Here is a 132442-nt window from a genome sequence, read left to right as displayed (position 1 = left end):
TAGCCGTAAGGGCCACATCTAACTCCCTTTTGAATATATCTAACGAATTGGCCTCAACAACTCTCTGTGGTAGAGAATTCCACAGGTTAACAACTCTCTGAGTGAAGAAGTTTCTCCTCATCTCGGTCCTAAATGGCTTACCCCTTATCCTTAGACTGTGACCCCTGGTTCTGGACTTCCCCAACATCAGGAACATTCTTCCTACATCTAACCTGTCCCCTCTCGCTCTCTCCCCTCTCCCTTCTCCCTCTCTCTCACTCTCTCTATCTCTCCCTCTCGTCTCTCTCTCCCTCGCTCTCTGTCTCTCTCTCTCTCTCACTCTTTCTGTCTCTCTCTGTATCGCGTTCTATTCTTCTATCCCTCCATCTCTCTCGCTCTCTTTCTCTCATTTATCTCCATCTCACCATCAGTTCATCCATCCTTTTTTCCGTCCTTTTTTCTCTCTTTCGCGCTATCACTTTCTCTTCTATATCTCTCTCACTCCATCACACTACGCCCCCTTTTTCTCTCTCTCCATCACCATTTCTTTCTATCTCTCTCAGTCTATCTCTTTCTCTCTCACTCTATCACCCCTTCTCTCTCTCACTCTCTTTCTCTCCTTTAATCTCTCTCCATTAATCACATTTGATTTCCTCTCTCTCACTTTTCTTCTATCACTTTCTCTTTCTCTCGCTCCATCACTCCTTTCCGTTAACTCTTTCTCTCACTTATCGTCATATTTTTTCTCCTTCTATCTCTCCTCACTCCCACTTAACCTGTTTCGGTGATTTTGGTTGAGGGAGAGGGACTAAGGAGAGAGAGGGAGACAGATAGGAGACAGATGGAGGAGAGAGAGGAGGGATGGAGGAGAGAGAGGAGGGATGGAGGAGAGAGAGATAGAGATAGGAACTGGGATGGAGGAGAGCGAGATAGAGATAGGAAGAGCGACGGAGGAGAGAGAGGGGAAGGTAAGGGAGGGACGAGAAGGGAGGAAGAAAAATAGAGTGTAGATAGAGGGAAAGAAACTGTGATAGATAGAGAGATAGTGACAGTGATAGAGAGATAGAGATAGAGAGATAGTGACAGAGATAGAGAGATAGTGACCGAGATAGACAGACAGAGAGTGACATAGATAGATAGATAGAGATAGAGAGATGGTGACAGAGATGGACAGACAGAGAGTGACATAGATAGATAGATAGAGAGTGACATAGATAGATAGATAGAGATAGACAGATGGTGACAGAGATAGAGAGATAGTGACCGAGATAGACAGACAGAGAGTGACATAGATAGATAGATAGAGATAGAGAGATGGTGACAGAGATAGAGAGATAGTGACCGAGATAGACAGAGAGTGACATAGATAGATAGATAGAGATAGAGAGATGGTGACAGAGATGGACAGACAGAGAGTGACATAGATAGATAGATAGAGATAGACAGATGGTGACAGAGATAGAGAGATAGTGACAGAGATAGAGAGATAGTGACCGAGATAGACAGAGAGCAACATAGATAGATAGATAGAGATAGAGAGATGGTGACAGAGATAGACAGATACAAAGATAGATAGATATATAGACAGATAGAAACAGATATAGAGAGACAGATAGAGAGAGGCAGAAAGGGAGAGATAGAGACAGAGAGACAGTGAAAGGAACAGTGAGGAAGGGAGAGAGAGACATAAAGGCAGAGTGACAGACAGATAGAATGATACAGAGATAGACAGAGCGAGAGAGACGGGTCGATGGAGGGATAGACTGAGATAACAGACAGCCTGCAGTACAGTATTGAGTGAAGATCTTCTGCCACCATGTGGCTATGCAGAGTAACTACAGCAGACTGTGCTGAAGGACTGGCCAAGCCATTCATGTCTGTCTGGGATCCAACAGGGAAACCGAGCAATTGGAACAAGGTCTTTATAATGTGCGTCAGATATACACTGCCTGCCCCTTCCCTCGCTCCATCTCCTCGCTCCATCTCCAAGTGGATTATTGGAAAGGACAGTGGTGTACAGATCTCCCTCGCTCTGTCTTTCTCTCTGTCTCTCTCTGTGTCACACTCTCTCTCTCTGTGTCTCTCTCCCTCTATCTGTCCCTCCCTCTCTCTGTCTCTGTCTCTATCTCTCTCACTGTCACAGTCTCTCTCTCTCTCTCTGTCTCTCTCCCTATCTCTGTCTCTCTGTCTCTCCCCCTCTCTCTCTCCCTCTCACTGTCTCTCCCTCTCTCTGTTTCTCTCTCCCTATCTCTGTCTCTGTCTCTATCTCTCTCACTGTCACAGTCTCTCTCTCTCTCTCTGTCTCTCTCCCTATCTCTGTCTCTCTGTCTCTCCCCCTCTCTCTCTCCCTCTCACTGTCTCTCCCTCTCTCTGTTTCTCTCTCCCTATCTCTGTCTCTGTCTCTATCTCTCTCACTGTCACAGTCTCTCTCCCTCTCTCTGTCTCTCTCCCTATCTCTGTCTCTGTCTCTATCTCTCTCACTGTTACAGTCTCTCTCTCTCTCTCCCTAGCTCTGTCTCTCTGTCTCTCCCCCTCTCTCTCTCCCCCTCTCTCTGTCTCTGTATCTCTCTCCCTCTCCCCTTCTCTGCCAATCTGTCTCTCTCTCCCCCTCTTTCTCTCTCTCTGTCTCAGCTCTCTCAGTGCAGTCACTGTTGTGTTGTAGGAAACACAGCAGCCAATTGTCGGAAGGGCAGTACTGAGGGAGCCCCGCACTGTCGGAGGGGCAGTACTGAGGGAGCCCCACACTGTCGGAGGGGCAGTACTGAGGGAGCGCCGCACTGTCGGAGGGGCGGTACTGAGGGAGCCCCGCACTGTCGGAGGGGCAGTACTGAGGGAGTGCCGCACTGTCGGAGGGGCAGTATTGAGGGAGCCCCGCTCTGTCGGAGGGGCAGTACTGAGGGAGCGCTGCACTGTCGGAGGGGCAGTACTGAGGGAGCCCCGCACTGTCGGAGGGGCAGTATTGAGGGAGCCCCGCTCTGTCGGAGGGGCAGTACTGAGGGAGCCCCGCACTGTCGGAGGGGCAGTATTGAGGGAGCCCCACTCTGTCGGAGGAGCGGTACTGAGGGAGCGCCACACTGCAGGACTGAGGGTGTTATGTATCTGGACTTGTATATACTCAGTACAGCCACCAGAGGGCTCATTCCCTGGAGTCCCAAGGGATCCCATAATCCCTTGGGAGCACAGGTATTTAAGGAGGCCTCACAGGTTGGAGAGGCACTCTGGGGACCTGCAATAAAAGACTACGGTCACACTTTACTTTGAGTTCACAGTGTTCAGTCTGACTCTTTCTCAATACGCAACAACTGGCGACAAAATACAGATAGCGAAGCCAAAAATGCAGAGACCAGTGGGCATCCTGGGGAAATTCTTGAAGGGAGATGATTGGGAAACTTTTGTGGAGCGACTCGATCAATACTTCGTGGCCGACGAGCTAGATGGGGGAGAGAGCGCTGCCAAACGTAGAGCGATCCCCCTCACCGTCTGTGGGGCACCAACGTATGGCGTCAAGAAGAATCTGCTCACTCCAGCGAAACCCACGGAGAAAACGTATGATGATTTGTGCACACTGGTCCGAGAGCATTTGAACCTGAAGGAAAGCGTTCTGATGGCGAGGTACCTGTTCTACACCTACAAAAGGTCTGAAGGCCAGGAAGTGGCGAGGTATGTCGCTGAGCTGAGACGCCTTGCAGGACATTGCAAATTTGAAGGACATTTGAAGCACATGCTCAGAGACTTTTTTGTACTTGGCATTGGCCACGAAACCATGCTTCGCAAACTTTTGACTGTGGAGACCCCAACCTTGAGTAAGGCCATAGCGATATCCCAGGCGTTCATTGCCACCAGTGACAATACGAAGCAAATCTCTCAGCACACAAGTGCTGCTACAAGTACTGTGAACAAAGTGATGTTGTTTTCGAATCGTAACGTACAGGGCAGGTCACACGTACCTGCAGCTACACGTCCGCAGATGTCTCAGAGTCCATCATCAAGGGTGATGAATGCAAGGCCATGAACACCTTGTTGGTGCTGCGGGGGTGATCATCGTTTCCATTCATGCCGATTCAAAGAGTACGTTTGCAAGGGCTGTGGAACAATAGGACGCCTCCAACGAGTGTGCAGGCGAGCTGCTAAGCCTGTTAAACCTGCAAACCAACATGTTGCAGAGGAGGACAGATCCGTGGAGGATCACGACGAAACCATGTACCTCTGCCTCCTCTGATAGAGGAGGCAGAGGTACATGGGGTGCACACATTCACCACGAATTGTCTCCCGATAATGCTGAATGTTGAACTAAATGGACTCCCGGTGTCAATGGAGCTGGACACGGATGTGAGCCAGTCCATCATGGGCAAAAAGACTTTCGAAAGGTTGTGGTGCAACAGGGCCTCAAGGCCAGACTTAACTCCAGTTCACATGAAACTAAGAACTTACACAAAAGAACTGATTCCTGTAATCGGCAGTGCTACCGTAAAGGTCTCCTACGACGGAGCGGTGCACAAGCTACCACTCTGGGTGGTACCGGGCGATGGTCCCACGCTGCTCGGCAGGAGCTGGCTGGGAAAGATACGCTGGAACTGGGACGTCCGAGCGCTATCGCCTGCTGACAACACTTCGTGTGCCCAGGTCTTAAACAAATTTCCTTCGTTGTTCGAACCAGGCATCGGGAAATTCCAAGGAGCAAAAGTGCAGATCCACCTAATTCCAGGGGCGCGACCCATCCATCACAAGGCGAGAGCAGTACCGTACATGATGAGAGAAAGGGTAGAGATCGAGCTAGACTGGCTGCAACGAGAGGGCATCATTTCACCGATCGAGTTCAGCGAGTGGGCCAGTCCTATTGTCCCAGTCCTCAAGGGAGACGGCACCGTCAGAATCTGTGGCCATTACATTGAAACATAGAAAAAAGGTGCAGGAGTCGGCCATTCAGCCCTTCGAGCCTGCACCACCATTCAATATGATCATGGCTGATCATTCCCTGAGTACCCCATTCCTGCTTTCTCTCCATACCCCCTGATCCCTTTAGCCGTAAGGGCCACATCTAACTCCCTCTTGAATATATCTAACGAACTGGCCTCAACAACTCTCTGCGGCAGGGAATTCCACAGGTTCACCACTCTCTGGGTGAAGAAGTTTCTCCTCATCTCAGTCCTAAATGGCTTACCCCTTATCCTTAGACTGTGACCCCTGGTTCTGGACTTCCCCAACATCGGGAACATTCTTCCTGCATCTAACCTATCTAAACCCGTCAGAATTTTATATGTTTCTATGAGATCCCCTCTCATCCTTATAAACTCCAGTGTATAAAGGCCCAGTCGATCCAGTCTCTCCTCATATGTCAGTCCCGCCATCCCAGGAATCAGTCTGGTGAACCTTTGCTGCACTCCCTCAATAGCAAGAATGTCCTTCCTCAGATTAGGTGACCAAAACTGTACACAATATTCCAGGTGGGGCCTCACCAAGGCCCTGTACAACTGCAGTAAGACCTCCCTGCTCCTATACTCAAATCCCCTCGCTATGAAGGCCAACATACCATTTGCCTTCTTCACTGCCTGCTGTACCTGTATGCCAACTTTCAATGACTGATGTACCATGACACCCAGGTCTCGTTGCACCTCCCCTTTTCCTAATCTGCCGCCATTCAGTCTCTCTCTCTCTCTCTCTCTGTGTCTCTCTCCCTCTCGCTGTCTCTCTCGCTCTCTCTGTCTCCTGTGTGTTCCGAACACAGATGAGACTGCACACAGGGAGGTTAAAGTAACAGTGACCTCAGTCTTTATTAAGACACTCCAGAGTGAGGAACAGGCCTTAGGGGCCGGCTTATATACAGTGCTCCCAAGGGATGCTGGGATCCCTTGGGACTTCAGGGGATGCGCTCCCTGGTGGTGGAACATGGGAGTGCATGCTTTACAGATACACAACATCACTCCCCCCCCCAAAGTCAAAGTGAAAACTATTTACAAGGTGAGACGGTCGGGAGCCTTTCTTTCCCTGGTGGACCACCTCGGTACAAATGTCTGTTCTGGTGTGTTGGCTGTGCCCTCGCTGGGCTGGCGTGTTGTTGGCTCTGCAGAGCTGCTGGGTGAGCCTGGCCTTGCTGGGCTGTTGGGCGTGATGGGTTCGATTTCCTGGTCCGGGGTGGTGTCGTTGATCCTTTGGGTGTGTGTTGTGGGCTCGAAAAAGGTGGTGTCTGCTGTGGGTTGTTCAGGGCAGTCTGTGAACCGCAGCCTCGTTTGGTCCAGGTGCTTTCTGAAAATTTGTCCATTGTCTAGTTTGACTACAAACACCCTACTCCCTTCTTTAGCTATCACCGTGCCCGCGATCCACTGGGGACCATGTCCATAGTTTAGCACATACACAGGGTCATTCAGATCAATTTCCCGTGACACAGTGGCGTGACCATCGTTTACATTTTGTTGCTGCCGCCTGCTCTCTACCTGATCATGCAGGTTGGGGTGAACCAGCGAGAGTCTGGTTTTAAGTGTCCTTTTCATGAGTAGCTCAGCCGGGGGCACCCCTGTGAGCGAGTGGGGTCTCGTGCGGTAGCTGAGCAGTACTCGGGACAGGCGGGTTTGGAGTGAGCCTTCTGTGGCTCGTTTAAGGCTCTGTTTGATTGTTTGTACTGCCCGCTCTGCCTGCCCATTGGAGGCTGGTTTAAACGGGGCCGAGGTGACATGTTTGATCCCATTGCGGGTCATGAATTCTTTAAATTCGGCACTGGTGAAACAAGGCCCGATGTCACTGACCAGTATGTCAGGCAGGCCGTGGGTGGCAAACATGGCCCACAGGCTTTCAATGGTGGCGGTGCTTCCCGACATTATTTCACATTCAATCCATTTTGAAAAAGCATCCACCACCACCAGGAACATTTTACCGAGAAACGGGCCCACATAGTCGACATGGATCCTCGACCATGGTCTGGAGGGCCAGGACCACAAACTTAGCGGTGCCTCTCTGGGCACGTTGCTCAACTGAGCACACACACTGCATTGCCGTACACAGGACTCGAAGTCAGAGTCGATACCGGGCCACCACACGTGGGATCTGGCTATCGCTTTCATCATTACTATACCCAGGTGTGTGCTGTGGAGATCCGAGATGAACGTCTCCCTGCCCTTTTTGGGTAGCACTACGCGGATACCCCACAACAGGCTGGAAAGGCTTGATTGGCTCTTGCATTTTAACGGGGATGTTGGCCCAGCTCCCATTCAGTACACAGTTTTTTACTTGGGACAACAGAGGATCTTGGCTGGTCCAAGTCCTAATCTGGCGGGCCGTGACAGGTGATTTATCATTTTCAAACGCTTCCATGACCATCAACAAGTTTGCAGGTTGCGCCATTTCCACCCCCGTGGTGGGCAATGGTAGCCGACTGAGAGCATCCGCACAGTTCTCGGTGCCTGGCCTGTGGCGGATGGTATAGTTATACGCTGATAGTGTGAGTGCCCACCTTTGTATGCGGACTGAGGCATTAGTATTTATCCCCTTGTTTTCAGTGAACTGGGATATGAGGGGCTTGTGATTGGTTTCCAGCTCAAATTTGAGGCCAAACAGGTACTGATGCATTTTCTTTACCCCGAACACACACGCTAATGCCTCTTTCTCAATCATGCTGTTGGCCCTCTCGGTCTTAGACAAGCTCCTGGAGGCATAGGCGACAGGTTGCAACTTCCCCGCAACGTTAGCTTGTTGTAATACACACCCGACTCCGTACGACGACGCGTCACATGCTAGCACAAGTCTTTTACACGGGTTATACAATACAAGCAGCTTGTTGGAGCATAAAATGTTTCTGGCTTCTTCAAAATCAATTACTTGTGTTTTTCCCATACCCAGTTCTCACCTTTGCGCAATAACACATGTAGGGGCTCTAACAGGGTGCTTAACCCCGGTAGGAAGTTACCAAAATAGTTGAGGATTCCCAGGAACGACTGCAGCTCCTTGACGTTCTGTGGCCTGGGCGCGTTCCTGATAGCCTCTGTCTTGGCATCTGTGGGCCGAATGCCGTCCGCCGCGATCTTTCTCCCCAAAAACTCCACTTCTGTTGCCATGAAGACGCATTTCGACCTCTTCAGCCGCAGCCCTACGCGATCCAGTCGCTGGAGGACCTCCTCCAGGTTTTGTAGGTACTCGGCGGTGTCCCGACCCGTGACCAATATGTCGTCCTGAAAGACCATCGTGTGTGGTACCGACTTGAGTAGGCTCTCCGTGTTTCTCTGGAAGATCGCTGCAGCCGACCGAATTCCAAACGGGCATCTGTTGTAGATGAACAGTCCCTTGTGCGTGTTGATGCAGGTGAGGCCCTTCGAAGACTCCTCCAGCTCCTGCATCATGTAGGCCGAAGTCAGGTCGAGCTTGGTGAACGTCTTGCCTGCTGCCAGCGTCGCAAATAGGTCGTCTGCCTTAGGTAGCGGGTATTGGTCCTGTAGTGAGAAATGATTAATAGTTACTTTATAATCGCCGCAAATCCTGACCGTGCCATCACTTTTGAGTACTGGAACAATCGGGCTGGCCCACTCGCTGAATTCCACTGGGGAAATGATGCCCTCGTGTTGCAGCCTGTCCAGCTCGATTTCCATTCTCTCTCTCATCATATGAGGTACCGCTCGCGCCTTGTGGTGAATGGGTCGTGCCTCTGGGACCAAGTGGATCCGCACCTTCGCCCCAGAAAAGTTTCCAATGCCTGGCTCAAAAAGGGAAGGAAATTTGTTAAGAATCTGGGTACATGAGGCCTCATCGACATGTGATAGTACTCGGATGTCATCCCAGTTCCAGCGGAATTTGCCCAGCCAGCTCCTTCCAAGCAGTGTGGGGCCATCGCCCGGGACAATCCAGAGTGGCAGTTCGTGCACCGAGCCCTCGTAGGTGACCTTGACCATGGCGCTGCCCAGGACAGTGATAAGCTCTTTGATGTACGTTCTCAGTTTTGTGTGGATGGGGCTCAGGGCTGGTCTGAGTGCCTTGATGCACCACAGTCTCTCAAACATCTTTTTATTCATGATGGATTGACTAGCGCCAGTGTCCAGTTCCATGGGTAAGCCATTCAATTTTACGTTTAGCATTATAGGTGGACATTTCGTCGAAAATGTGTGCACCCCGTGTACTTCAGCATCTGCCTCCTCTCTCTGAGGCTCGAAATTGCTTTGATCCACCATGGACTGATCTTCCTCTGCCACGTGGTGGTTAGCAGGTTTTGCAGAGCTTGTAGCTCGTCTGCAAGCTCGTTGGAGGTGCCCCATTGTTCCACAGCTCTTGCAAACATACCCTTTGAAGCGGCATGAATAGGCTGAATGGAAGCCTCCACAACGCCAACCAGCTGTGAATTGCCTTGCATTCATTCTTTGTTGTGGACTCTGAGTCATCTGGGTCACCTGAGGCCTGCTGGCAGTTGCAGACTCGTGGGTTCTGCCCTGTACATTTCTGCTCGCAAACACAGTTCCAGTTAATTTATGAACGTTTCTAGCACTTGTGTGCTGAGAGATTTGTTTGGTGTTATCACTGGTCGACATAAACGCCTGTGCTATCGCAATGGCCTTACTGAGGGTCGGTGTCTCTACAATCAAAAGTTTTCGTAGGATGGTCTCGTGGCCAATGCCCAGTAAAAAATGTCTCTGAGCATTTGCTCCAAGTAGCCATCAAACTCACATTGTCCTACAAGTCGCCTTAGCTCGGTGACATAGCTCACCACTTCCTGACCTTCAGATCGCTGGCACGTGTAGAACCGATACCTCGCCATCAGCACGCTCTCCCTCGGGTTAAGATGCTCCCGAACCAGTGTACACAGCTCCTCATACGACTTATCTGTGGGTTTCACCGGAGCCAGAAGATTCTTCATGAGGCTGTAGGCCGGTGCCCTGCAGACTGTGAGGAGGACCGCTCTCCTTTTTGCAGCACTTCCTTCTCCGTCCAGCTCGTTGGCTACAAAGTACTGGTCTAGCCGTTCGACATAGGCTTCCCAGTCCTCACCCTCTGAGAACTTCTCCAGGATGCCCACAGTTTGCTGCATCTTTGCGTTGAATTCGTATTCTCGTCGCCAGTTATTTGTGTTCCTAACACAGATGAGACTGAACGCAGGGAGGTTAAAGTAACAGTGACCTCAGTCTTTAATAAGACACTGCAGAGTGAGGAACAGGCTTATATACAGTGCTCGCAAGGGATGCTGGGATCTCTTGGGACATCAGGAGATGCGCTCCCTGATGGCAGAACATGGGAGTGTATGCTTTACAGATACACAACATGTCTCTATTTCTCTCCCCTTCTCTGCCACTCTGTCTCTCTCTGCCCCTCTTTCTCTCTCTCTCTCTGTTCTCTCAGTGTGGTCACTGTTGTGTTGTAGGAAACACAATAGCCAATTGTCGGAGGGGCAGTACTGAGGGAGTGCCGCACTGTCGGAGGGGCGGTACTGAGGGAGCGCCGCACTGTCGGAGGGGCAGTACTGAGGAAGTGCCGCACTGTCGGAGGGGCAGTACTGAGGGAGTGCCGCACTGTCGGAGGGGCGGTACTGAGGGAGCGCCGCACTGTCGGAGGAGCGGTACTGAGGGAGCGCCGCACTATCGGAGGAGCGGTACTGAGGGAGTGCCGCACTGTCGGAGGGGCAGTACTGAGGGAGCGCCACACTGTCGGAGGGGCAGTACTGAGGGAGCGCCGCACTGTCGGAGGGGCAGTACTGAGGGAGCGCCACACTGTTGGAGGGGCAGTACTGAAGGAGTGCCGTACTGTCGGAGGAGCGGTACTGAGGGAGTGCCGCACTGTCAGAAGCGCTGTCTTTCAGGATGAGATATTAAACCCTGAGCCCCAGTCTGCCCTCTCAGTTGGGACATAAAAGATCCCACGTTCCGTGTTGGAAGAAAAGTGCAGGTTGGGTGGGGGGGAAGTCTCCTCGGTGCCCTGGTGCCCATATTTATCCCTCAACCAACATCACACAAAAAATATTACATTGCTGTGTGTGGGAGCTTGCTGTGCACAAATTGACTGCTGCATTACAACATTGAGCGCACTCCGAAAGGATTTCATTGGCTGTAGGGCGCTTTGCGATGTGCCGGGGTGGTGAAAGGCGCTATCTAAGTGCAAGTCCTTGAAAGGGGAAAAGATGAGGTAGGTTGTAGGGAGAGCAGGGGGCAGTGGGACTGATTGGGATCACTCTCTCCCAGTGCCAGCACAGTACTGGTTCGATGGGCTGCATGGACTGGTTTTATGCTGCATCATTGTGTGTAAGCGATTCTACAACACCTCCACAATTTGAGAAGCTGATTCCAGCTCAGGTGACAGGCATCGGGGCGGGGCCGTCACTGGAAGGCAAAAAGCTATTTGCAAAAAAAAAACACTTTTTAATAATTTCCCTGCAGAGGTTCCGGCGGGAGATTTCCAAATCTGCCTTCGGCTGTTCCGATTTTGCAACTTTGCAATTTGCAAAGTGAAATTAGATGGGGAAAGGCGGATTAATGAATTCTTCCTGTTAATTCCAACCAATGGTGTGGGATAGCGTGACCCAGACCAGCCCGCCCACCTGGAGAGCGACATATCCGCTGTAATATCACACAGAGCAAATTCACACAGAGTGAGAGAGAGAGGCAGCAACCGACAGGAGCCAGCCCCACACACTGATCCACACACTACACTGGGTGTGAGTGAGACGCGATGGCGAGCAGTGCTGCCCCAGACGCCAGGATCCTGCAAAGCCTCCGGGACATCGCTAACCGGCTGCGGATCCTCTCCATCAGAGCCACATGTGCCTCCAACTCGGGGTGAGCCTCCCTGCAACCTCCAGCTCTCCCCCCTCCCTCTCACTCACTTCCCGACCCCTCTCTATCTCCCCTTCATTGGCTGCAGAGGGTTTTGAGACGTCTGGTGGTTGTGAAAGGCGCTATATAAATTCAAGTCTGCATTCCGTTTCTCTCAATCCTTTGCGAGCTCTCCCTCACTTCCTCCCCTCGCTCTCGGTCCTGTGTGTGTGTCTCTGTCTCTCTCCCCTTTCATGTATGTCCCTCTATCTCTTCCCCCGCTTCTGTGTGTGTCTCTGTCTCTCCATTTTATCATTGTGTGTGTGTGTCTTTTTGCTTTTGCCAAGATTTTTTCAATCCCAGCTACAATATGTCGCCATCTTTGCATTGTTTAAATGTGTTTGGGCAATAAGAGAATGGGGGAAGGGAAGGAAGACATGTGTGTGGTGTGTTTAAACACCCTCCTTCCCTACCCTACCCGTCTGTTCAATGTGTGCTGGTGTGTCTCCATGGAGGAAATCACCCCCCCCCCCTCCTTTCCCCTGTATTTCCCCCCCCCCCATCTCTCTCTCTCTCTCTCTCTCTCTCTCCTTCCTTCCCCTGTATTCTTCCCCCCCCCCTCCCTCCCTCCCTCCCTCCCTCCCTCCCTCCCTCTCCCCTCCCTCCCTCTCCCCTCCCTCCCTCTCCCCTCCCTCCCTCTCCCTCTCCCTCCCTCCCTCCCTCCCTCCCTCTCCCCCCTCCCTCCCTCCCTCTCCCCCCCTCCCTCTCCCCCCCTCCCTCCCTCTCTCTCTCTCTCTCTCTCTCTCTCCATTCCCCCCCCTCTCTCTCTCTCTCTCTCTCTCCTTCCCCCCCTGTATTCCCCCCCTCTCTCTCTCTCTCTCTCTCCTTCCCCCCCCCCCTGTATTCTCTCTCTCTCTCTCTCTCTCTCTCCTTCACCCCTGTATTCCCCCCCCCTCTCTCTCTCTCTCTCTCTCTCTCCTTCCCCCCCCCTGTATTCTCTCTCTCTCTCTCTCTCTCTCTCTCTCCTTCACCCCTGTATTCCCCCCCTCTCTCTCTCTCTCTCTCTCTCTCCCCTTCCCCCCCCCCCCTGTATTCTCTCTCTCTCTCTCTCTCTCCTTCACCCCTGTATTCCCCCCTCTCTCTCTCTCTCTCCTCCCCCCCCCCCCCTGTATTCCCCCCCCCCTCTCTCTCTCTCTCTCTCTCCCTCCCTTTTCTGTCTGTGTGTGTGTGTGTGTGTGTGTTACCGAGGGGTGTGTGTGGGTACTAAACACTCCTTGATTAAGTTCCTGTTTCTCGTGCACAGGTTTTGCCTGAGTCACGATGATTTGGAAAGCGCTGCCTGAAAGGAGAAACAATAGTCATTTTGAAAAGGGAGTGTGCCGAGGAGGGGGGGGCAGTGTGGGACTGATTGGGTCGCTCGGTCAGAGCCGGTACATCGTGGGCCCAATGGGATCCTCCTGTGCTGAGGTTCTGTGGTGTTTAACTGTAGAATATTTTCCTAGGGAGGAGTGGCAGCGTGCAATTACATCAGGCCATTCGGCCCCTCGAGTCCGCTCCACCATCCAATCAGATCGCGGCTGATCTGATCTTGGGCTCAGCTCCACTTCCCCACCTGCCCTTTCACTCCCTTATCGCTCAAAAATCTGTCTATCTCCACCTTAAATATATTCAATGACCCAGCCCCCACAGCTCTCTGGGGCAGAGAATTCCAGATTCACCAGAAGAAATTCCTCCTCATCTCTGTCCTAAATGGGCGACCCCTTATTCCGAGACTATGCCCCCTTCATTCAAGTATTTTGCTCTCGTCTACGCTTTTTGGAGTGAGTTTCTTTTGTAGGAGTGTCTCTTTCCTCCCCCCCCCCCCCCCAGTCTCTGTGTGTCTCTCTGTCTCCAGCCGATGACTCCCGTGTCTGTGGGTATCTACACCACTCTGAGCAGAATCCCTCCCTTGGATTGACTTACACTGGGGTCAGTGATGAGCCAGTCGGCCCCTCTGCGGTCTAGGTCAGTGTTGCTATGTGGAGGGGGCAGAGGTTGGGTGGCCTGAGGAGAGGAGACAACGTGATTTCTACAGCTTGCACCACCTCTGTACTTTCCAAAAGTACTTCATTGGCTGTGAAGCGCTTTGAGATGCGCCCCCCCCCGGTGGTCATGAAAGGCGCTATATAAATGCAAGTCTGTCTTGTTTTCTTTCAACGTCCTTAACAGTTTTTGAGAGCAGTCACTGTTGTACTGTGCGAAATGCCAATTTGTGCACAGCAAGCTCCCACACACAGCAATGTTATGACCCAGATCATCTGTGGGTCTTTTTAAGTAATGTTTGAGGGATGAATATGGCCCCAGGACAGCGGGGAGAACATTCCTGCCGCAACCCAACAGCAGTATATAGCACCTTATAACGTAGTTAAATGTCCGAAGGGATAAGGGGTAAGCCATTTAGGACCGAGATGAGGAGAAACTTCTTCACCCAGAGAGTGGTGAACCTGTGGAATTCTCTACCACAGAAAGTAGTTGAGGCCAATTCACTAAATATATTCAAAAGGGAGTTAGATGAAGTCCTTACTACTCGGGGGATCAAGGGTTATGGCGAGAAAGCAGGAAGGGGGTACTGAAGTTTCATGTTCAGCCATGAACTCATTGAATGGCGGTGCAGGCTAGAAGGGCTGAATGGCCTGCTCCTGCACCTATTTTCTATGTTTCTATGTTTCTAAGGTGCTTCATATGTGTAAATCCGACCCTGAGCCACAAGGGGTTATGAGGGACAGGTGACCAAAAGCTGGGGGTCACAGGTCGGTTTTAAGGAGCGTCTTAAAGGAGGAGAGAGGCGGAGAGGTTTAGGGAGGGAGTTCCAGAGCTTGGGGCCCAGGCAGCTGAAGGCACGGCCAGCGATGGAAATCGGGGGATGGTCAGGAGGGCAGAAATGGAGGGTGTTACAGAGATAGGGAGGGGTGTAGGGGCTGGAGGTTACAGAGATAGGGAGGGGCGGAGGAGGTTAGAGAGATAGGGAGGGGTGTAGGGGCTGGAGGTTACAGATAGGGAGGGGTGGAGGAGGTTACAGAGATGTGGATGGGGGTTACAGAGACGGGGAGGGATTTGAACAGGAGGATGGGAATGTTACAGTGGGAGATGTTGGGAGGATGGGAAGCCAGTTTCGGTCAGTGAGCACAGTGGGGTGGTGGGTGAATGCGATAAACACAGTCACACCCCAGGTACAGCGCTCCCAATCCTGATCCAACGCGTAGCCTAAAGGTTGTTATTGGAAGTTCAGCTTTGGAGAGGATTTTGGGAGCGGGCACTGGGAGGAATGTCACGGTTCCAGTTCCTGTATCTGCAGTTAATTACGATTGAGCAGAAACAGTAAAAATATTTCCCTTCTCCCATTGTTGCAATCCAGAGGTCCGTTCCCAGTAGGAAGGTCTCTCTCTCGAGTTGCTTTGTAACAGAGCACACAGTGTCAGGGGGTTCAGGGTGCCGTATCTGGCATTTGCGTTCATTTTTAAGCAGTTTATTTGTATCCCAATTGTATCTGTGTGCATCGGGTACAGTCACTGTTCCCGGTTGTCAGTCATGGCTCTCGGTCTCACCACCTGAGGATCGTGGGTTCGAGACCCCACTCCGGAAACTCGATCCCCCATAATCCAGACCCAACACTCCGCCCGGGGCGGTACTGAGGGAGTGCCGCGCTGTCGGAGGGGCAGTACTGAGGGAGCGCCGCGCTGTCGGAGGGGCGGTACTGAGGGAGTGCCGCGCTGTCGGAGGGGCGGTACTGAGGGAGCGCCGCGCTGTCGGAGGGGCGGTACTGAGGGAGCGCCGCGCTGTCGGAGGGGCGGTACTGAGGGAGCGCCGCGCTGTCGGAGGGGCGGTACTGAGGGAGCGCCGCGCTGTCGGAGGGGCCGTCTTTCTGGATGAGATGTTAAGCCCGAGGCCCTGTCTGCCCCCTCAGATGGGACGTAAAAGATCCCACGGCCACTATTGGAAGAGCAGGGGGAAGTTCTCCCCAGTGTCCTCGGGCCCAATATTTATTCCTGAATCATTGAATTGACCAGGTCGTCATTTTTTTTGTTGATCGTATTGCTGTGTGAGGGAGCTTGCTGTGTGCAAATTGTCTGCCACATTTCCTGTATTGTAACAGGGACCACACTGACCGTGAGGAGTTTTGGGACTGCCTCAGGTGGTAAGGTGCTATAAGGACACGAGTCCTTTCAAAGTCCGCTCCGGCTGCATTGGTAACATGGCTTGCCTAATATTTGATGTCTGGCGGAGATACAATAAGCTGACTCTGCACCTTGTTCAGTGTTTACTGGGCATACAGTGGGCTTCACTCGGGACTCCAGTCTCTGTTTTTGGCTGAGATCAGTCAGGCGGGAGCTCATCGTCTTCTTGCTTTCCAGGCACCCCACCTCGTGCTGCAGTGCTGCGGAGATCATGTCCGTGCTCTTCTTCCACGTCATGAAGTATAAAGTGAACGAACCGAGAGATCCCAACAACGATCGCTTCGTGCTGTCCAAGGTGAGGGGGCTTGTTTTTGGTGTCCTGTGCTGTCCAATGGGAGGGGGCCTTTGTTTGGTGTACTGTGCTGTCCAATGGCAGGGTGCCTTATTTGTTTGGTGTACTGTGCTGTCCAATGGCAGGGTGCCTTATTTGTTTGGTGTACTGTGCTGCCCAATGGGAAGGGACTTCTTAAAAGAACACGAAGTAGGAGCAGGAGTCGGCCATTCGGCCCCTCGAGACTGCTCCGCCATTGAATGGCATCATCGACCTCAACTCCACCTTCCTGCCCGATCCCTCGATTTTCCCCTCGAGCCTAAAAATCTATCAATCTCCGACTGAGCCTCCACAGCCCTCTGGTTGAGAATTCCAAAGATTCACCTCCCTCTGAGTGAGTGAAGAAATTCTTCCTCATCTCAGTCCAAAATGGCCGAGCCCTTATCCTGAGACTGTGATCCCTGGTTCTAGACTCCCCAGCCTGGGGGAAACATCTACCCTGTCAAGCCCTGTAAGAATTGTGTCTGTTTCAGTGAGATCACCTCTCATTCTTCTAAACTCTAGGGAATATCGGCCCAGTCTGCTCAATCTCTCCTCCGAGGACAATCCCCCATCCCGGGAATCAGTCTGGTGAACCTTCGTTGCACCCCCACTAGTATATCCTTCCTGTTGATAAGGAGACCAGAACTGTGCACAGTGCTCCAGGCGTGCCTCAGCAAGGCCCTGTACAATTGTGCTGGTACAATTCCAGTGATGTGTTCGTGGAGACAGACCAAGGGGCCTCCTGCTGCACTGCAATTTCTACAAGTCAAAAGGCAGTGACCCCAGCCAGCAGTTCATGTAGACAAGCCTCTGACCTCCTGCTCCCCAAGCATCGAAACTCCTTTGACCCTCAAATACCAACTCGCCGTGTACGCACAGCTGTGTGAAACCCAGCAACACACCTTCCCAAAACGCAGGAGGAGGCCCATTCAGCTCCCTCGAGCCTGCTGCACAAGAACAGGGCATTCAGCTCTCGAGCCTGTTCCGCCACTCAATGAGATCACGAGGCAGAGGAAACGTTACAGGGACCACCCTCAAAGCCTCTCTGATAAAGTGCAACATCCCCACCGACACCTGGGAGTCCCTGGGCCCAAAGATCAGTCCGCCCTAAGTGGAGGAAGTGCATCCAGGAGGGCGCTGAGCACCTAGAGTCTCGTCGCCGAGAGCGTGCAGAAACCAAGCGGAAGGAGCGTGCGACAAACCAGTCCCACCCTCCCCTTCCCTCAACCACTGTCTGTCCCACCTGTGACAGGGACTGTGGTTCCCATATTGGACTATTCAGTCACCTAAGGACTCATTGTTAGTGGAAGCAAGTCTTCCTCGATTCCCAGGGACTGTGGATGATGATGATGGCTGATCTGTATCTTAACTCCATTTTGCTTGCCTTGGTTCCTTAGCCTTCACTACCCTTGCCCAACCAAACAAAAACCTCCACAGACCCCTACGTTTTGAGGGAGTGGGGGAGATGGTTTCTCCCAGCTGTTTATGTAGCTGCCCACAGTTGTGGATTGTTCGATGCCGTGGTGCCCCATAGTAAATTGGGGGCCTTGTGTATCCAGGGTGTGAGGGACGTGTTTGCTGATGGCCTTTGATTGTGAGGTCGCTTTGATCCACAACCTCTCCCCTCTCTCGACACAGGGCCACGCGGCACCCATTCTCTACGCGGCCTGGGTGGAGGCGGGTTACGTGAAGGAGTCCGAACTCATGAAGCTGCGCAAGATGGGCTGCCCTCTGGAAGGACATCCCACTCCTGTAAGTTTGACCCCCGATCGGTTGCGGATCGAAGTCTCTGATTGTATTGGCTGCTCGCGATAGAGGAGACCGAGTGTAGATTGGGTGAGCGCCTCGCGGAACACGTCTGTTCGCTCCGTGAGCGTGACCCCCGAGCTTTCGGTCACTAATTCTCCACGACCTCTCTGACCCCTGCATTGTTCCAATGGCGCTCAATGTAAGCTCGAAGAACAGCACCTCATCTTTCAATTGGGCACTTTACAGTCTTCAACTCAACAAGTTCAATCATTTCAAACCATAACCTCTGCCCCTATTTGTTTTGCTGTTTCTGCCTTTCCCATTCACACCCAATCCAGACCCATCTTTTTGTTTCTTACTTGTTCCATTACCGTCTCCTTTGGCCTCGCCCCATCGTCCCTTTTGTCATTGAATCTCTCCCTAGCCACCCCGTCACAGACCCTTCCCTTCTGTTCCTTGCTCCCTTTCCCTGCCCCCCACACATTTGCCTAAAACCTGTCGCGTCTCTAAACTTTTTTCCAACCCTGACAAAGGGTCACCGACCTGAATCGTTGGCTGTTCCTCCCTCTGCGGATGCTGTCCGACCCGCTGAGTATTTCCAGACTTTCGCTCTGTATTCCCTTTTAATGTTATCCGCCTGTGTGGCCCCTTTAAGGGCTGGGCGAGCTGCCTGTGTGGCCCCTTTAAGGGCCGGGCGCGCCTGTGCAGAGCTGCAGGGCACTATCCGGTTGCCCAGTGTTGACCCCAACAAACCGCCCCATCTACTCCCTTCCTACCTTGGCCATGCCACAATACCTTGCTTTCCCTCTGAATGGATTGGTACAACTTGAGACAGCAATATTTTTGGTCATTTATTACTGACACAACAATAAACTAAATCCAGGATCCCCACCTTTTTTCCTTCTCTGGTCCCCCTCCTGTGTTTTCGCAATTCCGTGGACCCCGGGTAACGCAAGTCTTCATTCTGTGTTTTTAAAAAAAAAAAGTTATACCGAGAAAACATAGAAAATAGGTGCACGAGCAGGCCATTCGGCCCTTCAAGCCTGCACCACCATTCAATAAGATCAGGACTGATCATTCACTCGACCCCATTCCTGCTTTCTTTCCATACCCCTTGATCCCTTTAGCCGTAAGGGCCACATCTTATTCCCTCTTGAATATATCCAAAATAACTGGCATCAACAACTGTCTGCGGCAGGGAATTCCACAGGTTAACAACTCTGAGTGAAGAAGTTTCTCCTCACCTCAAGCCGAAATGGCTTACCCCTTATCCTGAGACTGTGACCCCCTGGTTCTGGACTTCCCGCATCTAACCTGTCCAGTCCCGTCAGAATTTTATGTGTTTCTATGAGATCCCCTCTCATTCTTCTAAACTCCAGAGTATAAAGGCCTAGTCGATCCAGTCTTTCTTCATATGTCAGTCCTACCATCCCGGGAATCAGTCTGGTGAACCTTCGCTGCACTCCCTCAATAGCAAGAACGTCCTTCCTCAGATTAGGAGACCAAAACTGAACACAATATTCCAGGTGAGGCCTCACCAAGGCCCTGTACAACTGCAGTAAGACCTCCCTGCTCCTATACTCAAATCCCCTCGCTATGAAGGCCAACATACCATTTGCTGCCTTCACCGCCTGCTGTACCTGCATGCCAACTTTCAATGACTGATGTACCATGACACCCAGGTCTCATTGCACCTCCCTTTTTCCTAATCCGTCACCATTCAGATAATGGTCTGCCTTCCTGTTTTTGCCCCCAAAATGGATAACCTCACATTTATCCACATTATACTGCATCTGCCATGTATTTGCCCACTCACCTAACCTGTCCACAAGTCGGCCTGCAGCCTCTTGGCGTCCCCCTCACAGCTCACACCGCCACCCAGCTTAGTGTCATCTAAACTTGGAGATATTACACTCAATACACATTTCTACAGCCTCTTTCACGACCACCGGACGTCCCAAAGTGCTTTACATCGCTTCTCCCCAGTGTCCTGGACCCACTTTGTTTAAAACCCAGATGATCTGGACAGCTGTCTCATCGCTGTTTGTGGGATTTTGCACAAATTGGCTGCCGCGTCTCCCCACCTCCCAACACAAGTACTTCGTTGCCTGTGAAGTGCCGTGGGACCTCCCGAGGATGTGCTGGGCGCTGGCGATATGCAGGTTCTTTGTCTTAACCCACGTGCTCTTGTCTCTGCAGAAACTGGCCTTTGTTGACGTGGCCACGGGATCGCTGGGTCAGGGTCTGGGTGCAGCCTGCGGAATGGCCTATACTGGGAAATACTTCGACAAAGCCAGGTAACGGCAGAGGTGGAGGGCTCCGACCATGGCCTTCCCTTCTCTTCCTCCCGCAGAAAATTCTCTGATTTATTCATTCTCACGGGATGTGGGTGTCGCTGGCAAGGCTGGCGTTCATTGCCCATCCCTAATTGCCCCTTGAGAAGGTGGTGGTGAGCTGCCGCCTTGAACCACTGCAGTCCGTGTGGTGAAGGTGCTCCCACAGTCCTGTTGGGGAGGGAGTTCCAGGATTGTGACCCAGCGACGATGAAGGAACGACCGATATATTTCCAAGTCGAGGGATGGTGTGTGACTCGGAGGGGAACGTGGAGGTGGTGGTGTTCCCAGGCGCCTGCTGCTCTTGGCCTTCTAGGCGGTAGAGGTCGAGGGTCTGGGAGGTGCTGCCGAAGAAGCCTTGAAGCGACAGAAATCGGGGCACGCGCAGGAGGCCAGAATTGGAGGGCAGAGATCTCGGAGGGATGAGATTAGAGAGATAGGAAGGGGCGAGGGCCACGGAGGGATTTGGGGAGGTAAAAGGATGAGAATTTTAAAATTGAGGCGTGGCTGGGCCGGACCGGAAGCCAATGTAGATCGTCGAGCACAGCGAGGGTGATGGGTGAATGGGACTTAGTCCTAGAGCGTAGGAACAGCAGCTCTTGAATCGGCTAGTGTCGGGTGGTATAGTTTAAGTTTTAGGTAGCGGTGGAATCTGGAAGGGCTGGATTCCTCCTCACACTGTCTGGCACGAACTTCTGCTGTATAAACAGAGCTCCCTTTCATCAACCCAAACCTACTGCTGTCTATTCTTCCCCTCCCCTTCCCCCACCACAAATCTCCTGCTCCAGTCTTTACCAGTTAACCTCCAGCCCATTTACAGATTGAGGCACTTTCAAAACAGGAATAACTGGAATTCTTCGGTTTAATTTTTAAATCCATTCCTTCCCTGTAGTTGAGTTTGCTGATGTGTCTGAGCGAGAGTTGTGCATTTGGCTCCCTGATCTGCTGGATCACGGATTGGCGCTCCCTTGGTGTCGCCCCCTCCGACGGCACTGAGGGAGCGCCGCGCTGCCATTGGGAGTGTCGGGCCTGGATTACGGGACACGAGGGGAGAGTGAGACCTGCTAAGGAACGGCCAGCCTTCTGCAGTAAGTCCGCGGGGGGGGGTGGTGGGCACTATGAAAAGTTGTGTCGGAACAGTTTTTGCAATGAATTGATTGGTCTCTCTTTTAGTTACCGTGTGTACTGCCTGATTGGAGATGGCGAGTCCTCTGAAGGTTCTATCTGGGAGGCCATGGCCTTTGCCTCCTTCTACAAGCTGGACAACCTGGTGGCCATCTTCGACGTCAACCGCCTGGGCCAGAGCGAGCCAGCGCCCCTCCAACACGACATGGCAACGTACCAGAAGCGATGTGAAGCCTTCGGGTGAGTGGGTGGTGAAATGGTGGCGCCTTTAACCTGATGCGGTTGTGGGCTACGGCCCAGAAACAGGCCACTGGGCCCCAGCGCTCTGTGCCGGGGTTTATGATCCACACCAGCCTCCTCTCACCCCTCCATCTCCTTCCATAACTGTCTCCTTCCATTCCTTTCACCCTCGTGTGTTTATCCAGCTTCCCCTTAAAGGAAGTGGAGCTGAGCCCAAGATCAGATCAGCCATGAACTTATTGAATGGCGGAGCAGGCTCGAGGGGCCGAATGGCTGAATCTCGCTCCTAATTCTTAATGTTCTTGTATTTCTGTGCTATTGACCTGAACCACTCCCTGTGGCAGCGAGTTCCACATTCTCACCGTTGTCTGGGGAAAGTCGTTTCTCCTGAATTCCCTCTTGGATTTATTACTGACTCTCTTTTTATATTGATGGTCTCTGGACTTTGCATTTACTTGTCTATCCATATCTTTAAAAGATGTATGTGCATACACTTCTCGTTTTTCCACCCGGATGTTCGCACTAACCAACATCTTTATGATCTGGTTGTTACCACATTCTTTGGATCTTGCTGTGCGCCCGTTTTCCTACATTACTACCGTGACCACACTTCCCAAGTACTTGGTTGGTTGTGAAAGCCTCAGGTAGTCCTGAGGTGGTGAAATGCAAGGTCTGTCTTCTATGTAAATGTCATGCTGTAATTCCACCATCCCACCAGTGGTGGCTCTGCAGTGCCTTGGTTCTGCTTTTCCCTGACCCACGCTCTTCCCCAAATTTGCTGGCCATTTTGCTATTTTTTTTTTCCCGGTTGAATATCAAAATTCTTGCATCAAAATAAACTGAATGTGTGACTTCAAAAGGGCGGACAGAATCTCTCGTGCACTGGTCCATTCTAACATCATCCTTGCACCTTCTCCAGTGCCTCTTCATTTTATAATATGGAGACCGGAACTGTGTACGGTGCTCCCAGTAACCAAGCTTCTATGGCCCCAAGTTTCCACACGCGGCAAAACAGGCACCCCTCCGAGCTGGGCGCCGGAAACGGCGCCTGAAAAAAAACCACACTATTCTCGAGCGCTTTGCAGCTCGATGTCAGCTTGGCGCGGCGCCCAGGGGGCGGAGCCTACCACTCGCGCCGATTTTGTAAGTAGCAGGGGGCGGGTACCATTTAAATTAGTTTTATTCGTGCCGGCTGGAGCGTTCGCACACGCGCAGTGTGAAGGAAACATTGGCACGCGGCCATTTTTGTAGTTCTTTGAAGCTGTTCAATTTTGAACATTTTTTAATAAAACCACATTGCCATCAGCACTGAGGCTTCTTGCAGCAGTGAGAAGGTGCAGGAAGCCTCAGAAGTTGAGGCAGCCGTTTCCTGACGGGCCCGACCGACGGCAGGGGGGGGTCACCCCCCGCCGTCAGGATCGGCTGCTGCGGGGTCGGGCCCTTACTGCCTCCTCCCCGCCCCCCCCCCCCTGCCGTCGGGAACGGCTGCCTCAACTTGTGAGGCTTCCTGCAGCCTTCTCCCTGCCTGAAGCACTTTCACACAGGTAGGAACATGGTTTATTTAATCTTTTCTTTGCTTATAAATTTTTATTCAGGTTGGAATTATTTGCATCAGTATAACTAAGGATTTATTGTAGAATGTAATGACTTCCCCACCACGTTCCCAATGCCTAATTTGTAACCTGCGCCTGATTTTCTTTTTAAATGTGTAGACGAGGTTTTTTCAGTTGCTCCATTCTAAGTTAGTTTGGAGTACGTTTTCACTGGAAACTTTCAAATCTGGCGTCAGTGGCCGGACTCTCCTCCTTTTTTGAAGAAAAAATTCTGTTCCAAAGTGAAACTGTTCTACCTGACTAGAACTGCAGAAAACTTAAATGTGGAGAATTGCGATTTCTAAGATACTCCATTCTCCACCAGTTGCTCCTAAAAATCAGGAGCAAATCAAGTGGAAACTTGGGGCCTATATGTCTAATTGAACTTCCCTGCTTTTTAATTTTATCCCTCTGGAAATTAACACCAATGCTTTGCTTGCTGTTTTTATATAACCTTGCTAATGTGCTTTTTAAATAATTTGTGACTGTGCTGCAAGAGCCCTTTTTGACACGGTTTCTGTGCTGTCTGACCTTGCTGTGCAGTCAGTGGGTGTAAAGGTGTTGTGTGATGTGTTGGTAGGTGGAACACTCATGTTGTGGATGGGCATGACGTGGAGGCTCTGTGCAAAGCCCTAGGGCAGGATGGCCAAGTCCGCAACCGACCAACGGCAATCGTTGCCAGAACCTTCAAAGGAAGAGGCATCAAAGGTCAGAGCATCGAGTGGCAGGTCATTGGGAGCGGGTCTTCCCCGGAGCTGCTCTCCCCAGCTCATACCCACCCTGCTCGGGGAGGGAGAGGCTCCCTCTCCTCTCTCTGTCCTGTGTGTGTGTCTCTCTGTCCTGTGTGTGTCTCTCTGTCCTGTGTGTGTGTGTGTCTCTGATGAGCAGAAACCATTAATTACTCCCCCTTCCCCCCCCCCCCCCGTTCTGTGTGCAGGGGTGGAGAACGAGGAGAACTGGCATGGCAAGCCAATTCCGAAAGATCGTGTGGAGGGAATTATTAAGGAAATCAACAGCCTGATCCAGAGCAGCGAGACCCTGAAACCAAGCCCTCCCAGCGAGAGTGCGCCGGTGATAGACATCACCGCCATCAGGATGACGTCTCCATCGACTTACAAGCTTGGTGACAAGGTCGGGCCAGTTAGTGCTGCAGATCTTGGTGCTTGATTAACTTTCTAGGTAGTGTCATAATGTACCGTACGAACAGGATTCGGCCCCTCGAGCCTGCTCCGCCATCCAATCAGATAACGGCTGATCATCAACCCTAACTCCATTTCCCCGCCTGATCCCTCGATTTCCCCTCGAGCCTCTTTAAATTATATGGAATCAGAAGGTCGGGGGTTCGAGCTGCCACTCGAGGGTCGAGCCCCATAATCCAGGCCCGACACTCGCCCAGTGCCAGCACTGAGGGGCGGCGCTGTTATGGGAATGCCGTGCTGTCGGAGGGGCGGTGCTGAGGGCATGCCGTGCTGTCGGAGGGGCGGCGCTGAGGGGGTGCTGTTGGAGGGAGTGCCGTGCTGTCGGAGGGGCTATCTTTCTGATGAAACATTAAAGCTGTGTGTACACTGGAATGTGAAAGATCCAATGACCACTATTTGAAAGGGAGCTATCCCCGGGGAGAAAGATGATCTCTGGTTTGGCCTCCGCTGGAGTTTTGTCCATTTCTGGGTACTGTTTCAGAATGTTCAAGCTTTGAATAAAATAAAAAGTTCACAGTGTAGATCTATAAACTTGTAGCGTGTTGAAATGTTGGGGTGTGTGTGTGTGTCTCATTCTATCCCTTCTCTCTCAGATTGCCACCCGCAAGGCCTATGGTCTTGCCCTGGCAAAGCTCGGCCATGCCAATCAGCGGGTGATTGCCCTGGACGGTGACACCAAGAACTCCACCTTTTCTGATCTCTTCCGCAAGGAGCACCCGGAGCGGTTCATTGAGTGTTTCATTGCGGAGCAGAACATGGTGAGTGCGGTGGGAATTGGCTTTGGGTCTGGCTCGGATCCAGCACCGTAACCGGCCAATCAGTCCATGCCGGGTGCTCACGTTCCACACGAGTCCCTTCCCTCCCAACGTGAGGGATTGTCATTATTATTTGGGAGCGCTAAGGCTCCGGGACCTGAAGGTTTCCACTCCCCCCGGGTATTAAATTGCAGCGGTGTCTGTCATGACTTTGAAAGTGGTCCCGTTGGACTAACTGCCAGCGTTGCTCTGTTATTTGAGGGGTGGGGGAGGAGAGGAACTGGGCAGCTACAGGTCTGCCGGTCGTGGGGATTCTACAAGAATTTGTCCATTGGGGACGGAGGAATAATGACCTGAATTTGGGTACACAGGGCATAATTTTAAAGGTTGCCACTGATCCGATACTCTAATGTAGTAAACGGGAGGAACAGACTTCAGGAGGTGGCACACTGTTGCAATGGGCAGACGTGGCAAATGCCGAGAAGTGTGAAGTGATGCGATATAAACTGCCGGGTACTATTGTAAAGTGGTTGCAGGAACTGAGACAGTGGCTGTACCTACACACATAGACTGATCCAGCACTGAAGGAGGCCACTCGGCCTATTGTGTCCATGCCAGCTCTTTGAAAGAGCGTTCCAATTTGTCCCACTCTCCCCAGCGCTTTTCCCCCCTTGAGAGTGGGATTAATTAGATTGCTCATTCAACACCATCCAGGACAAAGCAGCTGCTTGATCAGCACGCTACCCACCACCTTCAACACTCTCTCCCTCCACCACCGGCGCACCGTGGCTGCAGTGTGTACCATCTACAAGATGCACTGCAGCAACTCGCCAAGGCTTCTTCGGCAGCACCTCCCAAACCCGCGACCTCTACCACCTAGCAGTGCAGCAGGCGCATGGGAACACCACCACCTCCAAGTCTCTTACCATCCTGACTTGGAAATATATCGGTCGTTCCTTCATCGTCGCTGGGTCACAATCCTGGAACTCCCTCCCTAACAGCACTGTGGGAGCACCTTCACCACACGGACTGCAGCAGTTCAAGAAGGCGGCTCATCTCCCTCCACCTTCTCAAGGGGCAATTAGGGATGGGCAATAAACACCGGCCTTACCGGAGAGTGAACATTTGAGAGCTGACACTGGCATGATAGAATGGCCTCCTGTGCTATGTCATTCTATTGAAGAAATTGGGTTAGGGGTAAATGGCGTTGCATTGAATGGCAGAGCTAACCTCTTCCTTCCTCTTTCCCTTTGGGGTGTCTAGATCAGTGTTGCCATTGGCTGTGCCACCCGGGACCGCACGGTGGCCTTTGCCAGCACCTTTGCTGCGTTCTTCTCCCGTGGCTACGACCAGATCCGCATGGCTGCCATCTCTGAGAGCAACGCCAACTTCTCTGGGTCCCACTGCGGCATCTCCATCGGTGGGTGTCTGTGTTACCGAGCGCTGGGGCGAATGGGGAGGTGTAGCGGGGGGTGGGATTTCCTCAGTTGCGAAGCCATCAGAATCGTGGCTCCCGAAATTCCTGGGGGTCGGTGCGGAGAGCGAGATTTCTGCAGTGTGGGGGGAAGGAAAAGAGAAATAGTCTTTACTTCTACAGTGCCTGTCGCAACCTTCGGAGGTCCCAAAGTGTCTCAGGAAATGATGTACCTCACAGTTGTAACGCAGGAAAATACAACAGTTAATGTGCACACAGCAAGATCCCACAAACCACAATTTGATAAATGACCCAGACCATCTGGGTTTTTTTTTTAGTGGTGGTGATTGAGTGATAAATATTGTCGCCAGGACACCAGGGAGAACTACCCCCCCCCCGCCCCCCCCGGCTCTTTCAATAGTGGCCACAGGATCTTTATGTCCCACCTTGGAGGGCAGAAAGGAGCTTCGGGTTTAACATCTCTTCTGAAATAGGGCCCCTCCGGCGGTGTGGGGCTCCCTCGGCAGGTTCAGCACTCCCTCCGCGTTCGAACAGCCTCTTCTTTCTGCGTTGTGAAATTCTTGCCCGTCTGAGCAAAGTGTTTGCACCACAGTAAAAGTGTTCCTCCAGCCATTGACCTTCCTGGGACATTCGTGTCTTGCATGTTGGGAAAGGATGTAGTACTTCATTTGGGATGGGGGTGTTGTCCTTGTGTAGCAGGAGATGTTGAGTTTTGTGCTTCCTCTCTCTCTCTCTCTCTCTCTCTCTCCAGGCGAAGACGGGCCTTCTCAGATGGCTCTGGAGGACATTGCCATGTTCCGGGCTATCCCAACGTGCACCGTCTTCTACCCCAGTGATGCCGTTTCCACGGAACGTGCGGTTGAGTTGGCGGCAAATACCAAGGTACCATCCTAGTAAGGGAGGGTCCCAATCATCTTGTAGCATCTCTGCAACTCTCCAAGATCTCTGTTCCTCCAACCCTGGTTTCATGCTCACCATTCCCTTCGCCCCACCATTGACAGCCGTGCTTTCAGTCTTCACTCAAAGGGTGGTGACTTTTAGTATTCTCTATCCCGGAGAGCTGTCGTTGAGTAGATTCAAGGCTGAGTTCGATAAGGTTTTGGACTCTAGGGAACGGGCAGGAAAAATTGAGGTGAAAGATCAGCCGTGATCTTACTGACGGGTGGAGCAGGCCTGCGGGGCTGTGTGGCTAACTCCTGTTTCTATTTCCCATTAGCCCTCTTGTGCGCTCTGACCTACATTGGCTCCCGGTCTGACATCGCCTAAATTTTAAAAATTCTTATCCTCGTATACAAATCCCTCCCTGGCCTCCTCCGCCCCCTCCCTATCTCTAACTTCCTACAACCCTCCGAGATTTCTGCGTTGCTCCAATTTTGGCCTCTTGAGCTACCTCGTATCACAGTATATACACTTTGACCCAGCTTTTGGTTGCCTGCCCCTAATGCCTCGTGGCTCGGTATCAAATGTTGATTTCGCTCCCGTGAAGCGCCACGGGACGTTTGACTACATTTAAGGCGCTGTATAAATAGTTGACAGCTATGGAGACAAATATTCCTATTTTATTTTTACTACTTTCAGGGAATTGGCTTCATTCGAACCAGCCGACCGGAGACTGCTGTTATTTACTCAAACGATGAGAAGTTTGAGATTGGCCAGGCCAAGGTAAGTGATTGCACAGATCTTCCCATTTCCCGATCCACGAGCCACCTCATCTGTCCATTTACCCACGGTACAAGGTGCATTTCTACAGTGTTTTACCCCCTCCGGATGTTCCAAAGTGCTTCACACCAATGAAGTACTTTGATTATTTCTAATGTAGGAAACGCGGCAGCCAATTTGCGCACAGCAAGCTCTCTCAAACCGCAACGTGATAATGATAGGATTGGTTTTTTTATGTTGGTTGTGGGATAAATATTGGTCCCAAGACACCAGGGAGAACTCCCCCTGCTCTTCCAATAGTGGCCGTGGGATCTTTTACATTATCCTGAGGGGGGCAGACGGGGACCTTGGTGCCGTCCCCCCGAGGCGAGTGCTGGGCCTGTGTTCCCTCGAGTGTAGAAGATTAAGGTTTGATCTAATCGAGGTGTTTAAGATAATTAAAGGCTTCGACAGGGTAGATAAACTCTCTCTCTCTCTCTCTCTCTCTCTCTCTCCTGGTGGGGGTGCTGGAGTGACTGTTTTTCACATTATATCTTGTGTTCTCAGGTCGTTCTCCAGAAGGAGACAGACAGCATCTTGGTAATCGGAGCTGGCATCACACTCCACGAGGCCCTGGCAGCAGCCAATCAACTCTCGGGAGAAGGTGAGTATTGACTCCCGCAGGACGGGAGGCCGCTGTTCGGTCCATCCTGCCTCGGCTCCTCGACAGAGCTATCTGATTTAGTCCCACTCCCTGCTGTATTAGTCTAAAACAAATCCAAATGCCCCACTCTCTCCCCTACCCCAGTATAAATCGTAGGCTCTTGTAGCACAGAAGGCCATTCAGCCCATCGTGCCTGTACTCGCTCTCTGACCAAGCAATGCAATAGTCCCACTTTGCCCACAGCCCTGCAGTTACTATTGAATCTTTGAGGCAGCGGGTTCCAGATCACAACTCGCTGCAGAAAAGCACTTCTCCTCCTCTTTGCCGATTTAATTTTCAATCTGTGTCCCTTTGGTCCTGCCAGAGGAAAGTTTTCCCCCAATCTACTGTCTCAGAATGCCGAGAGCAAAGCTGGCACTCTGTCCCCTCTGGGGCTGTGTAAAATCAAAGTCACTTCACCTTACAAACATTGCAAATGTAAGGCCCCTATTTAAAAAAGGAGGCAGACAAAAAGCAGGAAACTATAGAGCAGTTAGCCTGACATCTGTGGTTGAGAAAATGTTGGGAGTCCATTATTAAAGAAGCAGTAGCAGGATATTTAGAAAAGCAAAATTCGGTCAGGCAGAGTCAGCATGGGTTTATGAAGGGGAAGTCATGTTTGACAAATTTGATGAAGTTTTGAGGATGTAACGGATAGGTCGGATAAAGGGGAACCAGTGGATGTGGTGTATTTGGATTTCCAGAAGACATTTGACAAGGTGCCACATAAAAGGTTACTGCACAAAAGTTCACGGGGTTGGGGGTAATATATTAGCATGGACAGAGGATTAGCTAACGAACAGAAAACAGAGAGTCGGGATAAATGGTTCATTCTCTGGTTGGCAACCAGTAACTAGTGGGGTGCTGCAGGGATCAGTGCTGGGACCCCAACTATTTACAATCTATATTAACGACTTGGAAAAAGGGACTGAGTGTAACGTAGCCAAGTTTGTTGACGATACAAAGATGGGAGGAAAGGCAATGTGTGAGGACACAAAATCTGCAAAAGGACATAGACAGGCTCAGTGAGTGGGCAAAAATTTGTCAGATGGAATATAATGTTGGAAAGTGTGAGGTCAGGCACTTTGGCAAAAAAAAGTCCGAGCAAGTTATTATTTAAATGGAGAAAGATTGCAAAGTGCTGCAGTACAGCGGGACCTGGGGGTACTTGTGCATGAAACACAAGGTTAGTATGCAGGTACAGCAAGTGATCAGGAAGGCCAATGGAATCTTGGCCTTTATTGCAAAGGGGATGGAGTATAAAAGCAGGGAAGTCTTGCTCCAGTTATACAGGGTATTGGTGAGGCCACACCTGGAGTACTGCGTGCAGTTTTGGTCTCCGTATTTACGAAAGGATATACTTGCTTTGGAGGCAGTTCAGAGAAGGTTCACTCGGTTGATTCTGGAGATGAGGTTGACTTTTTGAGAAAAGATTGAGTAGGTTGGGCCTCTACTCATTGGCATTCAGAAGAATGAGAGGTGATCTTATTGAAACGTATAAGATTATGAGGGGGCTCGACAAGGTAGATACAGAGAGGATGTTTCCACTGATGGGGGAGACTAGAACTAGGGGGCATGATCTTAGAATAGGGGGCCGCCCATTTAAAACTGAGATGAGGAGAAATTTCTTTTGAGGGTTATAAATCTGTGGAATTCTCTGCCTCAGAGCTGGGACATTGAATATATTTAAGACAGAAATAGACAGTTTCTTAAACGATAAGGGGTTATGGGGAGCGGGCAGGGAAGTGGAGCTGAGTCCATGATTGGATCAGCCATGATCTTATTAAATGGCGGAGCAGGCTCGAGGGGCTGTATGGCTGACTCCTGCTCCTATTTCTGATCTTGAGATGGCAGTCTGTTCCAGCGGGTCACGATTCTCTGAAGAACCACCTCTTGACATCTAGCCTGGAACAACTAAGTTGTTACCCCTGGCTCCCCTGCCCTATCTAATTGGAACAAACAGCGAATCAACGAGTTCCCTTCATCGGCTCTGATTCAACCTTTCTTCTTTCAACAGGGGTCCACATCCGAGTCCTCGACCCGTTCACCATCAAGCCGCTTGATGCTGCCACCATCATCACCAATGCTCGAGCTGTGGGCGGACGCATCATCACAGTCGAGGATCATTATCATGAAGGTAACTGCTTGTGGCTCTTCCAGTGTCTCCGTTCCAACAGCGCGTGTGTGTGTATATTATATGTCCCCACCAGCGGCAGGTCGGGGCCATGGGCAGCGTACCACTTCAAGGTACAGCATGAGCTGGTGCAGGAGGGCGATGGCAGCAAAGAGGGATGTCACCAAGGTCCAGGGCGGTGATTGGAGCATGGGCAAGTACAGCAGGAGTGGCAAGGTCGGGGCGAAGGAGCGGCCAGAGATTGTAGAGGGAAGTGATCAGGGCCCAGGAGAGGCGAGGGCCCAGGGGCAGCACAGGCCCAGCCCACACTGTGATATGTGGGCGCACTAGGTCCGTGCAGCAGAGCTGGTCTCCAGTTGTCCTGGTTAACCCTTGTCCCTGGACCAAGACCTCACTCTATCAAGCCCGTGTGGTGGCTGGTGTACAACAGTCACCCCACGTTTATATAAAAAAAAAATCCATGCACAGGTACCTTCCACCCTTCAGGATGTAGTTTGGGATCTGGAATATTAGGTCCTTCATTGAAACACCTGTGAACTCATCCCTTTTTTGGCCTGGAAGCAAGTCATCCTCGCTTCGAGGGACGGCCGATGATACTAGAGAAGTTTCATTAGGACGTCCCGAAGGGTTTCACAGCCAATGAAGTGTGGTCACAAATGTAAAACGCGGCAACCAATTTGCACACAGCAAGGTCCCACAAATGGCGATCTGATGATTATCGGATCAGGAGGAGCCCATTTAGCCCCACGAGCCTGTTCCACCATTCAGTGAGCAGGGCTGATCTGTATCTTAACTCCATTTATCTGCCTTAGCCCCATATCCCTTTATACCATTGTCCAGCAAAAATCTATTTGGATTTTCAAAGATTAATTGAGTTTGCTTCTACTGCAAGTTCCACACCTGGCCATTCAATTAGTTGTGATCTCATTGAATGGAAACAGGCTCGTGCCCTGTTCTTGTGCAGCAGGCTCGAGGGGGCTGAATGGGCCGCCTCCTGCGTTTTGGGAAGGTGTTGCTGGGTTTTATACAGCTGTGTGTACACGGCGAGTTGGTATTTGAGGGTCAAAGGAGTTTCGACACTTGGGGAGCAGGAGGTCAGAGGCTTGTCTACATGAACTGCTGGCTGGGGTCACTGCCTTTTGACTTGTAGAAATTGCAGTGCAGCAGGAGGCCCCTTGGTCTGTCTCCATGAACACATCACTGGAATTGTACCAGCACAATTGTACAGGGCCTTGCTGAGGCACGCCTGGAGCACTGTGCACAGTTCTGGTCTCCAGAGGGCATATTTGCCTTGGAGTGATCCCTGGGCTGAGGATTGTCCTGAGGAGAGATTGAGTAGAACAGGCCTATATTCTCGTTTAGAAGAATGAAATATATTAAGATTGAGAGGGATTGACCGTGTAGAAGGGTGTTTCCCCCGGGCTGGGGAGTCTAGAACCAGGGGTCTCAGGATAAGGGGTCAGCCATTTAGGACTGAGATGAGGAAGAATTTCTTCTCTCGGGGGTTGTGCGTCCCATAATCTAGGCCCAACACTCTTCCTTCCCTCTCCCCGCCCCGCACCAGAACTGAGGGAGCGCCGCACTGTCGGAGGGGCGGTACTGAGGGAGCGCTGCGCTGTCGGAGGTGTTGACCTTCAGATGACACGTTAAACCCAAGGGTGTGTCTGCCCTCTCGGGTGGTCCATTAAAAATCCAACGGCCACTATTGGTAGAAGAGCAGGGGGAGTTCTCCCTGGGGCTAATATTTATCCCTCAACCAACATCACTAGAAACATAGAAAATAGGTGCAGGAGTAGGCCATTCAGCCCTTCGAGCCTGCACCACCATTCATTACGATCATGGCTGATCATTCCCTCAGTACCCCTTTCCTGCTTTCTCTCCATATGCCTTTAGACGTAAGGGCCATATCTTGATGCCAGTTCATTGGACATATTCAACAACTCTCTGGTAGGGAATTCCACAAGTTAACAACTCTTGAGTGAAGTTTCTCCTCATCTTGGTCGTAAATGGCTTACCCCTTATCCTTAAGACTGTCCCCTGGTTCTGGACTTCCCCAACATCGGGAATGTTCCTGCATGTAACCTGTCCAGTCCTGTCAGAATTTTGTGTTTCTATGAGATTCCCCCCTCATCCTTCTAAACTCCAGTGTATAAAGGCCCAGTCGATCCAGTCTCATTATATGTCAGTCCAGCCATCCCACGAATCAGTTTGGTGAACCTTCGCTGTACTTCCTCAATAGCAAGAACATCCACAGATTAGGAGACCAAAACTGAACACAATATTCCAGGTGAGGCCTCACTTAAGGCCCTATACAACTGTAGTAAGACCTCCCTGCTCCTATACTCAAATCCCCTAGATATGAAGGCCAACATACCATTTGCTGCCTTCACCGCCTGCTGTACCTGTATGCCAACTTTCAATGACTGATGTACCATGACACCCAGGTCTCGTTGCACCTCCCCTTTTCCTAATCTGCCACCATTCAGATAATAATCTGCCTTCGTGTTTTTGCCACCAAAGTGGATAACCTCACATTTATCCACATTATACTGCATCTGCCATGCATTTGCCCACTCACCTAACCTGTCCAAGTCACCCTGCAGCCTCTTAGCGTCCTCACAGCTCACACCGCCACCCAGCTTAGTGTCGTCTGCAAACTTGGAGATATTACACTCAATTACTTCATCTAAATCATTGATGTATATTGTAAATAGCTGGGGTCCCAGCACTGAGCCCTGCAGCACTCCACTAGTCACTGCCTGCCATTCTGAAAAGGACCCGTTTATCCCGACTCTCTGCTTCCTGTCTGCCAACCAGTTCTCTATCCACGTCAGTACATTACCCCCAATACCATGTACTTTAATTTTGCACACCAATCTCTTGTATGGGACCTTGTCAAAAGCCTTTTGAAAGTCCAAATACACCACATCCACTAGTTCTCCCTTGTCCACTCTACCAGTTACATCCTCACAAAATTCTAGAAGATTTGTCGAGCATGATTTCCCTTTCATAAATCCATGCTGACTTGGACCGATCCTGTCCCTGCTTTCCAAATGCGCTGCTATTTCATCTTTAACAATTGATTCCAACATTTTCCCCACTACTGATGTCAGGCTAACCGGTCTATAATTCCCTGTTTTCTCCCTCCTTAAGTGATGTTACATTAGCTACCCTCCAGTCCATAGGAACTGATCCAGAGTCGAATGACTGTTGGAAAATGATCACCAATGCATCCACTATTTCTAGGGCCACTTCCTTAAGTACTCTGGGATGCAGACTATCATGCCCTGGGAATTTATTGGCCTTCAATCCCATCAATTTCCCTAACACAATTTCCTGCCTAATAAGGATTTCCTTCAGTTCCTCCTTCTCACTAGACCCTCGGTCCCCTAGTATTTCCGGAAGGCTATTTGGTTCTGTCTTCACAAAGGAAGACACAGTATTTATTTAACTGTCTGCCATTTCTTTGTTCCCCTTATAAATTCACTTGAATCTGACTGCAAGAGACCTACGTTTATCTTCACTAATCTTTTTCTTTTCACATATCTATCGAAGCTTTTGCAGTCAGTTTTTATGTTCCCTGCAAGCTTCCTCTCATACCCCCTCCTAATGAAACACATTGTCTTCCTCTGCTGAATTCTAAATTTCTCCCAGTCCTCAGGTTTGCTGCTTTTTCTGGCCAATTTATATGCCTTTTCCTTGGATTTAACACTATCCTTAATTTCCCTTGTTGGCCACGGTTGAGTCACCTTTCCCATTTTGTTTTTGTTACTCCAGTCAGGGATGTACAATTGCTGAAGTTCATCCGTGATCTTTAAATGATTGCCATTGCCTATCCACCGTCAACCCTTTATCATTCGCCAGTCTATTCTAGCCAATTCACGTCTCATATCATCGAAGTTACCTTTCCCTAAGTTCAGGACCCTAGTCTCTGAATTAACTGTCACTCTCCATCTTAATAAAGAATTCTACATATTGTCACTCTTCCCCAAGGGGCACCTCTCAACATAACATAAAATAGACAATCTGGGTCATTATCACATTGCTATATGTGGGAGCATGCTGTGCACAAATTGGCTGCCGTGTTTTCTACATTACAAGTGACCGCAATTCAAAAAGTCCTTCGTTGGCTGTGAGGTGCTTTTGTGACGTTCTGAGGTTGTGATGGGTGCTGTAGAAATGCCAGTCTGTCTTTCCCCCCTCCCTGGCCCATTTCACCAACACTCCTCTCTCTCTCTCTCTCTGCAGGTGGTCTGGGGGAAGCAGTGGCGTCTGCGGTGAGCTTGGAGCCGGGGATCCTCGTCCATCGCCTGGCCGTGAGCGGAGTCGCCTGGAGTGCCAAGCCCACCGAGCTCCTGGACGCGTTTGGCATCAGCGCCGGCTCCATCGTGGCCGCTGTGCACTCTGCCTTGGCAAACTGAGGCTGGGGTCAGCCTGCCCGGGTATGTGCAGGTACAGCGGGGGTGGGGGAGAGAGAGAGAAAGAGAAACCACTCTACTGACCAGAGGGCCCAACTGATGCCTTGTCCCCAACAGTCAGGCTGGCTGATGGGCTTGTCAAGGTCAAACATCAGTTTGGGTGCCACCGGTTAATGGACTTTCCTTCTCTGCAAACGCTCGTGACCCTCCAACCCCGCTGCACCAGTACTCTATGGAAGAAGCTTTACTTGAACATTCCTGTTCCTCTGCTAATGGTCCAACTAGAACATGAACCAAACTGGCTCATAGTGCTGCTAGGCTAGGCTGCCCCCTTGCCCATGGCTTGTATGTTGGTAATGGGCTCAAGCGTGGGAGGTGGGGCCGGTGATGATTGGGGACCAACAATGTGAATTCCAGCAATGGCTTGAGAATGGATCACTCGGCATCTTAATAAAGCTTGACCATTCCTTGGCAGTCTCGACTCCTTTTAATATCTTCCCATGGCTCTGTGTGTGTGTGTGTGTGTGTGTTGTTGCTGAGGTGGAGTCAGCGATTAGCCCTCTCTCCCTTCTGTGCAGCAGTCTGTACTGGAGTGTCAGCCTAGCTTTTTGTGCTAGTGTTTCCTGCAGTAGGTCTTGAACCCCTGACCTGAGACGAGGTTGGTTGATAGTCAATTATGGCACAGGAGGAGGCCATTTGGCCCATCAAGTCCATGCCTGGGCAATCCAGTCAGCCCCATGCCCCCACTCTAACCCGGAGCCCTGCAAGTTTATTTCCCCCAAGTCCCGATCCAATTTCCTTTTGAAATCATTGATCGTCTCTGCTTCCCCTATCCTTGTAGGCAGCGAGTTCCAAGTCATTACCACTCGCTGCGTGAAAATATTCTTCCTCACATCCTCCCCGCCCCCCCCCCCCCCATCTCTTGCCCAAAACCTTCAATCTGTGTCCCCTAATCCTGTACCATCAGCTAATGTGAACAGCCTTTCTCTGTCTACATTATCCAAACCCGTCAATCTTGTACACCTCTATCGAATCGCCCCTCGACGACCTCTGCTCCAAGGAGAACAACCCAGCTTCTCCAACCTAACCTTGTAGCTAAAATCCCTCACCCCTGGAACCATTCTGGCAAATCTCCTCTGCATCCTCTCGGGACTTCACATCCTTCCTATGTGTGGTGACCGGAACTGGATGCAACATTCTAACTATGGCCTACCCCGAGCATTATAAAGGTTCAGCATAACTTCCCTGCTTTTGTACTCAATACCTCTATTTATGAAGCGTAGGATCTCATGAGCTTTGTGAACGACTCTCAATGTGTCCTGCCACCTTCAAAGATTGATGCACATGTCCCTCTGTCCCTGCACACACTTTAGAACTGTGCCATTAAGTCTATAATGTCTCTCCCTATCCCTTCGGCCAAAATGTGTCACCTTACTTCTCTCAACTTCCATCTGCCGATCCCTGTCCTGTTGCAGTTAATTGGTATTATCCTACGTTTGCCACACCTGAGTTTGGTATCATTGGCAAAATTTGAAATCTTGCTATAGATAATAGTTCTGCACCAATCCTTGTGTGGGTGGGTACAGGGTTGGGATTTATAGCAATGTCAATGAATACTGGCTGTTTGAGAGCATCGCTGCCCAGCCTGAGCCGATCCTGGCCTAGGTTCACCACAAACCTGGGCTTGCTTTTCTTTAGCTCAGGAAGAGAACCCAATCGACACCTACGAGAAGTTTGTATTTATGCTCAGGACGTGGGCAAGGTCCAGCATTTATTGCCCCTTGAGAAGGTGGTGGTGAGCTGCCGCCTTGAACTGCTGCAGTCCGTGTGGTGAAGGTGCTCCCACAGTGCTGTTAGGGAGGGAGTTCCAGGATTGTGACCCAGCGATGATGAAGGAACGGCCGATATATTTCCAAGTCAGGATGGTGTGTGACTCGGAGGGGAACGTGGAGGTGGTGGTGTTCCCATGGACCTGCTGCCCTTGTCCTTCTAGGCGGTAGAGGTCGTGGGTTTGGGAGGTGCTCCCAAAGAAGCCTTGGCGAGTTGCCGCAGTGCATCTTGTAGATGGTACACACTGCAGCCACAGTCGGAGGGGCGGTGCCGAGGGAGCGCTGCGCTGTCGGAGCTGAGAGACGTGTTGAAGTGGAGAAAGTCAAGTCCTTTTATATAGTGCCGATAGCCGCTTCATCGCTCAACCTCCGACACGCGAAGCTTATGAGGTCACGCATAGGGTCAGCATGATGCAACATTGGGAGAATAATGTCCGACGATTCCGGGCTCCGGCCCTGCCCTGTTGCTAAGGGCATTTTTCAATGTCTTGGCCAGTTTAAAATGCTGATTAAAATTTCCATCTGCACGATTTTCTCGTGCACATTCTGTTGACTTCAGGGCAGGAGCCGTTCCCAGGAACCAACTACTGAAGCTTCTGCAAGGAGACAAGGCTGGTAAGAATTTAAAACAACTCTACGTAGCAGTAAAACATCCTGTGTCGTTTCGCAGGAGCGGGACCAGACCCACAAATTTGACACCGAGCCATAATCAGGAGGTATTAGGGGCAGGTAACCAAAAGCTGAGTCACAGAGGGAGGTTTCAAGGAGAATCTTAGAGACGGTGGGTTAGGGAGGGAATTCCAGAGCTTGGTGCCCAGGCAGCTGAAGGCACAGCCACCTTTGGTGGAGCGATGGGAATTGGGGGATGGGTGAGAGGCCAGAATTGGAGGAGCGCTGAGATCTCGTGGAGTTGTAAGGCTGGAGGAGGTTGCAGAGATAGGGAGGGGTGTAGGGGCTGGAGGAGGTTACAGAGATAGGGAGGGTAGGGGCTGGAGGAGGTTACAGAGATAGGGAGGGGTGTAGGGGCTGGAGGAGGTTGCAGAGATAGGGAGGGGTGTAGGGGCTGGAGGAGGTTAGAGATAGGGAGGTGTGTAGGGGCTGGAGGAGGTTAGAGATAGGGAGGGTGTAGAGGCTGGAGGAGGTTAGAGATAGGGAGGGGTGTAGGAGCTGGAGGAGGTTACAGAGATAGGGAGGGGTGTAGGGGCTGGAGGTTGTTACAGAGATAGGGAGGGGTGTAGGGGCTGGAGGAGGTTAGAGATAGGGAGGGGTGTAGGGGCTGGAGGGGGTTACAGAGATAGGGAGGGGTGTAGGGGCTGGAGGAGGTTAGAGATAGGGAGGGGTGTAGGGGCTGGAGGTTACAGAGATAGGGAGGGGTGTAGGGGCTGGAGGAGGTTAGAGATAGGGAGGGGTGTAGGGGCTGGAGGAGGTTAGAGATAGGGAGGGATGTAGGGGCTGGAGGAGGTTAGAGATAGGGAGGGGTGTAGGGGCTGGAGGAGGTTAGAGATAGGGAGGGGTGTAGGGGCTGGAGGAGGTTAGAGATAGGGAGGGATGAGGCGAAGAAGCCACGGAGGAATTTGGACAAGAGAATGTGGAATTTTCAAATCGAGCCACTGTCGACTAGCGAGCTCAGGCGGGGGCGATGGGTGAATGGGACTCAAAGTTACAGCGGGGAAGGAGGCCATTCGGCCCATCGTGTCCGCGCCGGCCGACCAAGAGCCATCCCGGCCTAATCCCACTTTCCCGCTCCTGGTTCCGTAGCCCTGTGGGTTACGGCATTTCAAGCACACGTCCAAATGTGATGAGGGTGTCTGCCTCTACCACCCTTTAAGGCAGTGAGTTCCGCCCCAGACCCCCACCACACTCTGGGTGAAGACATTTCCCCCCAATTACTTTCAATCTCTGCCCCCTGGTTGTTGACCGCTCTGCCAAGGGAAACAGGTCCGTCCTATCCACTCTATCCAGGCCCCTCATCATTTTATACACCTCAATCAGGTCTCACCTCCGCCTCCTCTGTTCCAAGGAAAACAACCCTTGGCAGGGTTTTTCAGAACGCACAAAAATAGCAACTTAATCTGGCCTAACTTAGTTTGGAGTAAGTTTTAGCTGGCTAAACGTGCTTCATTGGCCAAAACAGGCATAAGTGCTGGTAGCGCCCCCTCTTGGGGGGAAAAAAAACTGAACTAAAAAAAAACCTAACTCACTTTCACTGGAGCAACTTAAATGGGGAGAATTGCAATTTTCCCTCCTCTGTTCCAAGGAAAACAACCCCAGCCTATCCAATCTTTCCTCAGCGCTAAAGTTCTCCAGTCCTGGTAACATCCTGGTAAATCTCCTCTGTACCCTCTCCAGTGCAACATCCTGGTAAATCTCCTCTGTACCCTCTCCAGTGCAACATCCTGGTAAATCTCCTCTGTACCCTCTCCAGTGCAACATCCTGGTAAATCTCCTCTGTACCCTCTCCAGTGCAACATCCTGGTAAATCTCCTCTGTACCCTCTCCAGTGCAACATCCTGGTAAATCTCCTCTGTACCCTCTCCAGTGCAACATCCTGGTAAATCTCCTCTGCACCCTCTCCAGTGCAATATCCTGGTAAATCTCCTCTGTACCCTCTCCAGTGCAATATCCTGGTAAATCTCCTCTGTACCCTCACAGCTCTCTGGTCCTCCAAGGAATGCATTGCTATCCCAGCCTGCACTGGGGCTGAGAAAGCCGCCTATCCAAGTCAGCGAGGGCTTTGCCTAGCAACCAGAGGACGGAGGCGTGGTCTGTGAGACAATTGTGGGATGTGGGGAAGCTGCAATCTGCTGCTCACCGCCCCACTTCCGCATTCCTCCGCTTCCTCCAATCAGGACCCAGCGTCGGTGTGACTGGCGGCGGCCTGGTCCAATCAGGGGCAAGTGGCCCCATTGTGCGCGCGGCTGCCTGAGCAGCCCTCCGGCAGGCAGACAGAGACAGACAGACAGGCAGGCGCGCGTGCGCACTCAAGCCGGCTCCTCCCCCCCGCCCACCACCACCACCGCCGCCGCGGTCCCCGCCCCACCAGCCACTTGATTGACAAGGGGGCCGCGCTCGCTTCGGATTGACCCGCCCCGGCTCCGGCCCCGGCTATCTCCGCCCACCCACTGGTGATCGACAGCAGACGCTCGGGTCCCGATTGGCTCATCCTTAGTTCTCGTGCGATCCGACACGCCCACACGCGCGCGCACGCTCGGAAGGGAGCCACGCCCATCTTTTGCGATTGACAGCCCGAGAGCGCCCGCCCTCCACTCTTCTGTGAGGCGACAAGACCGGACTCGGATCGCGATTGGCCGCCCGCTTTGGCTCCGCCCCCTTTGAGCGACAGGCGCGCGGGGAGGAGGAGGAGGAGGAGGAGAGCCTCCCGATTGGCCGAGCGCGCGCGGCGCGAGCGGCCAGAAAAGGGGGCGGGGCCTGCGCCGGGGGCCGGCGATTTGAATAAAAACCGTCAAGCGGCGTCCGCTGGCCGCCAGCGGCGTCACGTTCCCTTAAAGTCATCACATTTCAAAGAAAAAAAAAGTCGGCCAAAGAAGAAATGTGAGAACCCGTGGGGGGGGGAAGAAAAGTTTACCTCATAAACATTGTCAGGGCGGGAGAGCGAGAGAGACTAACCATGTCGGAGGCGGCGGCCCCGGAGCGGGAGGCCGAGGCAGAGGCGGCGGCGCTGCGGGCCGAGGTGCAGCGCCTGTCGGCCGAGCTGCAGGAGACGAGCGAGCAGAAGGTGCGGGCGGCGCACTACGGCCTGGCGGTGCTGGAGGAGAAGCAGGGCCTGCAGCAGCGGCACTCGGAGCTGGAGCGGGAGCACCGCGCGGCGGCGCACGAGCTCGAGCGGCTCAAGGAGGTGAGCGAGCCGCGAGAGAGAGAGGGAGGGAGGGAGAGAGGGTCCCGCCCATTGGTTACCTCGCGCTGTCAATCAGCTCCGCGCCCGCCCCATTGGTTACCTCGCGCTGTCAACCAGCTCCGCGCCCGCCCCATTGGTTACCTCGCGCTGTCAATCAGCTCCGCGCCCGCCCCATTGGTTACCTCGCGCTGTCAATCACGCCTGGCTCGACGGCCCGCCCCGTCCGCTCCCGCCCATTGGCCGCCCGACGCTGTCAGTCACTCCGCCCGCCCGCCCCGACAATGCCGGCACACGTGGGCAAGTCGGACCCCGCCTCCTCTTCCCCCCCCCCTGATTGGCACCAGGCTGCCGCCCCCCCACACCACCCATTGTGACGCATACCCGAGCCTTCTCGCCCGCCCATTGGTCAGTCCACGCCGAGAGACGGCCCCTCCGACAGTGCGGCACTCCCTCAGTACTGCCCCTCCGACAGTGCGGCACTCCCTCAGTACCGCCCCTCCGACAGTGCGGCGCTCCCTCAGTACCGCCCCTCCGACAGTGCGGCACTCCCTCAGTACCGCCCCTCCGACAGTGCGGCGCTCCCTCAGTACCGCCCCTCCGACAGTGCGGCGCTCCCTCAGTACCGCCCCTCCGACAGTGCGGCACTCCCTCAGTACTGCCCCTCCGACAGTGCGGAGCTCCCTCAGTACCGCCCCTCCGACAGCGCGGCGCTCCCTCAGTACCGCCCCTCCGACAGTGCGCGCTCCCTCAGTACCGCCCCTCCGACAGCGCGGCGCTCCCTCAGTACCGCCCCTCCGACAGTGCGGCACTCCCTCAGTACTGCCCCTCCGACAGCGCGGCGCTCCCTCAGTACTGCCCCTCCGACAGTGCGGCGCTCCCTCAGTACCGCCCCTCCGACAGCGCGGCGCTCCCTCAGTACTGCCCCTCCGACAGTGCGGGGCTCCCTCAGTACTGCCCCTCCGACAGCGCGGCGCTCCCTCGGTATTAGTCCCTGGCGAGTGTCAGGCCTGGGTTCAGGGACAAGTCTCTGGAGTGGGATGTGTAGAACAACATTTCGAATATTTTATTTCCGTCTTGTCTTCAATTCTCTTCCTAACCTCCCCCTTCCTAATTAGGTGTTTGTATTTAAACGGTTCCATACGTCAGCACACACTGGTTGGTGACGGTGGATTCCTGAAGTTCATGATTTGGAAGTTGAGCAACAGACAGTTTATTTGTACTGCTATGCCCCCGGGAATAATCACTTACTCTCAACCATTCTTGTGTGCTGCAGTCATCTGCTTAGTTCTGATTTAGGTTGCTTAAAAAAGATTATGCTTGCGTGTCATGATTTAAAAATTGCTATCCTTGTTTTCAAATGCCCTCCATGGCCTCCTCGCCCCTCCCGATCTCTGTAACCTCATCCAGCCCCTACACCCCTTCCTAGCTCTGTAATCTCCAATTCTGGCCTCTTGTGCATCCCCTGATTTTTCTCGGCCCCAAGCTCTGGAATTCCCTCCTTAAACCTCTCCGCCTCTCTCTCCTCCTCTAAGACGCTCCTTAAAACCACCCTCTGTGACCCAGCTTTTGGTCACCTGTCGCTGATATCTCCTCGTGTGGCTCGGGGTTAAAAGATGTTTGATTTATGCCCCTGAGAAGCGCCTTGGGATGTTTTACTATGTTCAAGGCACAATGTAAATACAAGTTGTGTAGTAATGAAGTTTCTCCCACATTCCCTATTGGATTTGTTCGTGACTATTTGTGATATAGATGGCCCCCTCGTAGAAACTAAATCAATGGCATAGATGTGAATGGGAGAAACTAGGGTCTTGGATGTAACTGTATTTCCTCTCTACATATGTAGCGTGCTCAAATTCCCCATACCCCTCCAGATCTTGTCCCGGGACCAAAATCCCAAATACAACGTAAGCTAACAAATTATTGCAAATGAATAGTGCCCAAACCACACTGGTTACCACCGTGGCTCAGTGGGCAGCACTCTCTCCTCTGAGGCAGAGGGTTGTGGGTTTAAGTCCCACTCCATAGACTTCAGCACATAAATCTCGGCTGATAATTCAGCGCAGTGCTGAAGGAGCGCCGCACTGTCGGAGGGGCGGTACTGAGGGAGCGCTGCACTGTCGGAGGGGCGGTACTGAGGGAGCGCCGCACTGTCGGAGAGGCAGTACTGAGGGAGCCCCGCAGTGTCGGAGGGGCAGTACTGAGGGAGTGCCGCACTGTCGGAGGGGCGGTGCTGAGGGAGCGCTGCACTGTCGGAGGGACAGTACTGAGGGAGCGCCGCACTGTCGGAGGGGCCGCACTGAGGGAGTGCCGCACTGAGGGAGTGTTGCACTGAGGGAGTGCCATACTGAGGGAGCACTGCACTGTCGGAGGGGCGGTACTGAGGGAGCACTGCACTGTCGGAGGGGCGGTACTGAGGGAGCACTGCACTGTCGGAGGGGCAGTGCTGAGGGAGCACTGCACTGTCGGAGGGGCAGTGCTGAGGGAGCACTGCACTGTCGGAGGGGCAGTGCTGAGGGAGCACTGCACTGTCGGAGGGGCAGTGCTGAGGGAGCACTGCACTGTCGGAGGGGCGGTACTGAGGGAGCACCGCACTGTCTGAGGGGCTGTATTTCGGATGAGGCGTTAAACCGAGGCCCAGTCTGCCCTCTCGGGTGGATGTCAAAGATCCCACGGCCACTATTGGAAGAAGAACAGTGGGAGTTCTCCCCAGTGTCCTGGGGCCAATATTTATCGCTCATCCAACATCAGTAAAACATGATCTGGTTATTTATCACATCGCTGTGTGTGGGAGCTTGCTGTGTGTAAATTAGCTGCTGCGTTTCCCACATTACAACAGTGAGCACACTTCAGAAAGTCCTTCATTGGGTGTGGAGTACTTTGGGCCGTCCTGAGGTGGTGAACACCATAAGCAAGCCCTGTGAAAGGAGGGGCATCGTTGAGCGGTGAATTATGACACCAAATCGACGTGCTGCATTGTTTTCCATTTGTTTTCCATTTGCGAGTGCTGATCTTTTCCTGAGATCAGTTGGTCACAGTCGCTGTGAGGAGGTTAACCTCGAGAAGGAAGTCATTTCAAAGCAGGCGCTGTGCCATCCAATGTCTTCCTTGGGATGTTGTTCCCCTCGTGTCCTGAAAGCAGTGACTCATACCTTGGTACGGTTCCATGGTTACCAGTAGGGCCCCCCCCCCCCAACTCCCTCTTCCAACTGGCCATCCTTCACTGGTTTTGCTGGCAGCATTGAGACTGCAGAGGATGTCTCCGTCGGGGCTGATGGTCCTATCTTTCCCTGACACCCTCGCACAAGCTTTGGCCGGGCTCGCCACACCTTGATCGGGAACCTGGGCTGCTTTTACCAGGGGAACTGAGCAGCGAGCAAGCATAGGGCCTTTTCTCACGGATCTGTACCTCGCCTCGGGAAGGATGTGGAGGCTTTGGAGAGGGTGCAGAGGAGGTTTACCAGTATGGTACCCAGGGATGCTGGCCTTCAGTGACGGGGGAGACTGGAGAAGCTGGGGTTGTTCTCCTCGGAGCAGAGAAGGTTGAGGGGAGATTTAATTGAGGTGTTCGAACTGATGAAGGGTTTTGATCGAGTGGATCGGGAGAACCTGTTCCCGGGAGCAGGAGGGTCGGGTAACCAGAGGGACACAGATTGACGATAATCGACGATGGAACCAGAGGGGGAGATGGGGAGAATGTGTTTACGCAGCGAGTTGTTGTGATCGGGAACGCGCTGCCTGAAAGCTCGGTGGGAGCAGATTCAATAGTGACCTTCAAACCGGGAATTGGATAAATACCTGAAGGGGGAAAATGTGCCGGGCTGTGGGGAAAGAGCAGGGGTTGTGGGACTGATTGGGGTCGCTCTGTCACAGAGCCAGCACAGCACGGGCTCCATGGGCCCAATGGGATCCTTCTGTGTGATTCTATGACACCTAACTGTACGCACAGTCACTCATAACTGGGACACTAAAATTGCCTTTTCCGTCATTTTATTGTCGATTCTGAATATCTATTTCCTGGTTCCTATTTTGTTTGTGGGAAGGTCGGTGAGTCATAGGGCTGGGAATGTAATCTCCAAAACAACAGTTGCACTCTGGTATAATTACATTCATGGACCTTACCCTCGTCATTGAACCACCCAAATTATTGAAACCTTTATTTTACATTACAACAGTGAGCACACTTCTAAACAAAAGTCCTTCATTGGCTGTAAAGCGCTTTGGGATGTCCTGAGGTCATAAAAGGCGCTATATAAATGCAAGTCCTTTCGGAATGAAATTTTTACAGAAAATAGGAGCAGTAGTCGGCCATTCGGCCTCTCGAGCCTGCACCATTCAATATGATCATGGCTGATCCTCTATCTGAACATCATATTCCCGCTTTCTCCCCATACCCCTTGATGCCTTTTGTGTCTAGAAATCTATCTATCCCCCTCTTAAATATATTCAGTGACTTGGCCTCCACAGCCTTCTGTGGTAGAGAATTCCACAGGTTCACCTCCCTCGGAGTGAAAACATTTCTCCTCATCTCGCTCCTAAATTTCCTACCCCGTATCCTGAGACTGTGACCCCCTTGTTCTAGACTTCCCAGCCCCGGGGGGAACATCCTCCCCACATCCAGTCTGTCCAACCCCGTCAGAATTTTATACCTTTCAATGAGATCCCCTCTCATTCTTCTAAACTCTAGTGAATACAGGCCCAGTCGACCCAATCTCTCCTCATACGACAATCCTGCCCTCCCAGGAATCAGTCTGGTGAACCTCACTGCACTCCCTCTATGGCAAGTATATCCTTTTTTAGGTAAGGAGACCAAAACTGCTCACAATACTCCAGGTGGCTCACCAAGGCCCTGTATAACTGTAGTAAGACATCCTTGCTCCTGTACTCAAATCCTCTTGCAATGAAGGCCAACATACCATTTGCCTTCCTAACTGCGTGCTGCACCTGCATGACTGGTGTACAAGGACACCCAGATCCCTCTGTACATCGACACTTCCCAAGCCATCACCATTTAAATAATACTTTGCCCTTATGCTTTTCCTACCAAAGTGGATAACTTCACATTTATCCACGTTATACTGTATCTGCCACGTGTTTGCCCACTCACTCAACCTATCTAAATCGCCTTGCAGTGTCTTTGCATCCTCCTCACAACTCACAATCTCACCTAGTGTTGTGTTGTCAGCAAACTTGGAAATATTACATTTGGTTCCCTCATCTAAATCATTTTATTTATATAATTAATATATATATATATATTTATATGTAATATGTATGTGAATAGCTGGGGCCCAAGCACTGATCCCTGTGGTATCCCACTAGTCACTGCCCGCCACCCCAAAAAATACTAATTTATTCCTACTCTGTTTCCTGTCAGTTAACCAATTTTCAATCTATGCCAGTATATTATCCTATGTGCTTTAATTTTGTACACTAACCTCTTATGTGGGACTTTATCAAAGGCCTTCTGAAAATCCAAATACACTACATCCACTGGTTCTCCCTTATCTATTCTATCAGTTACATCCTCAAAAAACTCCAGTAGGTTTGTCAAACATGATTTTCCTTTCATAAATCCATGTTGCCTTTGTTTAATCCCGTTGATATTATCTAAGTGTGCCGTTATCACATCCTTTATAATAGACCCCAGCATTTTCCCTGCTACTGATGTCAGACTAACCGGTCTGTAGTTCCCCGTTTTCTCTCTCCCTCCTTTTTTAAATAGTGAGGTTACATTTGCCACCCTCCAATCTGCAGGAACTGTTCCATAATCTATAGAATTTTGGAAGATGACAACCAATGCATCCACTATTTCCATGGCTACCTCCTTTAGTACGCTGGGATGCAGATCATCAGGTCCTGGGGATTTATCGGCCTTCAGTCCCATTAGTTTCTCCAGCACTATTTTCTTACTAATAATCATTTCCTTTCATTCCTCCTGCTCACGAGACCCTTGGTTCCCTAGCATTTCTGGGACGTTATTTGTGTCCTCTTCCAATTATCTGAGATTACTGAGGGTGTTCCCTGGAATATCGAAGGTTATGAGGCTGATTTGATTGAAGTTTTTTAGGATCTTGATAGGGTAGACAGAAACTTTCGCTGTTGTTGCGGGGGACAAGGGACATAACCTTAAAATCAGAGCCAGGCCATTCAGGGGAGCAGTTCAGAAATACTTGGTTAGCAAAGGGTGCTAGAAGTGTGAAACTCTCTCTCAAACAGCACCAGATGCTCAATTCATCATTTTAAATCTCAGATCGATTGCGAGGCAAGGGTACAAAAGGTTCCGGAGCCAAGACACGTGGATGGGGTTAAAATACAGATCAGCTGCGATCGCATTGAATGGCAGAACAGGCTCGAGGGGCTGAATGGCCTCCTCTTGTTCCTAATGTAACGGGCTCGAGGGGCTGAACGGCCTCTTCCTGTCCCTAATGTAACAGGCTCGAGGGGCTGAACAGCCTCCTCCTGTTCCTAATGTAACAGACTCGAGGGGCTGAACGGCCTCCTCCTGTCCCTAATGTAACAGGCTCGAGGGGCTGAACGGCCTCCTCCTGTCCCTAATGTAACAGGCTCGAGGGGCTGAACGGCCTCCTCCTTTTCCTAATGTAACAGACTCGAGGGGCTGAACGGCCTCCTCCTGTCCCTAATGTAACAGGCTCGAGGGGCTGAACAGCCTCCTCCTGTTCCTAATGTAACAGACTCGAGGGGCTGAACGGCCTCTTCCTGTCCCTAATGTAACAGGCTCGAGGGGCTGAACGGCCTCCTCCTGTCCCTAATGTAACAGGCTCGAGGGGCTGAACGGCCTCCTCCTGTCCCTAATGTAACAGGCCCGAGGGGCTGAACGGCCTCCTCCTGTCCCTAATGTAACAGGCTCGAGGGGCTGAACGGACTCCTCCTGTTCCTGTGTATTTGCTGAATCATTGTCCAGGAGACAGGCCGAGATCTGACTGCGGGAGCTTGACCTGTTTGTACGACATTCCTTCCCCCAGTTATATTAATGTGGGTGTCAGTCGGAGAGCTGATGAGAGGAATGTCACACGATAGCACGAAGCATTTGCTCAGTAATATTGGCAGAAAAACCTTCTGTCGGAAAGTGATGAAACCAGCGTAATTCAGTGTGGCTTCCCTTCCCTGTCTGGGGGAAATGTTGGCTGTGGATAAGATTGGGAAATGCAGCGTAGGGCGTTACGGGTATGAACCCATTCGCTCCGCATTTCTTCGACTAGTACAGCACAGAAAAGCGATCCAGTTAGTCCCGGCTCTTTCCCCATATCCCTGCAATATTTTTACCCTTCAAGTATTTATCCAATCCCCTTTTTCAAGGCTGCGATTGAATCTGTGTCCGTCATAGGCAGTCCCTCGGAATCGAGGAAGACTTGCTTCCACTCTAACAATGAGTCCTTAGGTGGCTGAACAGTCCAATACGAGAACCACAGTCCCTGTCACAGGTGGGACAGATAGTGGTTGAGGGAAGGGGTAGGTGGGACTGGTTTGCCGCACGCTCCTTCCGCTGCCTGCGCTTGGTTTCTGCACGCTCTCGGCGACGAGGTGCTCAGCGCCCTCCCGGATGCACTTCCTCCACTTAAGGTGGACTGATCTTTGGCCAGGGACTCCGAGGTGTCGGTGGGGATGTTGCACTTTATCAGGGAGGGCGTCCCTGTAAAGTTTCCTCTGCCCACCTTTGGCTCGTTTGCCCGTGAAGGAGTTCCGAGTAGAGCGCTTGCTTTGGGAGTCTCATGTCGGGGCATGCGGACAATGTGGCCCGCCCAGCAGAGCTGGTCGAGTGTGGTCAGTGCTTCGATGCTGGGGATGTTGGCCTGGTCGAGGACGCTAACGTTGGTGCATCTGTCCTCCCAGGGGATTTGCAGGAGACAGTGTTGCTGGTATTTCTCCAGCGACTTGTCTACTGTACACCACCCTATCAAGCAGCGCAGATCAGACAGTGTGTAACCCGGGGGCCCATTGAGATCAGACAGTGTGTAACCCGGGGGCCCATTGAGATCAGACAGTGTGTAACCCGGGGGCCCAGTGAGATCAGACAGCGTGTAACCCAGGGGGCCCAGTGAGATCAGACAGTGTGTAACCCGGGGGCCCAGTGAGATCAGACCGTGAGGATGTTTCCAGTAGAGTGGACAAGGGAGAACCAGTTGATGTGGTGTATTTGGACTTTCAGAAGGCTTTCAACAAGGTCCCACACAAGAGATTAATGTGCAAAGTTAAAGCACATTGGATTGGGGGTAGTGTGCTGACGTGGATTGAGAACTGGTTGTCAGACAGGAAGCAAAGAGTAAGGAGTAAATGGGTACTTTTCAGAATGGCAGGCAGTGACTAGTGGGGTACCGCAAGGTTCCGTGCTGGGGCCCCAGCTGTTTACATTGTACATTAATGATTTAGACGAGGGGATTAAATGTAGTATCTCCAAATTTGCGGATGACACTAAGTTGGGTGGCAATGTTGAGCTGCGAGGAGGATGCTATGAGACTGCAGAGTGACTTGGTTAGGTGAGTGGGCAAATGCTTGGCAGATGAAGTATAATGTGGATAAATGTGAGGTTATCCACTTTGGTGGTAAAAACAGAGAGACAGACTATTATCTGAATGGTGACAGATTAGGAAAAGGGGAGGTGCAACGAGACCTGGGTGTCATGGTACATCAGTCACTGAAGGTTGACATGCAGGTACAGCAGGCGGTTAAGAAAGCAAATGGCATGTTGGCCTTCATAGCGAGGGGATTTGAGTACAGGGGCAGAGAGGTGTTGCTACAGTTGTACAGGGCCTTGGTGATGTCACACCTGGAGTATTGTGTACAGTTTTGGTCTCCTAACTTGAGGAAGGACATTCTTGCTATTGAGGGAGTGCAGCGAAGGTTCACCAGACTGATTCCCGGGATGGCAGGACTGACATATCAAGAAAGACTGGATCAACTGGGCTTGTATTCACTGGAGTTCGGAAGAATGAGAGGGGATCTCATAGAAACGTTTAACATTCTGATGGGTTTAGACAGGTTAGATGCAGGAAGAATGTTCCCGATGTTGGGGAAGTCCAGAACCAGGGGTCACAGTCTAAGGATAAGGGGGAAGCCATTTAGGACCGAGATGAGGAGAAACTTCTTCACCCAGAGAGTGGTGAACCTGTGGAATTCTCTACCACAGGAAGTTGTTGAGGCCAATTCACTAAATATATTCAAAAAGGAATTAGATGTCGTTCTTACTGCAAGGGGGATCAAGGGGTATGGTGAGAAAGCAGGAATGGGGTACTGAAGTTGCATGTTCAGCCATGAACTCATTGAATGGTGGTGCAGGCTCGAAGGGCCGAATGGCCTGCTCCTGCACCTATTTTCTATGTTTCTATTCCAAATCCTAGCCACTCGCCGCACATGTTGCCTCAGGTTCTTTTGCTAATCACCTTTTTAAATCTGTCCCCTCGTTATCAGCCATTCAGCCAATGGAAACAGTTTCTCTTTATTTACCCTTTGTAATTTTAAACACCTCGATCAAATCCCTTCGTAACCTTCTCTGCTCCACGGAGAGCACCCCCGGCTTCTCCAGTCTCCCCACATCACGATTATCCCTCATCCCATTACAATGTGAACTCTTTCCGTTCACATAGTTCCCCTTAATCCAGACTGTGAGAAATAAGCAGCTTAAATTTAACGTCAATGCTCTGTGTGTTTGCTTTCCAATAATTTTCTGGTGGTTGTTTGATATAACTAGAGCTTCCAGCTAATTACACAGGGCTCAGCCATTTAGGATCTCACTGAAACGTGTCGGATTGTGAGGGGGATTGACAGGGTAGATGCAGGGAGGGTGTTTCCCCCCCGGGGCTGGGGAGTCTAGAACCAGGGGTCACAGTCTCAGGATAAGGGCTCGGACATTTAGGACTGAGATGAGAAGGAATTTCTTCAGGGAGGTGAATCTTTGGAATTCTCTGCCCCAGAGGGCTATGGAGGCTCAGTCGTTGAGTATATTCAAGGCTGAGATCGATGGATCTTTGGGCTCGAGGGGAATGGAGGGATCGGGCGGGAAAGTGGAGTTGAGGTCGATGATCAGCCGTGATCTGATTGGATGGCGGGGCAGCTCGAGGGGCCGAATGGCCGACTCCTGCTCGTATTTCTTGTGTCCTTCTGAACGTAAGGTATAGAAACAGGTCATTCGGCCCCTCTGGTCCACACCGGTGTTCATGGTCCACCTGAGCTCCATCTCTTCCCCCATCACCGTTTCCTTCCATTCCTTCCCCCCCCACCCCCGTGTGTTTATCCAGCTCCCCCTGAAATGCATCGATACTATTCACCTCGAGCCCTCCCTGTGGCAGCGAGTTCCACATTCTCACCCCTCTCTGGGTAAAGAAGTCTCTCTTTATTTTTGTCGAGTTATTTATAAATGTCGATAATGTACGAGTCTGGTGATGTCCTGTGGAGTGAGACTCGATCTGATCGGTGTCGAACTGTGACTCTGTCAATCTGTGACTGTCGTGCCTTCCCAGTGCCTGGGTGGGGGGGGGGAGGGGGGGAATGTTGACATCATGTGTCAAACTGGGAGCTTCCACCTTTTTATAGACATTCAGCTCTCTTTGGACAGGTCAAACAGCCTGTGATATATATCGGAGCATCTGTTGATGGGGCGGCCAAACTAACCGTTCCATTCTGTGCTCCTCTGGGCCTTGCTCAAGTGCAGATAACGGGAAAAGGCGACATGTTTCGCTGCTGTCCCCTAACTAAACTTCTCTCCCATGTGTGGGTAAATAGTAAAGATGCTGGCTTGATAACCTTTTCTTTATACATCCATCTGTGCAGAGACATGTTTGCAAGTGATCTGCACATTATTGCAGCTTGCTCTCTCTTTCGGTCCTGCATGTAACCACGCCTGTACAGCTTGCTTTCTCTGCGCCCATTTGCGGGCCTCTTTGGATCCCAGCCCATTACTTCTGCTTCCCCCTTGTCGAAATCTCGACCTCCGATAAATGACTCAGACACCTTCAGCTCCGGCAGAAGTTTCTTTAATTTACTTGCTAGCAAGGGAAAGGTCACACTCAGTCAATGGCTAAGTGAACACCTCCGAAATGGTACAGTTTCACGAGATATTTATACAGTAAAACCCAAGTTATGGCCTCTCCATGGTCCAGAACTTAAAGAAGGGTAACTTTGAAGGTATGAGGGGTGAATTGGCTAGGATAGATTGGCGAATGATACTAAAGAGGTTGACTGTGGATGGGCAATGGCAGACATTTAGAGACCGCATGGATGAACTACAACAATTGTACATTCCTGTCTGGCGTAAAAATAAAAAAGGGAAGGTGGCTCAACCGTGGCTATCAAGCGAAATCAGGGATACCATTAAAGCCAAGGAAGTGGCATACAAATTGGCCAGAAATAGCAGCGAACCCGGGGACTGGGAGAAATTTAGAACTCAGCAGAGGAGGACAAAGGGTTTGATTAGGGCAGGGAAAATGGAGTACGAGAAGAAGCTTGCAGGGAACATTAAGACGGATTGCAAAAGTTTCTATAGATATGTAAAGAGAAAAAGGTTAGTAAAGACAAACGTAGGTCCCCTGCAGTCAGAATCAGGGGAAGTCATAACGGGGAACAAAAAAATGGCGGACCAATTGAACAAGTACTTTGGTTCGGTATTCACTGAGGAGGACACAAACAACCTTCCGGATATAAAAGGGTTCGGAGGGTATAGTAAGGAGGAGGAACTGAGGGAAATCCTTATTAGTCGGGAAATTGTGTTGGGGAAATTGATGGGATTGAAGGCCGATAAATCCCCAGGGCCTGATGGACTGCATCCCAGAGTACTTAAGGAGGTGGCCTTGGAAATAGTGGATGCATTGACAGTCATTTTCCAACATTCCATTGACTCTGGATCAGTTCCTATGGAGTGGAGGGTAGCCAATGTAACCCCACTTTTTAAAAAAGGAGGGAGAGAGAAAACAGGGAATTATAGACCAGTCAGCCTGACATCGGTAGTGGGTAAAATGATGGAATCAATTATTAAGGATGTCATAGCAGTGCATTTGGAAAGAGGTGACATGATAGGTCCAAGTCAGCATGGATTTGTGAAAGGGAAATCATGCTTGACAAATCTTCTGGAATTTTTTGAGGATGTTTCCAGTAGAGTGGACAAGGGAGAACCAGTTGATGTGGTATATTTGGACTTTCAGAAGGCTTTCGACAAGGTCCCACACAAGAGATTAATGTGCAAAGTTAAAGCACATGGGATTGAGGGTAGTGTGCTGACGTGGATTGAGAACTGGTTGTCAGACAGGAAGCAAAGAGTAGGAGTAAATGGGTACTTTTCAGAATGGCAGGCAGTGACTAGTGGGGTACCGCAAGGTTCTGTGCTGGGGCCCCAGCTGTTTACATTGTACATTAATGATTTAGACGAGGGGATTAAATGCAGTATCTCCAAATTTGCGGATGACACTAAGTTGGGTGGCAGTGTGAGCTGCGAGGAGGATGCTATGAGGCTGCAGAGCGACTTGGATAGGTTAGGTGAGTGGGCAAATGCATGGCAGATGAAGTATAATGTGGATAAATGTGAGGTTATCCACTTTGGTGGTAAAAACAGAGAGACAGACTATTATCTGAATGGTGACAGATTAGGAAAAGGGGAGGTGCAAAGAGACCTGGGTGTCATGGTACATCAGTCATTGAAGGTTGGCATGCAGGTACAGCAGGCGGTTAAGAAAGCAAATGGCATGTTGGCCTTCATAGCGAGGGGATTTGAGTACAGGGGCAGGGAGGTGTTGCTACAATTGTACAGGGCCTTGGTGAGGCCACACCTGGAGTATTGTGTACAGTTTTGGTCTCCTAACCTGAGGAAGGACATTCTTGCTATTGAGGGAGTGCAGCGAAGGTTCACCAGACTGATTCCCGGGATGGCGGGACTGACCTATCAAGAAAGACTGGATCAACTGGGCTTGTATTCACTGGAGTTCAGAAGAATGAGAGGGGACCTCATAGAAACGTTTAAAATTCTGACGGGGTTAGACAGGTTAGATGCAGGAAGAATGTTCCCAATGTTGGGGAAGTCCAGAACCAGGGGACACAGTCTAAGGATAAGGGGGAAGCCATTTAGGACCGAGATGAGGAGGAATTTCTTCACCCAGAGAGTGGTGAACCTGTGGAATTCTCTACCACAGAAAGTTGTTGAGGCCAATTCACTAAATATATTCAAAAAGGAGTTCGATGAAGTCCTTACTACTAGGGGAATCAAGGGGTATGGTGAGAAAGCAGGAATGGGGTACTGAAGTTGCATGATCAGCCATGAACTCATTGAATGGCGGTGCAGGCTAGAAGGGCCGAATGGCCTACTCCTGCACCTATTTTCTATGTTTCTATGTATTGGCTCTGTCTCGCAGTCAGTGAATACAGATAAAGAGTTAATTACTATATCCTTGTCCTGACATGGTTTCCAGATATTTCCTTTTGTCAGGGTTATTAGTTGGCCAGCCGGCCATTACTCCATGAGAGTGTGGTAATGAGCTATTACCTGCCTTGCATTGTATCAGGATTGTCCAGTTTCCTAGTCAGTTATCTTTTTGCATCAAATGGATGAGGTCTCTACAAGAGATAATGGCTGGTGGTTTGAGTACTTCGAAAAGGATGGGGTGGCGTGGAACTGGTGTCGTATAGACAATAGGAGAGCACCATGGGGTGGGGTGGGGGGGTGGGGGTACTTGTCTCAGCAGGACTTGCCTCCTAGCTGTCTGGTGGCTATCAGCCATTTCAGGCCAGGTTTAGCTGTTTACACAAGCCGACTGCTTTATGCAGAAATTTCTGGAAGGACCAGGACTCCATTTTGTTATATATTAAAAAGGGCACAAAAATACCGTGTAGTATGAGCTTGGATAAAAATACATTTCCACACCCTTTCCTCTCCCTATTCTTTTTTATTTAACACCCCCCCCCCCCCCCACCCTCCCTACCTCTAACCTCCTCCAGCCCTTACACCCCTCCGACATCCCTGCACTCCTCCAATTCTGATCTCTTGTGCATCCCCTGATTTCCATTGCTCCACCATTGGTGGCCATGCCTTCAGCTGCCTGGGCCCCAAGCTCTGGAACTCCCTCCTTAACCGTCTCCGCCTCTCTCACCTCCTTTAAGACTCATCAAGATTGTGTCCTTGTGCAAGAACGGAAAGCTAGCAGGCAGGTACAGCAAGGAAGGCAAATGGCATGTTGTCCTTTATTGCAGGGGGTTGGAGTATAAGAGTAAGGAAGTCTTGCTACAACTGTATAGGGCCCTGGTGAGACCACACCTGGAGTACTGTGCACAGGTTTGGTCTCCTTATCTAAGGAAGGATACACTTGCTTTGGAGGCGGTACAGCGGAGGTTCACCAGACTGATTTCTGGGATGGGGGGATTGTGTAGAATGGACCTGTACTCTCTGGAGTTTAGGGGGTCGCACTGAAACGTGTCAGATTGTGAGGGGGATTGACAGGGTAGATGCAGGGAGGGTGTTTCCCCCGGGCTGGGGAGTCTAGAACCAGGGGTCACAGTCTCAGGATAAGGGGTGGCCATTTAGGACTGAGATGAGGAGGAATTTCTTCACTCAGAGGGAGGTGAATCTTTGGAATTCTCTACCCCAGGGGGCTATGGATGCTGAGTAATTATAGACCGGTTAGCCTGACATCAGTGGTAGGGAAAATGTTGGAATCAATTATTAAAGATGAAATAGCAGCGCATTTGGAAAGCAGTGATGGGACCAATCCAAGTCAACATGGATTTATGAAAGGGAAATCATGCTTGACAAATCTTCTGGAATTTTTGAGGATGTAACTAGTAGAGTGGACAAGGGAGAACCAGTGGATGTGGTGTATTTGGACTTTCAAAAGGTGTTTGACAAGGTCCCACACGAGATTAGTGTGCAAAATTAAAGCACATAATATTGGGGGTAATGTACTGACATGGATAGAGAACTGGTTGGCAGACAGGGAGCAGAGAGTCGGGATCAACGGGTCCTTTTCAGAATGGCAGGCAGTGACTAGTGGGGTGCTGCAGGGCTCAGTGCTGGGACCCCAGTTATTTACAATATACATTAATGATTTAGATGAAGGAATTGAGTGTAATATCTCCAAGTTTGCAGATGACACTAAACTGGGTGGCGGTGTGAGCTGGGACAGGTTAGGTGAGTGGGCAAACGTGTGGCAGATGCAGTATAATGTGGATAAATGTGAGGTTATCCACTTTGGAGGCAAAAACACGAAGGCAGAATATTATCTGAATGGCGGCAGATTAGGAAAAGGGGAGGTGCAATGAGACCTGGGTGTCATGGTACATCAGTCATTGAAAGTTGGCCATGCAGGTACAGCAGGCGGTAAAGAAGGCAAATGGTATGTTGGCCTTCATAGCTAGGGGATTTGAGTATAGAAACAGGGAGGTCTTACTGCAGTTGTACAGGGCCTTCGTGAGGCCTCACCTGGAATATTGTGTTCAGTTTTGGTCTCCTAATCTGAGGAAGGACGTTCTTGCTATTGAGAGAGTGCAACGAAGGTTCACCAGACTGATTCCCGGGATGGCAGGACTGACATATGAGGAGAGACTGGATCGACTGGGCCTTTATTCACTGGAGTTTAGAAGGATGAGAGGGGATCTCATAGAAATATATAAAATTCTGACGGGACTGGACAGGTTAGATGCAGGAAGAATGTTCCCGATGTTGGGGAAGTCCAGAACCAGGGGACACAGTCTAAGGATAAGGGGTAGGCCATTTAGGACCGAGATGAAGAGAAACAAATAAAAAAATAAAAAAGGGAAGGTGGCTCAACCGTGGCTATCAAGGGAAATCAGGGATAGTATTAAAGCCAAGGAAGTGGCATACAAATTGGCCAGAAATAGCAGTGAACCCGGAGACTGGGAGAAATTTAGAACTCAGCAGAGGAGGACAAAGGGTTTGATTAGGGCAGGAAAAATGGAGTACGAGAAGAAGCTTGCAGGGAACATTGAGACGGATTGCAAAAGTTTTATAGATATGTGAAGAGAAAAAGATTAGTCAAAACAAACGTAGGTCCCCTGCAGTCAGAATCAGGGGAAGTCATAAGGGGGAACAAAGAAATGGCGGACCAATTAAACAAGTACTTTGGTTCGGTATTCACTAAGGAGGACATTAACAACCTTCCGGATATAAGAGGGGTCAGAGGGTCTAGTAAGGAGGAGGAACTGAGGGAAATCCTTATTAGTCGGGAAATTGTGTTGGGGAAATTAATGCGATTGAAGGCCGATAAATCCCCAGGGCCTGATGGACTACATCCCAGAGTACTTAAGGAGGTGGCCTTGGAAATAGCGGATGCATTGACAGTCATTTCCCAACATTCCATTGACTCTGGATCAGTTCCTATGGAGTGGAGGGTAGCCAATGTAACCCCACTTTTTAAAAAAGGAGGGAGAGAGAAAACAGGGAATTATAGACCGGTCAGCCTGACATCGGTAGTGGGTAAGATGATGGAATCAATTATTAAGGATGTCATAGCAGCGCATTTGGAAAGAGGTGACATGATAGGTCCAAGTCAGCATGGATTTGCGAAAGGTAAATCATGCTTGACAAATCTTCTAGAATTTTTTGAGGATGTTTCCAGTAGAGTGGACAAGGGAGAACCAGTTGATGTGGTATATTTGGACTTTCAGAAGGCTTTCGACAAGGTCCCACACAAGAGATTAATGTGCAAAGTTAAAGCACATGGGATTGAGGGTAGTGTGCTGACGTGGATTGAGAACTGGTTGTCAGACAGAAAGCAAAGAGTAGGAGTAAATGGGTACTTTTCAGAATGGCAGGCGGTGACTAGTGGGGTACCGCAAGGTTCTGTGCTGGGGCCCCAACTGTTTACACTGTACATTAATGATTTAGACGAGGGGATTAAATGTAGTATCTCCAAATTTGCGGATGACACTAAGTTAGGTGGCAGTGTGAGCTGCGAGGAGGATGCTATGAGGCTGCAGAGCGACTTGGATAGGTTAGGTGAGTGGGCAAATGCATGGCAGATGAAGTATAATGTGGATAAATGTGAGGTTATCCACTTTGGTGGTAAAAACAGAGAGACAGACTATTATCTGAATGGTGACAGATTAGGAAAAGGGGAGGTACAACGAGACCTGGGTGTCATGGTACATCAGTCATTGAAGGTTGGCATGCAGGTACAGCAGGCGGTTAAGAAAGCAAATGGCATGTTGGCCTTCATAGCGAGGGGATTTGAGTACAGGGGCAGGGAGGTGTTGCTACAGTTGTACAGGGCATTGGTGAGGCCACACCTGGAGTATTGTGTACAGTTTTGGTCTCCTAATCTGAGGAAGGACATTCTTGCTATTGAGGGAGTGCAGCGAAGGTCAGTCCCGCCATCCCGGGAATCACTCTGGTGAACCTATCAGGAAAGACTGGATCAACTGGGCTTGTATTCGCTGGAGTTCAGAAGAATGAGAGGGGACCTCATAGAAACGTTTAAAATTCTGATGGGTTTGGACAGGTTAGATGCAGGAAGAATGTTCCCAATGTTGGGGAAGTCCAGAACCAGGGGTCACAGTCTAAGGATAAGGGGTAAGCCATTTAGGACCGAGATGAGGAGGAACTTCTTCACCCAGAAAGTTGTTGAGGCCAATTCACTAAATATATTCAAAAAAGAGTTAGATGTAGCCCTTACTACTCGGGGGATCAAGGGGTATGGTGAGAAAGCAGGAATGGGGTACTGAAGTTGCATGTTCAGCCATGAATTCATTGAATGGTGGTGCAGGCTCGAAGGGCCGAATGGCCTACTCCTGCACCTATTTTCTATGTTTCTAAACTTCATTCAGAGAATTGTGAACCTGTGGAATTCCCTACCGCAGAAAGTTGTTGAGGCCAGTTCATTGAATATATTCAAGAGGGAGTTAGCTATGTCCCTTACGGCTAAAGGGATCAAGGGGTATGGAGAGAAAGCAGGAAAGGGGTACTGAGGTGAATGATCAGCCTCTTATTGAATGGTGGTGCAGGCTCGAATGGCCAAATGGCCTACTCCTGCACTTATTTTCTATGTTTCTATGAGTCTCTGAATATATTCAAGGCTGAGGGTGATAGAGAGCTGTAAATATCTATTATCGGGAAATCGAGGGTTATGGGGATCGGGCGGCAAAGTGGAGTTGAGGTTGATGATCAGCCGTGATATTGAATGGCGGAGCAGGCTCGAGGGGCCGTAGGGCCTATTCCTATTTCTTATGTTCTTAAAACCCAATCTCTTTGACCAAGCTGTCGGTCGCCTGTCCCGACCATCTCCTGGTGTGACTCTGTGCCTAACTTTGTTTGATAAACGTTGCTGTGAAGCCTCGGGATGTTTGACTAGGTTAAAGGTGCTATATAAATGCAAGTTGTTGAAGTTGTTTTCATGGGTTGCGGGTTAGCACGGGATTGCTCTTTTTAAATTCATTCGTGGGATGTGGGCGTCTGGCAAAGCCAATGTTTATTGCCCTTCACCGAGTGTCTTGCTGGGACATTTCACATGGCAGTTAAGGAGTCACCTATTGGCCAGACCGGGTAAGGGCGGCAGATTTCCTTCCCTGAAGGACCCAAGTGAACCCGATGGGTTTTTAACTACAATCTGGTAGTTTCACCGTCACCATTACTGCCACTGGCTTTTTGTTCCAGATTTATTGAATGAACTGAATTTAAATTCCCCAACTGCCGTGGTGGGATTTGAACGCGTGTCTAGGGATCATTAGTCCAGGCCTCTGGATTACAGTCCAGTGACGTAACCACGATGCTCCCGATCCCTCGCCACTAGTAATTCCAGCTTGCCCTATTGTGGGGGCTGGTGCCGGGGGGAGAGGAAGAGAGAGTGGGGCCGGTGGTGGTGGGGGGGGGGGGAGGAGGGAGGGTGGGGGAGATGGAAAGGGGCCGGTGCGGGAGGTCGGAGAGGCACTGACGAGGGGAAGAGGCTGAGAAATTCACACTCACAGCAAGATCATGAATTAAAATAGAGTTAATGGCATCTCCTGTAACAAGGCATCATCTAATTACTTCAGTGCCCTCATTACTAATTCTACCCGCTGTTATACTGGCCTGGCTAAAATGAGGCACAGACCTATTAAATCCAAAGCTAGATGATGTACTGTGATACAGCTGGGCTTGAGGCTGAACGGCAATGTGCTGCTTGTCACAGAGCACTGGGGCAGGAGGTATTGTTTGTAAGCATTTGTTCCTTAACAGTTTCCACTCTCCGCACTCTGTGTTTGATCAGAATCAATTTGCAGACTCGAGAACTGAAGCTTCCATGTGATGGTTGAAGATTTTGTTAAACTGATTGCCTTCTCCAATTGGAAAGGCTTTGTACCTTTACATGGAGAGACTGGAGAAGCTGGGCGTGTTCTCCTTGGAGCAGAGGTGGTTAAGGGGCGATTTAATAGATGCTCAAAATGATGAGGGGTTATGATAGAGTAAATAAGGAGGAAATGTTAGACAAAAACATGTTTTCCCAGAGTTCGTTCTTCCCCGCCCCCTTCCAGTGTTTAAGAATCTGCTCTTTTCGAACATTCAAAGTTCTGATGAAGTGTAACATTAACTCTGTTTCTCTCCACAGAGACCCATTGGGATTTCCAGCATTCTCTGTTTTTATTTCAGATTCTAGCATCCATAGTATTTTGCTCCCTAGGTTTGTTGTATCTGTTTCAGGGACTTGGACAGAATGTAGTGCATTAATCCTGCAAACACCCTCTCTGGACATGTGTATCCCAAGGCAACATAGGAACAGGAGGAGGCCGTTCAGCCCCTCGAGCCTGTTACATTAGGAACAGGAGGAGGCCGTTCAGCCCCTCGAGCCTGTTACATTAGGAACAGGAGGAGGCCGTTCAGCCCCTCGAGCCTGTTACATTAGGAACAGGAGGAGGCCGTTCAGCCACTCGAGCCTGTTATATTAGGAACAGGAGGAGGCTGTTCAGCCCCTCGAGCCTGTTACATTAGGGACAGGAGGAGGCCGTTCAGCCCCTCGAGCCTGTTACATTAGGGACAGGAGGAGGCCGTTCAGCCCCTCGAGCCTGTTACATTAGGGACAGGAGGAGGCCGTTCAGCCTCTTGAGCTGATCTGTATCCTAACTCCACCCTTACTACCCTTGCACAACAAAACCTTACTAATCTCAGTTTTGAAATTTGCAATTGACCCCCAGCGTCGATTAGCTTTTTGGGGGAGAGAGTTCCAGATTCTAAAATTAGGGCCAGGTGTTCAGGATGATGTCAGGGAGCACTTCTTCGCACACAGGGCCCTGGGAATCGGGAACTCTCTCCCAAAACACTGTCGTGGGGCCATCAATACAAGATATCATCACTAATAAATCCAATGGGGAATTCAGGAGAAACTTCTTCACCCAGAGAGTGGTGAGAATGTGGAACTGCCTCCCACAGGGAGAGAATAGCAGATTCATTCAAGGGGAAGCTGGATAAACACACGAGGGAGGAAGGAATGGAAAGAGATGGTGATGGGGTGGAGCATCGACCCGTTGGGCTGAATGGCCTGTTTCAGGGCTGTACGTAGAATGGAAGATTTAACCTGGCCTTTTCCAGTTCAAAGCTCACTTCAGATAAACAGATCGTCCATTAAACTAATTGCTCCGAGCTTGGTGCACCGGCGGGATGGAAGTGCAACACAAGGAAATTGCAGAGTCCAAAGTGACAATTGATTCAGTGTATTCTGAACCCTGGCTGATACCGTACCCATCCCAAAACACAGCTCCTAATAGATTCACTACTAGTTGCAAAAAGGAGTCTACATCGCCTTTCACCACCTCGGGACATCGAAAGCGCTTCAGACAATGAAGTACTCTTTGAAGTGCGGTCACTGTTGTAATGTGGGAAACGTCAATTTGTGCACAGCAAGCTCCCACACACAGCAATGTGATAGTGACCAAATCATCTGTTTTAGTGATGTTGGTTGAGGGATAAATATAGGCCCCAGGACACCGGGGAGAACTCCCCCTGCTCTTCTTCCAATAGTGGCCGTGGGATCTTTTACATCCACCCGAGGGGGCAGACAGAGCATTGGTTATCGTCTCATCCCTCGGTGCGGCCCCTCCGAGAGTGCGGCGCTTCCTCGGTGTGGCCCCTCCGAGAGTGCGGCGCTCTCTCAGTGTGGCCCCTCCGAGAGTAGGGCGCTCCCTCGGTACGGCCCCTCCGAGAGTGCGGCGCTCCCTCGGTACCAGCACCGGGGGAGTGTCGGGCCTGGATTATGGGGCTCGAGTCTTGGGAGTGGGACAGAGTGTAGTGGAACAAAATTTGCAGATGACACACAGATTAGTGGGAAAGCGGGTTGTGTAGAGGACACAGAGAGGCTTCAAAGAGATTTAGATAGGTTAAGCGAATGGGCTTACAATGTCGGAAAATGTGAGGTCATCCACCTTGGGGGGAAAAAAAAAAAACAGTAAAAGGGAATATTATTTGAATGGGGAGAAATTACAACATGCTGCGGTGCAGAGGGACCTGGGGGTCCTTGTGCATGAATCCCAAAAAGTTAGTTTTCAGATGCAGCAGGTAATCAGGAAGGTGAATGGAATGTTGGCTTTCATTGCGAGAGGGATGGAGTACAAAAGCAGGGAGGTCCTGCTGGAACTGTACAGGATATTGGTGAGGCCGCACCTGTAGTACTGTGTGCAGTTTTGGTCACCTTAAGGAAGGATATACTAGCTTTGGAGGGGGTATAGAGACGATTCACTTGGCTGATTCCGGAGATGAGGGGGTTACCTTATGATGATAGATTGAGTAGACTGGGTCTTTACTCGTTGGAGTTCAGAAGGATGAGGGGGGATCTTATAGAAACATTTAAAATAATGAAAGGGATAGACAAGATAGAGGCAGAGAGGTTGTTTCCACTGGTCGGGGAGACTAGAACTAGGGGGCACAGCCTCAAACTACGGAGGAGCCTATTTAAAACCGAGTTGAGAAGGAATTTCTTCTCCCAGAGGGTTGTGAATCTGTGGAATTCTCTGCCCAAGGAAGCAGTTGAGGCTAGCTCATTGAATGTATTCAAATAATAGATAGATAGATTTTTAACCAATAAGGGAATTAAGGGTTACGGGGAGTGGGCGGGTAAGTGGAGCTGAGTCCACGGCCAGATCAGCCATGATCTTGTTGAATGGCGGAGCAGGCTCGAGGGGCTAGATGGCCTACTCCTGTTCCGAATTCTTATGTTCTTATGAGTGGGAGCTTGAACCCACGACCTCCTGACTCCGACGCGGGAGCGAGACCCGGACACCACAGTAGAGATGTATTTGTAAGAACTCTTGGCTGGAGAACTTCAGGGCAAACCTTGCTATAAACCTGGGTGAAGGGACTGAGAGAAACATGACTCAAAGCTGATTGAGACTGCGCCCGCCTTCCCAGGTTCCATGTTGAGGTCTGCCTGCTGTACTTGCATGCAGTAGGAACTATTCTGTACCTGTACCAGTGCTCAGTGAGCTATCATTTCCTGCCGGGTGTTTAGAATTTGCCTGATGCAACTGTTACCAGCCCCAGACTGTGGTTAAGCACCAAGTAACTCTTTTGCTTTCGAGTGCACTTATGAAATCTCTCCATGTGTTGTGTAACTCCTGATGGGGTGTTCGCACACTGCCCCAAACCTCCTATCGATGAAATACAGAAAGACTTGCATTTCTATAGGTGCCTTTCAGGATGTCCCAAAGCACTTTACAGCCAATGAAGTACATTTTTTTCCCCACCAGTCTTGTAATGTAGGAAACGAGGCAGCCAGTTTGTGCACTGCAAGCTCCCACACACAGTACTGTGATAATGAGCAGACCGTCTGTGTTTTAGGTGTTGATTGAGCGATAATTGGGCTCCAGGACACTGGGGAGAACTCCCCCCTGCTTTTTTCCAATAGTGACCAATGGCACCTTTTACATCCGCCCATGTGGACAGACTGGAGCCTCGGGTTTAATGTCTCACCTCAAAAGGTGGCCCCTCCGACAGTGCAGCGCTCCCTCGGTGCCGCCCCTCCGACATCTCAGCACGGTGCTCCCTCGGTGCCGCCCCTCCGACATCTCAGCACGGTGCTCCCTCGGTGCCGCCCCTCCGACAGTGCGGCGCTCCCTTGGTGCAGCCCCTCCGACATCTCAGTGCGGCGCTCCCTCGGCGCCGCCCCTCCGACAGTGCGGCGCTCCCTCGGCGCCGCCCCTCCGACAGTGCGGCGCTCCCTCGGCGCCGCCCCTCCGACAGTGCGGCGCTCCCTCGGCGCCGCCCCTCCAACAGTGCGGCGCTCCCTCTGCGCCGCCCCTCCCTCAGTACCGCCCCGGGGGGAGTGTGGCTTGTACCCACCATACACAACTTGTAGCGCAGAACAGCAGGGTTCAGATCCACTCTGAAACCTTCTAATTGTCATCTGATTTTCATTCAATGCTGAATTTTAAATGGGGGGGACGGAAAGGGAAAATGCTACAGTACTACCTTCTGAAGCTCTGTGCAAGGCTAGAGGGGATCCGATAAATTCCCTGCGCTTTGTAGAATATTTCACTGCATTTGCCAGCTGGAATCTACCAGCTCACAACAAAAACCTTCTGCGGCTCTTGTGTAAAGCTTGGATTGCGCGTCTTCCATTATACAAGGGCTCAGTGGGTCTCACTGTCGCCTCCGAATCGTACACTGAGCCCCCACTCCAGGCCCGACACTCCCCCGGTGCCAGTACTGAGGGAGCGCTGCACTGTCGGAGGGGCGGTGCTGAGGGAGCGCCACACTGTCGGAGGGGCAGTACTGAGGGAGCGCCGCACTGTCGGAGGGGCAGTACTGAGGGAGCGCTTGGAGCAGAGAAGGTTAAGGGGAGATTGAATCGAGGTATTTGAACTGATGAATGGTTTTGATCGAGTGGATCAGGAGAACCTATTCCCGGGAGCAGGAGAGTGGGTAACCAGAGGGACACAGATTGACGATAATCGACGATGGAACCAGAGGGGGAGATGGGGAGAATGTGTTTACGCAGCGAGTTGTTGTGATCGGGAACGCGCTGCCTGAAAGCTCAGTGGGAGCAGATTCAATAGTAACTTTCAAACCGGGAATTGGATAAATACCTGAAGGGGGAAAATGTGCCGGGCTGTGGGGAAAAAGCAGGGGGGAGTGTGGGACTGATTGGGTCGCTCTGTCACAGAGCCAGCACAGCACGGGCTCCATGGGCCCAATGGGATCCTGCTGTGCGCTGAGAGTCTGTAATCTGGTATATTGGAAATTGGCGCACACATACACACAGCTTCAAATGCGTACACTTTTACAATCTGGGCACACATTGAAAATGTGTGATTGCAATCGCTTGCCGTTAGAAACTGGCTAGCTTCACTGTGTCATTTACAGCACCGCATGTTTGTCGTGTCCAGTGATAGTCGCAACATTGATCTGTTGTCTTCTTGTTGTGCGCTGTGTTCTGCAGTGGTTCTGTTTTTAATTTACGTGAAAAGCAGTTCAAAATATTATCTCAGCTGCTAGCAGATGTGAGTCAGGGCAGCCTGGCACCGAACGCCCTCCATATCCGTTTGTTTCAAAGGTTGAGTCAGAGAGGAACCAGGCCCACATCGCTTTGAATCTGCACAAAGCCCTGAGGAAATCCCTCCCAACCTCGCTCTCTCTCTCTCTCTCCCCTCCTCCCTCTCTCCCCTCCTCTCTCCTCCCTGAAACCCACCTCTTTGACCCAGCTGTTGTACGCTGTCCCTAATATCTCCTCGTGGCTCGCTGTCGAACTTTGTTTGGTAATCGCTCCTGTGAAACGCCTCGGGATCTTTTACTACCTCAGAGATGAGACTTGCATCTCTCCAACACCTGTCACAACTTCAGGACGTCCCCAAGCGTTCACAGCCAATGAAGGACCTTTTGAAGTGCAGTCACTGTTGTAATGTGGGAAACGCAGCAACCAACACAGCAAGCTTCCACACACAACGATGTGATAATGACCCAGATCGTCTGTTTCAGTGATGTTGGTTGAGGGATAAATATTGGCCCCAGGACACTGGGGAGAAATCGCTATCTTCCCCCCCACCCCCCCCGGCCCCATCCTCCTGCGCTGTTTTCTGATTCTTGCACCCCCTGCAGTGCTGCCTCAATGGTGATACTGGTTAGGCCACAGCTGGAGTACTGCGTGCAACCCCTCCCTGTGGCAGCGAGTTCCGCATTCTCACCCCTCTCTGGGTAAAGAAGTTTCTCCTGAATTCCCCATTGGGTTTATCAGTGACTGTCTTATACTGATGGCCTCTAGTTCTGGTCTCCCCCACAAGTGGAACATCTTCTCTACATCTACCTTATCAAACCCCTTCATAATCTTACACACCTCCATCAGCTCACCCCTCAGCCTTCCCTATTCCATAGAAAAGCCCCAGCCTGTTCATCCTTTCCCCGATAGTTACAACCTCTCGGTTCTGGGATTGTCCTTGTAAATCTTTTTTGCACCTTCTGGAGTGTTTGATGGGAGAGTGTAGAGGGAGCTTTACTCTGTATCTAACCCGTGCTGTACCTGCCCTGGGAGTGTTTGATGGGACAGTGTAGAGGGAGCTTTACTCTGTATCTAACCCCCTGTACCTGCCCTGGGAGTGTTTGATGGGGCAGTGTAGAGGGAGCTTTACTCTGTATCTAACCCCCTGTACCTGCCCTGGGAGTGATTGATAGGACAGTGTAGAGGGAGCTTTACTCTGTATCTAACACTCGCTGCACACTATACAAGCTGGGAAACGACTCTCACCTCAAGGATGGACCTCCTCCTGTGGGAGAACGATGCTCGGTGCCCGGGGCTAGCGGGGGAGCCGTGTAACGCCGTGTAACAGTCGCGGCACACGCGGTTAGAACGGTTGTTGTCGTACACCAGACGGGCTCGGAACTCTGAACACTTCCCGCAGACCACCTGGAGAGGGGGAGGGAGACCGAGGGAGGGCGCGATTCAGACCATCAGTCAGTTTACACAGAATTACACACATCCACAGCCCAGAAACAGGCCACTGGGCCCCAGCGCTCCGTGCCGGAGTTTCTGCTCCACACCAGCCCCCTCCCACCCCTCTCCATCTCCCCCATCACCGTCTCCTTCCATTCCTTTCCCCCCCATGTGTTTATCCAGCTTCCCCTGAAATGCATCGATACTATTGGCCTCGACCCCTCCCTGTGGCAGCGAGTTCCACATTGTCACCCCGCTCTGGGTAAAGAAGTTTCTCCTGAATTCCCCACTGGGTTTATCAGTGACTGTCTGATATTGGTGGCCCCCTAGTTCTGGTCTCCCCCACAAATGGGAACATCTTCTCTGCACCTACCCTGTCGAAACCCCTTCCGAATTGAAAAAAACTACAATGTGGAACTTTCTGCCACGGCGAGGGCTCGGAGTGAATAGTATCGATGCATTTCATGGGAAGCTGAATAAACACATGGAGGGGGGAAAGGAATCGAAGGAGACGGTGTTGGGGGAGATGGAGGGGGCTGATGTGGTGCAGAAACCCCGACACGGAGCGATGGGGCCCAGTGGCCTGTTTCTGGGCTGTAACTTCTATATTATCATGTATGTAGACCATGTATACGAACTGTATATCACATAAGGTGTGCCACCAGAGGGCACTGCGGTGGGAGAGCTGAGGGTCACCTGCATAGGTGTGCAGGGCCCAGTATAAAAGGCAGCCCACCATGCTTGTGCCTCCCTCTGGAGTTACAATAAATGGGACTAAGGTCACAACAGCTCAAGTACAATACTAGGCCTCGTGGAGTCATTCATAGAGTATTACAGACATAACACATATGTACAAATGGAACCTATGTAAGATGAGAGACCAGGTTACGTTGCACGACTACCTCCAGAGCAAACTGGATTATTCACAAAGGTTAAATTCCTGCCGGGGATGGTGTGAAGTAAGGCAGAACCTTGAGATATCTTTGGGCAGTAGCGTGTCGTTGGAGGCAGACAGTCAAAGGGATTGTTGTAGGCCATTCAATAAAGGATCTGAGTAACTGCTGCACTCCTCTCTCTCTCTCTGTGTCTCTGTCTGTCTCTCTCTCTCTCTCGGTGTCTCTCTCTCTCTCTCTGTCTCTGTCAGAGAAACATGTGTCTCTGTCTGTGTCCTGTCTGTCTGTCTGTCTGTCTCTCTCCCTCTCTCTCTCTCCCTCTGTCTGTCTCTTTCTCTCTCTCTCTCTCTCTCTGTCAGCAACTGCCTTGTGTTCTGGAAAACTCTGATTCTATATTGGTGCCTGAAACAGCTTGCTTCTAAAGATACCCAATGATGAGCACTTTATACCCGACGGGGCCAGAAAGGGTTCGCTCAGCTCTCCATAATAGGGACACAACTCACTGGGAGAATTGTGTAAGGTGGCTGGCAGTATCTACTGTTACCAGCCGACCGTATAGAATTCCGTGCTCTGCACGAGCCTCCTCCCACCCCCCTTCATATCAACCCATCACCATATCCTTCTATTCTTTTCTCAGCTGTGTCAGTCATGACTCAGTGGGTAGCACTCTCGCCTCTGAGTCAGAAGGTTGTGGGATAAGTCCTACTCCAGAGACTTGAGTGAAAAGATCTAGGCTGACAGTTCAGTGCCGCACTGTCGGAGGGGCGGTACTGAGGGAGCGCCGCACTGTCGGAGGGGCGGTACTGAGGGAGCGCCGCACTGTCGGAGGGACGGTACTGAGGGAGCGCCTCACAGTCGGAGGGGCGGTACTGAGGGAATGCCGCACAGTCGGAGGGGCGGTACTGAGGGAGTGCCGCACTGTCGGAGGGGCTGTATTTCGGGATGAGACGTTAAACCCGAAGCCCCGTCTGCCCTCTCGGGTGGATGTAAAAGATCCCGGGGCCACCACTGGAAGAAGAGCAGAGGGAGTTCTCCCCGGTATCCTGGGGCCAATATTTATCCCTCAACCAACATCACTAAAACAGGCAATCAGGGTCGTTATCACATCGCTGTGTGTGGGAGCTTGCTGTGCACAAATTGTCTGCCGCGTTTCCTACATTACAACAGTGACTACACTTCACAAAAAAAGTCCTTCACTGGCTGTGAGGCTTTGGGACATCCTGAGGGGGGTGAAAGGGGCGGGAGAAATGCAACTTATTTTTTTTAGCTTGTTTACGCCGTGTCCGTGTGTTCTCCCTGCTGTTTCTATCCCTAAACAGCCAGCGTCCATGGGATTACGAAAGGATATACTTGCTTTGGAGGCAGTTCAGAGAAGGTTCACTCTGTTGATTCCGGGGATGAGGGGGTTGACTTATGAGGAAAGGTTGAGTAGGTTGGGCCTCTACTCATTGGAATTCAGAAGAATGAGATGATCTTATCGAAATGTATAAGATGATGAGGGGGCTCGATAAGGTGGATGCAGAGAGGATGCTTCGACTGATGGGGGAGACTAGAACTAGAGGGCATAATCTTAGAATAAGGGGCCGCCCATTTAAAACAGACGAGGAGAAATTTCTTCTCCGAGGGTTGTAAATCCGTGGAATTCGCTGCCTCAGAGAGCTGTGGAAGCTGGGACATTGAATATATTTAAGACAGAAATAGAAAGCTTCTAATCAATAAGGGATTAAGGGGCTGGCAGGGAAGTGGAGCTGAGTCCATGATCAGATCAGCCATGATCATATTGAATGGCGGAGCAGGCTCGAGGGGCCAAATGGCCGACTCCTGCTCCTATTTCTTATGTTCTTATGATTCATCATCACAGACGATCCCTTGAATGAGGATGACTTGCATCCACGAGAGTTCACAGATGTTTCAATGAAGGACCTGATGTTCCAGTCCTGAACTCCAATTGAGGGGGTGGAAGATGCCTGTGCGTGGATATTTTTAACGTGTGTTGACCGTTGCACATCAGCTACCGTACGGGCTTGACCGAGCTAGGCCTTTATCCAGGGGCAAGGGTTAACCAAGACGACTGTAGACCTGCTTTGCTGCACGGACCTAGTGCACACACATATCGCAGTGTGGGCAGGCCCATGCTGCCCCTTGGCCCTTACCTCTTCTGGGCCCCGTACCCTCATTTGTCGCACCTCCGCCATGATGTTCCAGGGCCGTGCTCCTCTATTTATAACTCCGACCTGCGGTGGTGTTCTCACACAGGTCGGGGCGGCCCACGATGTTCCAGGGCCTGGTGCTCCTGCTGTATTTATAACCCCGACCTGCGGTGGTGTTCTCACACAGGTCGGGGCGGCCCACGATATCCCAGGGCCGTGTTCCAGCTCTATTTATAACCCCGACCTGCGGTGGTGTTCTCACACAGGTCGGGGCGGCCCATGATGTTCCAGGGCCCTGCGCCCCAGCTCTATTTATAACCCCGACCTGTGGTGGTGTTCTCACACAGGTCGGGGCGGCCCACGATATCCCAGGGCCCTGCGCCCCAGCTCTATTTATAACCCCGACCTGCGGTGATGTTCTCACACAGGTCGGGGCGGCCCATGGTGTTCCAGGGCCGTGTTCCTGCTCTATTTATAACCCCGACCTGTGGTGGTGTTCTCACACAGGTCGGGGCGGCCCATGATGTTCCAGGGCCCAGCGCCCCAGCTCTATTTATAACCCCGACCTGTGGTGGTGTTCTCACACAGGTCGGGGCGGCCCATGGTGTTCCAGGGCCGTGTTCCTGCTGTATTTATAACCCCGACCTGTGGTGGTGTTCTCACACAGGTCGGGGCGGCCCATGATGTTCCAGGGCCCGGCCCACTTATGATTGGGCCTGCAGTGACCGAGGGGTTAAGGAGACAGCCCACAATGTTTTATTGGTGCAGAGCAGCCTGTGTCGGGGGTTGGGGGGCAACATTGCTCGTGGTCTGAGGCAAACTATGTGGTGTGGGGGGGGTCGTGCGAGACTGTGCCAGGAATGTGTCTCCCTGGCGTGTGGCGTGTGGCGTGGAGCAGTCGCGTGCTACACACACCCTGACCCAGGCATCTGCTGGACACTCTGGCTGCTCAGCGCAAAGCAAAAGATGTTTTTCCTCCATAAAGTTTAAGAAAGGTCATCCAAGTCTTGCACAAGCTGCGTTCCAGCAATTCCAATAACTCTTTCCAGACCGTGATTGAGAGGGAACTAGGGGGGCCTTGTTCATCGATCACAGAACGTTAACATGCAGCTTCAGCAAGCAGTTAGGAAGGTAAATGGTAACTTTGCCTTTATTGCAAGGCGGCTTGAGTATAAGAGTAAAGAAGTTTCACTGCAACTGTATAGGGCCCTGGCGAGGCCACACCTGGAGTACTGTGCACAGTTCTGGTCTCCTTATCTGAGGAAGGATATACTTGCCTTAGAGGGGGTACAACAAAGGTTCACCAGACTGATTCCTGGGATGAGAGGGTTGTCCTATGAGGAGAGATTGAGCAGACTGGGCCTGTACTCTCGAGTTTAGAAGAATGGGAGGTGATCTCATTGAAACGTGTCAGATTGTGAGGGGGATTGACAGGGTAGGTGGAGGGAGGATGTTCCCCCCGGGCTGGGGAGTCTAGAACCAGGGGTCACAGTCTCAGGATAAGGGGTCAGTCATTTAGGACTGAGATGAGGAGGAATTTCTTCACTCAGAGGGGAGGTGAGTTGTTGGAATTCTCTGCCCCAGAGGGCTGTGGAGACTCAGTCGTTGAGTATATTCAAGGCTGAGATCGATAGATCTTTGGACTCTCAGGGAATCGGGAGGTAAAGTGGAGTTGAGGTCGAAGATCAGATCAGCCATGACCTGATTGGATGGCGGAGCAGGCTCAAGGGGCCGAATGGCCGACTCCAGCTCCTAGTTCTTATGTGGCAGTGTGGGGGAGCTGTGCCAACATGCCACCTCCCCCTCTATCACCGTTTGCTGTGTGTTGCTCACCCCGTTACCTCTCTGTTTTCCCCCCCCCCCCCCCCGTTTACTGTGTGTTGCTCACCCCGTTACCTCTCTGTTTCCCCCCCCCCCCCCCGTTTACTGTGTGTTGCTCACCCCGTTACCTCTCTGTTTCCCCCCCCCCGTTTACTGTGTGTTGCTCACCCCGTTACCTCTCTGTTTCCCCCCCCCCCCCCCCCCCCGGTTTACTGTGTGTTGCTCACCCCGTTACCTCTCTGTTTTCCCCCCCCCCCCCCCCCCCGTTTACTGTGTGTTGCTCACCCCGCCGCGTCCCTCTGTTCCTTCCCCCCCCCCCCCCCCCCCCACCAGATTGCTGTGTGTTGCTCACCGTGCTGCCTCGCTCTGTGCCCCCCGCAGGCCTTCGCCGAGGCGTACAGTAACCAGAAGAAGGTGGCAGCGGACGGCGAGACTCGGGAGGAGACCCTGCTGCGCGAGGCAGCCCGTAAGGAGGGCGCGCTGGCTGCCAGGATCGGCGAGCTGCAGGCGGAGAGCAAGCAGACCAAGCTGGTGCTGACCAACACCCTGTCTGAGAACGAGCGTCTGAGTGCGGAGCTGCAGGAGGTAAAGAAGGTACGTCACACCAAAAGTTCCCCGTCTTTGCGAGTAGCTTCTCCGTGTGTGGGCCGGTGAGCTGCCCGTGTGGGATCTCCACATTCCCACCACCCTGTGTGTGAAGAAGTGCTCCCTGACATCACCCTGAATGGCCTGGCCCTAATTTTAAGGTGATGCCCCCTTGTTCTGTACTCCCCACCCGAGGGAACAGTTTCTCTCGATCTCCCCGATCGAATCCTGTAGTCATCGCAAACCCCTCGATCAGATCGTCTTAGTCTTCTACACACGAGGGACACAAGCCCAGTCCGTGCCACCTGTCCTCGGGATTTAACCCTTTGATACCTGGTATCATTCTGGTGTTGCAGAGTAAAGCGATTCAATTAGTCGTCGTTCCCTCCGTTCCCCCTGCCCTTTCCCCACAGCCCCGGCACATTTTCCCCCTTCAGGTATTTATCCAATTCCCATTTGAAAGTTACTATTGAATCTGCTCCCACCGAGCTTTCAGGCAGCGCGTTCCCGATCACAACAACTCGCTGCGTAAACACACTCTCCCCATCTCCCCCTCTGGTTCTTTTGCTGTGGGGAAACAGAGTTAAATAACACACAGTTTTTAAATGGGGGATTTCCCACTGCCCTCTCCTGAACAACCTGCCTATTGCTGGCTTACAGTTCTGTGCCCAGCTGGGCAGCCTTCACGTCTTACCAAGACATGGGGTGCATCACAGCCGAGCCCGGTAAGACTTTCCGACAGCACTTTCGCCCCCTCGGGATGTCCCAAAGTGCTTCGCAACCCATGAAGTACTTTTGGAGTGTGGTCACTGTTGTAATGTGGGAAACGCGGCAGGCAATTTACACACAGCAAGCTCCCACAAACAGCAATGTGATAACCCAGATCATTTGAGGGATAAATATTGGCCAAGACACCAGGGAGAACTCCACCTCTGCTCTTTTTCAATATAGTGGCCATGGTATCTTTCACGTCCCACCTGAGAGAGCAGGTTCAACGTCTCATCCCAAAGACCGCCCCCTCCGACAGTGCGCCGCCCCCTCGGCGCCGCCCCCTCGGCACCGCCCCCTCCGACAGTGCGTGGCTCCCTCGGCAACGCACCTCCGACAGTGCGCTGCTCCCTCGGCACCGCCCCCTCCGACAGTGCGCTGCTCCCTCGGCACCGCCCCCTCCGACAGTGCGCTGCTCCCTCGGCACCGCCCCCTCCGACAGTGCGCTGCTCCCTCGGCACCGCCCCCTCCGACAGTGCGCCGCCCCTTCCGACAGTGCGCTGCTCCCTCGGCACTGCCCCCTCCGACAGTGCACTGCCCCCTCCGACAGTGCACTGCCCCCTCCGACAGTGCACTGCCCCCTCCGACAGTGCACCGCTCCCTCGGCACTGCCCCCTCCGACAATGCGCCGCCCCCTCCGACAGTGCGCTGCTCCCTCGGCACCGCCCCCTCCGACAGTGCGCGGCTCCCTCGGCACCGCCCCCTCCGACAGTGCGTGGCTCCCTCGGCACTGCCCCCTCCGACAGTGCGCCACCCCCTTGGCACTGCCCCCTCCCGACAGTGCGCCGCTCCCTCAGTACCGCCCCTGAGCCACGGCAGAGGGTGTTGAACGGTAACCCCTGATGCCCTAACACAACAGAAGTGTGAGGCTAATTTCTGCCGCTTCCCCCCACTCCCCCCTTACTCGCCTCGCTAGCGAGCTGGCTGAGCAAGAGTGGTACAATACTGTGATTGCAGCTGGAATATTCCTGGTCCTCTTCGAATTGACTCCGCACTGGACAACTTGCACCTTTAACCCTGCTTGTTGTTCTTTAAACTGAGACCCCTGCAGGCCTTGAATTCTTAACCGGCCAGGAGCTAAATTTGTTTCATCGGCCTTAACTTGCCTGACACGTCTGTGTCCCACTTTCTTTATCTCATATTTTGTTTCCAGGGGAACTGGAACTTCCTCCCTAAACCCCTTCCCCTCTCCTCCTTCAAGACGCTCCCTAGAACCCACCTCTTTGACCCAGTCTTTGGTCACCTGTCGCTAATATCGCCTCGTGTGACTCTGGGTCAAATATTGTTTGATAACGCTCCTGTGAAGCGCCTTGCGACATTTTACTACGTTAAAGGCGATATGTAAACAGGAGCTTTGCCAACCTCGTTATCGTACTGTATTTGTATTTAAGTCTCTCCGTGGATCACTCGGTGTCTGGTTTGTTTTTTAGGGCGTCCAATGGGTTTTTCAGTTTGATTTGGTGATCCACACACAGGGCACTGGGAATCTGGAACTCTCTCCCCTAAAAAGCTGTCGAGGCCGGAGGTCAATTGAAAATTTCAAACCTGAGATTGATAAATGTTTGTTGGGTAAGGGTAGTAAGGGTTACAGAACCAAGGCGGGTAAATGGAATTAGGATACAGATCAGCCGCGATCTGATTGAATGGCGGAGCAGGCTCGAGGGGCTGAACGGCCTCCTCCTGTCCCTAATGTAACAGGCTCGAGGGGCTGAACGGCCTCCTCCTGTTCCTAATGTAACAGGCTCGAGGAGCTGAACGGCCTCCTCCTGTCCCTAATGTAACGGGCTCGAGGGGCTGAACGGCCTCCTCCTGTCCCTAATGTAACAGGCTCGAGGGGCTGAACGGCCTCCTCCTGTCCCTAATGTAACAGGCTCGAGGGGCTGAACGGCCTCCTCCTGTCCCTAATGTAACAGGCTCGAGGGGCTGAACGGCCTCCTCCTGTCCCTAATGTAACGGGCTCGAGGGGCTGAACGGCCTCCTCCTGTCCCTAATGCAACGGGCTCGAGGGGCTGAACGGGCTCTTCCTGTTCCTAATGTAACAGACTCAAGGGGCTGAACGGCCTCCTCCTGTTCCTGTCGGGGCAGCTTCAATGCTGCTGTGGTTTTATGCCGCTCTATTGATGGGCACCCCAGTGTGATGGGTAGACAACAGCAAACCTGATCAAATGGAAAATGCTGAGAGGAAGTCAGGGGCAGGATGCCTTGGTGAGCAGAAACCACAGTCGCGTGCCAATATTAACCGCCTGCCTTGTGTCTCAGGTCTCAGGCACAGAGACTCTGCTACAGAAAATCTCCCAGCCGCAGATGCTCTGTACTGCACAGAATGGGGAGCACTAAGCTGGAAAGCCACGATTCTGAAAAGTGTAGATGAGCAGAGGGACCTTGGTGTCCATATACTATTAGATACCGAGAGGCCGTTTCCCCTGGCTGCAAAGGTTCACCGGATTGATTCGTGGGAGAGAGGGCTGTCCTAGGAGGAGAGATCGAGCAGACTGGGCCGATATTCTCTGGAGTTTAGAAGAATGAGAGGTGATCTCATTGAAAGATGCAAGATTCTGAGGGGGATTGACAGGGTAGATGCAGGGAGGATGTTTTCCCCCGGGCTGGGGAGTCTAGAACCAGGGGTCACAGTCTCAGAATAAGGTGTCGGCTATTTAGGACTGAGATGAGGAGGAATTTCTTCACTGAGGGAGGTGAACCTTTGGAATTCTCTGCCCCAGAGGGCTGTGGAGGCTCAGTCGTTGAGTATATTCAAGGCTGAGATCGATAGATTTTTGGACTCGAGGGGAATCGAGGGAGCGGGCGGGGAAGTGGAGTTGAGGTGGAAGATCAGCCATGATCTGATTGGATGGCGGGCAGGCTCGAGGGGCCGAATGGCCGACTCCTGCTCCCAATTCTTATATTCCTCTACACAAATCATTACAGGGGGCAGGGAAAGTTGATGTAGTGTACAAAAGCATATGGGTTGCTTGGGTTAATAAATTGAGGAATAGAATATAAAAGCAAAGAGGTCATGCCTGAAGTTTATACATCGCTGGATTATCGAGGACAGTTCTGGGCCCCACACTACAGGGAAGGGTACAGAGGAGGTTTAGCAGGATGTGACCAGGGATAAGTTTGGAAAAGTTAGGACTGTTCTCCTTGAAACAAAGAAGGTGACCGAATAAAGATTTTCAAGGTGATGAGGGATTTTGATTGAGTAGAGAGAGAGAAGCTACTCCCTCTGGTGAGAGGGTCAATAACCAGAGGTCAGAGATTGAAATTCACTGGGAAGGATGTGGCGAGGCAGGGACAAGTGTTTTCACTGAGAGTTGTGGATTCTGGACGCTCGGCCTGAAAAGATGGTGAAAGCTGATTCCATCAATGATTTGAAACTGGAGTTGGACAGGTCCTTGAGTGTTACAGACACCACGCGGGGGATGTGGGACTGAGCACAATTGCTGTGTCACAGCCAGCATGGGCACGACGGGCCGAATGGCTGCCTCCTGTGCTGTAAAAGTCTCTGATTCTCTGAATATACAGCACAGAAACAGGCCTTTCGACCCCACGGCTCCGTGGGCCATAGAAGCCTCCTCTCGCCCATCCCACTGGGTCTGGAGGAGGTGCAGAGAAGATTCACAGGGAGGATACCAGCACTGAGAACATATCCTTATCAGGACAGACTGAGGCGCCTCTCTCTCGACAAAAGACTGAGATTATGATGGGTAGGTGTAGAGAAGATGTTCCACGTGTGGGGGAGACCAGAACTAGGGGGCCACCAATATCAGACAGTCACTGATAAACCCAATGGGGAATTCACGAGAAGCTTCTTTACCCAGAGAGGGGTGAGAATGTGGAACTCGCTGCCACAGGGAGGGGTCGAGGCCAATAGTATCGATGCAGTTCAGGGGAAGCTGGATAAACACATGGTGGGGGGACGGGGGGAAGGAATGGAGGGAGACGGTGATGGGGGAAGTGCAACTTGCTCTGTATTCTGCAGCCAGTCCGGTGGATGCAGCACGTTGCTAACACTGGCCCTGCCGATCAGCGGGCCCGGGGAGGTCGTGCCAGTTATCTGGGGCTTTGATCTTGCTGGAAATCGAGCGTCAGCACATTGAGTGGAGAGCTGTGGTTCCCTCCCATGGTGGAGGGAAGAGAACTGTTGTGCCCTCTGCTGGTGCCTGATGCTAACTGAGTGCCTCCCAATCAAAGTAACTTGCATTTATATAGTGCCTTTAACATAGGAAAACGGCCCAAGGCGCTTCATAGGGGCGTCAATCACGCAAACTTTGACCCCAAGGAGATATTAGAAAAGCTGGGTTAAAGAGGTGGGTTTGTTTTTAAGGAGCGTCTTAAAGGAGGAGAGAAAGACAGAGAGGTTTAGGGAGGGAGTTCCAGAGCTTGGGGCCCAGGCAGCTGGAGGCACGGCCAGGTAAGCGAGGTTGAGATAAGTATAGGAATGATTGACTTTCAGTGGTGCCGGGGGCCAGCAGTTTGAAGTGGCCTTATGTGGCTGGGTGTCTAATTCTGTTTGATTAAAGCCTTGGGACACTGATGAAAGAATGCAAAGGGAAAGCTCTTGCCCTCCACATTGCCCCGAGGTGGATAGTGCCACAGCCCATCAATCCAAGAATCTTCCAGCACAGGAGGCCTGTCGCAGTTAGTCCTACAGCCCAGCCTTTTTCCCCCTAACCCTGCAAATCAGTCCTCCAAGCACACATCCAATTGCCTTCTGGAAGTTCCCATTGAATCCGATTCCACCGCCCTTTCAGGCAGCGCATTCCAGATCTTAACCGCCCCCTGCATGAAGAAAGCTCTCCTCATTCCCCCTCTAGTGCTTTTGCCAATCATTTTAAACCCACCAACCTCTGATTATCAACCCACTTACCAGAAGAAACAGTTACTCCCCACTTGCTCTATCAAAACCCCTCATCAGAAATAGGAGCAGGAGTAGGCCATACGGCCCCTCGAGCCTGCTCCGCCATTAATACCATCATGGCTGATTTTATAAACCTCTATTTGGCCTCCCCTTAACCTTCTCCAATCTCTCCCTGTCACTGATGTCCCTCATCTCCGGGACCATTCTGGCCAATCTCTGCACCCTCTCCAAGGCCTTCACATCCTTCCTGAAAAGGGGAAGTGTGCGGGGCTGTGGGGAAAGAGCAGGGGGAGTAGGACTGATTGGCTCGCTCTCTCACCGAGCCGGCACAGGCTCGATGGGCCCAATGGCCGCCTCCTTCCTGTGCTGTGTGAGTCTACACACTTCCCAAACCCGTCCAGTAAACAGCTCTCCAGAGCAGCAGCAGACTGTCTCTCGAGATCAGCATTTGACCTATTTACAGGGACCCTCTGCAAAGACTGTCCTTTGTTAGTGATCACTGCGCTAAAATTAGCCGAGGGGAGAGAGCGATTGCATTTCTGTAGTGTTGGCAGAGCTGGGAGACTGCGCTGCTTGCACTGTGTATTCGCAGGGTGTGAGAGCGATGTCACTGAATCACTGAAAGCATTAAGTGGGGATGGGGAGGGCATTGTTGGTGACTGCAGGTCTGTAAACAACCATTAAGCACCCGAGCTAGCGACTGACAGACACAGTGCTGGTCGGAGCTGTGTGTCAGTACCCAAGGAGGATAAGCAAGGGAGGGAATAAAGAATGGTGGTGTTGGGAGAGCAGCTTACTGTGCACTCTGGTATTAATAGAGCAGCAATGCAGGCTCCAGCCTGTGGTGATTAACTACACACAGATCCTCGAATTAACTGATCACTGCCCACTGAATTCCCTCCTCTCAGGCGAGTATTTTACCGACACGCTGTCGACACACTCTCTCCCGCCCTGTGTCAAGGTCGTGGGTTCGAGAGATTCGAACCCCATAACCCAGGCCCAACACCCCCCGGTATCAGTACTGAGGGACTGTCAGAGGGGCGGTACTGAGGGAGTGCCGCACTGTCGGTGGGACAGTACTGAGGGAGTGCTGCACTGTCGGAGGGGCGGTACTGAGGGAACGCCGCACTGTCGGAGGAGCAGTACTGAGGGAGTGCCGCATTGTATTTCGGGATGAAATGATGAACCGAGGTCCCATCTGCCCTCTCAGGCGGATGTAAAAGTTCCCATGGCCACTATTGGACGAAGAGCAGGGGGAGTTCTCCCCGGGGTCCTGGGGCCAATATTTATCCCTCAACCAACATCACTAAAATAGATGATATCGTCATGATCTCGCTGTGTTTGGGAGCTTGCTGTGCACAAATTAGCTGCTGCGTTTCCCACATTACAACAGTGACCACACTTCATAAAAGTCCTTCATTGGGTATGAGACTTTGGGATGTCCTGAGTGAGGAAGGGCAATGGAGAGATGACAGTCTGTCTATCTAGACTGGCACTGCAGGATGTTCCTTTGAATGATGCACAAGGGACTGTGTCTCAGCAAGAGGCACAACAAGCTACCACACACCGTGAGCAGCGTTAGAGAGGAAACTAAGCAGAGAGAGCGAGAGAGACACAGAGACCCACTCACTCTCCAGGAGGACCTAGAGAGAGAGAGACCCTGTCCTGGCACATACCGAGAGGGCGGCTCGAGTAACCGTCCCAGCTATTGTTTGTTTTTACCAGTCAACAAGAATTCCCTAAAGACTAAATCTGGGGATGTGGGCCTTTCTTTGCCCATCCCTAATCGATGTGAGAGGATACCGACATGAACTGCTGCTAATGATGATGCAACGGAGAGATTTCAGGGGGCAGCTAAGAGCCTGCCACTTTGGGTGTGGGGACTGGAGTCACATATAGGCCCAGACCGGGTAAGGACGGCAGCTTTCCTCTCCTCCAGGGACGGCACCGAGCCAGTTTGGGTTTAAACGACAATCCCGCAGCTTCACGGTCACTTCCATCAGCTTTTTATTGGATTGGAATTCGGCGCGATTTGTCGCGGCCTGCTCAGAGGGACGATTGTGTGGGAAACTCCGTATTGTGCAGTGCCCTGCACACAGTTTGGCTCCGACGCTCGGTGTACAGTGGGTAGCAATGAGGCCCTGCCAATTGGCACTGCCACACAGGCTGGTTCAGTTTGTTAATGGCCAATTGTGCTGCACAGTTTATCGCAGAGCATGCCAGCTAGTGTCAGCCACTGTGCTGTAAGAAACATTGTTCACCCCGAGCTGAAGCCACTCCAGGGCCGGGCTGCAGTGGAGGGCTGGGATGCTGTCTATCCATTACAGCCCCCATAATCAGTTAGCCTAACATCTGTGCTTGGAAAAATGTTGGAGTCCATTATTAAAGAAGCAGTAGCAGGACATTTGGAACAGCATAATTCGGTCAGGCAGAGTCAGCATGGGTTTATGAAGGGGAAGTCATGTTTGACAAATTTGCTGGAATTCTTTGAGGATGTAACGAACAGAGTGGATAAAGGGGAACCAGTGGATGTGGTGTATTTGGACTTCCAGAAGGCATTTGACAAGGTGCCACATAAAAGGTTACTGCACAAGATAAAAGTTCACGGGGTTGGCACAGATAGAGGATTGACTAACAGAGAACAGAAAGTCGGGATAAATAGTTCATTCTCTAGTTGACAACCAGTAACTAACTAGTGGGGTGCCGCAGGGATCAGTGCTGGGACCCCCAACTATTTACAATCCATATTAGCAACTTGGAAAAAGAGACTGAGTGTAACGTAGCCAGGTTTGCTAGTGCTGTTGGGGAGGAGTTAAACTAATATGGCAGGGGGATGGGAACCTATGCAGGGAGACAGAGGGAAGTAGAATGGGGGCAGAAGCAAAAGATAGAAAGAAGAAAAATAAAAGTGGAGGGCAGAGAAACCCAAGGCAAAAAGCAAAAAGGACCACATTACACCAAAATTCTAAAAGGGTAAAGTGTGTTAGAAAGACAAGCCTGAAGGCTCTATGCCTCAATGCGAGGAGTATTCGGAATAAGGTGGACCAATTAACTGCGCAGATAGCAATTAACAGGTATGATGTAATTGGCATCACAGAGACATGGCTCCAGAGTGACCAAGGCTGGGACTTCAACATTTAGGAAGGATAGACAGAAAGGAAAAGGAGGCAGGTGGCATTGCTGGTTAAAGAGGAAATTAATGCAATAGTAAGAAAGGACATCAGCTTGGATGATGTGGAATCGGTATGGATGGAGCTACGGAATACCAAGGGGCAGAAAACGCTAGTGGGAATTGTGTACAGACCACCAAACAGTAGTAGTAAGGTTGGGGACAGCATCAAACAAGAAATTAGGGATGCATGCAATAAAGGTACACAGTTATCATGGGTGACTTTAATCTACATATTGATTGGGCTAACCAAACTGGTAGCAAAGCGGTGGAGGAGGATTTCCTGGAGTGTATTAGGGATGGTTTTCTAGACCAATATGTCGAGGAACCAACTAGGGAGCTGGCCATCCTAGACTGGGTGATACGTAATGAGAAAGAACTAATTAGCAATCTTATTGTGCGAGGTCCCTTGGGGAAGAATGAGCATAATATGGTAGAATTCTTTATTAAGATGGAGAGTGACAGTTAATTCAGAAACTAGGGTCCTGAACTTAAGGAAAGGTAACTTCGATGGTTTGAGGTGTCAATTGGCTAGAATAGACTGGCAAATGATACTTAAAGGATTGACGGTGGATAGGCAATGGCAAACATTTAAAGATCACATGGATGAACTTCAGCAATTGTACATCCCTGTCTGGAGTAAAAATAAAACTGGGAAGGTGGCTCAACCGTGGCTAACCAGCGAAATTAAGGATAGTGTTCGATCCAAGGAAGAGGCATATAAATTGGGCAGAAAAAGCAACAAACCTGAGGACTGGAAGAAATTTAGAATTCAGCAGAGGAGGACAAAGGGTTTAACTAAGAGGGGGGAAATAGAGTACGAGAAAAAGCTTGCCGGGAACATAACAACTGACTGCAAAAGCTTCTATAGATATGTGAAGAGAAAAAGATTGGTGAAGACAAACGTAGGTTCCTTGCAGTTGGATTCAGATGAATTTATAATGGGGAACAAAAATGGCAGACCAATTGAACAAATAATTCAGTTCTGTCTTCATGAAGGTAGACACAAATAACTTTCTGGAAGCACTAGGGGACCGAGTGTCTAGTGAGACGGAGGAACTGAAGGATATCCTTATTAGGCGGGAAATTGTGTTGGGGAAATTGATGGGATTGAAAGCTGATTAATCCCCGGGGCCTGATAGTCTGCATCCCAGAGTACTTAAGGAAGTGGCCCTAGAAATAGTGGATGCATTGGTGATCATTTTAAAACAGTCTATCGACTCTGGATCAGTTCCTATGGACTGGAGGGTAGCTAATGTAACACCACTTTTTAAAAAGGGAGGGAGAGAGAAAGCGGGTAATTATAGACCAGTTAGCTTGGCATCAGAAGTGGGGAAAATGTTAGAATTGGTTATTAAGGATGAAATAGCAGCGCATTTGGAAAGCAGAGACAGGATCGGTCCAAGTCAGCATGGATTTATGAAGGGGAAATCATGCTTGACAAATCTTCTGGAATTTTTTGAGGATGTAACTTGTAGGCCCCAAGTTTCCACACGATAAAAAACGGGCGCCCCTCCGAGTTGGGCGCCCGTTTTTCGCGCCGAAAACGGCACCGGAAAAAAAACGCGTGATTCTGGAGCGCCCTGCAGCTCCATGTCTGCTTGGCGTGGCGCCCAGGGGGGCGGAGCCTACCACTCGCGCCGATTTTGTAAGTGGGAGGGGGCGGGTACCATTTAAATTAGTTTTTTTCCAGCCGGCAACCCTGCGCATGCGCGTTGGAGCGTTCGCGCACGCGCAGTGTGAAGGAAACATTGGCACTCGGCCATTTTTGTAGTTCTTTGTAGCTGTTTAATTTTTGAACATTTTTTAATAAAAGCACATTGCCATCAGCACTGAGGCTTCTTGCAGCAGTGAGAAGGCTGCAGGAAGCCTCAAAGTTGAGGCAGCCGTTTCCCTCTCCTCCCCCCCGCCCGCTGTCGGGAACGGCTTCCTCCTTCCCCCCCCCCCCCCCCCCCCCCCCGCGGGAACGGCTTCCTCCTTCCCCCCCCCCCCCCCCCCCCCCCCCCCCCCGCCCGCGGGAACGGCTTCCTCCTTCCCCCCCCCCCCCCCCCCCCGCGGGAACGAACGGCTGCCTCAACTTGTGAGGCTTCCTGCAGCATTCTTCCTGGCTGAAGCACTTTCACACAGGTAGGGAGATGGTTTATTTAATCTTTTCTTTGCTTATAAATTTTAATTCAGGTTGGATTTATTTGTATAAATATAAATAAGGATTTATTATAGAATTTAATGACTTCCCTTCCCCCCCCCCCACCTCGTTCTGGACGCCTAATTTGTAACCTGCGCCTGATTTTTTAATGTGCAGACAAGGTTTTTTCAGTTCTACAAAAATCTTCACTTGCTCCATTCTAAGTTAGTTTGGAGTACGTTTTCACTGTGGAAACTTTCAAATCAGGCGTCAGTGGCCGGACACGCCCCTTTTGAAGAAAAAATTCTGTTCCAAAGTGAAACTGTTCTAACTGACTAGAACTGCAGAAAAAAAAATGTGGAGAATTGCGATTTCTAAGATAGTCCGTTCTCCACCAGTTGCTCCTAAAAATCAGGAGCAAATCATGTGGAAACTTGGGCCCGTAGAGTGGAGAATCAATGGATGTGGTGTATTTGGACTTTCAAAAGGCTTTTGACAAGGTCCCACACGAGATTGGTGTGCAAAATCAAAGCACATGGTATTGGGGGTAATGTACTGACGTGGATAGAGAACTGGTTTGCAGACAGGAAGCAGAGAGTCGGGATAAACGGGTCCTTTTCAGAATGGCAGGCAGTGACTAGTGGGGTGCCGCAGGGCTCAGTGCTGGGACCCCAGCTATTTACAATATACATCAATGATTTGGATGAAGGAATTGAGTGTAATATCTCCAAGTTTGCAGATGACACGAAACTGGTTGGCGGTGTGAGCTGTGAGGGGGACGCTAGGAGGCTGCAGGGTGACTTGGACAGGTTAGGTGAATGGGCAAATGCATGGCAGATGCAGTATAATGTGGATAAATGTGAGGTTATCCACTTTGGGGGCAAAAACGCAAAGACAGAATATTATCTGAATGGCGGCAGATTAGGAAAAGGGGAGGTGTAACGAGACCTGTGTGTCATGGTTCATCGGTCATTGAAAGTTGGCATGCAGGTACAGCAGGCGGTGAAGGTGGCAAATGGTATGTTGGCCTTCATAGCTAGGGGGTTTGAGTATAGGAGCAGGGAGGTCTTACTGCAGTTGTACAGGGCCTTGGTGAGGCCTCACCTGGAATATTGTGTTCAGTTTTGGTCTCCTAATCTGAGGCAGGACGTTCTTGCTATTGAGGGAGTGCAGCGAAGGTTCACCAGACTGATTCCCGGATGGCAGGTCTGACATATGACGAGAGACTGGATCAACTAGGCCTTTATACATTGGAGTTTAGAAGGATGAGAGAGGATCTCATAGAAACATATAAGATTCTGACGGGACGGGACAGGTTAGATGCGGGTAGAATGTTCCCGATGTTGGGGAAGTCCAGAACCAGGGGACACAGTCTTAGGATAAGGGGTAAGCCATTTAGGACCGAGATGAGGAGAAACTTCTTCACTCAGAGAGTTGTTAACCTGTGGAATTCTCTACCACAGAGAGTTGTTGAGGCCAGTTTGTTGGATATATTCAAGAGGGAGTTGGATATGGCCCTTACGGCTAAAGGGATCAAGGGGTATGGAGAGAAAGCAGGAAAGGGGTACTGAGGGAATGATCAGCCTTGATCTTATTGAATGGTGGTGCAGGCTCGGAGGGCTGAATGGCCTACTCCTGCACCTATTTTCTATGTTTACTGACTATACAAAGATGTGAGGAAAAGCAGTGTTTCAGGAGGACGGAAAAAAATCTGCAAAAGGACATAGACACGCTAAGTGAGTGGGCAAAAATTTGGCAGATGGAGTATAATGTCGGAAAGTGTGAGGTCATGCACTTTGGCAGAAAAAAAATCAAAGAGCAAGTTATTATTTAAATGGAGAAAGATTGCAAAGTGCCGCAGTACAGCGGGACCTGGGGGTACTTGTGCATGAAACACAAAAGGATAGTATGCAGGTACAGCAGGTGATCAGGAAGGCCAATGGTATCTTGGCCTTTATTGTAAAGGGGATGGAGTATAAAAGCAGGGAAGTCTTGCTACAATTATACAGGGTATTGGTGAGGCCACACCTGGAATACTGCGTGCTGTTTTGGTTTCCATATTTACGAAAGGATATACTTGCTTTGAAGGCAGTTCAGAGAAGGTTCACTCGGTTGATCCCGGGGTTGAGGGGGTTGACTCTTGAGGAAAGGTTGAGTAGGTTGGGCCTCTACTCATTGGAATTCAGAAGAATGAGAGGTGATATTATCGAGACGTATAAGATTATGAGGGGGCTTGACAAGGTGGATGCAGAGAGGATGTTTCCATTGATGGGGGAGACTAGGACAAGGGGGCATGCCCCCGTGTCCTAACTCGCACCGAATCCCGCTCACCCATCACCCCCTGTGCTTGCTGAACTACATTGGCTCCCAGTCCGGCAACGCCTGAATTATAAAACTCTCATCCATGTTTTCAGATCCCTCCATGGCCTCCTTGCCCTCCCTGTAACCTCCTCCAGCCCTGCAACCCTCCAAGATCTCTGCTCTCCTCCAATTCTGTTCCCTAGTATATTCCTGATTTTAATCACTCCTCCATCAGTGGCCATACCTTCAGCTGCCTGGGCCCCAAGCTCTGGAACTCCCTCCCTTTACCTCTCCACCTCTCTCCCCTAAGATGCTCCTTAAAATCCACCTCATTGACCAAGCTTTTGGTCACTTGTCCGAATAGCTCTTTGTGTGGTTCGGTGTCAGACTTTGTTGGATAACGCTCCTTGGGATGTTGTACTATGTTCAAGGCGCTGTATAAATGCCACTCGTTGTTGTTTTGCTTACATTGTTAAGAAAATGTTAAAGAGCAAACTAACAAGACTATCTGCCAGCAGCGATGTGCATGAGACTAGAACTGTCGGGAGGATGTGAAGGCCTTGGAAAGGGTGCAGAGGAGATTGACCAGAATGGTACCATCGGTACCCGCAATATTAGGTCCTTCAGTTAAACACCTGTGAACTCATCCCTTTTTGGTGTGGAAGCAAGTCATCCTTGATATGATGACAACCAGGGCTGAGGGACTTCAGTGACGGGGAGAGACTGGAGAAGCTGGGGCTGTTCTTCTTGGGGCAGAGAAGGGTAAGGGGAGATTGGCCAGAACGGTGCCAGGGAGGAGGGACACTCTCTTCAGATGTACAATCATATCATCATAGGCAGTCCCTTGGAATCGAGGAAGACTTGCTTCCACTCTAACAATGAGTCCTGAGGTGATTGAACAGTCCAATACGAGAACCACAGTCCCTGTCACAACCTGGGATAGTGGTTGAGGGAAGGGGAGGGTGGGACTGGTTTGCCGCACGCTCCTTCCACTGACTGCGCTTGGTTTCTGCATGCTCTCAGCGACGAGACTCGAGATGCTCAGCGCCCTCCCGGATGCACTTCCTCCACTTAGGGCGGACTGGTCTTTGACCAGGGACTCCCAGGTGTCGGTGGGGATGTTGCACTTTATCAGAGAGGCTTTGAGGGTGGTTCCTTTAACGTTTCCTCTGCCCACCTTTGGCCCGTTTGCCGTGAAGGAGTTCCGAGTAGAGCGCTTGCTTTGGGAGTCTCGTGTCTGGCATGTGAACAATGTGGCCTGTCCAGTACAATAAACCAGTACAATGCACCTGTACAATAAAGGTGCTGTGTATAATCTACTTGAAGCGAACACTATTTAATGCCACGTTTCTGCCCTTGCCATGCCAGGAATGTGAGAAGCTGGAGCTGGAGAAGAGCCAGTTGCGCGATGAGATCAAGGAGTCGAAGGTGCGAGAGAGTCAGCAGCTGCAAGATTGTACCGAGCTGGAGGATGAGAACATTTCCCTACAGAAGTTGGTCTCCATGCTCAGAGAGAACCAGGTAGGTAGAATTACATCGAAATCACCGCACAGAAACAGGCCATTCGGCCCAATTGGTCCATGCGCTCCCTCAGCACCGCCCCTCCGACAGCGCAGTGCGGCGCTCCCTCAGCACCGCCCCTCCGACAGTGCGGCGCTCCCTCAGCACCGCCCCTCCGACAGCGCAGTGCGGCGCTCTCTCAGCACCGCCCCTCCGACAGTGCGGCGCTCTCTCAGCACCGCCCCTCCGACAGTGCGGCGCTCCCTCAGCACCGCCCCTCCGACAGTGCGGCGCTCCCTCAGCACCGCCCCTCCGACAGTGCGGCGCTCCCTCAGCACCGCCCCTCCGACAGTGCGGCGCTCCCTCAGCACCGCCCCTCCGACAGCGCAGTGCGGCGCTCCCTCAGCACCGCCCCTCCGACAGTGCGGCGCTCCCTCAGCACTGCCCCTCCGACAGTGCGGCGCTCCCTCAGCACTGCCCCTCCGACAGTGCGGCGCTCCCTCAGCACCGCCCCTCCGACAGTGCGGCGCTCCCTCAGCACCGCCCCTTCGACAGCGCAGTGCGGCGCTCCCTCAGCACCGCCCCTCCGACAGTGCGGCGCTCCCTCAGCACTGCCCCTCCGACAGTGCGGCGCTCCCTCAGCACCGCCCCTCCGACAGTGCGGCGCTCCCTCAGTACCGCCCCTCCGACAGCGCAGTGCGGCACTCCCTCAGCACCGCCCCTCCGACAGCGCAGTGCGGCGCTCCCTCAGCACCACCCCTCCGACAGCGCAGTGCGGCGCTCCCTCAGTACCGCCCCTCCGACAGAGGAGTTTTGGGCATGGGCTATGGGGCTCGAAACCACAGCCCTTCTGACTCAAAGGCAAGACTGAGACCTGGCTGTAAGCTGAGGAGAGGGGAGACCGAAACGGCCGAGTCTTTGATCCCCCCCCCCCCCTCCCCCCGCGGCACTCTGGGACTGATCCCCCCCCCCTCCCTGCTCCGGGACTGATCCCTTTCTTCCCCCCCCCCCCCCCCCCCCCTGCTCCGGGACTGATCCCTTCCCCCCCCCCCCCCCCCCCCCTCCCTGCTCCGGGACTGATCCCCCCCCCCTCATTCCTCCCTGCTCCGGGACTGATCTCACCGCCCCCCCCCTCCCCTCCCTGCTCCGGGACTGATTCCCCTTCCTCCCTGCTCCGGGACTGATCCCCCCCCTCATTCCTCCCTGCTCCGGGACTGATCCCCCCCCTTATTCCTCCCTGCTCCGGGACTGATCTCACCGCCCCCCCCCTCCCCTCCCTGCTCCGGGACTGATTCCCCTTCCTCCCTGCTCCGGGACTGATCCCCCCCTCCCCTCATTCCTCCCTGCTCCGGGACTGATCTCACCGACCCACCCCCCCTTCCCCTCCCTGCTCCGGGACTGATCCCCCCCCCCCCCCTCATTCCTCCCTGCTCCGGGACTGATCTCACCGACCCCCCCCTTCCCCTCCCTGCTCCAGGACTGATACTGATCCCCCTCCCTGCTCCGGGACTGATTACCCCCGCCACCCCCTCCCCTCCCTGCTCCGGGACTGATCTCACCGCCCCCCTTCCCCTCCCTGCTCCAGGACTGATACTGATCCCCCTCCCTGCTCCGGGACTGATCCCCCCCCCCCCCTCATTCCTCCCTGCTCCGGGACTGATCTCACCGACCCCCCCCTTCCCCTCCCTGCTCCAGGACTGATACTGATCCCCCTCCCTGCTCCGGGACTGATCCCCCCCCCCCCCCCTCATTCCTCCCTGCTCCGGGACTGATCTCACCGACCCCCCCCCTTCCCCTCCCTGCTCCAGGACTGATACTGATCCCCCTCCCTGCTCCGGAACTGATTACCCCCCCCCTCCGCGCTCCGGGACTGATCCTCCTATGTGTTGCTCCTTCCCCAGGTGGAGTTTGAGGGACTGAAACACGAGATGAAGCAACGTGAGGAGGATATCGAGATCCTGAACGGCCAGCTGGAGGAGGTGATGCGGCTGAAGGCTTTGGCAGAGCGGCAGCTGGAGGAGGCGCTGGAGTCGCTGCGGGCGGAGCGGGAACAGAAGAACGCCCTGCGCAAGGAGCTGGTGTCCTTCGCTAACTCCAGCGGCTCGCTCTACAGCCTGCCCATCGCCTTCGACGAGCTGCGCTTCGAGGACAGCGCTGGGCCCGACGAGTTGGACAGTGGCTACCACCACGGCTCCAGCCACCTCAACGGCGAGGTCAAGATGTCCACCCCCCGGGCCGGTCAGACTTACAGTCCAGCGCCTGGCCTGGTATCTGACCTGTTCAGCGAGCTCAGCCTGTCCGAGATACAGAAGCTCAAGCAGCAGCTGGTGCAGGTACCGTCCGCTGGTGGGGGGGGCCTTTCACCTCTGCGTCTTCCCTTCTCTCCCCAACGTTAATCTGATGGTGATGGATGGGCCACTGAGGGGTAATTGTCATCCCCTCTCTCCCCAACGTTAATCTGATGGTGATGGATGGGCCACTGAGGGGTAATTGTCATCCCCTCTCTCCCCAACGTTAATCTGATGGTGATGGATGGGCCACTGAGGGGTAATTGTCATCCCCTCTCTCCCCAACGTTAATCTGATGGTGATGGATGGGCCACTGAGGGGTAATTGTCATCCCCTCTCTCCCCAACGTTAATCTGATGGTGATGGATAGGCCACTGAGGGGTAATTGTCATCCCCTTTCTCCCCAACGTTAATCTGATGGTGATGGATAGGCCCAGCAGGTCAAGCCAGCATCTGTGGACAGAAGAGAGAAACCCTTGAGGCCCCCAGTTGGAGTATTGTGTCCAATTCTGGGCACCGCACTTTAGAAAGGATGTCGAGGCCTAAGGGAGGGTACAGAGAAGATTGGCCAGAATGGTCCCTGGGATGAGGGACCTCAGTGACGGGAAGAGACTGGAGAAGCTGGGGTCGTTCTCCTTGGAGCAGAGAAGGTTGAGTGGGGGATTGGCCAGAATGGTCCAGTGGATGAGGGACTTCAGTGATGGGGAGAGACTGGAGAAGCTGGGGTTGTTCTCCTTAGCTTAATCTCCCCTTAACCTTCCCTGCTACAAGGGAAACAATCCCCATTTCTCCGATCTCCCCACATGATGAGAATTGAATTCCCAGTGGTTATAAATCAGCTTGGCGCTTTCCCTGTTGGGTCGACACACAATAAATTGGTTATTCTTGTATAGCTTTACCCCGTGATAGCGGCCATCACGTACAACGGGGCAGGCGCTACAAGCAGTGGGGTCTGTACAGTGGTTGCAATTCAAGAGTCTTGCTGCAATTGTACACTGCCCAGGTGAGATCGCACCTGGAGCACTGCACACAGTTCTGGTCTCCTTATTTGAGGAAGGGATATACTTGCCTTAGAGGGAGTGCAGCGAAGGTTCACCATCTGATTCCTGGGATGGGGGGATTGTCCTAGGAGGAGAGATTGAGCAGACTGGGCCGATACTCTCTGGAGTTTAGAAGAATGGGAGGTGATCTCACTGAAACGTGTCGGATTGTGAGGGGGATTGACAGGGTAGATGCAGGGAGGGTGTTTCCCCCCCGGAGCTGGGGAGTCTAGAACCAGGGGTCACAGTCTCAGGATAAGGGCTCGGCCATTTAGGACTGAGATGAGGAGGAATTTCTTCACTCAGAGGGAGGTGAATTTTTGGAATTCTCTGCCCCAGAGTATATTCAAGGCTGAGATCGATGGATTTTTGGGCTCGAGGGGAATCGAGGGATCGGGTGGGAAAGGGGAGTTGAGGAAGATCTGATTGAATGGCGGAGCGGGCTGGAGGGACCGAATGGCCGACACCTGCTCCCGATTGTGATGGTACACGGGTTGGTGGAGGAATGGTTTCCAGTGATGGGTCCCTGCGGACAGCCTTTCCTCACGTGCCGTGTGCTTTGTCTAGGTGGAACGGGAGAAAGCCTTGCTGCTGGCCAGCGTGCAGGAGCTGCAGCAGCGGCTGGAGGGAAGCAGCCAGGACGGTGTGGTGTCGGAGCACGGCGGGGAGGAGGCCCGCAGGCCCCAGGCGCTGGAGGCCCAGTACCGAGCGGCCATGGCCGAGATCCTACAGCTGAAGGCTGAGCTGAAGGAGCTGGAGGTGAAGTACCTGGAGTGCGACGCCAAGCATCAGGAGGAGCAGGAGCGCTGGGAACTGGAGACCAAGGAGCTGGCCGACAACATCCAGTTGCACGTCAAGGGTAGCCAGGAGGACCAGGACTGCATCGTGCGGCTGCAGAAGGAGCTGCGGGCCATCAGCAAGGTGGCCTCCGACTCCCAGGGGGGCCTGAGCCGGGCCCAGGACGAGCTGGTGGCCTTCAGCGAGGAGCTGGCCAGCCTGTACCACCACGTGTGCCTATGCAACAACGTCACACCCAACCGGGTGATGCTGGACTACTTCAAGGAGGGCCGCGGGCGGGCCGGACCCCCGCTGCGGCGCAGGCGCTCGTCCGACCGCTTTGGCCGGGCCGTGGACCCTGACAACAGCGGGGGCAGTGGGGGTGACCTCTCCCCCCGCTCGCTGCCCTCCTCCCCAGTACCTGAGGCCAGCGACCCCCAGCGCGAGCCCCTCCACGTGCTGAACCTCAGCGCCGTCATCCGCAACCAGATCAAGCACCTGCAGGCGGTGGTGGAGCTGTCCCGGCAACGGGCCGCCCTCCAGCTGCTGGTCCCGGGGGCCGAGAGGGACAAGGAGGCCCTGATCGAAGAGGTGCTCAAGCTGAAGTCGCTGCTCAGCACCAAGCGCGAGCAGATCGCCACCCTACGCACCGTGCTCAAAGCCAACAAGCAGGTGAGCAGGCCCGGCCCTGACCCCTAACCCCTGACCCCCGGCCTTCACCCCGTCTGCTGTCATTCAAATCCCTCCAGCCCCTACACTCCTCCCTAGCTCCTGTAACCACCTCCAGCCCCTACACCCCTCCCTATCTCTGTAACCCCCTCCGGCCCCTACACCCTCCCTATCTCAGTAACCCCCTCTAGCCCCTGCACCCCTCCCTATCTCTGTAACCCCCTCCGGCCCCTACATCCCCCCTCCCTATCTCTGTAACCCCCTCCAGCCCCTACATCCCTCCCTATCTCTGTAACCTCCTCCAGCCCCTACACCCCTCCCTATCTCTGTAACCTCCTCCAGCCCCACAATCTTCCAAGATGCCTGCATACGCTGTGGAATTCTCTCCCTGAATCCCCCTCCCGTCCATTTTGAGACCCACACCTTTGATCAAGCTTCAGGTCACCTTCCCCCATCCTGTGTCTGATTTACGCTCCTGTGAAGCAACTTGGTGCATTTTTCTACATTAAAGGTGCTATATCAATGTAATTTATTGATGAGGTTATGGTCTAAATAGCAAACACACCCTTGCCCATGCTTACTTGGTTAGCTAACGGAACCCCATGAGAAAACCTGTCCATATTTGCAGGTCCAACACTTGCCGTTGATGGAAGGTGACTCTGATTGTGGGTCACGGGGCTCTGGGGGTGATAATCGGCAGCTTTCGGCCCATGTTACTGGTGATATCCAGAGCCGAGCTGCCCCTGCCCCAGCCCCAATCCGGCTGCATGGTTTGCACCAACACAGGGAGCAGGTTCGGCTCGGTGTTCACGCAAAGACACCGAGTATGACACGCAAGACCCGCATTTCTACATCACCTTCCGCTACCTCGAATGTTCCAAGGTGCCTCACAGCCAATGAAGGACTGTATGGTCACTAGGAAACGTGATTGCCAGTTTCCGCACAGCAAGCTCCCACAGACAGCAATGTGATAATGTCCAGATCATCCGTTTATCAAGCGGTCTTGGTTACATAAGAAATAGGAGCAGGAGTCGGCCATACGGCCCCTCGAGCCTGCTCCGCCATTTAATATGATCATGGCTGATCCGATCATGGACTCAGCTCCACTTCCCTGCCCGCCCCCTTTTCCCCTTATCATTTAAGAAACTGTCTATCTCTGTTTTAAATATATTCAATGTCCCGGCTTCCACAGCTCTCTGGCAGTTAATTCCACAGATCCACAACCCTCAGAGAAGAAATTTCTTCTCAGTTTTAAATGGGAGGCCCCTTATTCTAAGACCATGCCCCCTAGTACTAGTCTCCCCCGTCAGTGGAAACATCCTCTCTGCATCCACCTTGTCAAGCCCCCTCATAATCTTATACGTTTCGATAAGATCACCTCTCATTCTTCTGAATTCCAATGAGTAGAGGCCCAACCTACTCAATCTTTCCTCATAAGTCAACCCCCTCATCCCCGGAATCGACCGAGTGAACCTTCTCTGAACTGCCTCCAAAGCAAGTATATCCTTTCATAAATATGGAAACCATTGGCCTTTCTGATCACTTGCTGTACCTACATACTAACCTTTTGTGTTTCATGCACAAGAACCCCCAGGTCCCGCTGTACTGCGGCACTTTGCAATCTTTCTCCATTTAAATAATAACTTGTTCTTTGATTTTTTTTCTGCCAAAGTGCATGACCTCACACTTTCCAACATTATACTCCATCTGACAAATTTTTGCCCACTCACTTAGTGTGTCTATGTCCTTTTGCAGATTTTTTGTGTCCTCCTCACAAATTGCTTTTCCTCCCATTGTCAGCAAACTTGGCTACGTTACACTCAGTCCCTTCTTCCAAGTCGTTAATATAGATTGTAAATAGCTGGGGTCCCAGCACTGATCCCTGCAGCACCCCACTAGTTACTGGTTGCCAACCAGAGAATGAACCATTTATCCCGACTCTCTGTTCTCTGTTAGTTAGTCAGTCCTCTATCCATGCTAATATATTACCCCCAACCCCATGAACTTTTATCTTGTGCAGTAACCTTTTATGTGGCACCTTGTCAAATGCCTTCTGGAAATCCAAATACACCACATCCACTGGTTCCCCTTTATCCACCCTGTCCGATACACCCTCAGAGAACTCCAGCAAATTTGTCAAACATGACTTCCCCTTCATAAATCCATGCTGACTCTGCCTGACTGAATTTTGCTTTTCCAAATGTCCTGCTTACTGCTTCTTTAATAATGGACTCCAATATTTCCCCAACCACAGATGTTAGGCTAACTGGTCTATAGTTTCCTGCTTTTTGTCTGCTTCCTTTTTTAAATAGGGACGTTACATTTGCAGTTTTCCAATCTGCTGGGACCTCCCCAGAATCCAGGGAATTTTGGTATATTACAACCAATGGTTCCACAATCCCTGCCGCTACTTCTCTTAAGACCCTAAGATGCAAGCCATCAGGTCCAGGGGATTTATCCGCCTTTAGTCCCATTATCTTACTGAGTACTACCTCCTTAGTGATAGTGATTGTGTTAAGTTCCTTCCCCCATAGCCCCTTGACTATCCACTGTCGGAATATTGTTAGTGTCCTCTACCGTAAAAACCGATACAAAATATTTGTTCAGAGTTTCTGCCATCTCCATGTTCCCCATTACCAATTCCCCGGTCTCGTCCTCTAAGGGACCAACATTTACTTCAGCCACTCTTTTCCTTTTTATATACCTATAGAAACTCTTGCTATCTGTTTTTATATTTTGTGCTAGTTTACTTTCATAGTCTAGCTTCCCTTTCTTAATCATTTGGTTGAGGGATAAGTGTGACGTTGTCTGAGATTGAACTCTGGCCAAGTCTTGAGACTGCCTTCAGCAGGTAATCTCTCTCACACCCTCTGGGTATAACCACACTCTTGTTTCACCAACCCGTAGCAATGATTATTATTTCTTTAAGAAATGAATTGGAATATATAGAGGTTTCATTGTGTGCACACGGTCCCTAAGGAATAACCAGTAACCATGTCACTCTTTCCCCCCCAACCCCCAGACTGCCGAGGTGGCCTTATCAAACCTGAAGAGCAAATACGACAATGAGAAGGGTCTAGTGTCGGATACCATGGTCAAACTGCGCAACGAGTTGAAAGCACTGAAGGAGGACGCTGCAACCTTCTCCTCTCTCCGCTCCATGTTCGCCAGCAGGTCAGAGCTTGTATACACCTGCCCCACGCTGTATAACCAATAAGTGTTCAGTTACTGGAAGAGCAGAGAAGGTTAAGGGGAGATTTAATCGAGGGGTTCGAACTGATGAAGGGTTTTGATCGAGTGGATCGGGAGAACCTGTTCCCCGGGAGCAGGAGGGTCGGGTAACCAGAGGGACACAGATTGACGATAATCGACGATGGAACCAGAGGGGGAGATGGGGAGAATGTGTTTACGCAGCGAGTTGTTGTGATCGGGAACGCGCTGCCTGAAAGCTCGGTGGGAGCAGATTCAATAGTAACTTTCAAACCGGGAATTGGATAAATACCTGAAGGAGGAAAATGTGCCGGGCTGTGGGGAAAGAGCAGGGGGGAGTGTGGGACTGATTGGGGTCACTCTGTCACAGAGCCGACACAGCACGGGCTCGAAGGTCCGGCTGTATCATTCTACGCTCAGTAGTGACCAGGGAAGAGATTGATACAGCTAACAGGCTGCCGAGTACTGTATCCCGTTGGAGGAATGATTGAAATGCAACACGTCTGCCATTTGCTTTCCCCTTCCCTTCCCCTCCTGCTCAACAGTCGTTGGCTCCACTAACGGCACAACCTGTCTCTCTGTCCTGCGCAGTGCTGACAGTACAACTGCGATGGAAACGAGCGTGCATTTCTACAGCTCCCGTCACTAGCTCTGGACACTCCAAAGTGCTTCACAGCCAGTGCACGCGCAATGGCTCAGTGATGCTGGAGGGGTGGGGGTGCAAAATACGGTTGGTCAGGCTTGCACGGGGATCTTGGAATTCCAGTCCACTTACGGTCGTGGTTCGTGGCCCTGACCCCGGGGAGAGTTAGCCCCATTAATCAGATAACAATTCATATCTCTGAAATGCCTCAATTAAATGGCCATAGGAACAGGAGGAGGCCGTTCATCCCCTCGAGCCTGTTACATTAGGACCAGCAGGAGGCCATTCAGCCCCTCGAGCCTGTTACATTAGGAAGAGGAGGAGGCCGTTCAGCCCCTCGAGCCTGTTACATTAGGAACAGCAGGAGGCCGTTCAGCCCCTCGAGCCTGTTACATTAGGAACAGGAGGAGGCCATTCAGCCCCTCGAGCCTGTTACATTAGGAACAGGAGGAGGCCATTCAGCCCCTCGAGCCTGTTACATTAGGAACAGAAGGAGGCCGTTCAGCCCCTCGAGCCTGTTACATTAGGAACAGCAGGAGGCCGTTCAGCCCCTCGAGCCTGTTACATTAGGAACAGGAGGAGGCCATTCAGCCCCTCGAGCCTGTTACATTAGGAACAGAAGGAGGCCGTTCAGCCCCTCGAGCCTGTTACATTAGGGACAGGAGGAGGCCATTCAGCCCCTCGAGCCTGTTACATTAGGAACAGAAGGAGGCCGTTCAGCCCCCTCGAGTAGGCACTGCCATTCAATCAGATCACGGCTGATCTGTATCTTAACTCCATCTTCCCGCCATGGTTCCGTAACCTTTAATAACCTTACCCAACAATCGATCCCAGTTTTGAAAGCCCCAATTGACCCCCGGCCTCGACAGTGTTTTGGGGGAGAGAGTTCTAGATTCCGACAGCATGGGGTTAGATACAGAGTAAAACTCCCTCTACACTGTCCCATCAAACATTCCCAGGGCAGGTGGAGCACGGGGTTAGATACAGAGTAAAGCTCCCTCTACACTGTCCCATCAAACATTCCCAGGGCAGGTGGAGCACGGTGTTAGATACAGAGTAAAGCTGTGTTTGCTCTCATTTCTCCTCTTGGCCGTTCTGCCCTCATATAACCACACGGTGCCTGCAAGCTTACCAGTTCTCTGAATCCGACATCCCATCAGCAACGTGACCCGAGTTGCTCTGGGAGTTGCTGTTGGCCATCTCACCTGTCATTTTATACAGCGTCTTTAAGGTCATAAAACGTTGCAAGGCTTCACAGGGCGTTAGCAGACAAAATTTGACACCAAGCCACATGAGGTATTGGGGACAGGCGACCAAAAGCTGGGTCACGGAGGTTAGTTTTAAGGAGAGAGAGGTGGAGAGGTTTAGGGAGGGAGTTCCAGAGCTTGGGGCCCAGGGAACAGAAGGCACGGCCACCGATGGTGGAGCGATGGAAATCGGGGGATGGGCAAGAGGCCAGAATTGGAGGAGCGCAGAGATCTGGGAGGGTTGTCGGGGCTGGAGGGGGTTACAGAGATAGGGAGGGAGTCGGGGGCAAGGAGAGATTTAACAACAAGGATGAGAATTTTGAAATCGAGGCGTTGCCAGACCGGGAGCCAATGTAGGTCAGTGAGCACAGGAGGTGATGGGTGAGTGGGACTGGGTGTGAGTTAGGACACGGGTCAGTGAGCATAGGGGATGATGGGTGAGTGGGACTGGGTGTGAGTTAGGACACGGGTCAGTGAGCACAGGGGGTGATGGGTGAGTGGGACTGGGTGTGAGTTAGGACACGGGTCAGTGAGCACAGGGGGTGATGGGTGAGTGGGACTGGGTGCGAGTTAGGACACGGGGTCAGTGAGCACAGGGGGTGATGGGTGAGTGGGACTGGGTGTGAGTTAGGACACAGGGCACAGGGGGTGATGGGTGAGTGGAACTCGGTGTGAGTTAGGACACGGGGTCAGTGAGCACAGGGGGTGATGGGTGAGTGAGACTGGGTGTGAGTTAGGACACGGGGACAGTGAGCACAGGGGGTGATGGGTGAGTGGGACTGGGTGTGAGTTAGGACACGGGGACAGTGAGCACAGGGGGTGATGGGTGAGTGGGACTGCGTGTGAGTTAGGACACGGGTCAGTGAGCACAGAGGGTGATGGGTGAGTGGGACTGCGTGTGAGTTAGGACACGGGTCAGTGAGCACAGGGGGTGATGGGTGAGTGGGACTGGGTGTGAGTTAGGACACGGGGTCAGTGAGCACAGGGGGTGATGGGTGAGTGGGACTGGGTGTGAGTTAGAACACGGGGCAGTGAGCTGTGGATGAGCTGCAGTTTGCGGAGGGTAGGAAGCCGGCCAGGAGAGCCCAGGAATATTGCTCTGTGGTTACGGAGATCGCGCAATGTTCTCTCGGATTAAAAGTGATGCGGTACAGTTACCGTGCATGTAGAAGTGTTCTCGCTCTCGCCCCTCCTCCCTCGCCCCCCCCCCCTCTCCTCCCTCGCCCCCTCCCCTCTCTCTCCTCCCTCGCCCTCCCCCGCTCCTCCCTCGCTCCTCCCTCACCCCCTCCCCTCTCTCTCCTCCCTCGCCCTCCCTCGCCCCCCCCCCTCTCTCTCTCCTCCCTCGCCCCCCCCCCCTCTCCTCCCTCGGCTCTCTCTCCTCCCTCGACCCCCCTCTCTCTCCTCCCTCGCCCCCCCTCTCTCTCCTCCCTCGCCCCCCCTCTCTCTCCTCCCTCGCCCCCCCCTCTCTCTCCTCCCTCGCCCTCCTCCCTCGCCCCCCCTCTCTCTCCTCCCTCGCCCCCCCTCTCTCTCCCCCCCTAGCCCCCCCCTCTCTCTCCCCCTCGCCCCCCCCCCTCTCTGCTCCCTCGCCCCCCCCTCTCTCTGCTCCCTCGCCCCCCCCTCTCTCTGCTCCCTCGCCCCCCCCTCTCTCTGCTCCCTCGCCCCCCCCTCTCTCTGCTCCCTCGCCCCCCCCTCTCTCTGCTCCCTCGCCCCCCCCTCTCTCTGCTCCCTCGCCCCCCCCTCTCTCTGCTCCCTCGCCCCCCCCTCTCTCTGCTCCCTCGCCCCCCCTCTCTCTGCTCCCTCGCCCCCCCCCTCTCTCTGCTCCCTCGCCCCCCCCTCTCTCTGCTCCCTCGCCCCCCCTCTCTCTGCTCCCTCGCCCCCCCCTCTCTCTGCTCCCTCGCCCCCCCCTCTCTCTGCTCCCTCGCCCCCCCCTCTCTCTGCTCCCTCGCCCCCCCCTCTCTCTGCTCCCTCGCCCCCCCCTCTCTCTGCTCCCTCGCCCCCCCCTCTCTCTGCTCCCTCGCCCCCCCCTCTCTCTGCTCCCTCGCCCCCCCCTCTCTCTGCTCCCTCGCCCCCCCCTCTCTCTGCTCCCTCGCCCCCCCCTCTCTCTGCTCCCTCGCCCCCCCCTCTCTCTGCTCCCTCGCCCCCCCCTCTCTGCTCCCTCGCCCCCCCCCTCTCTCTGCTCCCTCGCCCCCCCCCTCTCTGCTCCCTCGCCCCCCCCTCTCTCTGCTCCCTCGCCCCCCCCTCTCTCTGCTCCCTCGCCCCCCCCTCTCTGCTCCCTCGCCCCCCCCCTCTCTCTGCTCCCTCGCCCCCCCTCTCTCTGCTCCCTCGCCCCCCCCTCTCTCTGCTCCCTCGCCCCCCCCTCTCTCTGCTCCCTCGCCCCCCCTCTCTCTGCTCCCTCGCCCCCCCTCTCTCTGCTCCCTCGCCCCCCCCTCTCTCTGCTCCCTCGCCCCCCCCTCTCTCTGCTCCCTCGCCCCCCCCTCTCTCTGCTCCCTCGCCCCCCCCTCTCTCTGCTCCCTCGCCCCCCCCTCTCTCTGCTCCCTCGCCCCCCCCTCTCTCTGCTCCCTCGCCCCCCCCTCTCTCTGCTCCCTCGCCCCCCCTCTCTCTCCTCCCTCCGCCCCCCCCCCTCTCTCTCCTCCCTCGCCCCCCCCCTCTCTCTCCTCCCTCGCCCCCCCCCTCTCTCTCCTCCCTCGCCCCCCCCCCTCTCTCTCCTCCCTCGCCCCCCCCCCTCTCTCTCCTCCCTCGCCCCCCCCCCTCTCTCTCCTCCCTCGCCCCCCCCCCCCCTCCTCCCTCGCCCCCCCCCCCCCTCTCTCCTCCCTCGGCCTCTCCTCCCCCATCTCTCTCTCCTCGCTCGGCCCCCCTCTCTCTCTCCTCCGTCGCCCCCCCCCCCCCTCTCTCCTCCCTTGCCCCCCCCCTCCCCTCCTCCCTCGGCCCCCCTCTCTCTCTCCTCCGTCGCCCCCCTCCTCTCTCTCTCTCTCCTCCCTCGGCCTCGCCCCCCTCTCTCTCTCTTTCCTCCCTCGCTCCCCCCTTCCCCCTCCCTCTCTCTCTCTCTCTCTCTCCTCCCTCGGCCCCCTTCCCCCTGTCTCTCTTCCCCCCCCCCCCCCCCCTTGCTCGATCTCACTCTCTCCCTCCCCCCCCGCTCGCTCTCACTCTCTCCCTCCCCCTGTCCCCTCCACCCCTCGCTCGCTCTCACTCTCTCCCTCCCCCTGTCTCTCTCTTTCCTCTTTCCCCCCCCCTCGCTCGCTCTCGCTCTCTTTTCCCCCCCCCCCGCTCGCTCTCACTCTCTCCCTCCCCCTGTCTCTTTTCCCCCCCCCTCGCTCGCTCTCACTCTCTACCTCCCCGTCTCTCTTTCCCCCCCCCCTCGCTCGCTCTCACTCTCTTTCCCCCCCTCCCTCACTCGCTCTCACTCTCTCCCTCCCCCTGTCTCTCTCTTTTCCTCTTTTTCCCCCCCCCTCGCTCGCTCTCACTCTCTTTCCCCCCCCCCCGCTCGCTCTCTCTCTCTCTCTCTTCCCCCCCCCCCCCTCGCTCGCTCTCACTCTCTCCCTCCCCCTGTCTCTTTCCCCCCCCTCGCTCGCTCTCACTCTCTACCTCCCCCTGTCTCTCTCTCTTCCCCCCCCCCCCCTCGCTCGCTCTCACTCTCTTCCCCCCCCCCCTCGCTCGCTCTCACTCTCTTTCCCCCCTCCCTCGCTCGCTCTCACTCTCTCCCTCCCCCTGTCTCTCTTTCCCCCCCCCCGCTTGCTCTCACTCTCTCCCTCCCCCTGTCTCTCTCCCCTCCCCCCCCCTCGCTCGCTCTCAGTCTCTCCCTCCCCCTGTCTCTTCCCCCCCCCCCTCCTTGCTCGTTCTCACTCTCACTCTCTCTCTTTTCCCCCCCCCCGCTCGCTCGCTCTCACTCTCTTTTCCCCCCCCCCCCCCTCGCTCACTCTCACTCTCTTTTCCCCCCCCCCCCCCCTCGCTCGCTCTCACTCTCTTTTCCCCCCCCCCCCTCGCTCGCTCTCACTCTCCCCCCCCCCCCTCGCTCGCTCGCTCGCTCTCACTCTCTCTTCCCCCCCCCCTCGCTCGCGCTCACTCTCTCCCTCCCCCTGTCTCTCTTTTCCCCCCCCCCCCGCTTGCTCTCACTCTCTCCCTCCCCCTGTCTCTCTCCCCTCCCCCCCCCTCGCTCGCTCTCAGTCTCTCCCTCCCCCTGTCTCTTCCCCCCCCCCTCCTTGCTCGCTCTCACTCTCTCCCTCCCCCTGTCTCTCTCCCCTCCCCCCCCCCCCCCCCCGCTCGCTCTCACTCACTCTCTTTTCCCCCCCCCTCGCTCGCTCTCACTCTCTCCCTCCCCCTGTCTCTCCCCCCCCCTCTCACTCTTTCCCCCCCCCCCTCGCTCGCTCTCACTCTCCCCCCCCCTCGCTCGCTCTCACTCTTCCCCCCCCCCCACTCGCTCGCCGCTCTCACTCTCCCACCCCCCCCCCTCGCTCGCTCTCACTCCGCCCCCCCCCCTCGCTCGCTCTCACTCTCTCCGCCCCCCCCCCTCGCTCGCTCTCACTCTCTTTCCCCCCCCCCCCCCACTCGCTCGCTCTCACTCTCTCCCCCCCCCCCTCGCTCGCTCTCACTCTCCCGCCCCCCCCCCCCCTCGCTCGCTCTCACTCTCTTCCCCCCCCCCCACTCGCTCGCTCTCACTCTCCCGCCCCCCCCCCCCCTCGCTCGCTCTCACTCTCACTCTTCCCCCCCCCCCCCCTCGCTCGCTCTCACTCTCACTCTCCCCCCCCCCTCGCTCGCTCTCACTCTCACTCTCCCCCCCCCTCGCTCGCTCTCACTCTCACTCTTCCCCCCCCTCGCTCGCTCTCACTCTCACTCTCCCCCCCCCTCGCTCGCTCTCACTCTCACTCTCCCCCCCCCTCGCTCGCTCTCACTCTCACTCTCCCCCCCCCTCGCTCGCTCTCACTCTCACTCTCCCCCCCCCCCCTCGCTCGCTCTCACTCTCCCGCCCCCCCTCGCTCGCTCTCGCTCTCACTCTCCCACTCTCCCCCCCCCCTCGCTCGCTCTCACTCTCCCCCCCCCCCCCCTCGCTCGCTCTCACTCCCCCCTCGCTCGCTCTCACTCCCCCCCCCCCCTCGCTCGCTCTCACTCTCCCCCCCCCCCCCCCTCGCTCGCTCTCACTCTCCCCCCCCCCCCCCCCTCGCTCGCTCGCTCTCACTCTTCCCCCCCCCTCGCTCGCTCTCACTCTCACTCTCCCCCCCCCTCGCTCGCTCTCACTCTCACTCTCCCCCCCCCTCGCTCGCTCTCACTCTCACTCTCCCCCCCCCTCGCTCGCTCTCACTCTCACTCTCCCCCCCCCCCCCTCGCTCGCTCTCACTCTCCCCCCCCCCCCCCTCGCTCGCTCTCACTCTCCCGCCCCCCCCCCCCTCGCTCTCACTCTCTTTTCCCCCCCCCCTCGCTCGCTCTCACTCTCTTCCGCCCCCCCCTCGCTCGCTCTCACTCTCCCCCCCCCCCCCCCTCGCTCGCTCTCACTCTCACTCTTCCCCCCCCCCCCCCCTCGCTCGCTCTCACTCTCCCCCCCCCCCCCTCGCTCGCTCTCACTCTCCCGCCCCCCCCCCCTCGCTCTCACTCTCCCCCCCCCCCCCTCGCTCGCTCTCACTCTCCCGCCCCCCCCCCCCCTCGCTCTCACTCTCTTTCCCCCCCCCCCCCTCGCTCGCTCTCACTCTCTTCCGCCCCCCCCCCCTCGCTCGCTCTCACTCTCTTCCGCCCCCCCCCCTCGCTCGCTCTCACTCTCCCCCCCCCCCCCCTCGCTCGCTCTCACTCTCCCCCCCCCCCCTCGCTCGCTCTCACTCTCCCCCCCCCCCCTCGCTCGCTCTCACTCTCACTCTCCCCCCCCCCCCTCGCTCGCTCTCACTCTCCCCCCCCCCCCCTCGCTCGCTCTCACTCTCCCCCCCCCCCCCCTCGCTCGCTCTCACTCTCCCCCCCCCCCTCGCTCGCTCTCACTCTCCCCCCCCCCCCCCCCTCGCTCGCTCTCACTCTCCCCCCCCCTCGCTCGCTCTCACTCTCCCCCCCCCCCCTCGCTCGCTCTCACTCTCCCCCCCCCCCCTCGCTCGCTCTCACTCTCCCCCCCCCCCCTCGCTCGCTCTCACTCTCCCCCCCCCCTCGCTCGCTCTCACTCTCCCCCCCCCCCTCGCTCGCTCTCACTCTCCCCCCCCCCCCCTCGCTCGCTCTCACTCTCCCCCCCCCCCCTCGCTCGCTCTCACTCTCCCCCCCCCCCTCGCTCGCTCTCACTCTCCCCCCCCCCCCTCGCTCGCTCTCACTCTCCCCCCCCCCCCCCCCTCGCTCGCTCTCACTCTCACCCCCCCCCCCCTCGCTCGCTCTCGCTCTCACTCTCCCCCCCCCCTCGCTCGCTCTCACTCTCCCCCCCCCCCCCCTCGCTCGCTCTCACTCCCCCCTCGCTCGCTCTCACTCCCCCCCCCTCGCTCGCTCTCACTCTCCCCCCCCCCCCTCGCTCGCTCTCACTCTCCCCCCCCCCCCCCCCCTCGCTCGCTCTCACTCTTCCCCCCCCCCCCCCCCCTCGCTCGCTCTCACTCTCTCCCTCGCCCCACCAGGTGCGATCAGTATGTTACACAGTTGGACGAGATGCAGCGACAGCTGGCGGCAGCGGAGGATGAGAAGAAGACTCTGAACTCGCTGCTGCGTATGGCCATCCAGCAGAAGCTGGCGCTGACCCAGCGGCTCGAGGACCAGGACGCTAAGCCCGACTCACTGCGGCACGGACACAGCCGAATCAAGACTCACTCCAAGACCAAACTCCGAGCGGCCCGAGTCAGCCCACAGGTAACGGGGACTCCCCGGGTCCACAGCACACTGTGGGACGTCCCAGGGTTGTGATGAACGCAAATCCGTGCGTGCAATCGTTCTTTCAGCACCGGGGGACGGGGGACGGGGGGAGGCTCGGGAATCGAGGGCTGCTGTGTTCACTCACTGTACTTGCTGTAAAATCTTTACTCATTGCTTTCTGTGGGAGCTTGCTGTGCACGATCGGCTGCCGCGTTTCCCACATTCCAACATTACACTTCAAATTGTCCATCATTGGCTGTGAGGCTTCGGGACCTCCTGAGGGGGTTAAAGGCACTGGAGAGATAGGAGTTTCTTCTTCTTCCTCTGCCTCTCCCTCTCTCCTGTTCTCTCCCCCTTCCTCTCTTGTACCTGTTTGAAGCGGTGTGGGAGTTGACGCCTGGCTTGTGTTCATTTGCCGTTTTTCCTTTTGCAGCAACAGAATATCTGAGGTGCGGAGAGGGAGAGGGAGAGGGGTCACCAGGACCGTGACCTGAGCAACCGTCCACTCCACCGATCCCCAACACTCGCCTTCGGAAACATCCTCGCCGAGCACCCTACGGGCAATGGTAGGGCGAGGAATGGCAGCGGTGCGGAGATCCCACAGACCACAGGCCCCCCTCTCTCTCAGCGGCTCACACAACCACCGGAGTAATTCGCTGACCTGACGGCTGCAACGCGGCTGGTTTCACTTTGCGCACGACCAATTTTTTTATACTCTGAAGCCAGGGGCACCCGTCATCTTTCTCCTGTACCTCATCCAGACTTTTACACGTGCCCTCCCTCCCCGACATCCAGCACTGTTCCCTGGCCCCGGATACAGCTCACCGTCCATCAAGGCCCCTCCCCTCGCAGATCCACGGTGGGGGGGCACCGTCTCGCTCACAGAGCAAGGCTCCCACTCCGCGGGGCACCGTCTCCCTCGCAGAGCAAGGCTCCCACTCCGCGGGGCACCGTCTCCCTCGCAGAGCAAGGCTCCCACTCCGCGGGGCACCGTCTCACTCGCAGAGCAAGGCTCCCACTCCGCGGGGCACCGTCTCGCTCGCAGAGCAAGGCTCCCGGTCCGCGGGGCACCGTCTCGCTCGCAGAGCAAGGCTCCCACTCCGCGGGGCACCGTCTCGCTCACAGAGCAAGGCTCCCGGTCCGCGGGGCACCGTCTCGATCGCAGAGCAAGGCTCCCGGTCCGCGGGGCACCGTCTCCCTCGCAGAGCAAGGCTCCCGGTCCGCGGGACACCGTCTCGCTCACAGAGCAAGGCTCCCGGTCCGCGGGGCACCGTCTCGCTCACAGAGCAAGGCTCCCACTCCGCGGGGCACCGTCTCGCTCGCAGAGCAAGGCTCCCGGTCCGCGGGGCACCGTCTCACTCACAGAGCAAGGCTCCCGGTCCGCGGGGCACCGTCTCGCTCACAGAGCAAGGCTCCCGGTCCACGGGGCACCGTCTCACTCGCAGAGCAAGGCTCCCGGTCCGCGGGGCACCGTCTCACTCGCAGAGCAAGGCTCCCACTCCGCGGGGCACCGTCTCGCTCGCAGAGCAAGGCTCCCACTCCGCGGGGCACCGTCTCGCTCGCAGAGCAAGGCTCCCACTCCGCGGGGCACCGTCTCACTCACAGAGCAAGGCTCCCGGTCCGCGGGGCACCGTCTCGCTCGCAGAGCAAGGCTCCCGGTCCGCGGGGCACCGTCTCGCTCACAGAGCAAGGCTCCCACTCCGCGGGGCACCGTCTCGCTCGCAGAGCAAGGCTCCCGGTCCGCGGGGCACCGTCTCGCTCACAGAGCAAGGCTCCCACTCCGCGGGGCACCGTCTCGCTCGCAGAGCAAGGCTCCCACTCCGCGGGGCACCGTCTCGCTCACAGAGCAAGGCTCCCACTCCGCGGGGCACCGTCTCACTCACAGAGCAAGGCTCCCACTCCGCGGGACACCGTCTCACTCACAGAGCAAGGCTCCCGGTCCGCGGGGCACCGTCTCGCTCACAGAGCAAGGCTCCCACTCCGCGGGGCACCGTCTCGCTCGCAGAGCAAGGCTCCCACTCCGCGGGGCACCGTCTCGCTCACAGAGCAAGGCTCCCGGTCCGTGGGGCACCATCTCGCTCACAGAGCAAGGCTCCCGGTCCACGGGGCACCGTCTCACTCGCAGAGCAAGGCTCCCACTCCGCGGGGCACCGTCTCCCTCGCAGAGCAAGGCTCCCGGTCCGCGGGGCACCATCTCGCTCACAGAGCAAGGCTCCCGGTCCGCGGGGCACCGTCTCGCTCGCAGAGCAAGGCTCCCGGTCCGCGGGACACCGTCTCACTCACAGAGCAAGGCTCCCGGTCCGCGGGGCACCGTCTCGCTCTTTCTCTTCCAATTATGTAAAAATACAACAAAATGTGCTCCGTAACGGGTTATTGATCACGGGAAATAAAACCAAACAGGACTGCCAGTTATTGAACATGATGAGGTTTGTTGTTTTCCGATTGTGTGTGGGGAGGGGGGGGGCGTGCGACGGCCAAAGGAAAGGCTAAGAATTTCTCGATCCGGAAACCGAGTCCCGCTGACTCGACCGAACGACGCCATGCGTTTCTGACCAGGCCGAACGGCAGAAACGTTGATCAACGCGATCGGGGGAGGAGGCTGTACGTGGAGTGCGGGTAGGGAGGGGCAGAACGGCCCGTTGTGCTGTACGGGCAGAGAGCTGCAGGTTTATACACAGGGCTATGTTAACCTCCGGCCTATAGCCTTACTGTCCAGCCTTCTCCACAGATCCTTTGCACAGTGTATACACGCAAGGCATTCAGGCTTTCCGCCTTCTGCTAGAATGGGTCCGTGCGGTCCTTACCTGACTGAGTACCACCTTACCTACACATGGCATGGCTGACTCTCCCTCCCCCGTTTACCAAGTGCTTTACCACAGCCTTGTGCTTCAAGGGCCGGGGAACCATTACTGCTGCCGCCTTGTCCCTTAGGCTCAGACTTGGTGTTCACCGTCAACCCACGTCCTTTTAACAATTGATGAGGTGCCTTTGCCTGTGATTCATGCACAGTTGGTGAGAAATTGTGCGTTGTCCGATGTCTGTCTGTCTGTCTCTGTGTGTGTCTCCCGTCTGTCTGTCTCTGTGTGTGTCTCCCGTCTGTCTGTCTCTGTGTGTGTCTCCCGTCTGTCTGTCTCTGTGTGTGTCTCCCGTCTGTCTCTCTGTGTGTGTCTCCCGTCTGTCTGTCTCTGTGTGTGTCTCCCGTCTGTCTGTCTCTGTGTGTGTCTCCCGTCTGTCTGTCTCTGTGTGTGTCTCCCGTCTGTCTGTCTCTGTGTGTGTCTCCCGTCTGTCTGTCTCTGTGTGTGTCTCCCGTCTGTCTGTCTCTGTGTGTGTCTCCCGTCTGTCTGTCTCTCTGTGTGTGTCTCCCGTCTGTCTCTCTGTGTGTGTCTCCCGTCTGTCTCTCTGTGTGTGTCTCCCGTCTGTCTCTCTGTGTGTGTCTCCCGTCTGTCTGTCTCTGTGTGTATGTCTCCCGTCTGTCTCTCTGTGTGTGTCTCCCGTCTGTCTCTCTGTGTGTGTCTCCCGTCTGTCTGTCTCTGTGTGTATGTCTCCCGTCTGTCTCTCTGTGTGTGTCTCCCGTCTGTCTCTCTGTGTGTGTCTCCCGTCTGTCTCTCTGTGTATGTCTGTGTGTTTATGTCTCTGTGTTTCTGTCTCTCTCTCTCTCTCTGTCTCTGTCTCCCTCTCTCTCTCTCTCTCTCTCTCTGTCTGTCTCTCTCTCTCTCTCTCTCTCGCTCTCTCTCTGTTTCAGTCTTCCCCTCTCTCTGGCTGTATATCTCCTCCCTGCTTGAGCTGCCTGTCCCTGACTCTGGGTAACCCTCCTCCCCCAGCAAACCCGTTCTGCCAAGCAGTCTCCTGGCTCGAATTCAGTGCCCAGAGCTATAATATGTGTGTGAGAGGGTGGGGGGGGGGGTGTTACTGTATCTCTGAAGTGCCTTGGGGGGCGTTTTGTCCATTTTAGATTTATTTTTAATATTGTGTGTGTACATAAATATAAATATATGTTTTTAAAAAAGCAAAAATGAATCTATTTTCAGAACAGCTGGAAACGCCCGGTGCTGATTCATAACCCGATCACCATTAACCATTAGCCTGACCCGGCACAGCAAGAGGCCAGTCGGCCCCTGCTGCCTGTGCCTCCTGCCAGATCAGCCTGGTCCGGGAGAGCCAGTGTTTCAGGGTGATGGGCCTCCTGCCAGATCAGCCTGGTCCGGGAGAGCCAGTGTTTCAGGGTGATGGGCCTCCTGCCAGATCAGCCTGGTCCGGGAGAGCCAGTGTTTCAGGGTGATGGGCCTCCTGCCAGATCAGCCTGGTCCGGGAGAGTCAGTGTTTCAGGGTGATGGGCCTCCTGCCAGATCAGCCTGGTCCGGGAGAGCCAGTGTTTCAGGGTGATGGGGGCTGTGCAAGTGTTTGATTCCTGCGCTGGGGCAGAGCAGCTTCTCTGCGCCGACAATCCTTCCGATGATGCCTCCCATTCTCTCCATCCGCCGCGTTCGCACTGTGCGGCCTCTTTCTCGGAGGGCGCAGATGGAGTAATTTTCCGTGCAGCCGCACAGGCTTAGAGGGAGCATTGTCGCAATTTGTACTCTTCTCTTGTACACTGTCAGCAAACTCTGAGTAGTCAAGGAAGCCAATCTGCGATGATCAGAGGGTTCCACAACTCTATTTCTGCTTCAGAGGGGCGGTACTGAGGGAGCGCCGCACTGTCGGAGGGGCGGTACTGAGGGAACGCCGCTCTGTCGGAGGGGCGGTGCTGAGGGAGTGTCGCACTGTCGGAGGGGCAGTACTGAGGGAGTGCCGCACTGTCGGAGGGGCTGTATTTCGGATGAGACGTTAAACCGAGGCCCCGTCTGCCCTCTCGGGTGGATGTAAAAGATCCCACGGCCACTATTGGAAGAAGAGCAGGGGGAGTTCTCCCTGGTGTCCTGGGGCCAATATTTATCCCTCAAACAACATCACTGAAACAGACGATCTGGGTCATTATCACATTGCTGTGTGTGGGAGCTTGCTGTGCACAAATTGGCGTTTCCCACAATACAACAGTGACTACAGCTTCAAAAAAGTACTGTACCCCAGTGTTATACACTGACAGACCTGTACCCACCAGTACAGTACCTCAGTGTTATACACTGACAGACCTGTACCCACCAGTACTGTACCCCAGTGTTATACACTGACAGACCTGTACCCACCAGTACTGTACCCCAGTGTTATACAGTGACAGACCTGTACCCACCAGTACTGTACCCCAGTGTTATACACTGATAGGCCTGTACCCACCAGTACTGTACCCCAGTGTTATACAATGACAGACCTGTACCCCAGTGTTATACAGTGACAGACCTGTGCCCACCAGTACTGTACCCCAGTGTTATACAGTGAAAGACCTGTACCCACCAGTACTGTACCCCAGTGTTATACAGTGACAGACCTGTACCCACCAGTACTGTACCCCAGTGTTATACAGTGACAGACCTGTACCCACCAGTACTGTACCCGTGTTATACAGTGACAGACCTGTACCCACCAGTATTGTACCCCAGTGTTATACAGTGACAGAGCTGTGCCCATCAGTACAGTACCCAGTGTTATACAGTGACAGACCTGTACCCACCAGTACTGTACCCCAGTGTTATACAGTGACAGACCTGTACCCACAAGTACTGTACCCAAGTGTTATACAGTGACAGACCTGTACCCACCAGTACTGTACCCAAGTGTTATACAGTGACAGACCTGTACCCACCAGTACTGTACCCCAGTGTTACACAGCGACAGACCTGTACCCACCAGTACACACACTCTTTATTTTCTCTCTCTCTCTCTCTCTCTCTCTCTCTTTCTCCTCCACGCACTTCACCCCGCTCGCTACCCAGAAAGAGTGGTGTGTAGGGTGGGGAGACCCTATTTATGCATCTATCTGCACTCTCCCCGAGAACTCCAGCCATCCATAGAAAGTTTAGGAAACTGTTCAAGTGGGGAGTGGAAGGGCTGGCGATTGACTGAATTGACAACTTGCTCACACACCTTCCAAACAATGGATGGGAAGGAGTGGCCAGGGCAATCGCTGACCCCAGAGACCCCGAGGGTTTGCTGGTGGGCTGTGAAGCCGTCACTTTGTGGGAAATAAATTCGAGTGCCGCCCAGCCCTGACCTGTCTACAAGTGTAGCAGCGGGAGCCTTGCGCTCAGGCGGGCAGTGTGTCTGTCGTACGTACTGTAAATGCTGCAAGTTCTTTCAAGAACTGCCCAACGTCTTTTTTGACGAGTTCTGAATGTGCCTTGACGCCGGAGTTTAGTTTACGTGGGGCTGGGACTGGACAATGGGGTGGGGAAAGTGCAATCCGCCGGTGTCTGTGTGTGTGAATATATATATATGTATAATGTCAATAAATACGCCTGGAGACAAGCGGCAGTGTCCTGTCCTAAATCTTGCTTTCTATCCTCTACATTGTGTCTTTATATCTCACCTTTAACGTCCCCATGCACTTCACAGGAGCGTAAATCAGACCCCGAGCCACACGATGAGATATTGGGGACAGGCGACCAAAAGCTGGGTCACAGAGGTTGGTTTGAAGGAACATCTTAAAGGAGGAGAGAGAGTCGGAGAGGTTTAGGGAGGGCGTTCCAGAGCTTGGGGCCCAGGCAACAGAAGGCAAGGCCACCAATGGTGGAGTGATGGGAATCGGGAGATGGGCAAGAGGGCAGACTTGGAGGAGCGCAGAGATCTGGGAGGGTTACTGAGCTAGGGAGGGGTGTAGGGGCTGGAGGAGGTTACAGAGAGAGGGAGGGGTGTAGGGGCTGGAGGAGGTTACAGAGATAGGGAGGGGTGTAGGGGCTGGAGGGGGTTAGAGATAGGGAGGGGTGTAGGGGCTGGAGGAGATTACAGAGATGGGGAGGGGTGTAGGGGCTGGAGGAGGTTACAGAGATAGGGAGGGCCTGGAGGAGGTTACAGAGATGGGAAGGGCCTGGAGGAGGTTACAGAGATAGGGAGGGGCTGGAGGAGATTACAGAGATAGGGAGGGGCTGGAGGGGGTTACAGAGATAGGGAGGGGTGTAGGGGCTGGAGGGGGTTAGAGATAGGTAGGGGCTGGAGGAGATTAGAGATGGGGAGGGGTGTAGGGGCTGGAGGAGGTTACAGAGATAGGGAGGGGGTTACAGAGATGGGGAGGGGTGTAGGGGCTGGAGGAGGTTAGAGATGGGGAGGGCCTGGAGGAGGTTACAGAGATAGGGAGGGGGTTACAGAGATAGGGAGGGGCTGGAGGAGATTACAGAGATAGGGAGGGGCTGGAGGAGATTACAGAGATAGGGAGGGGGTTACAGAGATGGGGAGTCTGGCCAGGAGACCACTGGAAAAGTGCAGCCTAGAGGGGACAGGGATACTGCGCTGCAGTGTAGGTCAGCAAGCACCGAGGGGGGTGAGCAGGACTCTGAGTTGGGACACTGGGCAGCAGACCTTTGGATGATCTGACGGTCAGGGAAGGTGGAAGAGCATTGGAATAGTCGAGGCTGGAGGTATTTATTCTTTCACTTTTGGCTCAGATGTGGGGAAGCCCTGGTCCTAACAGGTCATTCATATCCAGGTACTACTGAACCATTGAGTGCTGAACAATGTATTGCTTGTTCACTGGCAGTGTCCCAAAGGTGGAATACAACAGCAGGTCCAGCACAGCTTAAAGTGGATGCCAGATCAACAGATCAAAGCTAGGAAGTAAATGATGGGCAATCTGACAGGAAGCTTTACTCTGTATCTAAACCCGTGCTGTACCTGCCCTGGGAGTGTTTGATGGGACAGTGTAGAGGGAGCTTTACTCTGTATCTAAACCCGTGCTGTACCTGCCCTGGGAGTGTTTGATGGGACAGTGTAGAGGGAGCTTTACTCTGTATCTAAACCTGTGCTGTACCTGCCCTGTGAGTGTTTGATGGGACAGTGTAGAGGGAGCTTCACTTACTCGCTATGCCACTGGGCGGAGCTGTTTACCCAGCTAAGCATTACACTTTTTGCTGTGACTTTAACCACCTACATTGGAAATTAATTAAACTTCAGATTTGCAGCTTAGAATCCTTTTTTACAAAGAGCATTTGGGAACCTTTCATTGGAGCAAAGCTAATAGTAACTCTGGAAAATCCCATTTTCATCGAGAAACCAATCTCGCGATCGTCAAAATTCCTTTTGAATCAAGGAAGTGTTTATACAAAGAGTGAGGGGCCGAAAGGGATTAACAGAGAAACATCGAAAATAGGTGCAGGAGTAGGCCATTCAGCCCTTCTAGCCTGCACCGCCATTCAATGAGTTCATGGCTGAACATGAAACTTCAGTACCCCCTTCCTGCTTTCTCGCCATACCCCTTGATCCCCCGAGTAGTAAGGACTTCATCTAACTCCTTTTTGAATATATTTAGTGAATTGGCCTCAACTACTTTCTGTGGGAGAGAATTCCACAGGTTCACCACTCTCTGGGTGAAGAAGTTTCTCCTCATCTCGGTCCTAAATGGCTTACCCCTTATCCTTAGACTGTGACCCCTGGTTCTGGACTTCCCCAACATCGGGAACATTCTTCCTGCATCTAACCTGTCTAAACCCGTCAGAATTTTAAACGTTTCTATGAGGTCCCCTCTCATTCTTCTGAACTCCAGTGAATACAAGCCCAGTTGATCCAGTCTTTCTTGATGGGTCAGTCCCACCATCCCGGGAATCAGTCTGGTGAATCTTCGCTGCACTCCCTCAATAGCAAGAATGTCCTTCCTCAAGTTAGGAGACCAAAACTGTACACAATACTCCAGGTGTGGCCTCACCAAGGCCCTGTACAACTGTAGCAACACCTCCCTGCCCCTGTACTCAAATCCCCTCGCTATGAAGGCCAAAATGCCATTTGCTTTCTTAACCGCCTGCAGTACGTGCAAGCCAACCTTCAATGACTGATGTACCATGACACCCAGGTCTCGTTGCACCTTCCCTTTTCCTAATCTGTCACCATTCAGATAATAGTCTGTCTCTCTGTTTTTAACCACCAAAGTGGATCACCTCACATTTATCCACATTATACTTCATCTGCCATGCATTTGCCCACTCACCTAACCTATCCAAGTCACTCTGCAGCCTCATAGCATCCTCCTCGCAGCTCACACTGCCACCCAACTTAGTGTCATCCGCAAATTTGGAGATACTACATTTGATCCCCTCGTCTAAATCATTAATATACAATGTAAACAGCTGGGGCCCCAGCACAGAACCTTGCGGTACCCCACTAGTCACTGCCTGCCATTCTGAAAAGTACCCATTTACTCCTACTCTTTGCTTCCTGTCTGACAACCAGTTCTCAATCCACGTCAGCACACTACCCCCAATCCCATGTGCTTTAACTTTGCACATTAATCTCTGGTGTGGGACCTTGTCGAAAGCCTTCTGAAAGTCCAAATATACCACATCAACTGGTTCTCCCTTGTCCACTTTACTGGAAACATCCTCAAAAAATTCCAGAAGATTTGTCAAGCATGATTTCCCTTTCACAAATCCATGCTGACTTGGACCTATCATGTCACCATTTTCCAAATGCGTTGCTATGACATCCTTAATAATTGATTCCATCATTTTACCCACGACTGAGATCAGGCTGACCGGTCTATAATTCCCTGTTTTCTCTCTCCTTCCTTTTTTAAAAAGTGGGGTTACATTGGCTACCCTCCACTCGATAGGAACTGATCCAGAGTCAATGGAATGTTGGAAAATGACTGTCAATGCATCCGCTATTTCCAAGGCCACCTCCTTAAGTACTCTGGGATGCAGTCCATCAGGCCCTGGGGATTTATTGGCCTTCAATCCCATCAATTTCCCCAACACAATTTCCCGACTAATAAGGATTTCCCTCAGTTCCTCCTCCTTACTAGACCCTCCGACCCCTTTTATATCTGGAAGGTTGTTTGTGTCCTCCTCAGTGAATACCGAACCAAAGTACTTGTTCAATTGGTCTGCCATTTTTTTGTTCCCCGTTATGACTTCCCCTGATTCTGACTGCAGGGGACCTACGTTTGTCTTTACTAACCTTTTTCTCTTTACATATCTATAGAAACTTTTGCAATCCGTCTTAATGTTCCCTGCAAGCTTCTTCTCGTACTCCATTTTCCCTGCCCTAATCAAACCCTTTGTCCTCCTCTGCTGAGTTCTAAATTTCTCCCAGTCCCCAGGATCGCTGCTATTTCTGGCCAATTTGTATGCCACTTCCTTGGCTTTAATACTATCCCTGATTTCCCTAGATAGCCACGGTTGAGCCACCTTCCCTTTTTTATTTTTACGCCAGACAGGAAATACGATAGAAATACATCGAATATACAGCGCAGAAACAGGCCATTCGGCTCAACCAGTCCTTGCTGGCGTTTATGCTCCACTCCAGCCTGCTCCCGTCTTTCCCAATCTAAATCCACATAACCCTTCTCCCTCATATCCGTCGATACTATTCGCCTCGAGCCCTCCCTGTGGCAGAGAGTTCCACATTCTCACCACTCTCTGGGTAAAGAGGTTTCTCCTGAATTCCCCATTGGATTTGTTGGTGACGATCTTGTATTGGTGGTCTCGAGTTTCGCTCTTCCCCACAAGTGGAAACATTCTCTCTCTATCCATTCTATCAAAACCTTTCATCATTTTAAACACATCTATTAGGTCACCTCTCGGCCTTCTCCTTTCTAGAGTAACTAGACCCACCCTGTTCATCCTTGCCTGATGTGTACCCTCGCATTTCTGGTATCCTTGTAAATCTTTGAGTCCTGAAATCTGTTCAGGAGAGTTTATGCATTCGAGTTTCCAGTTTGAAATGTCCCTGTTTATAGCAGTGTTTATTTCACATTAAACTGGTGCCACATTTTTTTTCAGACGCAACTAGTTTCGATCATGAGACACCGCTCACGTCACAGATACACAATCTATCTCGATGCTGCATCACCATTCTCATCCTCGTGTTCAAATCCCTCCGTGGCCTCACCTCCCTATCTCTGTAACCACCTCCAGCCCCTACACCCCTCCCTATCTCTGTAACCCCCTACACCCCTCCCTATCTCTGTAACCCCCTACACCCCTCCCTATCTCTGTAACCACCTCCAGCCCCTACTCCCCTCCCTATCTCTGTAACCTCCTCCAGCCTCTACACCCCTCCCTATCTCTGTAACCACCTCCAGCCCCTACTCCCCTCCCTATCTCTGTAACCTCCTCCAGCCCCTACACCCCTCCCTATCTCTGTAACCTCCTCCAGCCCCTACACCCTCCCTATCTCTGTAACCCCCTCCAGCCCCTACACCCCTCCCTATCTCTGTAACCTCCTCCAGCCCCTACACCCCTCCCTATCTCTGTAACCACCTCCAGCCCCTACTCCCCTCCCTATCTCTGTAACCTCCTCCAGCCCCTACACCCCTCCCTATCTCTGTAACCTCCTCCAGCCCTACACCCCTCCCTATCTCTGTAACCACCTCCAGCCCCTACTCCCCTCCCTATCTCTGTAACCTCCTCCAGCCCCTACACCCCTCCCTATCTCTGTAACCTCCTCCAGTCCCTACTCCCCTCCCTATCTCTGTAACCTCCTCCAGCCCCTACACCCCTCCCTATCTCTGCAATCTCCTCCAGCTTTACAACCCCCCGAGATCTCAGTGCTCCTCCAATTCTGGCCTCTCGCCCATCTCCCAATTCCCATCGCACCACCATAGGTGGCCGTGCCTTCAGCCGCCTGGGCCCTGAGCTCTAGAATTCCCTCCCCAAGAGTGGCGCCAATTGTCTCTAGCGGATCTGAGCTCGAAAGGCACAGTGGTCGAATCAAACATTTTATTAACAATTTGTTCCTGGGATGTGGGAGTCGCTGGTCAGGCCCGGCATTTATTGCCCAGCCCTAATTGCCCCTTGAGAAGGTGGTGATGAGCCGCTTTCTTGAACCGCTGCAGTCCGTGTGGTGAAGGTGCTCCCACAGTGCTGTTAGGGAGGAAGTTCCAGGATTGTGACCCAGCGACGATGAAGGAACGGCCGATATATTTCCAAGTCGAGGGATGGTGTGTCACTGGGAGGGGAACGTGGAGGGGGTGGTGTTCCCATGGACCTGCTGCCCTTGTCCTTCTAGGCGGTAGAGGTCGCGGGTTTGGGAAGTGCTGCCGAAGAAGCCTTGGCGAGTTGCTGCAGTGCATCCTGTAGACGGTGCACACTGCAACCACGGTGCGCCGGTGGTGGAGGGAGTGAGTGTTGGAGGTGGTGGGTAGCGTGGCCCATCGAGCGGCCTGCTTTGTCCTGGATGGTGTCGAGCTTCTCGAGTGTTGTTGGAGCTGCAACTCATCCAGGCAAGTGGGGAGTGTTCCATCACACTCCTGACTTGTGTCCTTGTAGATGGTGGAAAGGGTTTGGGGAGTCAGGAGGTGAGACACTCGCCGCAGAATAACCAGTCTCTGACCCGCTCTTGTGGTCACAGTATTTATGTGGCTGGTCCAGTTATGTTTCTGGTCAATGGTGACCTCCCCCCCCCAGGACCTGGCGTGTAGGAAGATGGAGGCGATTGTGGGAGGCCAGGACATCGCTGTAGGTTCTCTGGGGGACACTGTCCTCCGCCCAACCACCTTCAACTGCTTCCTCGATCAGCTTCCCTCCGCCATGTAATAACCAATATTCAGCGATCAGCACTCCGATGGCAAAGCAATCCTTGCCAGCCAACCTAGGGCCACTCAGCCCCTCGAGCCTGTTACATTAGGGACAGGAGGCCGTTCAGCCCCTCGAGCCTGTTACATTAGGGACAGGAGGAGGCCGTTCAGCCCCTCGAGCCTGTTACATTAGGGACAGGAGGCCGTTCAGCCCCTCGAGCCTGTTACATTAGGGACAGGAGGAGGCCGTTCAGCCCCTCGAGCCTGTTACATTAGGGACAGGAGGAGGCCGTTCAGCCCCTCGAGCCTGTTACATTAGGGACAGGAGGAGGCCGTTCAGCCCCTCGAGCCTGTTACATTAGGGACAGGAGGAGGCCGTTCAGCCCCTCGAGCCTGTTACATTAGGAACAGGAGGAGGCCGTTCAGCCCCTCGAGCCTGTTACATTAGGAACAGGAGGAGGCCGTTCAGCCCCTCGAGCTTGTTACATTAGGGACAGGAGGAGGCCGTTCAGCCCCTCGAGCCTGTTACATTAGGGACAGGAGGAGGCCGTTCAGCCCCTCGAGTCTGTTACATTAGGGACAGGAGGAGGCCGTTCAGCCCCTCGAGTCTGTTACATTAGGGACAGGAGGAGGCCATTCAGCCCCTCGAGCCTGTTACATTAGGGACAGGAGGAGGCCGTTCAGTCCCTAGAGCCTGTTACATTAGGGACAGGAGGAGGCCGTTCAGCCCCTCGAGCCTGTTACATTAGGGACAGGAGGAGGCCGTTCAATGAGACCATGCCTGATCTTTAATAGTAACTCCAGCTACCTGCCTCGGTTCCGCAACCCTGAATACTATTACCCAACAGAGCTCCATCCTGAAAGCTCTAATTAATGCCCCCGCCCATTCCCAGCCTCAACAGTGTTTGGGGGAGAGAGTTCCCGATTCCCACGGCCCTTTGTGTGAAGAAGTGCTCCCTGACATCACCCTGAACGGCCGGGCCCTAATGTTGGTCTGTGCTCCTAACACATTGCCTGAACCAGGTGAGCTGGCAGGGGAGCCCAGAAATGATATTTGCAATATTACCCGATCTTGCAGCTTTGAGCTGTGCTGCCCTGCCAATGTCTGGTCCCATGGAGGTATCGTGTCTCCCACTCCCCCTCCACCAACCCCCTCCTCCTCCATCCCCCTCCACCAACCCCCCCCTCCTCCTCCATCCCCCTCCCCCTCCTCCTCCATCCCCCTCCCCCTCCCCTCCTCCTCCATCCCCCTCCTCCTCCTCCTCCATCCCCCTCCTCCTCCATCCCCCTCCACCAACCCCCCCCTCCTCCTCCATCCCCCTCCCCCTCCCCCTCCTCCTCCATCCCCCTCCCCCTCCCCCTCCTCCTCCATCCCCCTCCACCTCCCTCTCCTCCTCCATCCCCCTCCCCCTCCTCCTCCATCCCCCTCCCCCTCCCCTCCTCCTCCATCCCCCTCCACCAACCCCCCCCTCCTCCTCCATCCCCCTCCCCCTCCCTCTCCTCCTCCATCCCCCTCCCCCTCCCCCTCCTCCTCCATCCCCTCCCCCTCCCCCTCCTCCTCCCTCCCCCTCCTCCTCCATCCCCATCCCCCTCCCCCTCCTCCTCCATCCCCCTCCCCCTCCTCCTCCATCCCCCTCCCCCTCCTCCTCCATCCCCGTCCCCCTCCTCCTCCATCCCCGTCCCCCTCCTCCACCATACTCTCCCCCTTTGCCCCCCCACCCTTCACCATCGCCCGCAGCCTGTGCCAGATACAACCCCGGCTACACACACCCGCTGATAAGGCTATGGCTGCGAGCGATAGCCCCCAACCAACATTCTACCACAAACATAATGGCCGGAAACAACAGATGATCGGGTCATTTATCAGGTTGCGGTTTGTGGGAGCTTGCTGTGCGCAAATTGGCTGCCGCGTTTCCCACATTACAACAGTGACCGCACTTCAAAAGTACTTCATTGGTTGTGAAGCGCTTCGGGGCATCCTGAGGTGGTGAAAGACAATGTATTAAGTATTTCCCACTGTCGGAGGGGCGGCACTGAGGGAGCGCCGCACTGCGCTGTCGGAGGGGCGGTACTGAGGGAGCGCTGCACTGCGCAGTCGGAGGGGCGGTACTGAGGGAGCGCCGCACTGTCGGAGGGGCAGTACTGAGGGAGCGCCGCATTGTCGGAGGGGCGGTACTGAGGGAGCGCCGCATTGTCGGAGGGACGGTACTGAGGGAGCGCCGCACTGTCGGAGGGGCGGTACTGAGGGAGTGCCGCACTGTCGGAGGTGCCGTCTTTTGCATGAGACGTTAAACTGAGGTCCACGTCTGCCCTCTCGGGTGAATGTAAAAGATCCCGGGGCCACTATTGGAAGAAGAGCAGGGGGAGTTCTCCCCGGTGTCCTGGGACTAATATTTATCGCTCAACCAATATCAATAAAATAACAGCTGATTGGATCGTCATCATCACAGTGCTGGCTGTGGGAGCTTGCTGTGCGCATATTGCCTGCCGTGCTTCCTACATTACAACGGTGACCGCATTTCTCCACCATCGACAAGCCACAAGTCAGGAGTGTGATGGAACACTCCACTTGCCTGGATGAGTTGCAGCTCCAACAAACACTCGAGAAGCTCGACACCATCCAGGACAATGCAGCCCCGCTCGATGGGCCACGCTCCCCACCGCCTCCAACACTCACTCCCTCCACCACCTCCAACACTCACTCCCTCCACCACCGGCGCACCGTGGCTGCAGTGTGCACCGTCCACAAGATGCACCGCGGCAACTCGCCAAGGCTTCTTCGGCAGCACCTCCCAAACCCGCGACCTCTACCCGCCTAGAAGGTCAAGGGCAGCAGGTCCACAGGAACACCACCCCCTCCACGTTCCCCTCCCAGTCACACACCATCCCTCGACTTGGAAATATATCGGCCGTTCCTTCATCGTCGCTGGGTCACAATCCTGGAACTCCCTCCCCAACAGCACTGTGGGAGCACCTTCACCACACGGACTGCGGCGGTTCAAGAAGGGGGCTCACCACCACCTTCTCAAGGGGCAGTTAGGGACAGGCAATAAATGCCGGCCTGGCCAGCGACGCACACATCCCACAACAAATGAAAAAATACTAGCGGATTGCTGTAAAAACCCATCGTGTCCTTTCGAGAAGGAACTCTACCACATCTATCCGGTCTGGCCAATATGTAAATCAGAACCACAGCAATGTGGCTGACTCTCATTCCCACTGAACTGAGCTGGCAAGGTCACTACCACCTCCACAAGAGCTATTCGGGAAGGGCAATAAATGCTGGCCAGCAATGAATAAAAATACAGGCGCAACCGCTAATCTGACAGGATGCCAGTGTACATTTCCATGACATCGCTGACTATGTATATTCAGCTGTGGTTTCTGACAAGTCAGGATAGCTGTGGCCTGCCTCAGGTTTCTGTCAGGGGAGAAATATGTTTCAGATTAAAGCTCCCTTCCATGTCGGGAGGCGGGCTGGAGTGGGGATGAGTAACAATCAGAGCTGTCTCTGTCATTCTCTGTAACAGGAAGTGTTTGATGGGACAGTGTAGAGGGAGCTTTACTCTGTATCTAACCCCCTGTACCTGCCCTGGGAGTGTTTGATGGGACAGTGTAGAGGGAGTTTTACTCTGTATCTAACCCCCTGTACCTGCCCTGGGAGTGTTTGATGGGACAGTGTAGAGGGAGCTTTACTCTGTATCTAACCCCCTGTACCTGCCCCCGGAGTGTTTGATGGGACAGTGTAGAGGGAGCTTTACTCTGTATCTAACCCCCTGTACCTGCCCTGGGAGTGTTTGATGGGACAGTGTAGAGGGAGCTTTACTCTGTATCTAACCCCCTGTACCTGCCCTGGGAGTGTTTGATGGGACAGTGTAGAGGGAGCTTTACTCTGTATCTAACCCCCTGTACCTGCCCTGGGAGTGTTTGATGGGACACTGTAGAGGGAGCTTTACTCTGTATCTAACCCCCTGTACCTGCCCTGGGAGTGTTTGATGAGACAGTGTAGAGGGAGCTTTACTCTGTATCTAACCCCCTGTACCTGCCCTGGGAGTGTTTGATGGGGACAGTGTAGAGGGAGCTTTACTCTGTATCTAACCCCGTGCTGTACCTGCCCTGGGAGTGTTTGATGGGACAGTATAGAGGAAGCTTTACTCTGTATCTTACCCTGTACTGTACGTGCCCTGGGAGTGTTTGATGGGACAGTGTAGAGGGAGCTTTACTCTGTATCTAACCCCCTGTACCTGCCCTGGGAGTGTTTGATGGGACAGTGTAGAGGGAGCTTTACTCTGTATCTAATCCATGCCGTACCTGCCCTGGGAGGGTACATAGCCAGACAGGGGATGGGTGACCAACAGGAAGAGCAGTGGAACGAAGGTCGTGCAGGGGTCCCCTGCGGTCACACCCTGCAAACCACTTTGGGTACTGTTGAGGGGGATGACTCATCAGGGGAGGGCAGCAGCAGCCAAGTTCATGGCACCGAGGATGACTCTGCTGCACAGGAGGGCAGGAAGAAGAGTGGGAGAGCTATAGTGATAGGGGATTCTATTGTAAGGGGAATAGATAGGCGTTTCTGCGGCCTCAACCGAGACTCCAGGATTGCCTCCCTGGTGCAAGGGTCAAGGATGTCTCGGACCGGGTGCAGGACATTTTGAAAAGGGAGGGTGAACAGCCAGTTGTCGTGGTGCATAAAGGTACCAACGGTATAGGTAAAAAATGGGATGAGATCCTATGAGACAAATTTAGGGAGCTAGGAGCTAAATTTAAAAAGTAGGACCTCAAAAGTAGTAATCTCAGGATTGCTACCAGTGCCACTGCTAGTCAGAGTAGGAATCGCAGGATAGCTCAGATGAATACATGTCTTGAGGAGTGGTGCAGCAGGGAGGGATTCAAATTCCTGGGACATTGGAACCGGTTCTGGGGGAGAACAGTACAAACCGGACAATCTGCACCTGGGCAGGACCGGAACCAATGTCCTAGGGGGAGTGTTTGCTAGTGCTGTTGGGGAGGGGTTAAACTAATATGGCAGGGGGATGGGAACCTATGCAGGGAGACAGAGGGAAGTAGAATGGGGGCAGAAGCAAAAGATATAAAAAAGAAAAGTAAAAGTGGAGGGCAGAGAAACCCTAGGCAAAAAGCAAAAAGGGCCACATTACAGCAAAATTTTAAAGGGGCAAAGTGTGTTAAAAAGACAAGCCTGAAGGCTCTGTGCCTCAATGCGAGGAGTATTCGGAATAAGGTGGACGAATTAACTGCGCAGACAGCAGTTAACGGATACGATGTAATTGGCATCACGGAGACATGGTTCCAGGGTGACCAAGGCTGGGAACTCAACATCCAGGGATATTCAACATTTAGGAAGGATAGACAGAAAGAAAAAGGAGGTGGGGTGGCATTGCTGGTTAAAGAGGAAATTAATGCAATAGTAAGAAAGGACATTAGTTTGGATGATGTGGAATCGGTATGGGTGGAGCTACGGAATACCAAGGGGCACAAAACCCTAGTGGGAGTTGTGTACAGACCACCAAACAGCAGTAGTAAGGTTGGGGACAGCATCAAACAAGAAATTAGGGATGCATGCAATAAAGGTACACAGTTATTATGGGCGACTTTAATCTACATATTGATTGGGCTAACCAAACTGGTAGCAAAGCAGTGGAGGAGGATTTCCTGGAGTGTATTAGGGATGGTTTTCTAGACCAATATGTCGAGGAACCAACTAGGGAGCTGGCCATCCTAGACTGGGTGATGTGTAATGAGAAAGGACTAATTAGCAATCTTGTTGTGTGAAGCCCCTTGGGGAAGAGTGACCATAACATGGTAGAATTTTTTATTAAGATGGAGAGTGACACAGTTAATTCAGAAACTAGGGTCCTGAACTTAAAGAAAGGTAACTTTGATGGTATAGGACGTGAATTGGCTAGAATAGACTGGCGAGTGATACTTAAAGAGTTGATGGTGGATAGGCAATGGCAAACATTTAAAGACCACATGGATGAACTTCAACAATTGTACATCTCTGTCTGATGTAAAAATAAAACTGGGAAGGTGCTTAACCGTGGCTAACACGGGAAATTAGGGATAGTGTTAAATCCAAGGAAGAAGCATATAAATTGGCCAGAAAAAGCAGCAAACCCAAGGACTGGGAGAAATTTAGAATTCAGCAGAGGACAAAGGGTTTAATTAGGAGGGGGGAAATAGAGTACGAGAGGAAGCTTGCCGGGAACATAAAAACTAACTGTAAAAGCTTTCATAGATATGTGAAGAGAAAAAGATTAATGAAGACAAATATAGGTCCCTTGCAGTTGGATTCAGGTGAATTTATAATGGGGAACAAAGAAATGGCAGACTAATTGAACAAATACTTTGGTTCTGTCTTCACGAAATAAGACACAAATAACCTTCCGGAAATACTAGGGGAGCGAGGGTCTAGTGAGACGGAGGAACTGAAGGAAATCCTTATTAGGTGGGAAATTGTGTTAGGGAAATTGATGGGATTGAAGGCCGATAAATCCCCGGGGCTTGATAGTCTGCATCCCAGAGTACTTAAGGAAGTGGCCCTAGAAATAGTGGATGCATTGGTGATCATTTTCCAACAGTCTATCGACTCTGGATCAGTTCCTATGGACTGGATGGTAGCTAATGTAACACCACTTTTTAAAAAGGGAGGGAGAGAGAAAACGGATAATTACAGACCAGTTAGCCTGACATCAGTAGTGGGGAAAATGTTGGAATCAATTATTAAGGATGAAATAGCAGCGGATTTGGAAAGCAGTGACAGGATCGGTCCAAGTCAGCATGGATTTATGAAAGGGAAATCATGCTTGACAAATCTTCTGGAATTTTTTGAGGATGTAACTAGTAGAGTGGACAAGGGAGAACCAGTGGATGTGGTGTATTTGGACTTTCAAAAGGCTTTTGACAAGGTCCCACACAAGAGGCTGGTGTGCAAAATCAAAGCACATGGTATTGGGAGTAATGTACTGACGTAGATAGAGAACTGGTTGGCAGACAGGAAGCAGAGAGTCGGGATAAACGGGTCCTTTTCAGAATGGCAGACAGTGACTAGTGGAGTGCCGCAGGGCTCAGTGCTGGGACCCCAGCTATTTACAATATACATTAATTGTCATGTATTCAACTATCATTGTAATCCATGTATAAACTGACCTAAGTTGTACACCGTGAGAACACTGACCACTAGATGGTGAACTTGTGGGAGACACTCCTAACCTGGACTTTCAGGTATTAAAGGGGAAGCTCCACCCACCTTCATCACTTCAGTGCTGGAATAAAGGTAACTGGTCACAGAGTGACCTTCTATCTAGTATGGGCCTCGTGTGCATTTATACTGTATAGTAAGGACATATTATTGGCGACGAGAAACTGGGATTTAAACCACGCGAGCATGGCCACTAGCAGCACAGAAGAGAGGTACTGTGTTGGTGATGATTGGGACGATTTTATTGAGAGACTACAGCAAAGTTTTGTCACTAAGGAATGGCTGGGACAGGATTCGGCCGACAAACGCAGGGCTCATCTCCTGACGGTTTGTGGATCCAGGACGTACTCCCTGATGAAGGACCTTCTAGCGCCAGAGAAGCCGGCGGACAAGACGTTCGAAGAGCTCAGTAAGTTGATCGGGGAACACTTTAAACCGGCGAGCAGCATGCACATGGCGAGACACCGGTTTTACACACACCGGCGGTGAGAAGGGCAAAGCGTTCCAGACTTCGTGGCAGACCTATGTAAGTTCCCAGATGCATGCAGAGCGGAGATGCTGCGAGACTTTTTTATTGAGGGCATCGGGCACGCTGGGGTTTTCAGGAAACTGATTGAGACCAAAGACTTGACCCTGGAAACGGCGGCTCTGATAGCCCAGACATTTATCTCAGGGGAGGAAGAGACCAGAATGATGTTTGACAAAAATCTTGGTTTAAATGCAGCAAATGGCCAGGTAGTCAACATTGTTAATGCGGCACACAGTTCTCCAGGCAGATAGGGGCAATCGGACATGCCCCAGCATGCAGTCGAACCCAAAGGGGGAATTCAACAGAGACAATGGCTAGCTGAACGGCGATTCATGCCATCGCAATGGACAATGCGGCCAGTGTTGGGGTCATCAATATCTGTCAATGGTGCATTTAAGGACAGATACAGAGACAGTCAGAGACGATCGACTGGTAATGGACCTTTTGTTTCCAATAACGGCTCATGTTGGAGGCAAACACCCAGCCAGAGCTTGCAGGTATCAGCAATATACCTGCAGAAACTGCAATGTCAGCGGTCACTTGGCGCGTATGTGCAGGAAGCCTGCAGCCAGGTTGATGTACGAGGAGGACGGGCCCGATGTAAGCCCTACGAGGCCAAATGGACACTGGGGGAAATTGCTGGAAGCTGAAGTTCAGCGAGTTCATGTGGAGCACATATACAGTTCATAAACCGGGACGCCACCGATAATGATGAAAGTGCTCCTCAATGGCATCCCAGTATCAATGGAACTGGACACGGGGGCCAGCCAGTCTCTGATGGGTATCAAACAGTTTGACAAGTTGTGGGTGTCCAAGGCCAGGAGGCCAAAATTATCGGTGATTGACGCACAGCTACAGACATATACAAAGGAGATCATTCTGGTGCTAGGCAGCGCCACGGTAGTCGTGACCCACAAAGATTCAGAGAACAGGTTGCCACTCTGGATTGTCCCAGGGGACGGTCCCGCACTACTGGGGAGGAGTTGGCTTGCTGTCATGAACTGGAAATGGGCTGATGTCAATGCAATTTCCTCTGTGGAGCGAGTGTCATGCTCACAGGTCCTGGACAAATTTGACTCACTATTTCAACCCGGCATCGGCACTTTCATGGGGACCAAGGTAGTGATTCACATAAACCCGGACGCCAGGCCAGTACACCACAAGGCCAGAGCGGTGCCGTACGTGATGCGGGAAAAGATAGAAGGCGAATTGGACCACCTGCTGAGGGAAGGCATCATCTCGCCAGTCGAATTCAGTGACTGGGCGAGCCCGATTGTGCCGGTGCTCAAGGTGGATGGGTCGGTCAGGAGATGTGGTGATTACAAGGCCACCATCAATCGGGTGTCACTCCAAGACCAGTACCCGCTACCGAGAGCGGAGGACCTCTTTGCGATGCTATCCGGTGGCAAAATGTTTTCAAAATTGAACCTGACCTCAGCTTACAGGAACTGGCGAGTGAGTCGAAGAAGCTGATCACCATCACGACACACAAGGGGTTGTTTGAGTACAACAGATGTCCGTTCGGGATTCGCTCGGCTGCCGCGATCTTTCAACTAAACATGGAAAGCCTCCTCAAGTCGATTCCAGGGACGGTGGTTTTTCAGGACGACATCCTCATTACGGGTTACGATACTGAAGAACACCTCCACAACCTGGAGGAGGTGCTACGCAGACTGGACTGGGTAGGTCTGCGACTGAAAAAGGCGAAGTGCGTCTTCCTAGCTCCAGAGGTAGAATTCCTGGGGATGAGGGTAGCAGCAGACGGGATCAGCCCTACTGCATCCAAAACGGAAGCGATCCAGAGAGCACCCAGACCCTGTAACACGACGGAGCTGCGTTCATTCCTGGGGCTCCTGAACTATTTTGGTAACTTTCTTCCCAAATTGAGCATGCTGCTAGAGCCGCTACACGTGCTCCTACGCAAAGGTCGCGAATGGGTCTGGGGGGACAGCCAGGAAAGGGCTTTTAATAGAGCACGCAATTTGTTATGTTCCAACACTCTGTTAACGCTATATGAACCATGTAAGAAACTTGTGTTAACGTGCGATGCGTCGTCCTATGGTGTCGGGTGTGTGTTGCAGCATGTCAGTGCCAAGGGTCAGTTACAGCCGGTAGCTTATGCCTCCAGGAGTCTGTCCCAGGCAAAAAGGGGCTACGGGATGGTAGAAAAGGAGGCGCTCGCATGTGTATATGCAGTAAAGAAAATGCACCAGTATCTGTTTGGCAGGAAATTTGAGCTGGAGACAGATCACAAACCCCTAACGTCCCTTTTGGCTGACAACAAGGCCATAAATGCTAATGCATCAGCCCGCATACAGAGGTGGGCACTCACGTTAGCTGCCTATGACTATACAATTCGGCACAGACCGGGCACTGAAAACTGCGCCGATGCACTCAGCAGGCTCCCACTAGCCACCACTGAGGGGGCAACCGAGCATGATGCTGAGATGGTCATGGCTGTTGAAGCTTTCGGAAGCGAAGGCTCACCCGTGACAGCCCGTCAGATTAAAGTCTGGACAAATAGAGACCCGCTATTGTCTCTAGTCAAGAAATGTGTCCTGAATGGGGACTGGGCAGCCACGTACAGGGCATGCCCTGAGAAATTTAAACCATTTCACAGGCGCAGGGATGAACTCTCGATTCAGGCCGATTGCCTACTGTGGGGAAACCGCGTAGTCATGCCCCAGATGGGCAGAGAGGCGTTCATCAGAGAACTCCACAAGGAGCACCCGGGCATTGTCACGATGAAGGCAATTGCCAGGTCACACGTTTGGTGGCCAGGGATAGACGCAGATCTGGAACTTTGTGTTCGCAGGTGCAACACGTGTGCCCAGCTGGGCAATGCGCCCAGGGAAGCCCCCCTTAGCCCCTGGCCATGGCCCGCCAAGCCTTGGTCACGCATCCATGTGTACTACGCAAGTCCTTTCATGGGGAAAATGTTTTTGGTTGTAGTAGACGCCTACTCCAAATGGATCGAGTGTGACATTCTCAATTCAAGCACATCCTCGGCCATGGTAGAAAATGTTCGCCGCCCACGGTCTATCGGACGTCTTGGTCAGCGACAATGGCCCGTGCTTTACAAGCATTGAGTTCCAGGACTTCATGGCAGGAAATGGAATCAAACATGTCAGAACGGCACCGTTCAAGCCGGCCTCAAACGGCCAGGCAGAACGAGCAGTGCAGATAATCAAACAGGGGATGCTCAGAATCCAAGGGGGTTCCCTACAAAGCCGCTTATCACGCCTCCTGTTGGCCAATAGATCCCGACCACACTCGTTCACAGGGGTTCCACCTGCAGAGCTACTAATGAAAAGGACGCTCAAAACCAGGTTATCCCTCATAAACCCCACCATGAAAGAAATTGTTGAGAGCAGGTGCCGGTCACAATGTTAAATTTACCAATGGACAAATCTGCCGCAAACATACAGATCAAACAAAAAGGAGGTTCAGCAACCCCATAGAAGAAGCAGAGGAAGAACACGATGTAGAGTTCACTCCACCACAGGTGACCGAACACAGGGACCAAAGGGAGGAGAGCCCAGTCACTGTGGGCAGTCCGGACAGGCCTGAGGCACCGCAAACAGCAGACACTCAGGCCAGCGCCCAACAACCGGAGCCCCAACTCAGGCGCTCTACAAGGGAGCGTAAACCACCGGAGAGACTCAACCTGTGATCCCAATAAGACTTTGGGGGGAAGTGATGTCATGTATTTAACCAACATTGTAACCCATGTACAAACTGACCTAAGTTGTACACCGTGAGAACACTGACCACTAGGTGGTGAACTTGTGGGAGACACTCCTAACCTGGACCTTCAGGTATAAAAGGGGAAGCTCCACCCACCTTCATCACTTGAGTGCTGGAATAAATTTACTGATCACAGAGTGACCTTCTCTCTTGTATGGGCCTCGTGTGCATTTGTACTGTATAGTAAGGACATATTATTAATGATTTGGATAAAGGAATTAAGTTTGCGGATGACACTAGACTGGGTGGCGGTGTGAGCTGTGAGGAGGACGCTAAAAGGCTGCAGGGTGCCTTGGACAGGTTAGGTGAGTGGGCAAATGCATGGTAGATGCAGTATAATGTGGATAAATGTGAGGTTATCCACTTTGGTGGCAAAAACACAAAGGCAGAATATTATCTGAATGGCGGCAGATTAAGAAAAGGGGAGGTGCAACGAGACCTGGTTCATCAGTCATTGAAAGTTGGCATGCAGGTACAGCAGGCGGTGAAGAAGGCAAATGGTATGTTGGCCTTCATAGCGAGAGGATTTGAGTATAGGAGCAGAGAGGTCTTACTGCAGTTGTACAGGACCTTGGTGAGGCCTCACCTGGAATATTGTGTTCAGTTTTGGTCTCCTAATCTGAGGCAGGACGTTCTTGCTATTGAGGGAGTGCAGCGGAGGTTCACCAGACTGATTCCCGGGATGGCAGGACTGACATATGAGGAGAGACTGGATCAACTGGGCCTTTATACACGAGTTTAGAAGGATGAGAGGGGATCTCATAGAAACATATAAGATTCTGACGGGACTGGACAGGTTAGATGCGGGAAGAATGTTTCCGATGTTGGGGAAGTCCAGAACCAGGGGACACAGTTTTAGGATAAGGGGTAAGCCATTTAGGACTGAGATGAGGAAAAACTTCTTCACTCAGAGAATTGTTAACCTGTGGAATTCCCTACCGCAGAGAGTCGTTGAGGCCAATTCATTGAATATATTCAAGAGGGAGTTCGATATGACCCTTATGGCTAAAGGAATCAAGGGGCATGGAGAGAAAGCAGGAATGGGGTACTGAGGGAATGATCAGCCATGATCTTATTGAATGGTGGTGCAGGCTCGAAGGGCCGAATGGCCTACTCCTGAATCTATTTTCTATGTTTCTATGTTTGATGGGACAGTGTAGAGGGAGCTTTACTCTGTATCTAACCCATGCTGTACCTGCCCTGGGAGTGTTTGATGGAACAGTGTAGAGGGAGCTTTACTCTGTATCTAACCCCCTGTACCTGCCCTGGGAGTGTTTGATGGGACAATGTAGAGGGAGCTTTACTCTATATCTAACCCCCTGTACCTGCCCTGGGAGTGTTTGATGAGACAGTGTAGAGGGAGCTTTACTCTGTATCTAACCCCCTGTACCTGCCCTGGGAGTGTTTGATGGGGCAGTGTAGAGGGAGCTTTACTCTGTATCTAACCCGTGCTGTACCTGCCCTGGGAGTGTTTGATGGGACCGTGTAGAGGGAGCTTTACTTTGTATCTAACCCCCTGTACCTGCCCTGGGAGTGTTTGATGGGACAATGTAGAGGGAGCTTTACTCTGTATCTAACCCGTGCTGTACCTGCCTGGGAGTGTTTGATGGGACAGTGTAGAGGGAGCTTTACTCTGTATCTAACCCCCTGTACCTGCCCTGGGAGTGTTTGATGGGACAGTGTAGAGGGAGCTTTACTCTGTATCTAACCCCCTGTACCTGCCCTGGGAGTGTTTGATGGGACAGTGTAGAGGGAGCTTTACTCTGTATCTAACCCCCTGTACCTGCCCTGGGAGTGTTTGATGAGACAGTGTAGAGGGAGCTTTACTCTGTATCTAACCCCCTGTACCTGCCCTGGGAGTGTTTGATGGGACAGTGTAGAGGGAGCTTTACTCTGTATCTAACCCCCTGTACCTGCCCTGGGAGTGTTTGATGGGGACAGTGTAGAGGGAGCTTTACTCTGTATCTAACCCCCTGTACCTGCCCTGGGAGTGTTTGATGGGACCATGTAGAGGGAGCTTTACTCTGTATCTTACCCTGTTACATATGTAAACCTGTAAATACCTTGTTTAACCACCAGAGGGCTCATCCCCTGGAGTCCCAAGGGATCCCACAATCCCTTGGGAGCACCTGTACACAAGGAGGCCTCACAGGCTGGAGAGGCGCTCTGGAGACCTGTAATAAAGGACAACGGTCACTCCTTACTTTGAGCTCACAGTATCTGGTCAGACTCTTTATTCAATACACAACAACTGGTGACGAGATACAGATGACGAACCCCTCCACAACAATGCAGAGACCAGTGGGCATTCTGGAGAAATTTTTGGAGGGAAATGATTGGGAAACCTTCGTGGAGCGACTCGACCAATACTTTGTGGCCAATGAGCTGGAAGGAGAAACGAACGTTGCCAAACGAAGGGCGATTCTCCTCACCGTTTGTGGGGCACCATCGTATGGCCTCATGAAAAATCTGCTTGTTCCAGCGAAACCCACAGAGAGGTCGTACGATGATTTGTGCACACTGGTCCGGGAGCATCTAAAGCCGAAGGAAAGCCTTCCGATGGCCAGGTATCAGTTCTACACGTACAAAAGGTCTGAAGACCAGGAAGTGGTGAGCTATGTCGCCGAGCTAAGGCGCTTTGCAGAACATTGCGAATTTGAAGGACACTTGGAGCACATGCTCGGGGATTTCTTTGTACTTGGTATTGGCCATGAAGTAATACTTCGCAAACTTTTGACTGTAGAGACCCCAACCTTGAGTAAAGCCATAGCGATAGCCCAGGCGTTTATCGCCACCAGTGACAATACCAAACAAATCTCTCAGCACACTAGTGCTGCTACAAGTACTGTCAACAAAGTAATGTTGTTTTCGAATCATAATGTACAGGGCAGGCCTCAAGGGAGATGGCACCGTCAGAATCTGTGGTGATTACAAAGTAACTATCAATCGTTTCTCCCTGCAGGATCAATACCCGCTACCAAAGGCAGACGACCTACTTGTGATGCTGGCGGGAGGAAAAATGTTCACGAAGCTGGACTTGACCGCGGCCTACATGACGCAGGAGCTGGAGGAATCATCGAAGGGCCTCACCTGCATCAACACGCACAAGGGTCTCTTCCTTTACAACAGATGCCCGTTTGGGATTCGATCAGCCATGGCGATATTCCAGAGGAACATGGAAAGCTTACTGAAGTCAGTCCCGCGCACCGTGGTCTTCCAGGGCGACATCTTGGTTACAGGTCGGGACACCGTCGAGCACCTGCAGAACCTGGAGGGGGTTCTTAGTCGGCTTAATTGCGTGGGGCTCAGGCTAAAACGCTCGAAGTGCATTTTCCTGGTGCCTGAAGTGGAGTTCCTGGGGAGAAGAATCGCGGCGGACGGCATCAGGCCCACCGATTCGAAGACGGAGGCAATCGAGAACACACCGAGGCCACAGAACATGACGGAGCTGCGGACGTTTCTCGGACTCCTGAACTACTTTGGTAACTTCTTACCGGGTCTTAGCACACTGTTAGAACCACTGCACTCTTTACCGCGTAAAGAAGGTGAATGGGTATGGGGTAAAAGCCAAGAAAATGCCTTTGTAAAAGCTAGAAAACTGTTATGCTCAAACAAATTGCTTGTGTTGTATGATCCATGTAAGCGTTTGGTACTAGCATGTGATGCGTCGTCATACGGTGTCGGGTGTGTATTGCAACAAGCTAATGAATCTGGGAAATTGCAACCGGTTGCTTATACATCCAGGAGTCTGTCTAAGGCTGAGAGGGCCTACAGCATAATTGACAAAGAAGCGTTAGCGTGTGTTTATGGGGTAAAGAAAATGCAGCAATATCTGTTTGGGCTCAAATTTGAATTGGAAACTGACCATAAGGCGCTGATATCCCTCTTTTCTGAAAGTAAGAGGATAAATGAATGCATCGGCCCGCATCCAGAGATGGGCGCTCACATTTTTTTTTCAAAAATATACTTTATTCATATAAAATTTTCACAATACATTGGAAAATAGCTCAGTATCTTGCGGTTAGCAATTCCATACAATTCGTTTGGACGCTGACAGCGGTTCCATACAGTGCACTAGCATACATTTCATTTCAAGGCACAGTTTAGTACAATCTGTAAATCACGTTACATGTAGCACTGTGTAAATGAGGGTATTACATGGAGCAGGTAAGGACAGGTTTACATTACATTCCAGGATACATTTCAATCCCCATCACCAATCACGTTACAGGTAGCACTGTGTAGATGAAAGCAGTACACAGAACGGATGAGAATACATTGAGATTTCTTTACAAGTTACTAAACAGTGCAGAAACATTCATTGTACATGGCACAACACAGGTGTGTTTCAGTACATGGTGTTCGATGTATACAAGCAGATTAACAAGTACAGGCCGAGGGGGGTCTGATTCCAACCCCTGGGTTTATTGTGGCAGAAGGGCCTTAAACTCTGGC

The 132442-nt window shown here is 52.8% G+C and overlaps 2 protein-coding genes and 1 long non-coding RNA gene across 4 annotated transcripts; 2 read left to right on the top strand and 1 right to left on the bottom strand.

Moving 5' to 3' along the window:
- Positions 1-11474: 11474 nt before the first annotated feature.
- tktb (transketolase b) lies at positions 11475-36015 on the top strand. Its single transcript, XM_070874757.1, has 14 exons — positions 11475-11717; positions 16085-16202; positions 17859-17972; positions 20169-20266; positions 21476-21667; positions 23840-23967; positions 24197-24390; positions 25052-25216; positions 26477-26633; positions 27400-27530; positions 28227-28310; positions 28854-28950; positions 31007-31126; positions 35372-36015. The coding sequence occupies exons 1-14, from the start codon at positions 11611-11613 to the stop codon at positions 35542-35544; spliced, it is 1878 nt and encodes a 625-aa protein (XP_070730858.1). The 5' UTR covers positions 11475-11610; the 3' UTR covers positions 35545-36015.
- On the bottom strand, positions 35779-41298 carry LOC139258379 (uncharacterized). Its single transcript, XR_011592371.1, has 2 exons — positions 40998-41298; positions 35779-37966 (listed from the first exon to the last, which is right to left on the bottom strand). It is a non-coding gene; the product is annotated as an uncharacterized lncRNA (long non-coding RNA).
- Positions 40807-110299, top strand: LOC139258377 (protein bicaudal D homolog 2-like). Of its 2 annotated transcripts, XM_070874755.1 has the most exons (8): positions 40807-41226; positions 72307-72519; positions 87100-87252; positions 89133-89564; positions 91127-92008; positions 95028-95179; positions 103669-103897; positions 104334-110299. In XM_070874755.1, exons 1-8 carry the CDS (start codon positions 40999-41001, stop codon positions 104346-104348), a joined length of 2304 nt encoding a protein of 767 aa, XP_070730856.1. In that variant the 5' UTR covers positions 40807-40998; the 3' UTR covers positions 104349-110299. The 2 variants fall into 2 exon arrangements, with proteins under 2 accessions (XP_070730856.1, XP_070730857.1); XM_070874756.1 differs by lacking the exon at positions 91127-92008.
- Positions 110300-132442: the final 22143 nt, after the last annotated feature.

The sequence above is a fragment of the Pristiophorus japonicus genome, unplaced genomic scaffold, assembly GCF_044704955.1.
Source record: "Pristiophorus japonicus isolate sPriJap1 unplaced genomic scaffold, sPriJap1.hap1 HAP1_SCAFFOLD_957, whole genome shotgun sequence".
Lineage (NCBI taxonomy): Eukaryota > Metazoa > Chordata > Chondrichthyes > Pristiophoridae > Pristiophorus > Pristiophorus japonicus.
This window is presented reverse-complemented; position numbering and strand designations above follow the sequence as displayed.

Coding starts and splice junctions, on each gene's coding strand:
- tktb (XM_070874757.1), top strand. CDS start 11,611: ATGGCGAGCAGTGCTGCCCCAGACGCCAGGATCCTGCAAAGCCTCCGG. Junction 23,968..24,196: donor CAAAGGAAGAGGCATCAAAG/GTCAGAGCATCG, acceptor TTCTGTGTGCAG/GGGTGGAGAACGAGGAGAAC. Junction 27,531..28,226: donor AGTTGGCGGCAAATACCAAG/GTACCATCCTAG, acceptor TACTACTTTCAG/GGAATTGGCTTCATTCGAAC.
- LOC139258377 (XM_070874755.1), top strand. CDS start 40,999: ATGTCGGAGGCGGCGGCCCCGGAGCGGGAGGCCGAGGCAGAGGCGGCG. Junction 72,520..87,099: donor AGCTGCAGGAGGTAAAGAAG/GTACGTCACACC, acceptor TTGCCATGCCAG/GAATGTGAGAAGCTGGAGCT. Junction 95,180..103,668: donor CGCTCCATGTTCGCCAGCAG/GTCAGAGCTTGT, acceptor TCGCCCCACCAG/GTGCGATCAGTATGTTACAC.